The 138,520-nt window shown below is 55.8% G+C and overlaps 4 protein-coding genes across 10 annotated transcripts; 2 read left to right on the top strand and 2 right to left on the bottom strand.

Annotated features, from left to right (window-relative positions):
* Positions 1-36,811: 36,811 nt before the first annotated feature.
* On the top strand, positions 36,812-42,350 carry PIM1 (Pim-1 proto-oncogene, serine/threonine kinase). The gene is made up of 6 exons (XM_075910009.2): positions 36,812-37,036; positions 37,522-37,628; positions 37,756-37,806; positions 37,913-38,279; positions 40,175-40,351; positions 41,014-42,350. Exons 1-6 carry the CDS (start codon positions 36,955-36,957, stop codon positions 41,169-41,171), a joined length of 942 nt encoding a protein of 313 aa, XP_075766124.1. The 5' UTR covers positions 36,812-36,954; the 3' UTR covers positions 41,172-42,350.
* Positions 42,351-45,495: 3,145 nt separating this feature from the next.
* TMEM217 (transmembrane protein 217) lies at positions 45,496-46,246 on the bottom strand. The gene has a single exon (XM_075910010.2). It carries the CDS (start codon positions 46,075-46,077, stop codon positions 45,496-45,498), a length of 582 nt encoding a protein of 193 aa, XP_075766125.1. The 5' UTR covers positions 46,078-46,246.
* Positions 46,247-54,918: 8,672 nt separating this feature from the next.
* Positions 54,919-122,739, top strand: TBC1D22B (TBC1 domain family member 22B). Of its 6 annotated transcripts, XM_075910331.2 has the most exons (18): positions 54,929-55,200; positions 62,601-62,657; positions 63,593-63,894; positions 65,655-65,834; positions 66,127-66,197; positions 67,732-67,860; positions 68,288-68,353; positions 70,199-70,313; positions 82,540-82,646; positions 83,990-84,065; positions 86,190-86,317; positions 86,527-86,622; positions 87,445-89,479; positions 112,973-113,077; positions 115,612-115,784; positions 119,956-120,072; positions 121,421-121,539; positions 122,203-122,739. In XM_075910331.2, exons 1-13 carry the CDS (start codon positions 55,145-55,147, stop codon positions 87,571-87,573), a joined length of 1,512 nt encoding a protein of 503 aa, XP_075766446.1. In that variant the 5' UTR covers positions 54,929-55,144; the 3' UTR covers positions 87,574-89,479; positions 112,973-113,077; positions 115,612-115,784; positions 119,956-120,072; positions 121,421-121,539; positions 122,203-122,739. The 6 variants fall into 6 exon arrangements, with proteins under 6 accessions (XP_075766449.2, XP_075766448.1, XP_075766447.1 ...); XM_075910330.2 differs by lacking the exon at positions 115,612-115,784; XM_075910329.2 differs by lacking the exons at positions 115,612-115,784; positions 119,956-120,072.
* On the bottom strand, positions 93,409-130,007 carry LMOD1 (leiomodin 1). Of its 2 annotated transcripts, none has more exons than XM_006135734.5 (3): positions 129,571-130,007; positions 96,792-98,405; positions 93,409-95,784 (listed from the first exon to the last, which is right to left on the bottom strand). In XM_006135734.5, the coding sequence occupies exons 1-3, from the start codon at positions 129,829-129,831 to the stop codon at positions 95,758-95,760; spliced, it is 1,902 nt and encodes a 633-aa protein (XP_006135796.3). In that variant the 5' UTR covers positions 129,832-130,007; the 3' UTR covers positions 93,409-95,757. The 2 variants fall into 2 exon arrangements, with proteins under 2 accessions (XP_006135796.3, XP_075766443.2); XM_075910328.2 differs by lacking the exon at positions 129,571-130,007 and adding an exon at positions 120,386-121,425.
* Positions 130,008-138,520: the final 8,513 nt, after the last annotated feature.

Raw genomic sequence — 138,520 nt, 5'->3', positions numbered from 1 at the left:
GCCGTCGGTGCCGCCGCCACGCGCCACGGCCGCTCCCTTTCCCCCGGATCCCGCTGCGCGGGGCCCACATGCTCCCAAGAGCCAACGTGTCCAGTGGGTAAGGGGCTGGCCACTCTTGGCTCTGCCACCGGCCACCCACATGGCCTTGGGATCATCACTTTGCACCCCTGTTGTCCCCTTCCACCTCTTGACAAAGGCTTTTCTTTGGGGCAGGACTCTCTCTTGCCCAGTGTGTGGCCTGCAAGCCCCCCAGAGTCCAAGGGGGCTGGCAGGAGCTGCTGCATTTTCTGGGCACGCTCCGTGCTGGGACCCCTGCACAGGCTGGGCTCCATTGTGGGGGTTGAGTGCTTGAAAAATCAGGCCCTGGGCATGTCTGAAGATCCATGCCTCAGTTTCCCCACCTGCAAAACAAGGCCAGTGCTACTAATGGGTGCTGAGATCTGTGGATAGAGAGGCCTAGACAAGAGCTGGGGGTGTGTCACCATCAGAACCTGGGCCCTAGAAGCTTCTGTTGGGGCTCAGTTTCCCTTTCTCTGTGTAGTTCCCTGTTTACCGCACAGTTCCTCGTTTTCGTAAATGATCGACTCTCCTTTGTAACCCCTCCCCCGTCGGCCTTGCAGCCGCTTTGCAATGCTCCCTTTTGGGAACAAAGCCACGTCTCTGCAAGAGGCACCCGCAAGTGGGTAGAAAAAGCCCCAGGTGCCTGTGTCCCTACAGCACCTGAGATAATGGAGCTGGGGGACGTGTGTGAGCCCCACTCTGCCACTGAGCACCTGGATGGCCTTGAGCAAGTCACTCCTATGGTGGTGTTCCGTGCCTCAGTTTCCTCTCCCATCCTTTGTCTGGGGCCCTGACCTCACCTGGGGTCTCTCAGTCCGACCGTACCAGGCATCATCTCAGCATGGCGCCTGTTAACTCCTTCCAGGCCCCCGCCCCCTCGCCCAGCCCCGGCAGCTCTGGCACTGCCAAAGGGCTGTGCGGCTCTCCCGACTGGCTGGCACTGCCCCCGCTCTGCCCCTGCTGCAGCAGGGCCCTGCCTGCCATCTTGTTGTTGTGCTTGGTTTGCTTTTCAAGATTGTGCTGCTGCGCAAAGCAGAGACGCCCACCGCAGAGGAAGCTCCAGATCAAGATTACAGCGGGAGGAGCTCTGCGAGGGGCCGGTGCCAGGGCCTTAGCTGGGGGCGCCGGGCAGGGCGGGTTCTGCGGCGCTTTCTGCCTCGCCGTGGTCCGGCTGCTGCCCCGAGCGCCGCGACCGCTCCTGCTTTGCGCTGGTTTGTCTGCGCAGCCGCCGGCGTGCGCCATGCGCTTCCCACGGACGCCCCCTTAGTCCCCGTCAGAAACCCGCCTGGCCCCTCGCCACTGCGAGTGCGGGAGAGCCAGTGACCCTCCGTGGGCTCCTGCTCCGGTGGGCAGCCACGCCCCCGCCGTCCCGGAAAGCCACCGATTGCCCAGCGCAGTCCCTGCCGGGCCTGGCGTCTCCCGACGTCCTGCTCCCAGTCCCAGGCCAGGTTGTGGCTTCGTGCCGAGCCAAGTGGGGCCGGGACTGCGGCCTTTCTGGGCAGGGGAAATCTTCGATCGCACGCAACTTTTTAACACCGCGCCCCTCCGTGGCTGCCCCTCCCCCACGGCAGCGCGCAACCCTCCGACTGACCCACGGATCTAGCGCTTTCCAGAGGGCCCCTCTTGAGCCAAACCGAGTCTGAAGGGGGCTGCTGACGCAGAAGAGCTCCAGGGTCCCTGCAGGGCTGCGGGAGGGCACTGGTCATCCCAGAGCAGGGATCAGGGCCCTGCGCGGGAACACGCTCTGTGCCTTGTCCGGATGCACCGCGGAGCCTCGTCCCGGCTGCGGCCGTGCCTGCGGGCGGCTGTACGGTGGGGTCTGCACACGGGCAGGGCTGCAGGTACAAAACGGGCACCCGGCGCCGTGGATCCCCGCGGACAGGCCGGGCAGAGCCACCGATGCGCCCGCGCCACTTCCTCGTCTCATCCCCGTCCCGTGCGTCCCTCGGGGTCCCCCGCCTGGGCCTGCGCTGAGCAGTGAGGGGAGCGCCAGCAGCACGCCCGCGTCTTTCTCTGGCTGCCCAGCGGCACCGCGGGTCACACAAATCCCAGAGCATCAGCCCTGCCTGCTCTGGCTTGTGGGGCTGGTCGTGTTTCATGCTTGGGTCGAGCTCTCCCTCCTGCCCCGTGCTGCAGCATGTGCCAGGTCCAGCAGCCTCGTGCAGGGCGCTTGTGCAGGGCCCAGCCCGGAAGGGGCGGAGGGCGAGGTGGCCGTGGCCGTGGCCGGGGGAGGCCCCAGGCCCACTGTAGCTGCCCGTCAGCACCCAGCTGGCGCCGGCCCAGCGCCCGGGCTCAGCGCATTGGAATGCTGTGAGCTCGCAGAGCTGGGCTCCAGCCAGACGTTAGCTAATGGAGGGGGAGAGCGGCCCCGGCCAAACCCACAGCCCCGGCTTGCAGTGAAAGCAGGGGCTGGAGGCCTCTCCTGACGCAGCGACGAGCATCGAGGTCCTGCCTGGCCCTGGAGACGCTGCTCGAGGCCGGGAGGGGGCTGAGTCCCAGCGGAGACCAGGGCCCCTTGCGCTGGGGATGGCTCCGACGGGTTCACCGGCTGGGGCTGGTACCTTGGGCTGGCCCGAGCCAGTGACCCTCCGCAGGTCAGTCCAGAACCTGCTGCCCTGACCTGCCGGCTGGCGCTTTGGGCCCTGGGCGGGGTCGCAGGGCACTGAACACCTCGCCAGCCCTGGGAATTCCCAGGCCCCGAGAAACGTGAGCACGCCCGCGGGCGGAGGGCTGTCCCTCTGCCTTGGCAGCACACAACCCTTGCCCAGGGCGACGCCAGGGCCTCAATCCCTAGGAATCACCAGCCCCTGGCCAAGGAGCATTCTCTCCACTCCGCAGGTGTGGGAAACTGAGGCACGCACAGGGCGGCGACTTACTGAAGTGGCAGATCCAGGCTCAGAGCTCAGGTTTCGGGGCCATGTGGGGCTCCTGCAGTCAGGCCAGGGGCCAGGGTGGATTAAAAGCACAGGCTGGGGGTGGCACAAATGCTTTCAGGCCCGTAGAAAGCGCTGGAGCCATGTAGCTCAGCTGGGCAGAGGCCACGTGGTGGCCGGGGACAGTGATGTTTTGAGGGTTAACCAGCCAATCGCTCCCACCGCTCCCAGCAGCGAGGGCCCAGGCTGTGCCCACCCCAGGGTGCCCACGCCTGCTCCAGGTTCTGCAAGGCCCCTCTACCCCAGCTAGCTGGCTCTCACACGTGGACTGGTCCTGTTGGCTCCCTACTCAGAGACATCGCTTGGGGGTCTTCTGGCAAACCTCCGGCGAGGCCAGGCCGTGAACGCGGGGCTGGGCCGCTGGGGTACCTGTCCTCCCCAGAGGGGGCTGTGGGCCCTGACACATCTCTTTCCCCTCTCCCAAGTGACACCGCATCGCCCGTCAATCATTTCCTCCAGCAATAGCCAGTCGGCGAGTTCCCAGAGACTCCACGCAGCTCCCTCCAGTGAAATATTGAAGCAGTGGGTGAAGGCAGGGGTAACAACATCCCTGTCTTGGCAAGTCTCTGTCCCCGGGGTGCGGTCAGCAGAAGACGAGAGAGCTTGTAAGCTTGACATCTAATTACAAAGTTGAGTAAATCACTTTAAAAAAAATGAATAACCCATGGAACTGCCTGCCTCAGGAGGCAAATAGCTTGTGAGAGTCAAAAAAAGATGAGACATGAGAATAGCAGCTGCACGTGCACTAGCGCAGACGGCTTTACCGGGACACTCAATGCGCATGCTTCAGGGCAGATGGGGGTCAGGAAGCAATGCCCTCCCCTTGTGGGCTCTTATTGCAAAACTCAGTGCGTTATGGAGGTTTTACATCTTCCAGCCCCGTCCATTGCCAGAGACGATTTACAGAGCGAGCTGGATGACTGGCCTTTTCTGGCAGTGCCTGTGTTCCTAGGAGACTAATCAATACATCCCATTAGGCCCAGCGATGCGCAGTGCACACAGCCTGGGCACTGTTCTCATGCGCCTGGTTTTCCACCTGCCCCCCCTCCCGCGGGATGGTTTGTGCCAGCTCGCCAGGCGAATGGGAGAGTCCAGGCGCTGCTGCGGGGCGGGGGGGTGACTGGAGACGAGCCAGGTCCCTCCCCAGCCGTCCTGCTCTTTGCACTGGGCCCAGTGGCTGGCTAGGGCCCCGTTCCCCTTGCGCCTGGCCCTGCCGCGCTGCTGAGGGAGGGGCTGGGACCAGGGGCTGTCTCTGCACGTGGGGTCCCACGTGGGGGGCGTGAGGCGGGGCCCACAGCAATATCCCCATGCAGCGGGAGCCCCCCAGGGGCTGGGCCCTTAGCTCTGAGAGAACCCCAGGCGCTCGCGTGCTGGAGCCCTTCCCAGGCAGGCGGTGGGCGGCTGACGGCGAGGTCCCGGAGGAGAAGGCTGGGAAAGGCTGGAAGGCTGCAGCCAGCCCAGTGCTCTGACCCCGGGGCTGCTGGCCTGGTGGTGGCTGTAAGGGACAGCATGGGAGAGCCCCCCCCCCCCCCCCCGCAGGCATCCAGCCCCGGGGAGCCTGAAAAGCGCAGCGCTGCTCTAACAGCCCCTGCGCCCGGCCTGCTCGCTCCGCAGCCGCCGGCACGCGGCCCTTCGGGGGAGGGGAGGGGTCCGCTGGCCGCGGCGCTGGGTCGCCGACCGAGCCGGGCCTTGGCTCCGCTGGCCGTGGCGCGTGACTGCGTTGGCACAAAGGGGCAGGAGCCGGACGCCAGCGTGGCGCTTCCTCAGGGGCCGCCGGAGCCTGCCGGGGCGGCGAGGACGAGAGCCGGCTCCTGAGGGAAATCTCAGGCCCCCTGGCTGGCTGAGTGCCGGGCGAGGCGCATGGGGATGCAGCACCCTCAATGCTCCACAAAGGGGCTTAGCCTGCTGAACCGGAGCAGTGCTCACGGCAGCGCTGTGGCCAGGGCCGGACGCTCTGCCCGGGCCGCCGCTGACTCGGGGGCAGGCGGTCCCAGGCGGGCCCAGAGCGGGTTGTAAACGTCACGGCCAGTGGAAACCCCATCTCCTCAGTGCGGCGCAATCAGCCATCGCCGGTCGGACTGGCTGGGCTCCTACCCCTGGGCTGGCAGCAGACAGCCCCAGAGCCACGGCCTCCCCCGCCCGCCTCCCGCCCGCCAGGCAGTACGCTCTGCAGTCGGCAGAAGGCAGAAAACTTGCTGGCACAACTCTCCTCCCAGAGCCCCTCTCTCGAGCTGGCCCAGCGCCACCCGGCTCCCGGCCTTGCTGGCTAGGCCCAGAGGGCAGGGAGAGGATCCCGTGCTGGCGTGGGACAGTACTCGGGCTGGGAGGGGAGAGGGGCTCTGGGAGGAGTGGGAGGCTTTCGAGGCGTTCTTCTGCTCTACTCTGCGCTGTGGTTAGGCCTCAGCTGGAGGATTGTGTCCAGTTCTGGGCACCGCATTTCAAGAGAGATGTGGAGAAACTGGAGAGGGTCCAGAGAAGAGCGACAAGAATGATGAAAGGTCTAGAGAACATGGCCTGTGAGAAAAGACTGAAAGAACTGGGATTGTTTAGTTTGGAAAAGAGAAGACTGAGAGGGGACAGATAAAGGTTTTCAAGTATCTAAAGGGTGTCACAGGGAGGAGGGAGACGAATTGCTCTCCTTGGCCTCTGAGGACAGGACAAGAAGCAAGGGGCTTAACTGCAGCCAGGGAGGTTTAGGTTGCACATCAGGAAGTTTCCTACCTGGCAGGGGGGTCAAACACTGGAATAAATCGCCCAGGGGGTCGTGGAATCTCCATCCCTGGGGATATGTAGCAGCAGGTCGGACAGACGCCTGTCGGGGAGGGTCTGGATGGGGCTTGGTCCTGCAGTGGGGCCAGGGGGCTGGACTTGACCTCTCGAGGGCCCTTCCCATTCTAGGGTTCAATGGTTTCTATAAACAGGGCTTCAAGGGCAAAATCCCTGTTGCAGGGCATGTGGCTCATCCCTCCCCCAGGAGCGTTCCAGCTTCTGGGGGCTCTGGGACCACAGGATCGGGGTCAGCAGGTTCCCATCCGGGGCAGGGCTGTGCTCAGGGGCATGCAGACCCCCTGCATGGCCATTCCTCCTGCCACTCTGCGCAGCTCACCCAGGGCGCCCTCTGCTGCCTGGTGAATTTCACCAGAGTCAGTAGCCCACTGCACAAACATCCCCATTGCATGGTGGGAGCCCGGCTCCCAGCCTCAGTTTCCCCACTGTAGCCCAGGCTGGGGCAGACATACTGGGGCGCAGTGATGAGTTCAGTCTGTCAGGCGGGAGCTAGCGGTGCATCCAAGTGAGGCGTGGGGCCCAGGATGGGCCAAGGACCCTCACAGAGCAGTGGAGGGCGCAGGACCAGAACAGCAGGAGTGCTGCAGGATCACGGAGAAGTACCCCTTTCTGTTTATGCAGAGGGAGCCCTGGTGGTCCGGGGCACGGATGGGGATGTGCGTCCCGTTGGTGGCCCAAAGCTGATGGCGCCGAACCCCTGGATGACCGGGTCCGGGTTGGCGAGGCGGACCACCCTGCGGAGCAGCACCTGGTTGATGGCCTTGACCACCTGCAGAGAGACACAGCAAACCGTGAATCACTGGGGCGCCCCGGTGGCTGGGAGTGTTCATTCCCCAGCACTGTCCTGCGCCCCACTCCCAGAAGCAACCCCTGCTGCAATCCTAGCCACCGCGGGCGGCGCGTAGTACAGCCGGGACAGACCAAACCCACCTGTGCGGGGCGCTTTCGCCTCCTCCCCCCGTTTTCCCTGGGGCGGCCCATCCCCTCTTTGCAGCCCCCCTCCCCCCCAGCCCAGTGGCCGCTGAGTGCCGTGCCTGCATGAGCACCACTCCGACGGTGGATCTCCCCACGCCGAACTGGTTCCCGACGGATCGGTAGCTGTCCAGCGTGGAGAGCTTCCACAGGGCGATGGCCACCCGCTTCTGGAGGGGGATGGCGGGTCTCATGCCAGTGTCCCGTCACCGCAGAGCAGGGGCGAGCCACTCGCAGAGCTCCAGGAAGGTGTCCTTCCTCATCCTGAAGTTCTGGGTCCACTGTCGGTCTCCCCAGCGCTCCAGGACGATGCGGTCCCACCAGTCGCTGCTGGTGTCCAGACGCCAGATGCGGTGGGGCACGCTGGCGTCCAGGCGCTGCTGCGGCTCCTCCACGGCCCCCAGGGAGGCCAGGGGGAGGAGCAGGGGGCTGATGTGCACCAGACGGTGCCAGGCAGCCTCCAGCCATTGGTGCCAGGCGTGCAGCAAGAAATCCAAAAACTGGAGCAGCATGCCCAGGGGCAGCTCTGGCTCCACGGTGCCAACTGCTGTGGTGTCCCCAATGAGAACGACCAAACAGGCAGGCAGAGAGGAAGACGCTTTGCTGTCCCTCGGCGAGGTTGGCAAGCAAGCGAAAAACCTGAGAACCGGCTGTTCGAGGGGGGGGGGTCCCTTTCAGCATGAGCCTCAGATAGCCTCAGACAGCAGCCACACAAAGCAACTACTGACCTGATGCCCTGCCAGAACCGGTTTCAGCCGCCCTTAAATGCGACCCAGTGTCCAATCAGTGCAGATGCGCTAATTCGAATTAGTTTTTGGGTCTAGATGCGTTATTTCAAATTAGCTTATTTCAATTAATTCGAAATAATGCTGTAGTGTAGATATACCCATAGATATATAGAGGGTGTGTATGGGGATGGACTGATAGAGAGATAGAGAGATACAGGGTGTGAGTGGGGATAGATAGATAGATAGATAGAGGGGGTGGGGATGGATGGATAGAGAGATAGATATAGGGGATGTGTGGGGATAGATAGATAGATAGATAGATAGATAGATAGATAGATAGATAGATAGATAGATAGATAGATAGATGCAGGGTTGTGGGGATGGATAGATAGATAGACAGATACAGGGGTGGGGATGGATGGATACAGGGTGTGTGTGGGGGGGTGGCTGGCTGGCTGGATGGATGGATGGATGGATACAGGGTGTGTGTGTGGATGGATGGATGGATGATGGATGGATGGATGGATGGATGGATACAGGGTGTGTGTGGGGATGGCTGGCTGGATGGATGGATACGGGGGGATGGATGGCTGGATAGATGGATACAGGGGGGGTGGGGCTGGATGGATGGATGGATATGGGGGGGTGGGGATGGATGGATGGATACGGGGGTGGAGATAGATGGATGGATACAGGGGGTGGGGATGGATGGATGGATGGATACGGGGGGATGGATGGATGGATAGATGGATACGGGGGTGGGGATGGATGGATGGATGGATACGGGGGGGATGGATGGATGGATGGATGGATGGATACGGGGGGATGGGGATGGATGGATGGATATGGTGGGGATGGGGATGGGGATGGATGGATGAATGGATACGGGGGGTGGGGATGGATGGATGGATGGATGGATGATGGATGGATACGGGGGGATGGGGATGGATGGATGGATGGATACGGGGGGGATGGATGGATGGATACGGGGGGTGGGGATGGGGATGGATGGATGGATACGGGGGATGGGGATGGGGATGGATGGATGGATGGATACGGGGGATGGGGATGGATGGATGGATGGATACGGGGGGATGGATGGATGGATACGGGGGGTGGGGATGGATGGATGGATGGATACGGGGGGGGTGGATGGATGGATACGGGGGGATGGGGATGGATGGATGGATGGATAGGGGGGGATGGATGGATGGATACGGGGGGGATGGATGGATGGATACGGGGGGATGGGGATGGATGGATGGATGGATGGACAGACAGTGGAAGCGCCATCGCTGCGTTACCCGCTGCCCGTGCCGTTTGCGACGAGCACAGCGCCCCAGGAGTGCCAGGCAGGTGTCGCTGTCCTACACGTCGGGCTGACGTGCGTGGCAGTTGGTGTTTCATGCGTGTGCTCGCGACCCCGCCCCCGAGCCTTGGGAGCCCCTGAGGAGCTGCAAGCCCCCGTTTGAGAACCCCTGGCAAAGGCAGCCGGGTCCCCGGCACGGCTCACTGGGCATTCCCACGCCAGCTCAGGAAGCGTCTGCCTTCCCACCTGTTCTTAACGGAATCGCCCCTGCCCACTGCCACCCTGCCCAGCTCAGAGGAGGAGAAGTCACAAGGGTTCAGTTGTTCTTTGGGCGGCCGGGAGCCAGGGCCTGGGCCGAGGCAGTTGCCCCGGGCATTGTAAAGAGGGTCGCTCGGCCCATACACTTTGCCTTGCCACCCCTTTTGGGGAGGGCCAAAGTTAGGCATAAGAGAGCAAAGTGACTCGCCCAAGGTCATGCAGCATGTCGGTGGCAGAGTTGGGGCTAACCCCCCCCCCCCCACACACACACACACACACACTCTTCCTGACTCCCACGGCAAGGCTCTCCCCGCTACACCAGATTCCCTTCCCAGAACCCTTATCCCTCGTGTCCCTTTGGTGCAACTGGCCCAGGCGAGGCGCGGCCCCGGGGCTGCTGCATTCGCTGCTCTCGCCATCTGCCAGTGCGACACCTGCAGCAAGTCCTGGCCCGGCCGAGCCCCCAGCAGGGAACCCCCCGCTGCTCCCGTGGGCCCGCTCGCTGGGCAGGCCGGGCTGGAGCAAGCGCCCCGCGGGGGAGAGCGGCTGATCCGACCCCTCCCTGTGGCCCGCAGGCTGGGGTCGGGGCTGGCCAAGTGCCCGCGGGCGGTGGGTGCAGGGCGGGTACCGGCTGCCTGGGGGATCAGCCCCGCCCGCAGGATTCCCTCCCCCGGCGCAAGGGCAGCGAGACCCGGGCAGCTCGGACACAGCGCAGTGCAAAGATCCCCGCCCCGAGCCGCACGCGCGTGTCCCCCCCCCCCGCCCCGAGCAGCACGCGTGTCCCCCCCCGCCCCGAGCCGCACGCGCGTGTCCCCCCCCCCGCCCCGAGCCGCACGCGCGTGTCCCCCCCCACCCCGAGCAGCACGCGTGTCCCCCCCCCCCCCCCGAGCAGCACGCGCGTGTCCCCCCCCGCCCCGAGCAGCACGCGCGTGTCCCCCCCCGCCCCGAGCAGCACGCGTGTCCCCCCCCCCGCCCCGAGCAGCACGCGTGTCCCCCCCCGCCCCGAGCCGCACGCGCGTGTCCCCCCGCCCCGAGCCGCACGCGCGTGTCCCCCCCCGCCCCGAGCAGCACGCGTGTCCCCCCCCGCCCCGAGCAGCACGCGTGTCCCCCCCCGCCCCGAGCAGCACGCGCGTGTCCCCCCCCGCCCCGAGCAGCACGCGTGTCCCCCCCGCCCCGACCAGCACGCGCGTGTCCCCCCCCCGCCCCGACCAGCACGCGCGTGTCCCCCCCCGCCCCGAGCTGCACGCGCGTGTCCCCCCCCCCCGCCCCGACCAGCACGCGCGTCCCCCCCCCGCCCCGAGCCGCACGCGCGTCCCCCCCCCGCCCCGACCAGCACGCGTGTCCCCCCCCGCCCCGAGCCGCACGCGCGTCCCCTCCCCGCCCCGACCAGCACGCGTGTTCCCCCCCCCCCCGCCTGAGCCGCACGCGCGTGTCCCCCCCCCCCCGCCCCGAGAAGCACGCGCGTCCCCTCCCTCTTGGGCCCCGATCCCCAGAGGACTGTGGCCGGACTCCTGTTGCTGGACCCCTCGGCCTTGGGCACCTCCGCCCCCCACTGGCCAGAGGGCCGGCCGGCTCCCTCCGCCTGGCCAAGTGCAGAGCCGGCTGCCCAGGGCACCATAGCCACAGGGTGTGGGGCAAGTGGGCATGGGTCTCGCTGGGAGAGGGGGCGGAGGGGGCAGGTGGCAAAGGGGCATGGGACTGGGGGACAGCTGGGGGCGCAGGGCTGGTGGCAAAGGGGTGCGGGGCTGGGGGGCTGGTGGGGGCGTGGGGCTGGGGGACTGGGGGCACGAGGGTGGGGGGCAGGTGGGGGCGTGGGGCTGGTGGCAAAGGGGCGCGGGGCTGGGGGGCAGGTGGGGGCGCAGGGCTGGTGGCAAAGGGGCGCGGGGCTGGGGGGCAGGTGGGGGTGCCTGGGGCAATGGGGGGTGCCCACCGGGCCGGGGCGCCCAAACACCAGTTCCCGGAGGCCGGCCCTTGGGCTCCATCGCTGGCTCTCGCTGTGGGTTCCAGGGTCCCAGGCCGCGTGCGAGTCCTCTGGGTGCCGCGGGGCAGGAGGGCTAAGGGGCCACGCCAGAGAGCCTGCGAGGGGCAGCTGTGCCTGGGGCCAGCCACAAGAGGGTCTGGCTCACGGCCTCAGGCCTGCTTTTGTTTTCACTCAGGCTGATTTTAAGAGGAATAAGGGACCTTCCGGAAAAGGCTTTATTCCGAAAGATCCCGTCTAGACCGGCGCTTTTCTCTGGCAAAGCCCCGAGCCGGAAAAAAGCGGCAGCCATGTTCATACAAATGAAGCGGGGGGAGATTTAAATCCCTGCTGCATTTGCAATTCTAACTTGTCTCATCTGCATCCCTTTTCCGGAAAAGGGGTCCAGTGTAGACACAGCCTCAGGGTCCTCTCTTGGCCTCCAGCTGGCGGGAAAGTGTCAGGCCAGGCAGGAGAGCTGCGATCTCTTCTGCAGGACGCAGGCAGGAGACCTGCCCGGCTGTCTGTCCACACACCAGCGCCCACCCTGGCTCCTCTGTGCCTCGGTTTCCCCACATAGGGTATGTCCACACTACCCTGCTAGTTCGAACTAGGGGGGTAATGTATGCATACCGCACTTGCTAATGAAGCCCGGGATTTGAATTTCCCGGGCTTCATTAGCATAAAGTTCCACGAGGCGTACAGATAGTTCGGAATGGCTACCTAGTTCGAACTATCTAGCCCGTGCTGCGTGTAGCCGCGCTGCACGGGGTTCGCACTAGCCGGCTTTTAAAAATGGCGGCGCCAGCTTTATGCTAATGAAGCCCGGGAAATTCAAATCCCGGGCTTCATTAGCAAGTGCGGTATGCCTACATTACCCCGCTAGTTCGAACTAGGGGGGTAGTGTAGACAGACCCATAGTGGTCTCGGTCCGGCTTGGCCCTCTGCAGAAAGGCCGCTCTCCAGGGAACGTTTCCTCTTGCCGCATTCCCCAGCCTTGCTTGGGGGGCGGTCATGGAAACATCCCTCCCTGCGCCTGCCAGAGCTGCTGGAGCATCCTAATGAGATGCCCAGAGTCCCGGCCTCGGCCGGCGTGACGCAGCAGCGCCCCACAGGTCCCTCCAGCTGAAGGCCTGGCCCGGAGCCCCCCGCGATGCACTTGGCCCATTTCCAGCATAGAGCTGGGGGTCGCATTCAGGCCCCAGAGCCAAACCCCAGGCCCCCAGGAGCTGAGTGGCCACAGCCAGGATCTCCACACGGCCCCAGTCTCCCAGCCAGGCGCCCAAGGAGCCTCTGGGCGTGTGCGCCCTTTGGCCAGGGGGGAGCAGCGGGTGCGCCCTCGGAGCCGCCAGCCTGGCGTTGGGTCCAGCGCGGGAGGGGAGGGTCCCAAGCGGCCCAGTGGTGCCACCTGCCCCCCGCACGGCGGTGCCAGGGAACGGGCTCGCCCCCCGCCACCCCTCCCCAGCACCGGGCCCCGGGGCGAGGCCACTGGCAGGGCACGTGTGTGACTAGGGAAGTGAGCCGGCCGCTGCATTTATCCCCTGCCCCCGCGCAAGCGCGGCGGGGCCCTGGGCGCGAGCAGAGCAGCGTTATTCTGCACATGGCTGGAAAAAATCCAACCATGGATGGCCAAGGCTAGAGGGGACTGAGGCAAATGCTGGGCAGCTCCCGCTGCGCGGCCACAGCCCAGTCGAGCGCCAGCAGAGTGACGTCCCCTCGAGCAGGGAGCGGGCCCGGCCTGCAGCGTAGCCATGCCCTGAGCATCCAGCGTCCCCTAGGCCAGCGGCTTCGCAAGGGACCTGCTGGGGCCGAGTCCGGCATGGTCTCCGTGGGCCGCCAGTGCGGGTGTTGCGCCTATCAAGGATGTGGGCACTGCCCGTGAATGGGACCCAGCGCCGTGCTGCCTGCTGGAGCCCAGAGGAACGGCCCTGCTGGCGTTCGGCTCCCGGGCCCGGCTCCCATCGCCCCAGACACAGAGCCCCCTCGGCGTGGCCTGGGTAGGACCCCGGGGCTTGCCCACCACGGAGCAGCCTGCAGGGGCGTGGCTGGAGGTGGGCCTGAGTGGGCCACGGCTTCCCCCACTTCTCATCCAGGCCACCCCCCTAGGGGAGGGGGACTCCTGACCCCGGCTGGTGTCATCAGGCTGGCTGCAAGGTGCTTGGGGGCGGGGGTGCCCAAGGGGCGAGGGAGGCCCGACAGCTGGCAGGAGGGGGATGTGGCTGGGCTGGCAGACACTGAGCTGGGGTGGGCAGAGCCCCATGGATGTGTCCTGCAGCCAGTGCACCCCAGTTTCTGTGAGACCCCTTCCTCCTGCCAGGGCCCCGGGTCCGCCATCCCTCTCCTGTGCCTGCCGCAAGTCAGTGGTCACGACCCCTAGGCCCAGGGGCTCTGCCCATCAACCCCACACCGGGGGCCCTGCCCGTGCCCAGGGATCCGCGGGCTGCCGGGGTTGGGCCAGGTTCCCGTGGGACTGCTTTAGCGCAGGGCTGGCCGTTCTGTGAGCCGTGGGGCCTGGCCCCAGCCAGGCTTTCAGGGAAACCAAAGCAGCTCCCAGGGCGGCAGGTGGATGAGAAGCGGGAGCAGCTGGTGCTGGGAAGGGCTCCCCAGAGAAGCCCGGCCTGCAGGGAGCCCTCGCTGCAGGCGGCTGGTGCGTGCGCCTCTCGCTGCCCGGCCCCCAGCTAACGCAGCCGCCTGTGCTGGGGGGCGACACGCCGACCCTCGGGGCTCCACTGCCCGGGGCGGCCGCGCGCCCGGCTCATGGCTGCTTTGAGTCGCTGGCCTGGGCCCCGGCCAGGCGCTGCTGGAGGCAGCTCCCGGAGCACCCGCAGCCGTTCTCACAGCACCTGGTAGCTAGGAGACCGGGCGGGGGGAGCGCCAGGCGCAGCAAGGCCAGCTCCATAGCAGCTGGGTCCCTGGGCGCCAGCGCGGGAGCATCTGTGCAGCCGGCCTGGCCTGCTTCCCGGGCTCTGGGGCTCCTGCTTCCCGGGCTCTGGGGCACCTGCTTCCCGGGCGCTGGGGCTCCTGCTTCCCGGGCGCTGGGGCTCCTGCTTCCCGGGCTCTGGGGCTCCTGCTTCCCGGGCGCTGGGGCTCCTGCTTTCCGGGCTCTGGGGCTCCTGCTTCCCAGGCTCTGGGGCTCCTGCTTCCCGGGCGCTGGGGCTCCTGCTTCCCGGGCGCTGGGCGGTTGGGCCTGAGTCCTGCACCCCGGACGAGGTGCTTGGAATGTCACACATGGCCGGCCGGCATGTGAGCAGCACGGACCAGCTGGCGTCAGCGTGTGCAGGCGAGATGCGGGGGGCTGCTGCTTCGCGCCTGCACCCCACTCAGCGGGGGGCGGGGAGGCGGGGAGGCGGGGGCCAGGCAGGCGGGGGACAGGAAAGAGCAGCGCGGGTCTCGTCACCTCGCAAGGCACCTGACGTCAGAGCTGGCTGGGAACCTGACTGAGCATTTTTCCCCATCGGTCAATGCTGAGTCATCAAAACCATCGTGGGAAACGGTTTGTTTTGATCAATCACCTGACTCCAAACTGTTTCTGTGGGTTGGGGCTTTGCACTTGTTGAAATGACCCATCTGACTGGCTCTTAGCACAAAACGCTGCAGGTTTCCGTTAGAAACAAAACAACTGTCTGGCCTGAAAGCTCCCCGGCTTTCCACGGAAGTGACGCCTTGTCCAAGGCCGGCCACCAGCAAAACATTTTGAAAGGAGGAAAACACGAGGCTTTGACTGACGAATCCCATTTTCTGTCTTCAGGTTTTCGCTTTGTCCCGACTCCGCTTTGGAAACATTTTCAATCTCTCAAATTCTTGTGGGGTGGAAAAGCAGCTCCTGGCCGTGGCTACCTGACAAGCCTCGTCCGTCCTCTCGGAGGCAGGTAAACGTTAAAGTGGGCGGGCAGAAGAACAGAGCAGGTTACTGACTTGGTCACATAGCAGGGCTGTGGCAGAATTGCAGGAAACCTGGCTGCTTTAACCACTAGGTAACACTATCTTCAGAGTGACACAGAACAGGGAGTCCTGCTCGGAGCAGGGGATTGGCTACATGGTCCCTCGAGCTCCTTTCCAGCACTCTTCTCTGAATCACCATCCTCTGCACTAACCACTAGATGATACTCTCCTGCTGGAGCTGAGACTCAAGCCCTGGCGTCCTGAGTCCCAGCCTCCTGCGCTACCCCTCTCCCCTCGGGGCTGGGCTCTTCGCTGCGTGGAGACTCCGGCCCTCGACCCACCTGGGGAGGCAGCTTTCCCTTGGGTGAGCTCCAGGGCGCTCCCTGGCGCCTGGACCCACTGGCGCCCCGCAGCCTGCTCGCCCGCCGGCAGAGAGCAGAGAGCAGAGCACCCCTGGCTCCTTGGGCCCCGCCGGGGAGAACCCGCCCTGGGCTCACGCTCCGCCTCCCCAGACAGCGCCCCCCCCCCCCACGCTCCCAGGCACCTGGGTCCCGATCGCGGGAGTCGGGGCCCCACTTCCCTCCATTCCCTGCAAGAGCAGCAGCGGGCGGGGAACTGGCCAGCCGACTCCCTGTGGGGCAGAGCTTGGGGGGCCCCAGCCCCCCGGCCCACATGGCTCAGCGGGGAGGATTCCCCCTGTCTTGAGACCGCCCCTGGTACTGGCTCACTGCCTCCCCACGGCCCCGCTTCAAATCCCCCCCCCAGCCCTCTGACAGCCACTTCCGTTCCCAGCAGTGTGCACACAGCGCCTGCACCCCCCCCAGCCCCCCGCCTACCCCCCATCCCACTGCACACAGCGCCTGCACCCCCCCAGCCCCGCGCCTCCCCCCCGATCCCACTGCACATAGCGCCTGCACCCCCAGCCCCCTGCCTACCCCCCGATCCCACTGCACACAGCGCCTGCACCCCCAGCCCTGCGCCTCCCCCCCGATCCCACTGCACACAGCGCCTGCACCCCCAGCCCTGCGCCTCCCCCCCGATCCCACTGAACACAGCACCCAGCCCCCCAGCCCCGCGCCTACCCCCCAGATCCTCACTGCACCTGGCCCCACAGCCCTGTGCCTCCCCCCGATCCTCACTGCACCCAGCCCCACAGCCCCCAGCCCTGCGCCAACCCCCCCCAGCATGGCATGAAGAGGGACTCTTGGGCTTGTGTGACAGGGTGTTTGCCCTGCACTGGCCCTTTCAGGGCAAACCCCAGCCCTGAGCAGGGCCTGGGAGTCTAGCCCCAGCTGAGGCTGTATTAGGTGGTTAGGGCCCAGCTGGGCGCTATATAAAAGCATGGGCAGCTGCTCCCAGGGAGGGCAGTGAGAGCCTGGCTGCTGGGGAAGCAGGAGGCTCCCTGGAGCTAGGGCAGGGCTGGGGAGTCAAGGCCAGGCTAGTGAAGCTTGGGCCAAGCAACCCCCCAGACTGCAGGAGAAACAACAACCCCCGGAAGGGGGGCTCAGAGGCTGAGGTGGGCACTGCTGGAGGGCAGTGTGGTGAAGAGGATGACGTGGCCTGGAGGAGAGAGGGGAAGGCCCACCTGATGGAAGGTACCCTGCCAGCAGAAGGAGCTGATTCCAGAGACCGATAGCAGACCCCCGCTACGGTGGTGAGTGAACCCCTCACAGCTTGCCATGGGGAGCGGGGCAGACCACGAGGGAAATGCAGACCTGCATCCAGAGGAAGGAGGCTCACAGGGCTAAAACCCTTTGGTCTGGGGGGGAGCGGGGCTGGGGGGGGGGGAGATCTGGGGGGAACCAGCTGGCAGGGAGCAGGGCTGGTCGGGAGGGGTTAGCGGGGCTGGGGGGGGAGATCTGGGGGGAACCAGCTGGCAGGGAGCAGGGCTGGTTGGGAGAGGGGAGGGGTTAGCGGGGCTGGGGGGGGAGATCTGGGGGGAACCAGCTGGCAGGGAGCAGGGCTGGTTGGGAGAGGGGAGGGGTTAGCGGGGCTGGGGGGGGAGATCTGGGGGGAACCAGCTGGCAGGGAGCAGGGCTGGTCGGGAGAGGGGAGGGGTTAGCGGGGTTGGCCCCGGCGCCCGCAGATCCCGGGGCGCTGCCCGTCCCACGCACAGTCCCAGCAGGGCGCATGGGCGAGTCGGCCCCGGGCTGGCTGCCCGCTCTGTCCTGGCTGGCAGACGCCCACGCAGCGTGACTCCGGCAGGGTGAGGTGCCGACCGGCTCCGCACTGACACTCCCTGAGCGAATACCCGACATTTCGACGTCCCGAGTTTTCTCCATTTGTGTCCCGGACAGAAAGCTCCAAGAGCAGACTGGCCGGTTCCGAACCGGACACCTGGCAGCCTCCTTCCCACTGCCGGGCAGGCCTGCAGGCTTGTGGCCGGAGGAGTGGAGGGGCCCGTGGGTGGGCCCGTGCCTGCGTTGCTGGGGGCTGTCAGAAATAGAGGCAGGGAGCAACGAGAAGCCTGGGGCAAGTCGCCGCCGCTCGGCCCCCTGGGAGCAAGGCGCCTGCCTGGCCCGGGGGCGTCGGCTCCTGGCTCTGCCGGCCGAGTCTTCTGGCCGGCATGACAGTGCCTCCGGGCTCTCCTGACTCCCAGGCCGAGACGTGGGGGCTGCCGCCGGCCGGGGTTTGGCAGAGCTGCACCGGGACCTTGGCGTGGGGCCGTGGTACCGTGGCGGGGCCAAGGAGCCTTCTGGACTGGCTTCTGCTGCAGCCTCCCCCAGGCCCGTGCGGGGAGCTGCCAGGCCAGCCTGGATCCGGGGGCGGCTGCCACCCCCGCCCTGGGCTTCCCTGGCCGTGCTGGGACCCTGACTGGCATCGGGGCGAGCTCCGGCTGGCAGCACTGCCCCCCCCCCGCTAGCGCTGAGTGATGCCAGGGCTCCGCTTGCTGCCAGGGCTGCGCCCTGCGGTGCCCAGTGTCTGCTCCCTGGACAGGCGGGCACCGCTGGAGGGACCTGCCGCGGGCCAAGGCTGGAAGGGTGCCGTGGCTGGGCTTGGCGCTCCGCCTTTGTGCCACAGGCTGGTCGGGGCTCTGGCCTGGGGTGTCTCGGTTCAGCTTCTGGCTCCGTGTCCTCCTCTCTAGCATGGGAATGGCGGGCAGCTGGCAGGGCCCAGGGGTACTTGGACCCTGTGTGAATGGGGCTGGGAAGTGCCTGGGAGCAGGGAAGGGGAATTCGGGATTTTCCTGGGGTCCCCCTTGGAGCTGCTCCTGCAGCCAGGCCTCAGGCGCCCTGCGCTCGGCACCGGCAGAGAGGTGACAGCTGTAGGCAACGCCCTGGCACCCACCCACCTCCCAGATACAGGCGAGTGCAGCCACAGCCTAGGGAATGGCCTGGCTTGCTGGGAGAATGCACCTCAGGCCCGCTCTGCTCGCACTCAGCCAGGAGCACTTTGAAACCAGCCCAGATACGTGTGGCCCAGTGGCAGCTGACCCCGGACCCAGCGGGTGTCCTAGCGGGGGGAGCCGGGGCGCAGCAGGGGGGCACGTCTCTGCAGGGACTGGAGGGGGTCAGTGGCGTGGGGCCGCGGTTCCCCAGCTGGCGGGCCGCCTGGCGCTTTCTAGCTGGGATTTGGAGACGGGTTGTGAACTGAAAACCAAGACAGAGCGGCCGAAGTCCCGCTCCGCAGGGGGTCTGGGCCCTGTGCTGTGGGGTCCTGCGGGGCCGGCTCTGGCCGTGGGATGCGTTCTCGGCCCCCGGCAGCCCCAGGACACGCCAGTGTGGCAGGCAATGGCCGTGGCTCCGGCCCCACCCAGGCCACTCTGATGCGCAGGCTCCTTGGCGGGGGGCACTTGGAGTTGCCAACCTGCTCCTGAAGGCTGGGAGCCACTGACCCAGGCTGGAAACCCTGCGCACGGGGGGAGCCCACGGCAGCCTGGCCAGCCTCGCCCCGGCAGACACAGTGGCCACCCCGCCACGGCCAGAGCGCCTGGGGGCTTTCCCCAGCTCGAACTGGAAGGGAAGCACTATACCCCCCCCCCCATACCCTAACAGAGCAGGTGGGGGGGGGTGTATGTCTACACTACAGAGTTAATTCAAACTAATGGACGTTAGTTCGAATTAACTTTCATAGGCGCTACACTAGCGCTCCGCTAGTTCGAATTTAATTGGAACTAGCGGAGCGCTTAGTTCGAACTAGGTAAATCTCATTGCACGAGGACTAACCCTAGTTTGAACTTACTAGCTTGAATTAAGGGGTGTGTAGCCCCTTAATTCGAACTAGTGGGAGGCTAGCCCTCCCCAGCTTGCCCTGGTGGCCACTCTGGGCACCACCAGGGAAACTCGTATGCCCCCCCTCCCGGCCCCGGACCCCTTAAAGGGGCACGGGCTGGCTACGGTGCCCGTACCAGGTGCAAGCCTGCCAGCACCCAGCCAGCAGATCCTGCACCTGGCACGCCATGAGCCAGCCACCCGATGCTCCCCCTCTTCCCGGGAACAGGCTGGCGGCTCTCGGGAGCCTGGCCAGGACCGCAAGAGGTGGGCACCCGCCTGGTCTAGTGCAGACATTGTGGACCTAGTCCACGAACTCCGCACTAGGCACAGGAAAGTGGCCGTCTAGGGCAGGAGAGCTGCCAGCCTGGCCACCCAGGAGCAGGAGTGCATGAAAATCAAGGTGGTCCACTGAGACCCCCGACCCTGAGCTTAGAATGGCCGTAGTGGGTCAGACCAAAGGTCCATCTACCCCAGTAGCCTGTCTGCTGACAGCGGCCAACTCTAGGTACCCTGGAGGGGATGGACCGGAGACAGTGACCAAGCCATTTGTCTCGTGCCATCCATCTCGAGCCTTCCACAAACTTTGGGCAGGGACACCATTTCTACCCCCTGGCTAATACCACTCCATGGACCCAACCTCCATCACTTTATCTCACTTCTCTTTAAACTCTGTTCTAGTTCTAGCCTTCACAGCCTCCTGCAGCAAGGAGTTCCACAGGTTGACTCTTTGCTTTGTGAAGAACAACTTTCTGTTACTAGTTTGAAGCCTGCTACCCATTCCTTTCCTTTGGTGTCCTCTAGTCCTTCTTTATGGGAACTAATGGAGAACTTTTCTTTATGCACCCTCTCCACACCACTCTTGCTTTTATAGACCTCTATCATATCCCCCCTCAGTCTCCTCTTCTCTAAGCTGAAAAGTCCCATTCTCTTTAGCCTCTCTTCATATGGGACCTGTTCCAAACCCCTCATCATTGTAGTTGCCCTCCCCTCTCCCAGCCTCTCTTCCCCTCTCCCACCTACTTTTCCCAGTCTCCCCCAGTTTTGTTCAATAAAGAGAGATTCTATTTTTGACCACACGTTTTCTTTATTTTGTACATCAGGAAGGGGGGCTAGGGAAGGGTAAGTGGAAGGAGGTGAGGGAGGAATGGGGTATGCGCCCCCCGATGGGGAGGACTGGGCTGGCTCTGCGGGCTTCTGGGGGTGGAAGTTCTCCTGCAGCCCCCCAATTGCCTCCTCTCCCCCGATGGCAGCCTGTGGCAAGTGCAGCCGGGCTGATGGCCGAGTGCTGTGATGTGACGAGTGTGGGCACTCAGGGCACTCCAAGCCAGGACTGCTTTGCAAGTGGGGCACCCCTGAGGACTGTCTGTCTATGGTGGGGGTCGGGTCCCTTTAAGCACAGCCCTCGGCTCGCCTGAGACAGCAGCTCCGCGCTCTAAGTCCTCCTCTGACGCCCTGCCGGCACTGCTTCCGGCCAGCCTTAACCTCTGTTCAGGGTCCACTCAATGTGGACATGCTAGTTCGAATTAGCAAAACGCTAATTCGAACTAGTTTTTAAGTCGAGATGCGCTAATTCAAATTAGCTTAGTTCAAATTAACTAAGTTTAGTTCAAATTAGCGCTGTAGTGTAGACATACCCTTACACACACACACACACACACACACACACACACACACACACACATACCCTTACAAACACCCACCCACCCAGTGTCTGCTCTGTCCCTGAGTTACACATACACACCCAGTGCCTGCTGTTACTGGGATGCGCGCACACACACACACCCAGTGTCTGCTCTGTCCCTGGGTTACACACACACACACCCACCCCTCATCCCTGTTTTGTCACTGGGTGCCACATACACATCCAGTGTCTGCTCTGAATCCAGTGTCGTCCCCTCCCCCCACACACACACACACACACACACGCTCTGCGGGAGGGTTAACTTTGCAAACATCCCTCTCTTAGGAACATTCCCCATCAGTTGCCTCTGGGCTATTCATGCCAAGTGCCTTGAAGCCCTTAACCCCCCAGCCTGCCCCTTCCCAGCAGCACCCCCAGCCCAGAGGAAATTCCACAGCGCTGATGTGATGTGAAACATGATCCCCCCCCACTTCCCAAAGCAGGTCTCTCCACAGCGGCCCCCCCCCCCCCCCAGCCTTTTCTGGTTCAGAGGCTGTAACTCGAGAGGGTGGAAATGCAGCTTCTTTCATCTTCCATTTCCCACATCCTGCGTCTGGGAGAGGCCACCCAGAGCCAGGAATGTCAGGCATGCGGCTCCTGCCCCTGCCAGCCCCCCATGCCGCTCCATTCACAGAGCAGATTAGCAACGGCCCTTTGCCTCCCCACAGGCTGCATCTACGCCCGAGCCTGTGTTAAACTCAGCCCAAGGCTCCTGGTCCTGCTGGGGCCCGGAGCGCCCCAGCTCGGCGCCTTTCTCCCGCTGCTGAACCCCGGCTGCCCTGGAGTGAGGATGGAAGGGCTCCCGGTCAGAGGCCACTGGCCAGCACGGTCTCGTGCGGGGAGGCGATGTGAGGCCAGCATGTCCCCGAGCATCCACTGAATTTTGGCCAGGTCGCCCTGTGTGCTGGGGCAATGGGGAACCTCCTGGCCCAGTCGGGCGGCGCTGTGGGTGCCTGACCCCTCCGCTGACAAGGCCGTAGGGCTCTGAGCGGGGCACCAGGAATTGCAAGCGCCCCGGGGTCCCAGTCACGGGCCAGGCGCTGAACAAACCCAAAAGAGACAAGCCCTGTCCCCAGGAACGTGCCTTTGCAGTGACGAGATGGGCTGCAGAGGGCTTGCCGTTTGCCCTGGCACGGCCCCGGGAGCTGGGGCATGCTGCCAGCCCCGTCCCAGAGGGAGGCAGACGGAAGCCAAGGCCCCAGTGAGGCCGAGTGGGCGTCCATTGCAAAGTCTGAAGGGTATGTGGGGTTCAGTGATGAACTTGGGGCATCAGGCCCTTACCTCCCCTGGGGCCCATGGAGCAGGGCCACATGGCTCCTGCGTGCTGGGGAAGCAGGGGTCCAAGGAGTGGCTCTCGCGCCCTGTAGCGTGGGGGGTCCATGTCTGTATTTGCTGCTCCACTGAAAAGGTGTCACATGTTCCTGGGGGCCACTCGCCTGCAGGCGCGCGCACATCCGCTCCAGGTACTGAAAGGGTCCCTCGCCCCCCTAAGCAGTCAGCAAGAGCTACAGGCAGGACTCAACACGTGGTTTGCCCAGGGTGGTTCTTGGAGCAGGACGCAGGCCTCGTGGCTTCTTAGGCCACCGCTCAAGTCACTAGCCCATGCGTCCTCCCTTTCTGGTGACACTCGTGTGAGTGTTGTGACTCCTGCCCAGGGCACTGGGAAAGGGGACGCTTCGAAAAGCCTGCATCTGCCGGCAATCTTTGGTTTGGTTTGGTCTGGGACTTAGGGTAAGTCTACACTGCAAAATTCAGTTGACCCAAGTTATGTTGCTGAACCGCCACTGCTGTAATGAAATCACTTTCGCATGCCAGCCTGCGCTCCTTGTGTTGTGTGCACACCCTCACAGGCCACACTTGCATGGCTGTGGGTAGTTGTGTCAGTGCAGGTGCTACCAGCTAGCACAGGGTGGTTTGAGAAGGGCTTGCAATACCTCTTGGGGGGCAAACAAGTTGAGCAAGAGTGACTGGGAACGTGGTTTCAGCATCCCATGATGCAGTTTTCTCCATCCCATAATTTTATGTGCATCTCATATATTTCATCTTTTGTCAAAAGCTCCATAAACTTGTGCATCTGCCATCTCTGTGAGAGACATGGACCCTGCACCGCTCCACACCTGGGTGATGAGCATTGTGTAGCTGATCCTGCAGCAAAAAAGCAAACATGCCTCTGGACTGCATTAACAAGAGCGTTGTAAGCAAGCCACGAGAAGTCATTCTTCCCTTCTGCTCTGTGCTGGTCAGGCCTCAACTGGAGAATTGTGTCCAGTTCTGGGCTCCGCATTTCAGGAAAGATGTGGAGAAATTGGAGAAGGTCCAGAGAAGAGCAACAAGAATGACTGAAGTTCTAGAGAATATGAGCTATGAAGGAAGGCTGAAAGAATTCAGCTTGTTTAGTTTGGAAAGGAGAAGACTGAGAGGGGACATGAGAGCAGTTTTCAAGTATCTAAAGGGTGTCACAAGGAGGAGGGAGAAAAATTGTTCTCCTTGGCCTCTGAGGGTAGGACAAGGAGCAATGGGCTTAAACTGCAGCCAGGGAGACTTAGGTTGGACATTTGGAAAAACTTCCTGCCTGTCAGGGTGGTGAAACATTGGGATCAATTGCATGGGGGGATTGTGGAATCTCTGTCGAGGATGGTCTAGACCAGGGGTCTCCAAACTTTTCAGCCTGAGGGCCGCATTAACTATCAAACAGCAGTTCGGGGGCCGACTACACACTTGAGGTCCAAATAAAAAACAATCAAAACATGGATGTTGTTAATTATTTATTTAATATTATTTTATTCAGTTATTATTTAATAACACATTCATACACTACACATGAACACCTGTATTAGTGTGAATGGTGAAATTGTTTCCTGGATGCCAAAATAGCAGACATTTCTGGCTTTAGATTTGTTGTCCCTAACATCAACAGTGACCTGAGATTATCATCGGACAAGTTTGTTCTCAAATTGTTCTTCACGTATTTCATTCTTGAAAATGTTTGTTCACACAGGTATGTTGTTCCAAAGATTGAAAGGTACCTTGATGCAAAAGTTTTGACTTTAGGAAAGTCTTCCTTGGGCAAAAACTGGTAAAAACCCACCAGTCCTATTTTGAACTTGTCCCTAAGGAGGTCATTTGCTTGCAACTCAATGACTTCCAGCTGCAGTTCATCCGGGCAACTGGCCACATCTGCTTCAAATGGGTTTTGAAACAATCTCACTTCTTCTGCCTTTGAATCCAAAAAGGTCTCCACGGGCCGGATGAGAGGGCCTCGCGGGCCGCATCCGGCCCCCGGGCCGTAGTTTGGAGACCCCTGGTCTAGACGGTGCTGGGTCCTGCCGGGAGGGCAGGGGGCTGGACTCGATGCCTCCCGGTTCTAGTGTGCTATGATTCTGTGATTCTATTGGCAGAGCGGTCAGAGAAGCCATGGCAATCTGGTGATTCCCTGGAGGCTTTCTTGCTGTGGGACAAAGAAGGAAAGAATTCAGGGTTGGTGGCATTCAAAGAGCAGCTGCAGATGGTAGAGTCCCAACTCCAGGCTGAGAAACAAGCGCTGACGGGGGAATCACATCATCATGCAGGTTTGTGATGCTGCAGGACTCGGCGGCATGAGGCCGCTTCCCAGGAACTGTGCAGAGCTCGCCCCGGCAGTGCCGCGACCGGGGACGCGAGCGCTGATTGCTGTGTATTGCGGCCACTCCATGGGGAATCAGTTGGGCGTCGGGATCGCTGCGATGCAGGTGCGCAGGGCCGTTCATCACGCTGGGCTAGGAAGGACTGTGATGGGGGCAGTGTGCAAGACATGGTGGATGGTCCTGCAGCAACAGGGTTCCCAAGCTGCAGTGGGGTGACAGATGGCATGTGCACCCCTGCTTTGGCACCAGACTCTCTTGCCAAGGAGCACACACAGACAGAGCTACCTTTCGCTGGTTTCACAAGTGCTGGGAGATCCCTGCCGTGTTTTACTACTAGCAGGGAAGGTGCATCTTTAGGAACACAGGCCTGTACAGAAATCTGCAAGCAAGGACTCTGTCCAGGCCAGAAGATTACCACGGGGAATGTTGAAATGCCAATAGTGATCCAGGGAGACCCAGCCTATCCCTTACTTCCACGGCTCATGAAGCCATCAACCGGTCACCTGGACAACAAGGAGGAGCCCTTCAACTCCAGGCTCAGCAGGTGCCAAATGACGGTGGAATGTGCCTTAGGCCGTTTGAAAGGTGCTCTCCATTCATTCTATTAGACCTTAGCGGCAAAAATATTCCCCAGGTGATCGCTACCTACCGAGTGCTTCCAACATCTGTGACGCAAAGGAGGGGAAGTCTGCCGGGGTGGCCTGTGGAAGCGAAACTGATTTTGAGCAGCCAGCTATCGAAGTTTGAAGAAGAGCTCAGTGGGGAACTATACAGCTCTGAGAGACCATTTTGATGGTGAGCCACTGTCCTGTGCGTTGCTGTAGTATGCTGTGCCTGGCATGGTCTGGGGCACCATGGTATGACTCTTGGAATGCGTGTAGTGTGTGTGTGTGTGTGTGTGTGTGTGTTGTAACACAACACTGCAAATGCACCTAGTGCTCCTCTCTGTGAATGATGTCAGCCCCAGCCAGCATATGTTGTGAATTAACAAAGATGAATTACGTTTCCATAAATAGAGTTTTATTCCAAACCCACGTGAACAGACGTATTTGTAACTGAACGGGCCTTCGTAGATCCCTGGGAAGGGAAAAGAACAGGCTTTCTTGCTGCAGACGCACACCAAGCGCATGTCTCCAAGGGCAGTGTGACTGGACTCTCCTCCAGCGTGAGCTGGGGGGGTAATGCAGCAGCCCTGAGAGCCAGGTTGAACGTGGGTGTGGGGGGGCCCCTGACGAGGTCCCATAATGCAGTTCTTTCTCCATGGGCTACAGAGGCAGGCAGACATGTTGGAGACCCTTGTGGACCTGGGCTCGTTTGCTTCTTGAGAAGTGCCAGCATCTCCCGCTGCATGTGCCTCTCCTTTCCCTGTGCTCCTCTTCCCTCTGCTCCATCAGGCCTGTACGTGGGGGGCACAAAGGGTACCAACGAAGCATGCTCCGGCCGGCCGGGGCTCCCTTCCCCCGTGCGCCGGCCGGCCGGGGCTCCCTTCCCCCCGTGCGCCGGCCGGCCGGGGCTCCCTTCCCCCGTGCTCCGGCCGGCCGGGGCTCCCTTCCCCCGTGCTCCGGCCGGCCGGGGCTCCCTTCCCCCGTGCTCCGGCCGGCCGGGGCTCCCTTCCCCCGTGCTCCGGCCGGCCGGGGCTCCCTTCCCCCGTGCTCCGGCCGGCCGGGGCTCCCTTCCCCCGTGCTCCGGCCGGCCGGGGCTCCCTTCCCCCGTGCTCCGGCCGGCCGGGGCTCCCTTCCCCCGTGCTCCGGCCGGCCGGGGCTCCCTTCCCCCGTGCTCCGGCCGGCCGGGGCTCCCTTCCCCCGTGCTCCGGCCGGCCGGGGCTCCCTTCCCCCGTGCTCCGGCCGGCCGGGGCTCCCTTCCCCCCGTGCTCCGGCCGGCCGGGGCTCCCTTCCCCCGTGCTCTGGCTGGCCGGGGGAAGGCTGGGACTGATTTCCCTGCCCACTTGGGGGGCCATGGGGTGCATTCACATGTACACAAAAAGCTCCCCCCCCCCACCGCCACCACAGACATTTGTGTGCACAGGCCTGTCTATGCTTGTGCACAGGACAGACCCTCCCTCCAAACCTGGTCTTGGTGTCTGAATCAGCAGAGGCTTGCAGGGTCTTGGACCGCACCCTCTCACACCCTCCTCTTCCTCCTTATCTGCCAGGGGCTCTCCACTGAGAGCAGAGAGCTCCGCAGGCCACGTTTCCAGCCACGCTGCAGTGCCGGGGCTGGGTTCACAAGGTCAGTGGGAATTGGGCCCCTGGAGCCGCGCAGGTGGCAAGCGCTGCGCACACCCTGCCCTGGGGGTTCTCAGAGCACAGCGGCGGTCCCAGGACACGGGGCTCACAGGTACGAGGGTGTGTGGCTAGAGCAGCTGAACTGAACGCTGGCCCTGCGTGCCACAGGAAGCCGATGGCTCGCTCTCGCCGGAGGGGAAGAGCTCCGGCCCAGGCTGGCTGCAGACGTGGGCCACGTGCCGCTAGCCTGTGCGGGAGAGTGTCTGCTGCAGTAATGGCCGACTGGCATGGGCACGTGTCCTGCCGCAGTGGCAGGACGAAGGCCGCCCTCCCCAGAAACCTCTGGCAGAGGGTTGCGTGCACCTTCAGGAAAGTGCCCTCAGATCTCTGGAGAATTCCTGGGACGTCCCCGCGCCTCTCGGCCTAGCTGCTCAGGGGTGGGAAGCAGACAGTGCCGCTGCGCCAATTGGTGATTTTGCTACAAATGTGTCCCTGCAGTATCAAAGCCAACTGCCTATTTCCTGGCATCTGGCTCACCCCTGCTGGACTGTAGGGACGGGGGGTTGAGCTTGAGCCGGGAGTGGGAGCAGGGAGTTCAACCGCCGGATCCCCCAGTATCTGGCCTCCATGCTCAGCTCCCCAAAGGAGCCAAGGCAGCCGTGGGGTGGGTCTCACGGAGGAGGCCAGGCCTTTTTGCCCCCTCCCTGAGCAGTGGGGCCAGGGGTGCAGCATCAGCAGTGGAGGGCCTGCCTCCTGCACTCACTGGCAGCAGTGGGGGAAGTGGAGCAACACAGCCCAGCTTGGCTCTTCTTCCCGAGGCGGAGTGGGGCAGCCCTGCCCTTGCCCCCAGCAGAGCCAGCTGTTGTTCTGTTTGCCCTGCTGCTGCCCTGGGCACCAGCTGCCCTCCCCCTTCGCTGTCTCCCGGCTGCCCAGAGGCTGGGGTTGGGGGGCATGTGCTGCCCAGTTTCCCCCCTGCACCCCACCCCTTGTGGCAGTGGTGCTATTCTGGGGGCTATTTCCGCGGGCAGGAGCCGCGCTGTCGTGTAGGACTAACGCTGCCGCGTGGGCCAGGCCTGGGGAACAAATCCAGCAATAGGCCTTGTGCTGCGCCCCCAGGCCGACAGCCCGGGCAGAGACAGTCCAGCTATTTGTGTGCAGTGAATTGAAACTGCAAAGCCCAGCTCTGGACTAGCCGTTTCCACCCATGTGCTAATTCGAATGGAGACCGGAGGCTCTAAAGAGTGGGGGGTGGGGAAGAGCAGGAGGAGAAGGAAACAAAACTATAAATTGAGAAAGGGACACTGCAGCTCCAAAGGCCCAGCACAATGGAGGGATAAAGCCGCAATTAGGCCTGATTATCATGCAAGGCAGTCCTGGTTGGCCTGGAATGCAGCTGAAGAGACTGCAAGCTGAAGGGCTGGGGACAGATCCTTTGATGTCTGCATGGTGCTTGGCTCCGCCAGCCAGCAGAGCACAAAAAGAAAAGCGTTGCGAGTGCGCAGTGCGATCCAGTGGCGACGCAGCACGCTGCAGACAGCATGGGGCGTGAGCTGGCTGCGGGGTTCCGAGGGAGCCTGCCGACACGCCCAGCGCTCCCGCTCCCGGCTTTTTGCTCGCTTGCTTTTTTTTCCCCCCAGATTGGCTAAGATTTCCTCAGTCTGCTCCCTCTGTGAGACGTGTGTGTGCTGCTCAGACAGCAGGACCAAATTCAGCCCCGGTGTCACTGGTGCTGTCTCGCCTGGCACGCCAGCTGCTTTCCCCAGGCCTCAGCTTGGCCGGGAGAGGGAGAGCGCGAGCGAGGATGAGCCAGCCAGACACAAGCGGACCGCCCTTGATTTAGGGGATTCCGTTGGGAAGCGCAGAGGTTCGGAGCCAGGGAAGACCCCCTACCTGCTGCATAGCAGGGCCTGCTGGCCATGGGCTGAAGGCCTGGATGGCCAAAGAGGCACTAAAGTGCAGGGACAGATGCTGATGGTGCCCAAAGGCTCACAGCCCTCCACATTGAAGGCCGGGGGGGAGCCGTTTGGAATCTAGCAGAAAAGTTGCGTAGCCCATCAGCAGGCACACGCCTGGGCGTGAACTGGAGCTCTTGTTCCTTTGTTTATTGATTCATTCGTTTATTTCGCATCTGACACATCCTAATTGCCTGGAGGAGGGACTGGAAGCGGGGCCAGGTTAAATGCCGACGCGCCAGCCTTGCTTTCCACAGACACACAACGTGGCCCATTTTGGGAAACAGGCCTAGTCGCTCGTGAAACGCCCTGGAGCAGTGATGGGCAGCCACGAGCCGTGCATGGGCTGCATAAGTGGCCCCCCTTCATCTCATTGGGCCGCAGCAGCCCGTGGCCCACGGGGGTTCCACCTGTGGCCCCCAGTTCCCCTGTCTGCTCCAGCCTGGCCAGAGCAGCCCCTGTCCACAGTGGGGCTGTAGCTGCCCCCTGCCCGCAGCAGGTGAGGAGCTGCTCCAGCCCTAATTAGGGTCAGGGTAAAGCTTAGCGGTTAAACAGTCACATCCCTACCTTCCAGCACTTTCGGAGCACCTAGCCGGCACTCCGTCCCTGCTCCTCCCCACCCTCCCAGAGCGTGAACAGCTGATTCCTACTGTTCCAGCTCAGGGGGAGAGGGGGAGGTAGGAAGTTTGGGGCTCCAATGCCCAGTGCACAAGAGGCGGGGGGGGGGGCCAGAGAGGACGCCCATGGGCTGCAGGTTGCCCACCACTTCCCTGGAGAGAGAAGATGGGCCTGAGCCATCTCCACAACCCCCCAGCTACCTCTGTGCAGCATGGTGGCTGGAGGTGGAGTTTGGCCTCTCGACCGCCGGGTTAAATCCAGCGCAAGTCAGTATGGGTGGAAACAGGCCACCGCGCGACAGCCTGGGAAATAAGCCGGCGCGGGACTCAGTCCACTTCCCAGGTCTGGTCTGCGCTGGGGATATTCAACCGGATTGGCAGTGGGGGATCCTCAGGGTAGCTGATGGGACATTCCCTTCACATAGGCAGGCAAAGCTGGTGTGAGACATTCCCAGGCAGGCGTGGAGTCCTCCAATGCCAGGCACTGCATTCCTGTCCACATGGGTGCAGCTGACACCCTGGCTGGAATTGGGGAACCCCCCGAAGTAAACAAGCCTCTAGATCCTGTGTGCTGCAGATGGGCTCAGTTCCATGGCCCTCCGTGCAGCTAGGCTGATTCAGCCCAGCAGAGGAGGGTATGGCCTTGCTACATTTGGCCCTAATTAGCAGGTGCAGCAGAGGCTTGCACATCCTCCTCTGCCTTCCTTAGCGGAAGTCCCTGCAGGTTAGAACCACGGCCCTTGGCAGGAAAGCTCGCCGGCTTGCTCTGTCCACTCTGTTTATAAACAAAGAACTTCCATTTCTAGGACAGTCCATTTGGGACCTTTCATCATCACTGTAAGGGATTCAGTAATTGGTTAGGGCCAGGTTGTGAGCTACTTGTGGGCGGGAGTAACGAGATGCAGGGCTCTGGGAGTTTTCTTGCATCACTCAAGGAAAGTCTGTCCAGATTTTCCTCAAACTTCCCAGCAACAAATATTTCACCTTTGGCCAGCGACCCAGTCACGACAACGTCGGCTACACAAGAGGATGTTTCAGAAAGTTCTGAGTAAGCCGAAAACAGAACATGGAAACTCTTTTGCAGCCTCGAGTACAGTGCCCAGTGTGAACAGAAGAAGGTGGGAAGGCAAAGTGGTTTATGGATTCAGACTTAATGAACGAAACATGTATTTGTCCCGCTGCCCGCTGTCATGTCTTGTAGCTCAAACCCATCTGAGTATGAGCCACATTTTGTATTTGTATCTCCCAGAATAGGGGGTGTCTCCTTTGCCATGATGCCTAGAAAAAGACCCACAATGGTCAGCCCTCCGAGACCCCTGTCTATCACGCTGACCAGTCATATTTTATTGTTTCCTCAAGCTCCCCAACCTGTCTGCCTCCAACTTAGTTTGTAGGCTTTGGGAGAGGGATGGTCTTTTTGTTCTGTTTGTACAGCCCCAGCATAGTGAGGTTGTGGTTCCTGACTGGCAGGACAATGACACAAATGATTATAATAATCTGCACTGCAGCCACAGGTGTGGCCCTTTTGTTATGCCTCTAATTGCCACTTGCGGAAAGGATGTGCACATTTGTTTCTCTGTTGTGTATGGTAACATCCTTATCTTGAAAGCAGAGAGGCTAGGAAGATATTTCATCTCCGCTCGAAAATACTCTGCAAGTTGCCTCTCGGGACACCTTTAAGGTCTGAGACTGAAACTCTGTTTTCAGCTCTCGTGGCCTGTGTGCTTTTTGAAAATCGCTTGTGGTGTTTTGTTTTGACTCAGCAAGGAGCCTGAGCAGCTGTGTTGGGTTTTCTTTAATAATAAAAGAAAACAGGGCTCACCAGAATTTCCAGTAAAACCCATTAGATCATCTAAGCAACTCATTCCCCAAGTATGTGTGGGCGCTGGGAGCTCCCAGGTCTGCTCAGGAAAGAGCCCAGCTGGGCTTCGCCCGTAATAATTTAGTTCTCAGTGGCTGAAGCGCTCTGCTCTAGATGCTAATAGAGTGAGTAATCAGAACCCTGCTTCCAGTAAATTATTTATCTTATCTCTGGAACTCGGCAAAGCATCTCAGCCAGTGACTTCTGTGGAAAGAAGCTGCTGGTCAAGAACTCCCAGCTGGAATCTCCACGTTTACTAGAAAAGGGAAAAGCATAGACTCCGGGTTTGCCTGTGCGGATCAGGAAGCAATGACGTACTTACAATAAAACTCCAAGCCAATCAAAAGTGACTTCATCAAGGCGGCAAAAGGGGTCTGGCTTATGTTGAGGATGCCAGCTTTGACAGGCACCGTGGGTGGGATCCATCAGCATCATGGTGCCCTGAAAGTCCAGGAATGCTGCAATCCACAGAGCGGAGCTGGGGGCTCGATTCCCTTTGCAGTGGATGGGGAGAGAGGTGCCTTAGAATGTGACCCACAGAAGACGGCACGCTCTGCAGGGCGTTGCCCAGGTGCAGGTGCCCGTCTCGTTTGCAGAAGAGCCTGGGGCTGTTCTCCCCTCTCTGCCCCAGGCTTGGAGCAGGAGTCTCCCTCCCAGTCACTGAGCTACCGGGTATTCTGATGGGGGTTCCCTCGGTCTCTCCTCTGGAGGGGGATCCTCTGTGGCTAAATAACAACCAAGTAAGTGGAGCAGGGGGCCTGGACCCAGGGTCTCCTACGTCCCTGGGGCGCCCTGACCACTGGACTATAGGGTTTTTTCTCATGCTCTTTCCCTTCTCCACCAATGATTATTTAAGCATGTAACCGGAACAGGGCTGCCAACAGGGGCGAGCACAAGGAGGGCAGCTGCCCCAGCATCCGGCAATTTAAAAGGGCCCTTCTTATAGTCAGCTCGTCTCAGACTTCTCCTTTGCCCATGGCATCTCTGATCCGTCCCAGTCCTAATGCACCAAACTGAAAACTCCCCCATCTCTTCTTCATCAACGATTTAGATATTGGCATAGAGAGTACGCTTATGAAGTTTGCAGATGATACCAAGCTGGGAGGGGTTGCGACTGCTCTGGAGGATAGGGTCATAATTCAAAATGACCTGGACAAATTGGAGAAATGGTCTGAGGTAAACAGGATGAAGTTTAATAAGGACAAATGCAAAGTGCTCCACTTAGGAAGGAACAATCAGTTTCACACATACAGAATGGGAAGTGACTGTCTAGGAAGGAGTACGGCAGAAAGGGATGTAGGGGTTATAGTGGACCACAAGCTAAATATGAGTCAACAGTGTGATGCTGTTGCAAAACAAGCCAACATGATTCTGGGCTGCATTCACAGGTGTGTTGTGAGCAAGACACGAGGAGTCATTCTTCTGCTCTACTCTGCGCTGGTTGGGCCTCAGTTGGAGTATTGTGTCCAGTTCTGGGCACCACATTTCAAGAAAGATGTGGAGAAATTGGAGAAGGTCCAGAGAGGAGCAACAAGAATGATGAAAGGTCTAGAGAACATGACCTATGAAGGAAGGCTGAAAGAACTGGGTTTGTTTAGTTTAGAAAAGAGAAGACTGAGGGGGGACGTGAGAGCCGTTTTCAGGTATCTAAAAGGGTGTCACAAGGAGGAGGGAGAAAACTTGTTCATCTTGGCCTCTGAGGACAGAACAAGAAGCAATGGGCTTAAACTGCAGCCAGGGAGGTTTAGGTTGGACATTAGGAAAAAGTTCCTACCTGTCAGGGTGGTGAAACACTGGAATAAATTGCCCAGGGAGGTTGTGGAATCTCCATTTCTGGAGATATTTAAGAGTAGGTTAGATAAATGTTTATCAGGGATGGTCTAGTCAGTACTCGGTCCTGTCAGGAGGGCAGGGGACTGGACTCGCTGACCTCTTGAGGTCCCTTCCAGTCCTAGTAGTCTATGATTCTATGATACATTATTGACCCAGGCTGAAATCATTTTCTATATCCTCTCTGACCTCAGTGCACTGCTTGACACTCTCCTCTTGGAAAGCTTTGAAGAAAACACTCATGTCACTGGCTTCTTCCTCACCTGCATTCCTCCTACCTCTCTGTGTCCCTGGGGACTGCTTTGCTGACAGTAGATGATTCCTTTGTGGAGATGCTCAAAGCTCTGTTCTCATTTCTGTCTACCACCTGCCACTGTTTCAATCTATTGTTTTGATGGGGCGGGCTGTACCATCCCTGTCTCTAACATCTTTAAATGTTACAGACTCCTCTATCAACCTGATTTCCTCTCCATCCTGATTTCCTTCAGCTGGAAATGGGGGAATTCTAAACTATGGTTCACTGCAACAAATGTAATTTGAACTCCTTGTGCTTCTGTAGTATTTTCGAGCTTTCTCGAAATAATGTGTACAGTGGCCAAATTATTGCCAATAGGGCAGCTGCAGCATTTTGGAATGTCTTGGGTATTTTATGTAAAAACTTCAAGGCTGTGCCTACGAAAGCTCATGATCCCATCTACATGTTTTGTTAGTCTATAAAGTGCTACCAGACCATTTGTAGTGTCTTTTTTATTAGAGAGAGAGAGAGAGAGAGAGAGCAGTAAGATACTGAAGAATAAGATGATCTAAAATGAAATGCATTGTGTTCAATGGCTTTGGCTTCAAAACAACCAAGCAGTCTTCCCCAGGTGAAATTCACCATGGAACTGAAAAAAATGAGAAATTTCAACCAAACACAAATTCTGTTATGAAGTCATGTCTTTTGAGAGCTGCTCTAACTTACACCTGCTTGCTTCTCACCCTGCGGTCATTCTAGTGCAAAGAGGAGCTGGAAGAGAGGGTGCTTTCAGAGGGTCACAAATAATCTCAAAGCAGGAGGGTTGTATCATTATTGCTATTTGGCATCAGGGGAAACTGAGGCACCCAGTGAGAATATGATTTATCCAACAGGGAAGTGCAGAATCAATAATAGAATCCTCCACTCCCAAGACGAGACACTAAGCAACACTGACCCCTGGTTACACCACGTCTGTTTCAGTCATATATCCCCCCATCCACATCTCCAGTGCTGGAGTTCAAGGGGAAAGGGCAGACAGGCACAGAGTCACTAGGCTGGCCCATCCCACCCAGAGTCTCTCTGGGACAGAAAATTCCAGACAGCTAGTTAAGCTGACTTCTTAGCTGTTTCAGAGCAATACAGAGCAGCCAAAGTTGTGGGTCAAAATCTGGACCACAATGCCTTGGGGTCACTACAGGCAGTCCCCGACTTACGCGGATCCGACTTATGTCGGATCCGCAGTTACGAACGGGGCTGCCCCAGAGTACACGGACTGCGGGACCTCGCGGTCCCGACGCCCCTGTACTCCGGGCGAGAAAAGCTGCTCCGCGCCTCCCTGGTCTGCAGACCAGGAAGACGCGGAGCAAAGCCGCTGCCCTCCCCCCCTCCCCCCCCCACGAGGCTTTGCAAAGCCGCGGGGGGGCTCGGGCAGCGGGGCAACTCAGGCCGCCTGGGCTGCTCCGCTGCCGGCTTCCCCAGGCTTTGCAAAGCTGCGGGGGGGCTCGGGCAGCGGGGCAACCCAGGCGCGCCTGGGCTGCTCTGCTGCCGGCTTCCCCGAGGCTTTGCAAAGCCGCGGGGAAAGCCGGTAGCGGGACAGCCCAGACGCCCCACGGCTGTCCCACTGCCAGCGTCCTCAGAGGCTTCGCTCCCCGTCTCCCTAGTCTGCTGGTCTCCAGCAGACCAGGGAGACTGGGAGCAAAGCCGCGGAGGACCCAGGCGGCGGGACCGCGGTGCGTCTCGGTCCGCCGCCCGCGTCTTCCTGGTCTGCTGGGGTAGGGGGGGCACAGCTAGTACACCCCCCCTGCCCAGCAGACTAGGCTTTTCTCTGGACACCTGTGGCAGAGCAGCTGGGGCGCTGCCGGTTGGTCCCGCAGCGCCGCTCTGGGCGCTACTGGACCAACCCAGCAGCACCCCAGCTGCTCTGGTCCTGATTCAGCCGCTGCTGGTCAGTTTCAGCAGCGGCTGAATCAGGACTCCTGGGGCAGAGCAGATGGGGTGCTGCTGGGTTGGTCCAGTAGCGCCGAGGAGCAGCGCTACTGGAGCAACCCAGCAGCACCCCAGCTGCTCTGCCCCAGGCGTCCTGATTTAGGCGCTGCTGAAACTGACCAGGGCTGACTACAGGAAGCCCCAGGCACAGTTGCTCTGCCTCTGGCTTCCTGGAATCAGCTGCTGATCAATTTCAGCAGCAGCTGACTTGGGGACGCTTGGGGTTCTTAAGTTGATTCTGTATGTAAGTCAGAACTTGCGGTCAGTTTCAGCAGTGGCTGAATCTGGACGCCAGTTCCGACTTACATACAGATTCAACTTAGGGACTGTAGGTTTGTTCTTATCTTGTACGTAACCCAGGGACTGCCTGTACTCTGAAATAGTTTAGAGACTAGAAGGACTGAAAATGGAGACAAGAACTGAATGCAAAGAGCCTGCCTCTGTTCTGCCCCGTTTGGTCTTTCATGCGCACCCAGACACAATGAGCACGTAACAGAGGAATACAGAATTCTGGTTTAATAGTGTGTTACACTCACTTTGCACAGTTGTAACTACACAAAGCCTAAGGCAAGAAAATGTGTTGTGTCCTATTTATTTTCTGCCATCTGTGCTTTGTTCACCTTTTGCTCCTATCTCACATGATGGAATTTAGCCAGTTTCATTGTGTTTATAGCCGGTTTCACTTTCAGGTTGCTGCAACCTTTGGCTTGCAAGCATTGCTGGGAAATGTTTGTTTGTTTTAAATACAGCTACTCCTCCCAGAACTTGTTTAAAATACAAATATTGTGGAGAGATTTCTGTTGGCTTTAGCTTTTATCAAAGCTTGTTTATCCAATAAAAATGTTGGGGACAAATTTGAATTGACAGTATTTAAAGGTTGTATTTGTACTTGCAGGCTCAATATACAACTAACTACACACAACACAACTCTCCTTCAGTGCTGTCTGAGACTGACACAATTAAGAGTGCCATTTTTTAGAAGTACACGTACGGAAAATTCTGCAAAAGTCTTTACTTGCAACAGCATGAGCTCTTATACACCACCCTAAAGAAGTCAAATGGGCCAGTGCCATGTTCTTTTCACATGTGGGACCTATTTCTCCGCGCACACACAGGATGCAGAGTGTGAACAGTCTGAGCTCGTGTACAGCAGTGGAACTCAATGGAAAGCGACTTGGAACAGTCCCAGGGCCAAAGCGGCATGTGAGCAGAATGAGACCCCATGGCAGGGATCCACCCGGTGCTTTTCTGGCCAGGGCGGCCATGGCCCAGCTAACAGGACTGGGGCCTCTGCTGCCAGGGCTTTGGGGAAGTGCACGTGGGTCCCTGCCCCGAGGCGCTCACAGCCCCGAGCGAGGGGCGGGCGGGGGCCAGGCTGCAGGACCCTGGTGGGGCAGCCGGGGGGGCTATTTTGGTTTGCTGTTTCTGCTGGATTTGGGGGGTATTTACAGGCCTGCCCCTCCCCCTCTCACTGCCCCGCCCCGCCCCCTTCCACCTGCTCCTTCCCTCTGGCCTCCCCTCCCCCCTCTTGGCGCCTTTTCCTTCCCGCCACGTCTTGAGTCTCCCCGGCTATTCTGACGGGGAGGGGGAAAGGCCGCCCCCGCGGCTGATTGGCTGCGATCGCGTTTGTGGGCGTGGCGGGCCGCCCTAAGCCCCGCCCCCGGCTGCCCCGCCCCGCCCCCGTACTCCAGGCGGCGGGAGCCGGGGGAGCCGGCGCCACACGCAGCCCGGCCCCGAGCGCAGCAGCCTCGCCGCGCTGCCCCCCGCCGCCCCCCCGCGCTCCCGCCCCGCTGGCGCCCGGCTCGACCCCGGCCCCGCTCCCGCCGCAGGGGGACGGGGCGGGGATGCTGCTCTCCAAGATCAACTCGCTGGCCCAGCTGCGCTCCGGGCCCGGCGGGGAGCTGCACCCGGCCAAGCTGCAGCCAGGTGAGCCCGGCCGGCCCTCCCGGAGCGGGGTCTGGAGGGGGGGCCAGGCGGGGTCTGGGTCTGGCGGGGGGGCCGGGCTGGGTGTGTGTGGGGGGGCCGGGCTGGAGGGGGGGCCGGGCTGGGTGTGTGTGGGGGGGCCGGGCTGGAGGGGGGGCCGGGCGGGGGTGTGTGTGGGGGGGTCTGGAGGGGGGGCCGGGCGGGGGGGGGTGGGGGGGGTCTGGGGGGGGGGCCGGGCGGGGGTGTGTGGGGGGGGGTCTGGAGGGGGGGCCGGGCGGGGGTGTGTGGGGGGGGGTCTGGAGGGGGGGCCGGGCGGGGGTGTGTGGGGGGGGTCTGGAGGGGGGGCCGGGCGGGGGTGTGTGGGGGGGGGTCTGGAGGGGGGGCCGGGCGGGGGTGTGGGGGGGGGTCTGGCGGGCGGGGGGCGCGGTTTGGCACGTTGCCTTGTCTTTGGGGGTGCAGCTGGCCCTGACCCTGGTCTCTGCCCGCAGGGAAGGAGAAGGAGCCCCTGGAGAAGCTGTATCAGGTGGGCCCGCTCCTGGGCAGCGGGGGCTTTGGGTCCGTCTATTCGGGCACCCGCCTGTCGGACAGCGCCCCGGTGAGTCGAGCCTGCCCACTTCCATCTCCTCTCCCCGCTTTGCCCTGGCACAGCCACCATCTTGCCTCCCCTCTTGGGGTTGCCTTTCTCCAGGCTGATGGCCTGTCTGGTTCTGTTTGTCTCCCAGGTCGCTATCAAGCACGTGGCCCGGGACCGGATCTCTGACTGGGGGGAGCTGGTAAGTGTCAGGAGCTGGGGCTCTGCGCGCCCCGTGGGGCTCAGCTGGGGGGTGGCCTCTGTGGGCCAAGTCGCCTGCCTCTGACGGAGATCTCCCTTCTCTGCAGCCTGGCGGGAGCAGAGTACCCATGGAGATCCTGCTCCTCAAGAAGGTGGGCTCTGGCTTCCGGGGGGTCATTCGGCTCTTGGACTGGTTTGAGAGACCAGACAGCTTCATCCTGGTTTTGGAGCGGCCAGACCCAGTGCAGGACCTGTTTGATTTCATCACGGAGCGGGGGGCCCTCCCGGAGGAGCTGGCCCGCAGCTTTTTCCGCCAGGTTCTGGAGGCTGTTCGGCACTGTCAAAGCTGTGGGGTGTTGCACCGGGATATCAAGGACGAGAACATCCTGATTGATCTGAACAGCGGGGAACTGAAACTGATAGATTTTGGGTCTGGAGCATTGCTCAAGGACACAGTGTACACTGATTTTGATGGTGAGTAGCTATTTCCATCTGCCTCTTTTATCTGCGTAGGGAGGAAAGCCAGGGAAATTCCCCCTTGAAATGGGTTATTCTCTGCCTGTAAATGCTCCGTAACTTCCCAGCCAGGGATTGTCTTGTTCCTCCCTTCCCTGCCACTGCCTAAATATACTGTTGTTTGAGCTGCAGCTTTGATGCTATTGGGGTTTTCCTCCTTGCCTTGAATCCAAAAAGCTTTTCAGAAACGTGTGCCCTTCTCTTGGGGATAACCCCAGATGCTGGGGTTTTGGTGGTGGCGGCAGAAATTGGGTGTGAGCTCACAAGCTCTCTGGATTGAGTCTCTGAGCAATGTAGAGAAAGTTGGGCCCTGGTTCCAGTGGATTTGTTTTCTCTAGATCTGTCTCTCCTGTACATTTCAGCAGGGATCTGGCTGGGACTCGGCTGCCTCCCCTCCGAGATGGGGAAAGATTGAGTTAAACCTGTCTGCAGCCATGGCTGCTCAGATGCTGGCGCCTAGCCTCATCTGCCAGCTGGGTGCAGGGGAGGTGGCATGTCCCCCCTTAGGGTAAAGAGGGCTCTTGTGGGGATGGCTGGACTTAAGTGCAGGGAGGGGTCGAGAGAAGAAGCTGCTGCCACTGCCGCCATCTCGCTAAATTATTCATTTCATTGGAAAGTTGCATTTCGTCACGGGATGCATGTTGTGAAATCGGATCTGCGGGAGATCTGCTTACAGCTGGCGCCCTTTCCTCTGCTGCCGAAAGATCTTTGGGGAGGGGGCAGCTGCACGGGGGAGGAGGAGGGTTTGACCTTGGAGCAGGGGGCAGGAATCTGCTTGGGGGACAAATAAACAAAGCTGCCTGTGCACATCCTACCCCCTTGAGAGGCACATTCAGTGTCGGGCCGTTGACTTTCAAAAAACCCTCCCTGCTTGCTGTTCAGGGCTGGTTTTGCTTCTGCCTTGCCCAAAGGCGGAGGAGGGGGGAAGGGGACAAGCTGCATTTTTTGTTTTTAATGTAACGGTTAATGACAAGGGATGGGTGGCCCTCCTCTTGGGTGGCTGTTCCCGAGCTGGCAGTGCCCCCTGGTGGGCCATCAGCTCTCTTTTTACAACCCAAAGTTTGTAAACAAGAGTCACGTGGCCAGAAACCAGACTAGCAGCTCTGACCTCAGTCTCCTCTTCCTGCCAGAAGGGAAGAGATCAAATACAACAAAGGCCAAGGGCGTAAGCATCTGCAGAGGCCAAAAGCAGGGTGGAATCGGCATTCCAGAGACAATTATCCCATGCACAAGTGTACTAACCATGCTCATGCCCAGGCAAACCACTCCCTGGCTGTTGTACAACTAACCTTTAGCCACAGCTTTGGCATGGGCTTGCTTTATACCCGGCTGACTCCGCAGTAGTTAGTGCCAAAAAAGGGGTCAGCTCTTTGGCTTACTCAGGGAAACCTTTAGGTGGAGAAAGGACGATAAGGTTATCTGGGCTCCTCGTAGTACAGTAGACGAGGTCTCAGCCCCTCACCAAATGCTTCATGGACTGAAGCATTTGCAAGCTGCCCCTCTACCTCAGTGAGAAATGGTGAATTTGAAAGACGCAGTCAGGATAAGTGGCCTTAAGAAACCTGTTACTTATCGCCGCTTGTATTGCAGCTGGAAACCGGTTTACTTGCACTCCCTAGGTTCTGCTTCACTTACAGTTTGTACCCTAGCGCTACACTGCAACTGCTATACCTGCTGGGGGATTAAATCCTAATCAAACTGGGCTGAAAGTGAAACAATATTAAGATATCGCAACCTGCATTGGAGGCTGAAGTGCTTGGCTCGGTCTCTTAAAACCACCCTGATAACACCTGAAAGAAGTAATTAGCAGATTGCTCTTTTGGCTAACAGTGATCCTTGAATCTTCCCTGCAGGGACAAGAGTGTACAGCCCCCCAGAGTGGATCCGCTATCACAGATACCATGGCAGGTCGGCAGCTGTCTGGTCTCTGGGGGTCCTGCTCTATGACATGGTCTGTGGGGATATCCCTTTTGAACATGACGAGGAGATCATTAGGGGCCAGGTCTACTTCCGACAGAGGGTCTCTTCAGGTGAGCACGCTCTTCTTGCCTCACGGCTCCGAACCTGAATGCAGCGCTGGCAAAGGGAGAATGCCAGAGAGGTGCCTTCCCATCCTTTCATGCGACCAGTCAGACGTGCAAGTCTATGGTCTGCTGGTCCCTTTTTGCCTTAAGCTCCATGGCTCAATGAGCTGTTCGGAGTTATTGAATCCCAGCAAAGTGCTTGGGGTCCCGCTGTTTCTCTGCCTTAGATGGCTGCTTCAGAGCTCACTGCTGTAGTTCATTTCGACACTTGACTCTTGGTGGGGTCTTTAATGTGGCTGCTGCAGCTGGCAGCGGGAGCAGGCTTACAGAATCCTGAACTGAACAGCTCACTGCGGGGGAGGGAAAGGTGATTGGTTTTGCTGTTAGCCTGCCTGTGAATGACAGGAGGGTGGGTTGCTCACAGCTTTGCTTTGCAACTGTGCTCCCTTGTGTATCTTCAGTCTCCTTCCAAAGATGGGAGGCGGTTCACATACCAGGTAGGGGAGTCACACAAACCACACCTAGCCACAGCCATGGTAATCTGTCCTGTGAAGCAAGGTGGGCAGGTCCCAAAGCAGACTTGCAGTGGGTAAATAGGGAGGCTTGTCGACTTTAGACCCTGCTCAGCAACACTGACTGATTCACCAACTGCTCCTCTCTCTCCCCAGAGTGCCAGCATCTCGTTAAATGGTGCCTGGCCTTGAGGCCGTCTGACAGGCCGTCTTTTGAAGACATTCTAAATCATTCTTGGATGCAAGACGTCCTCTTGCCACAGAAAACAGCAGAGATCCACCTGCACAGTCTCATTCGGGAGTCTGGCAAATAGCAGCTCCTCTCATCCCTTGTGTAAGACAACTCTCACCAGTGACTGTCTGCCTGTTGCATGGGAACATTCATCTCTCACCCAGAGCTCAGCTACCTGGAGAATCTTCTGAGAGGCTGGAGGTTGTCATCCATCCCAGGCAGACTGGCCTTGGACGCATTTGGTCCTGCTTTACTTGATGTCTCACCAGTAGACTTCTTGGATGTCTTCTGGGCACATCCATTAGAGTCCTTGACCCGCTGAGTCCTGGAATATGAACTGAGCAAGGACCAGAGAATTAGCAAGAAGGTTTTGCTTGGGAAGACTGGCTGTGGAGGGGGAGGGGAGGTACTGATTGGAATGGCTGTCTTGTCACTGTGTCACCATGTCCGGAGTGCCTTCAGTTGCCATCAGGGCTGTGCTGGGGGAAATACTTGAATCTTCCTATGCCGCTGCTTCTCCAAGATTCACCTGGGTTTATTTTATCCCCCTTCTTAAGGAACAGGTCAGGCAGCCATGGGTGATGCTGACACACCCAGGCTAGTTGTTTCTGAGGTATGCTGTCTAGCTGGAACTTTCCTTCCTTGGCTCTCTGCTTTGAGCCTTGGAAGCTGAGGCGTCCTCACAGATGCACAAACAATGCAACCCCATAGAGCTGTAAATGTGTACAGAATTATACAGGAATGAAGCTCGGTGTACAGAGGATTGTAGTACAGTTTTTACTTTTTTGTTTGGTTTTTAACTTATTTTCAGGGGGTTTTTTTTTGTTTTGGTTTTTTTTAAGGAAAATCTGTAGCCTGTAGGATAACTTATTTATTTATTTATGAATCCTATGGGTTCCACGCCCATGCCTGGCTTCCACAGCTGCAGATCTGGTTTCCAGTTGGGGGTACCCCCAGACTGCACTGCCTGCTTAGAATGTTCTGTGTGGAGTGGCCGACTGCTCCCTGCTGTCTAGTTCCACACATGCCGGGTATTTGGCTGGGGTGGGGGCCGCCATGTGTGCATGTGTATATAGCATGGGTCTAGCCACGCTGTCAGGGAGGGGACCCTGCACTTCAGCACTGTCAAGCCTGTAGATGTAATCAGTGTGTAGTCTGCTGGTTTTGTTAATAGTTAATATTGTACAGGGGAGTTCAGAAATCCTATTTTTTTTATACCTGCAGTTTTAAATAAAAATGAATCACTTGCTTTACCCTGAAACCTCTTCTCTTTTGGGTGCAGTAAAGCTACCACTCTCCTAGTGTAGAGAAGTGGTGCTGTCAGACTCAGGACCCTTCCGAATGTGGCCAAAGCCAGCAGCTCGCGGAGCAGGAGAGGAGTAAGCTACCGCTAGAGCTAGCACCCCAAGCCACAAAGCTCACATCCATGTGTCTTCAAGGCTGAGTTACTCGGGCAGCATTTCGGTTCAACCCATTAAAGGGGCTGGCTGTTAGTGATGGATCTGAACTTCTGGGCTATCCATGTCGAGCGCCCTGGTTCTGGCCAGCTCTGGGAGCCCTCTTCACTGAACTGAGATCGGTGGCATACGACAGAGGCCTAGAGCATCTCGTCCCCTTGATATGATACAGTTTCCATTTGTGCCTCACGTGGGGTGTGGCTAAGCAGGCAAACACCAGAGCTGTGCTGATAATGGATGCTGATCATCTGCGTCAGGGCTCATTGTGTTTCAGTAGCAGACCATGTGTGGCGGGCTCTGGAGGCCCTACTACACATCTGGGAGGCTGATTAAAGAGAGAATGGAGGACTCAGCAGTCAGGGACGCTCATGGATATGGCCCTAAATTCAGTGGCTTTGAGCCAGGATGGGCAGGGCTGGTGTTTCTGGCTGCACTTTGCCTGAGGCTGGGAATGGGTGACAGGGAGGGATCACTTAGGGAGTGAACAGAACAGGGAATCCCCGTGGGGTACCTGGGATTGGTCACTGGAACAGGGCAGTTTGCTCACGGCGCTGGTGTGCAAGCGTGTGCGGGCTGAGCCAACCGGCCTGTAGCAGCGCTGTGATTGGCTGAAGGTCAGCGCCTGGCTCTCGCAGTCTGTGCTATGCAGTCAGCATCCATCTCCCTGCATGAGCCCTGGCTTTACGTGTCCCCCTTTAGTAACACCGGGAGGGAAACAACGACGTGGACAGAAAGGAGTCACCTGGCAACCCTGCGTGTGAGCAACGGTAAATGGGATGTCTCACGGGCCACGCGTAGAATCCCACACACCTCACCGTGCCACCACTGCTCTAGGCTTTCCATTCCTTCACTGCCCCATGCTCACTGCGCCTTCGGCCGGGTCACTTCCTGCTCTGGTTCCCCATCTGCAGAGCCCTCTTTGCACAGCCCTTTAGAAGAAAGGGTTAGCTTGTTTTTCAGACACCTCCCGTTGGTTGGTGGGTGGGCTGAACAAGAAAGCTCAGCTCCCTGTCTTCAAAGGCTGGGGGCTACTTAGCTGTGTGGTTGTCGTTTAACCTCAGGCTCTTGTGCTAACCCAAAACACTCTTTAGCACTCCCTGTTTTGAGGAAGTCCATCTCACACATTCAGAGCAGCAGCCACCTCTCTGGCGTGACACAGAGCTGTGTGCAGCTCCGGCCCTGCAGCCAACGGCTCTCTGCTGCAGGCAGGTGCTCTCTCCTTCCCGTAAGCACTGCTCAGCTGCTAACTTCACTTCTTAGAAACCTCGCCACAGCCAGGCCAAGTGAGGTCAGAGCGTAAAGCCCTGCAGGGACCAATGCCTCCTCGCTTTGCTCCTCACAGCTCAATGGGGGGCAGTGCAGCAGTACGGGCAAGCCAGCCGCAGGCGCGGAGTACCAAGGAGCGCCTGCAGGGTTCCCTGTAAGCTGTGTGCTGGTGCCGTCGGCAGCAGACAGTCGGATACTGCCCAGCAGAATGCCTGCAGCTAGGTTTGTATTTCTACTGGTGGGGCACATTCGCGCAGGCCTTCATGCATCCATGGATGGAAAAGACTGGAGGGAACATTGGAGCACCTGGTCTAATTCAGCCCTTTGTCAGGTCGGCATAATGCCCGTTGAGGTCGAAGATCCTAGGTCAGGAAAACATTTGAATGTGTGCTGAAGCCCCAGGAGTCAATGGCACCGGTGTGGGTGTGTTTACACGGCCGCTGGGAGTGCCCTGGAAAATAACAGGGTGGAGCTCTTGGTCCTGGGGGGAGGCTGCACGAGCCGTACGATCTCAGGCCCACCCAGCAGAATGGACTTGAGCTTAAGTGTTAGCCCCAGCCTCCGCCAGTGCCAGTCCTGCCCCCACGTGCACTGGGATGGATTTTCTGGAAGCTGGGCTCTTCTTTGCTGGATCTCAAATCTTGGTCAGGCAGCTAGGAGGAGGAATGTCAATAGCCCAGACTAGCAACAAAATGTACCGGTGCCATCTGTGCACTCCTGGGCTACGCAGGCCCAGAGCTTCCCAGGCGAGGCTACTCCACAAGGCCAGGGTGGCTGCAGTCCAGGCTCGCCCCAGGAGTGCAGCTGCCCTGCGGCGCCTGTGCTCTCCTGCAGGAGGTGCTGCTTCAAAGCCAGCGCTTGCTGGGCGTGAGGGAAGAGTTCTGGCCACCCACGTGAGGAGCTGGTGCAGTGCGTGGGTAGCGTTTGTTTGCTCTTTCGAGGCAACCATGTCAGGTGGATGCCAAGGTCTGTGCTGCTGAGCCTGCTGGAGACCTTGACTGGCAGAAAGTCCACGGGGGGCGGGGCCAAGCAGGCAAAAGCAGCCACTGCAGACAGGGAGTGAGCCCAGGAGTGCAGTGTCATCCACAGGGCTGGCTGAGGACAGGCTGCTTGAACCCATCCTCCCAGCAGCCTCTGCTACCAGGCTCTTCTGTTACCCTCATCACAGCCACCCGAGCCAGGCTCCTAAATCAGAGAGGCCTTGCAACACTGAGCATTGTAATGCCTACATACCTTTCAAAATCTGGGCTTTCGCACTTACCACCAGGCTTTTCAGCCATTGATCTTCAAAGGCCTTATGAATGTACTGTATGGCAATAGCTTTCTCTCCATTTTACAGATGGGAAAGTAGAGCTATGGGAGGGTGACATGACTTGCCCATGGTCATTTGGAGACGCAGTGGCAGAGCTGTGGCAAGGCGCAGTCCTGCTGAATCCCAGGTCCCATGCCCTGCGTGTGGCTCCTTGAGGCAAAAGAAGGCCCTGGGACCACCCTTTTTCAAACACACACACATGACAGGCTTTGCAGTTTATTCAGACTTGAGGTCACAAGTGGAACCTGCAGCAACAGAAATGGAAACACTGACTGACTCCAGGGAGGGAGACTCCACAGGTATGGCCTCTGAGCTCCATCCCTAGGCTACACAAGTTCAATAGGGGCCCAACAGGGCTCTGAGGCCTCCCCTCATAAGCCTTTCCTAACAGTGGAGCCCAGCCTAAACCTGGGCGGTTCTGACACGTTCCTGGAGACCCGCCTCGGCCGGAGGGACATCCGGCCTTGCCCTTTGCTTTCACTGAGCAGCAGGGCGTGCGTGACCACGAAGGAGAGCCAGAAGCAATCCGTGGGGATCCTGGTGCCCAGCCCAAACCACTCCAGTGGGCTGAGGGAAAACCAGGCTTCTTTGGAGATCTGGTACAACAGGGCCACGAGGAGGCAGTTAGTCAGGTCGTAGAAGGTGATCCAGGCGACATAGGCGAACATCCCCATGCAGTGCCGCTTGTGGACTGAGTAGAGGAGCAGGATGCATACTGGGTAGGTCATGACGGCCAGCATGAAGGCCGTATAGTAGCAATACGGCAGCATCTTCCCCATGCTGGTCATGTTGTTGAAGGGCTTGATTTTCTCCATCTCCAACATTGCTCGCTGGAAATGGCCAACCTCAAAGATAAGGTACATGTTAGTCACTAGGATCATGTAGACAGCAGCTACGGTGGCCCCAGCCTTGGGGCTCATGCCACAGAACCCCCCTGGGCACAGGATGATCATGTTTTCTCCACAGGCAACTTGGCTGGCCAAGGAAATGGCAGGATGTGGCAGAGCAGAGAGGCGAGGCAGGAAGGATGCCGGTGAGGCTGGCGTCAGGGATGAGTCCAGTGAGCTCGAGCCTAGATTGGGAAAGAACAGGGTCAGGCTCAGACATTGTGTGAGGAGCCGTCATTGGCACCTACAGAGGAGAGCTGACCAGGGAACTGCGCCACCATATTTACAGCGGGCCACCTGCAAGAGTCCTTCAGCCCTATACGGAGAGTGGGACGGTGTGTCTGGGGCACACACTCGCTCACTGCTACCCCATCTCAGCGAGACTGCCGCTAAACCCACACTTGGCTATGTCCCCTGTGGTCCTATGTGCTCTTCACACATGCAGTCCGGGTGGGGCTCTGAACCAAGGGCAGGCGGTGGGCCTGCCGGCTCTGCAAGGCACCACTGCCAAGGGTGCAGGCGGCTGGTGGCTCCAGTTCCTGGGAACGGATTGCAGTGCTGGGGAGATTCACCTGGATTGTATTTGCGGACTGACTAATGACGTTGGGCGCCTAAGCCCTAGGGTCGGCCTCTGGATTATTTTCATCTCAATAATGCCGAGTCTATCCATCCCACAGCTGGTGGCACCCACTAAGGGGATCTGGGCTCTAGACCCACCTCTACCACTGGCCTGCTGGGCAATCTTGGACAAGTCATGGCCTGCTCAGGGCCTCAGTCTCCTGGAGTGTAAAATGGGAATAAGGATTCTGGGCCCTCCCTTCTCAAGCACTTTGAGAACTGCAGAGGGAAGGTGCTAAATCCGAGTGAGGAGTTCTCCTATAATCGGTTGGTTGCTGCAACGTGTCCACTCAGCTCTCGATTCCAGGCCTCCTGAGCCAGCTCTGCTGCCTCAGGGCAGTTGGAGAAGAGCTTTGCAGAGCAAAGCAAATGAAGAAACAAGTGGGAAAGCCAAGCCTGCAAGCTCTCTCCTGGGAGGGGTGAGCTCCTGGCCCTCCTGGAAATCCTCAGACTGCAGTTTCCGAAGACCCAGGGCCAGAGAAACAAGAGCCCGAGGCTTGCCATCTGGGGCAGGCTGCTCAGCACGCAGCAGCTCCCCGTTTGCACTATGGCCAGCACCCAACCTCCAGCAGCCTGGGCCTTGGCCAAGCTAGCCCTGCTAGTAGGTGCCCTTCTGAGGCTTCTAGGCTGCAGCTGACAGCCATTCACACAGAACTCAGAGGGGGAAGCCTGGAGCTGTAATCAAGCAACCTCCCATTAGCAGCAATGGAAATTCGCTTGACATCCAAGTAGCCCTTGAGATTTCGTCTCCATCTTCCATGCCTGCCTGGCCGGCCAGGGCTAACTCGCTCCCTTCCAAGGGTCTGACCTCAAGCCTCTTTCAAAGGAGAGTGTCTAGACTGCAATCCCTTCTTTCGAAAAAGTGAGCCGCTTTTTCGAAAGAGGGCACCAGGCAGTCTGGATGCTCTCTTTCAAAAAAGCCCTGTTTGCATTCAGCACCTTTTTTTGAAAGAGCACTTTTGGAAGAAGGTGTTCTTCCTCGTGAAATGAGGCTTACCACGGTCGGAAAAACCGCTGCGCTCTTTTGATTTAATTTCGAAAGAACACAGCGGCAGTCTACACGCAGGGGAAGTTTTTTCAAAAAAACCCTGTAGTCTAGACACACCCCAAGAGAGCAAAGGGAGGAGACCTGGTGACTGGAGCCACTGCGCTATCTTGCACCAGCTGGAAGTGATGCCCAGTAACCAGGCCAGACCTTGGTGGCTAAGGGCTGAGACTGTGTGCTAAAGGAATACCGCCTCCAAAGACTCACCTAGAAAGCAAAGGGAGCCTAGGACTTGCCAGATGGGATGAGAACTGAGACCCATCTAGGCCAGGATATTTCTCCTGGGCTGTGTCTACATTGGGCCACTTATTCTGGAAAATCAGCCGCTTTTCCGGAATAAGCTGCGAGCTGTCTGCACTGGCCCTTGAATTTCCGGAAAAGCAACGACGCTCTACTGTACAAAATCAGCCACTATTCCGGAAAAACTATTCTGCTCCCGCTCGGGCATAAGTCCTTATTGCGGAACACTGTTCCGGAAAAGGGCCAGTGTAGACAGCCCAGTAGTCTTTTCCGGAAAAAAGCCCCGATCGCGGAAATGACGATCGGGGCTCTTTTCCGGAAAAGCGCGTCTACATTGGCCACGGACGCTTTTCCGGAAAAAGGGTTTTTCCGGAAAAGCAGCCTGCCAATGTAGACGCTCTTTTTCCGGAAATACTTATAACGAAAACTATTCTGTTTTAAGCATTTCCGGAAATTCATGCCAGTGCAGACACAGCCCAGCAGTGGTCAGGGCCAGATGCTTCAGAGAACGATACAAAGAGAAACCCCAGAAGGTAGAAGTGGGCTTAACCCAGGGACAAACAGAACACACTGGGCCACGTTATTCGATAGAAACCAAACTAACCACCTGTCTAGAGCTACCAAAAGGCGGCTGCTTCCCCCTGCTGGCGAGCAGCCCCTAGGACAAGAGCCCTGGAGAGGACCTGTCTGCATGGCCAAGAGGCCAGTAGTGTCTCCTCAGCCTGCTCTGGCCAGGAATATCCCTGTGAAGAGATTTCGGACCCCACATTACTGCCAGCCCTACAGTCTACACTTCGGGGGTGGTGACTGTATTTGGCTTCTTCCCTTAAAAGAGTCTAAAAAGAATTCAGGGGCCTGCATCATTCAAACTCTCAAACAGCTGCAAACTCATGCACCAGCTCAGGGCTCAGGGCTTTAGATTGTAGGTTCACTGGGGCCGGAATGGCAGTATTGTCATCTCCCCTCATGTAGCAGGAGACGTGCAATACTCGGGGTTTCTCTTCTAGCCCGTGATTTGGTCAGAACGCCAACTTCGGTTTGAAAAAACAATTGAGCCTCGTGGCTGTGGAGTAAAGCTGAGCACCCCTGAAAACCAAGGAGAAGAGCCGTCTTTCTGAATTAAAAACCTCACCATTCTTAAGTCAATGTCAGAATTGCTGAGGCCTGAACTCTTGATTTTGGAACGTGGGGGCTGGCCATTTTGGAACCGTATGTGTGCCGTGCCGCACCTCAGCGACATAAACAAACCAGATGTCAAATAACCCTGAGAGCATGAAAAAAATCAGGCAAAATCTCAATTGCTTTGTACCACTGGGTGTGATTCCAGCTCGCTCAGCTTGGAGAGTTTCACATTCTGCCTCTGGGCCTCAGCCCAAAGCTGCCAGGTTTGGGTGGCAAAGCCTGCCGAGGGATTGTTACAGCCACGTACAAACGGCTTTCCTTGCAACTTAGAAAAAACCTATCAAAATCAGACCTGATAAATTCCCATTCCCCTCCCCACACTCATTGGAGCAACACGTTTGTGGGCCACCTGAGGCTGGCGCAGGAGGGTTCCCCAAACACGTGGAGATCTATGAATGAATTTCTGCTCTGGCAGCCCGTCGGCCGGCGAGCGCTGCCCGCTGCGATCTCCCCGCAGCGCAGCGACAGGCCCCAGGGAGCCCGGTGCGAGGGGCTCGCTCTTACCCGTGCCAGGCGCCCTGTCGCGCAGAGGGGCGGGGAGCCGAGGCCCAGGGCACTGAGCGCCTTGCCCACGGCCGCCGTTTGACTCACCTCGGGGCGAGACGAGCACCCCGGCTGGGGTCGGCCGGCGGAGGGCCAGGCCCTGCGGGTGCCTGGACCCCACGCGCCCAGCCTTGCTCCGGACGGTCCCAGCAGGGGGCCAGAAGATGGCCGCCGGGGAGCGCTACTGGCAGGAAGTGCTTGCTGAGGGAGGCCAGTGCCTGCGGCGGAAATGAACACAGTCCCGCTGGGGCGCGTTTTATGCCGGAGCCCTGTTTGTACCGTGCCTCGCACGAGTCCCCGGGCACTTCCACAGCCCCACGAATCACGCACGGACGTGTGCTCTCTCGCACACGCCTTTCCTTAGCTCCTGCGCCGTCTTGGGCCCAGAATCCTTCTCAGTGCAAACCCCGGGCCAGCCTGGCGCCAGATCATGCGGGCAAGAGAGCGCCGCTTGGCCTGGAGGGTTACCCAGCACCCCGAAGGCAGCGTCTGCCCCAGCATACCCGTCCGGGCCACACACAGCAAGGGGTACCAGTTCCTCCCGCTCGCCCCTCGTCCCCACGGGGAGCCCCCTTGCCGTTCACACCCGTCGTACTCTGGCCCGTCACTCTCCGACCAGTGTTCCCGCCTGCTCTCGGCTGGCCAGCAATGGACCTGGGCCCAGACACATGCCCTCCTGGTGCTGAGGGGGGCAGAGGGCCAGAGGCATCTCTCACACCGGTTCTTTTAATGAGTAGGTTTCAGGGGGTCTGCCAAATAAATCTGGCTTCAGCCCTGGGTGGTGGGGCTCAGGGAGGGAGTGCCACCTCCACCCCCTTGCTCACCTTTGTGGGCCCCCCAGCTTGTAGGGCAGGCTCAGCAGTAAGTTTTGCACTGAGGAAGTAAAACAAAATCAGTATTGTGTTTTTCATGTTGTGCCGGTGTTCCCCTTTTCTTTTGAACATTCTAGGGGCGGGTGGAACTGTTCACAGAATCTGGCTTTTCCTCTATGGGCTGTGCAGAAAAGCCGTTTTTATAGCACAACAGCTGGGGTGGCATCAGACTGGGTGATCTACTGGTCCCCTCTGGCCTTAAACTCTATAGTAGCATGAAACTCGGATCCTTTCTGTTCTCCTAGGACCAAGGAGACAGCACGTGGGCCCCTCTTTGCCCTGCCTCGGAGGGGCTGTTCTTGCTGCAGCTGGGAGCCATTCGCTTGGTGTTAAGTTCCTTCCCCAGCTCGGCCTGGGCACAGGACGGGGAACCGATTCTTATCCCCTCTCTTTCATTCTTGTTCAGAATCGAAAGTTGGCCTTTGTCTTTGGCGCGCTTCCAGCCAGAGTCTCCTGCTAGCACCTGGGGAGAAGAAAAGAGACGCCCTGTAAGAAGCATAATATGCAGTAGTAAAAGTGGCCTGGCTTCTTATCAAGGGTAGACTTGTGCTGCCCTCTGGCGTTGGCATCTCCCATTTGGGCATTGAAACGCCACCAGGTTTTCATGGGCTCAGTGCTTGGCTCTTCTGAAAAATCTGACCCCAGTGAGGGCTCCTGACTGCTAGAAAATCCGGTCATAAGAATCCTGGTCTAACACCTCCTCCCCTCCCTTGAATGTCAAAGGGAAACTGGGCATAACCGAGTCACACTCAGGCAGAGCGGGTAAACGATGCAAGCAAATCAACCTGCTAGCTGTTCATCCTGACTTTATGCTCACTTAGTCCTGGGGTAATTGCCTGCACATGATGCAGGGCAATGGCAAATCAGACCCATTCCCTTCTCAAATTGCTGCACAACTAATAACATTTTGCCAATCTAGAGCACTTTCTGAGGTCCTCGGAGCACTTTGGAGAGTACTGAAGGAACCCTCTGCTCTTCTGAGGGCACAGGTCTGCGTCATGAGCCCCACTTTACACATGGGGAAACTGAGGCACGAAGCAGGGTGGTGATTTGTTGACAGTCAGAAGGGCAGGTTGACAGTTGAGTTGTTCACCTTGAATAAATGAATTGCTAATTAACTCAAGGCAGTTACTGTGTGTCTGCACAGACTTGCTGGGATGCTCCCCAAATGCCTGTTCCAGAATTGCTAACGTTTCTTTACCTCAGAGTTTGTCTGTAGCCCGTAACAATAGTTTAGGACAGTGCTACACAGACCTTGATGACCTAAGAGCCAAATTAGCAATCAACAGTACCCAAAAGAGCCACAGGAATATGAATGACAGGGAAATATTTAGCTTATAAAACTTTTTAATTAATTTGCTGTTAGACTATATAATTTATAATTATACTTAGTAATTTAGTGCAATCTGATAACAATTCATTAATAACACAGTAAAACACAGCACCGTGATTGGTTAATCATTAAATCACGTAGTCTTTTAACATCCTGTGCTGCACAGAGCCCCAGGAGATGCATTGAAGAGCCAGTCTCAGGCCTGGTCCACCCTGGGAGTGCTCAGACTGGCTCTCTGCAAAAGCCCTAGCTACCTCAACTGAGTCCAAAGAGCAAACTTGGGGGCAGGCCAGTGCACAGAGAAGCCAGGAGTCCCGGCATCCAGCTCTTTGTGTTAGTGGCCAAACCACCCCCTTTCATTTATTTACAAAACAAGGTAGGAGAAATAAACCTGGTCCAGATTTTCAAAAGTGGCCACCGTGGGAGACTTTCTGAGGATCTGAGCTCCCGTGAGGGGACTGAGTCATTAAACCTCGTTTGACAGGGTCTGTCTCCAAAGGAGCTCAGCTTCCATTTAGACGCCCAAAGGCAGTGGCCATGGTTCTGAAAGGGAGCAGTGAATTGCTGAGCACATCTGTAGCTTTGTCCATCTCCTTAGAATTTTGGCACCAGTTTGGGTGCTGAGATCTTGAAATGTTGATGAATAATGCAGCTAGGCCAGGGGCAGAGTTAAGGGTACCTGTGAAACATTCACTTTGGCATGCCCTGACATTGGGTGCCTTGCCTTGCAATGTTTATCTGACACAGAAATTGTCATGCAATATTTAAGGCGTGTGGAGGTGTGCGTGCGTGCATGTGTGTGTTCCAAAGGCCTTAGAAAAGAAAGATGGTCTGGTGGCCAGGGCACTAGTCTAGAAATTGGCCTCTTATGAGGTTCCAGTTAGCAGGCCTGGCTGGCAATTGCTGTATCCCTGCTGGAGGCAGCCAGAGCCATGTAAGAACTGCCAGGGTAAAGTCAGCAGCCCAGCAAGCTGGTTAGTATAAGCACCAGAGTTATTGACTTGAGTCCCACGACTTGAACTCGAGTCCGACTTAAGTCGCCGAGGTGACTCGACTTGAGACTTGACTCAGGTTCATTGTTTGTGACTTGAGACTTGCTAATTTTGTTAACTCGACTTGGTGAAAAAATTGTCCGAAAATGCCGACATCAACGGCTTGTACAAAAGTGACTTGACATTTTTTAAATTAAGACTTGAGACTCGACTTGGGACTTGACTCAAAAGTGACTTTAGGGACACGAGACTCGACTAGAGACTTGAACTGTAGTGACGTGAGACTCGACTTGGACTTGACAATGACACCTTGAAGACAACACTGATAAGCGCTGTATGTCTGTACCTACTGACAGGTTTTATGCTGCTGCCCTTTGCTGTGATGTCTGAGAACCTTCTAACTAAAAATGATAGGGTGACCCTATCATCCCTAGTAATCATCCCAGATAAACTATCTGGCACTTTGTCCTTTTCGGAGTTAAAATCTCTGCTTGGCAGAGCGGGCCAGGTTCGGGGGGCAGTGGTTAGATTGTGTTTGTTGATTTGGTTTGATAGTTACTGATCTGGGACATCTGCAATGGGAAGAAAGTCTGTATATTCTGGACCTTGTTGTTATAAACTTGAAAATTAGGTTTTATTTGGTACTGGGTCTGCATGCCACAATTGCAGCTTGCTTAGTTTCCTGTTTGTGCTGTCTTGGTCATTTGGTTGCCAAGACAAAATTGTTATTAAACATGAATTGTTTTTAAACATATAAGAAATAATTACAACAAATGCTCCTGAAATAGACTGATTTTTACATTAGTTGTTTTTTAATTTTTTTCAGTTACAGACTAACAAGGCAACCTCTCTGTGATTTTTATATTTTTATTCTTCAAATAATCCAAGAGCTTCTAGGGAGCTAAGCAACCCCCACTGAAAGTTGCCCCTTCACCACTGAAATCTGAAATGGCATTACTACTTTCTGTGAGTTCCTTGTTAATAAGGATTATAATTACTTATTGTTTGTATCCAGTAGCATGGTTCAATAAGACAATGGAAAAGTTACCAATTTCTCTAAGTTGTATAACATTTCAGTAAGGAGAGAGAAATATCTGTAGATCTAATTGTCATGCATACCCATCTCTCTCACCTATGTTTCAATTTGCCCATGGGTGGTATGTACTGTGTTCATCACCAGGCTAACTAAGTGCCTTATAAGTGTTATAATTTTCCTTGTGTGATTCCATCCCACTTGCGTGAGCAAAATAAGATTGTTTTAAAAGTGTGAGCAAATCAAGATGGATTTCCACCCTAATTCCAAGAGGCACAGGTTCAGACTGGGACTGGGAGCTCTGTTTTGATGCAGTCCAGGATTAGACCCTAAACTACTCAGGTAGAAGTCTTTGAAACATCTAAAATAGAATGAAGTTGCAGGACTTTGTGATGTGAATAGAAAAAGTGTTTTTTTCACTCTCAGCCTGAAGTACCAGAAATGTAACTTACAGCCAAACAAGCTGTCACTGGAGGGAGCAGGGAGGTTTGAGGACTCCCAATGGAAAGTTTGGGGAAATGACATTTAACTGAAAAGGGAGATGAGATGGAAGCTCCAACTCTAGGGGAGCCCAGCCACTGCACAACCCCTCTCCCTCTTTCAGTGCAAAGTGTTTAACCCCACACGACCCCTCCTCCCCAGTGCAGCTGGTTTAACCCTCTCCACCTGTCCTTCCACAGTGAAGTGGTTTAACCCATTCCCAAGCAATGCAGACCCCCTCCACCCCGCCTCCCTGGGGCACATGGTTTAACCCTCTCCTCCCCAATGCAGACGGTGTAACTCCCTCCAAGCGCAAATGGCTTAATCCCCTCTGTCCCTCCTCCCCAGGGCAGAGGAATTGTCCAATTCCCCCCTCCTCTCCCAAGGGGGGTGATTCGTCCCCTTCCAAGCACTGGAGATGGTTTAACCTAGCCACCTCTTCTCAGAGGAGATGGTTCGCTCCACTCCACCCCTGGACATGGTTTATTCCTTGAGTGCACAGATGGTCTCTCCCGCCTCTCGAGGCCCTGCCCCTCTGCCCGGTGCTGGCCTCCCTCGCTTCCCGACCCTGCAGGATCCCGGCTCTGGATTGGCTGAGCTGGAGGCCGCGGAGCAAGGCAGCCAATGGCCGGGCTTCGCCCTCCCGGATCCAAGATGGCGGCGCCGGAGCCTGGCAGCGGGGCCTCCGGAGGGAGGAGGTGAAGCGGCCTCGGCCCGCGGCTCCGGGACCTGTCGCCGCTCCCCCCTTCCGGAGCCGGCCGGGGCCCGGCCCCAGCCCCAGCCCCAGCCCCAGCCATGGCCGCCGAGAGCAGCAAGCAGTTCTGGAAGCGGAGCGCCAAGCTGCCGGGCAGGTGCGTGCGGCCCTCGCCCGCCAGATCTCCGCCCCCCCCGGCCCGGTCAGACTCCCCCGCCTGACACCCCCTCCCCCCCCGGCCCGGTCAGACTCCCCCGCCTGACACCCCCCCCCCCCGGCCCGGTCAGACTCCCCCGCCTGACACCCCCCCCCCCCGGCCCGGTCAGACTCCCCCGCCTGACACCCCCCCCCCCCGGCCCGGTCAGACTCCCCCGCCTGACACCCCCCCCCCCCGGCCCGGTCAGACTCCCCCGCCTGACCCCCCCCCCCCCCCCCCGGCCCGGTCAGACTCCCCCGCCTGACCCCCCCCCCCCCCCCCGGCCCGGTCAGACTCCCCCGCCTGACCCCCCCCCCCCCCCCGGCCCGGTCAGACTCCCCCGCCTGACCCCCCCCCCCCCCCCGGCCCGGTCAGACTCCCCCGCCTGACCCCCCCCCCCCCCCCGGCCCGGTCAGACTCCCCCGCCTGACCCCCCCCCCCCCCCCCGGCCCGGTCAGACTCCCCCGCCTGACCCCCCCCCCCCCCCCGCCCGGTCAGACCCCCCGCCTGACCCCCCCCCCCCCCCCGGCCCGGTCAGACTCCCCCGCCTGACCCCCCCCCCCCCCCCCGGCCCGGTCAGACTCCCCCGCCTGACCCCCCCCCCCCCCCCCCGGCCCGGTCAGACTCCCCCGCCTGACCCCCCCCCCCCGGCCCGGTCAGACTCCCCCGCCTGACCCCCCCCCCCCCCCCGCCCGGTCAGACTCCCCCGCCTGACCCCCCCCCCCCCCCGGCCCGGTCAGACTCCCCCGCCTGACCCCCCCCCCCCCCCCGGCCCGGTCAGACTCCCCCGCCTGACCCCCCCCCCCCCCCGGCCCGGTCAGACTCCCCCGCCTGACCCCCCCCCCCCCCCCGGCCCGGTCAGACTCCCCCGCCCCCCCCCCCCCCCCCCCCCCCCCCCCCCGGCCCGGTCAGACTCCCCCGCCTGACCCCCCCCCCCCCCGGCCCGGTCAGACTCCCCCGCCTGACCCCCCCCCCCCCCCCCCGGCCCGGTCAGACTCCCCCGCCTGACCCCCCCCCCCGGCCCGGTCAGACTCCCCCGCCTGACCCCCCCCCCCCCCCCCCGGCCCGGTCAGACTCCCCCGCCTGACCCCCCCCCCCCCCCGGCCCGGTCAGACTCCCCCGCCTGACCCCCCCCCCCCCCGGCCCGGTCAGACTCCCCCGCCTGACCCCCCCCCCCCCCCCCGCCCGGTCACCCCCCCCCCCCGGCCCGGTCACACCCCCCCCCCCCCGACTCACCCTCCCCGGCCTGGTCATCCCCCTCCCTCTGCGGCCCACTCCCCCTCCTCGCCTGCCTGACCCCCCGCTCCTCCCCCCGGCCTGCTCTGCTCATCTCCCCTCCCCCCACCTGACCCCCGGCCTCCCCTCTGGCCTGGTCACCCCCCCCCCCCCCCGATATCCCCCCCCGCCGGCCCAGTCACTCCCCTCCCCCACCTGACCCCCAGCCCGGTCACATGCCCCCCCGGCCTACCTGGTCACCCCCACCTGCCTCAGTCACAGTCCCTCCTGACCCCCCTCCCCCATCTCCCTTTTATATTCCTCCTGATTGATTCCGGACTAGTCCATTAACTGATCATTTCCAGCTGGGCCTGAGAGGAGCCGACCTGCCTGGGAATGGGATTCACTTCTCCTATCCATTTGTGGGTACTTGTAATATGTATCTCTGCATAGCTGCAACCTTCACCAGGGAGCCAGTGACAAAAGGGGGGCTGTGCTGGAGCCTGTTAACTAACCTTCTGTGCACCTGCATCCCCCAAGTCTCCATTCAGTGGGGGATGACAAGCTGGAGCGGGAACAGTTTGGTTTGGCTTTTTTTGGGGGGGGAGGGTGAGGAAGCAGTGAGTCCTTTCCCCTTCCCTCTGCATCCTGAAGTGGGGAGGGGGCAATGTAGAGAGGAGCTTGCTGGGTGTCTAAAGGCCTACTTCAGAGCTAAGAGCACAAGGTGCCCCCCTCGTCCTCAAGGCCAGGCACGGCCCTGGACAGCAGAGCCTCCCAACAGAACAGGTGTCCTTGTATCCCATGTGAGATTGTAATTCCCTGCATTCCTCTTAACCCTGCTTCCCAGGAAGTGTGGGAGTCTGGGGGGGCACCTTCCCCACCTCACTTCCTCTGGCCAGGGAGCAGCAAGGGAGGCTTACTGGATGGGAGGGACTGCACCAACCATTGCCTTGAAATAGATTAATGACAGCAGGGGGCAGGAAACTTGCTCTGGGGAGAGGCTCCCCACTTGTGGCTTTGAGAGGAAGGTTCCCAAAGAAAAACTCAAAGCAAATCCCCAGGAGAAAGCGAGGGAATAGGGAGGTTTTACCCACCTCCCTGTGAGGAGTATTACAAGGGTAGGTTAAAGTCTGAGCGCTTCATATGGGCATCACCGTTTCCACGCTGCCATTAATCTCATCTTGACCCTGCAGTCCCCTCCTGGTGTGCACGTGCAGAGCCTTTGAAATGCTTAACTGGCTTTAAATCCTGCTTGGCCAGTTAATCTTCTCTTTCTAATGCACTCTCACTTTCACTCTCCCCCTGCTCAAACTGAGGTTGCTGGGACAGTCCAGACCTGGGAGAGTGGTGTGATGCTGCAGACATCACCCGCAGCTCCACCTTTTTTTCTGACAAACGAATGCCACTCTGCATATGCACGTGTCTTGGAGTATAATCTTACTATCGGGTACATGTCTTATCTGTAGCCCACATCCTGCCCGTGCAGAGGGTGCTCTCTAAGATAGCAAGTTTTTTCCATCTCGAACAACTTTGAGCTCCGCTTTTGAGAGCTTAACCAGGCAAACCCGTTTGGGGAAATAAGTAGGAGCCAGCCAGCCCGGAACTCAAACTAGGGCACTGGATAAACTGTTCTCTCCCCCAAAAGGCCAGCATGCTAATAGTTTGTCAGATCTAGCTGTGTGTGGTGGTACTGGCTCTGTTCCTAAATCCCTGCTATAATCACCCACGCTTGGAAACTGTCAGCAGAGAGTGGAGGAGGGAAACAGGAGATGCTAGGTTTATGGCCTCGGAGGTTAAGATTACTTAAGAACTGCTTATCCAACCTTTCTGGGATCTTTTCCTGCATATTTGCTGGCTCTTTCCCAAGTCTGTGCTGATCACCCTGGAAGGAGCTGAAGATAATGTCAAAGTTTGGATAAGCACTTGGGCTTTCTCCATTCACCGCATCTCTTTGTGATCAGTTTCAGTTGTTCTCTAGCTTGGTGTTCAGCTTGGTGTGCCACCAAGAGGTTCTCTAGGGCTGTCACGGCTGTTCCCCACTCTGACAGGATAAATGCAGAAGTTGGGGGCCCACAAGAGTACTCCAAAACCTTGCCTCTACAAGCTCTGGTACAAAAACTTCCCTCCAAAATCCTAATACCCAGATTTTGGGGGACCCACTGCCACCATCAAGTGCTTTGAACCCCAAAATAAAAACGCAAATGGGTGGATACCTGGGGTACCCCAAGCTCTTTTTCCCCAAAAGAGCTTGACAAGGAAAAGAAAAACGAGCTTCAGTATCTGCTAGCTGTCACTCAGAGGCATGCAGATAAACACAGACAGGCTGCGTCTAGACTGGAATGATTTTGCGCAAATACTTTTAACGGAAAAGTTTTTCCGTTAAAAGTATTTGCTCAAGAGAGCGACTATACTGGCATGTGCCTTTGCGCAAAAGATTTGCTTTTGCGCAAAAGCATCCGTGCCAGTGTAGACGCTCTCTTGCGCAAGAAAGCTCTGATGGCCATTTTAGCCATTCAGCTTTCTTGAGCAAGAAATTAATGTTGCTGTCTACACTGGCCCTCTTGCACAAGAATACTTGCGCAAGAGGGTTTATCCCTGAGCGGGAGCATCAGAGTATTTGCGCAAGAACCACTGATTTTGTACATTACGAAGTCAGTGTTCTTGCGCAAATACTCGCAGCCAGTGTAGACAGGCGGCAAGATTATGCCAGTCTAGACGCAGCCACAGACCTTCCAGGACACCAGAATCAACCAATACTAGTTAATTTAAAAAAAAAATCTTTATAGTTTTGTTTCAATAATAAGTTGCAAGCATAGTAAATTGGCTAGATGGAAAGAGCCACCATTTGATATAGATACTCAGGGAAAGCCCCTGGGCTGTAATCATTACTTACAAAAGAGAAAACAATTAGCCAGCTAAGACAATTTCCAAACCCCCAAACAAGGAAAACCATAGACCCTGACGGACTAGCTAAACTTTTCTTTCCTTACACATAGTAAGAAGTCTGTTCTTGGAGAGAGAGAGAGAGAGAAGCATCTCCCATCTCCCTCAGTACCTGGGAGAAACTGCTCTGATTTCAAACAAAAACCTCTCTTTCCCGGTTTGACTGTCCTACCTGCATTGCAATTGGCTGAACGCCTGGCACCTGTGCTAGGTACAGAGTTAACCTCTTAGTCACCAAGTGCTGGTCAGCACTCCTGATTATGACAAGGGCACTGGGAAGTTTGGGCCCAGTGCTTAGGGTTGGAAGGACAAAGTGCATCGCAGAGCCTAGTGTTCTCTTTGGGGTGTCATTGACAGGCTTCTCGGTTTGTATTTTCTGGTGTGGCATTGGCAACCCAAGCAACCTTATTATCTATGTAAAGACCACAGAGGCCCCTTCTGAGGTCAGGTCCCCATTGTACATGAATGTGGCGAGAGAGGCCTTGTCCCAAGGAGCTTCCAGCTTCAATTGGACAAAGATGGGAGAAGGAAGAGAGGCACAGACGGTGAAGTGACCTGATCTGTTCATTGGCACAGAGCCTTTCATTAGTGGAGTGGAACAAGCAAGTGAAAGTGACTGGATACGAAAAGTGGAATTGATTTGATCACACTAGTTTCACAGGCTAAGCTGAGTTGCATTCAAAAACTAAATGGCATAGATGGGAAGGAAATAAAATCTGAATAATCCATACAAACATCAGGACTAACTGTCATCGTGCTGGTCTCTTTCCCCACAGTCGTCTTCAGTTTCTCTGGCTGTAAAAGTGGGGACAAAGTGTTGGAGCTCCTTGGATGAAGGGGGCTTTGTAGTGGCCTGATCCTCCACCCTTTGAAGCCATTGGGAACAGGATCAGGCACTAAGGACTCCGAATAAAGCTACTTGTAAATCGTGCCCTGTTGGTTGCTAGGCTGTTTCCAGACTCATTCTGGGTTTTTTATGGTCGGCTGGCTGAGGCCAGTCGCTGTTGTGAATGGTTCTTGAAGCTGATCTTTACGTAGATGTTTCTTACCCATCTCTACAAAAACTCCAACTCTTATAAAGTCAGAGCTAACCCTACTCCTCTCAGCAGTTCTATAAGTAGTCCGGTTACAGGAAAGCCTCTGTGCTAATCGCAGCTGGTCCTTACCAGTGTTATGGCCTGGTTTACTGCCTGGGGATGGTGGTCAAAGGAAGCCTGTCCCTGGGGCTTTTCTTTAACGTAGAAGCTCATGGAATTGTCAATGTACTTTAGAAGTCAACCCCATCGTAGCTTTCTCCTGGGAGTGTTTGTGTTTCTGCCTCACTCTGCTCTTCACCCAGTACAAGGACAAACGATTCGGCCAGTGAAATGAGCAGTCGAGCAAACGAAAGGAAATGCTGCTTTTGTGGTTGTTCCATGGAACTCACTGCTGCAAGCCAACATCAGATACTGCAACTGGCTTCCCAAAGGTGGCTGGGGAAGACCTGACCCGTGATGTTTGTAGCTGTTCATATGAAAATAACCTCAGCTCATGGGCTACATGTTCAGAAGTGACTGGGTTAGCTCTGGTGCTGGGGGTGACCCTGAGACAGCTGAAAGAGGCCTGTTTACAAAATCCTATCCTCCCCCCACCCTTATGCTGTTTCTCCTTGGATGCACAATCTCAAAAAAGTCGGCCTGTGCTGAGTATTAGCTACTTGCTCTAGGCCATACGGCGGCATTTCCTGCCTCCCCAGACAGGCACAGCCCTGCATGCTTCTCCAAATGCATTATGGGCAGGGGCTGCTTCTTTCACTGCAGCCTCGGGTATCAGCCACAGCCAGCCGGAGGAGGGACCCTCGTTCTGAGGGACCAATGTTGTGTTCCCAGAGGGGACTCCAGTATTCCTGTGTCAGCCTTTTCCCAGTGCCCTGGCTCTGTGTGAACAAGGGACGGGGGGAGCTTTGGAAAACTCAGGTCATGCTTTAAAAGGGCTTCTCTGGCTTCTCCTGGCACTGAAAGAAGCAGCCATGAGTCGTTTGTGAGCAGCACTGCGCTCCTTTGCCCTGGACAATAGCCCCTCAGCACGGCCACCTGTGTTCAATGGCCGTCCTGACACCGGGACTTAATTGACAAGAGACTCCTTCCCGGCCTGGCCACGCCTGGCAGAAGACAGCTTGTCTGTTTAGAGCTTGGTGTGAAAGGCGGCAGTTGCTAGGCTTCCTCACCCATTGCTTTGCCTGGGCTTTGGGGCCCGTTGTCGCCCTTTGCCTGTCCTGCAGCTCTCTCTGCTGCCGATCGCTCTTCTGTGTCTCCCTGGGCAGCTGCCTTCTCCCTTCTCTTAGCCAGGTAGTTCGTAGCGCTCAGCGCTTCTCTGGCTGCAGCCGGTCGGATTCCCCCTCCTGTGGTGCTGAGCCCAGCTCTGTGCCGCTGGCTCCAGAACTGGGGGAACGGATTACGGTCCCATTGACTCAGGTCTGCTGCCAACAGGCCTTGCTGTTAAGTGGGGGTTGATGTTGGAGAATTTCCCATCCTCCAGCAGTGCTTACCCTTCGCAGCGCAGTGCTGTGGAGGCAGATGCAGCAACAGGCCTGGCTGTTGGAAGGGGCGTGAGGCGGGGACATGTATAACGAGGCCAAACGTTGGCCTGAACCCCTGACTGCTCCGTCTCGGTTTCCCTGTAAATTGCCTGTGAAACGAGCAGCGTCCTCAGTGTAACATCTGTAAGGCTAGGCCTGGGTGGAGAGCAGCGTAGAGCTGCAAAGCATCCCTGCCCACTTTAAAGGGGAGTGTTAGCTTGTCACTGGGGCCCTGCACCCCCATCCTCAGCCAGCAGGTAGAACAGAAGGTTTCCAGTTGACAGGGGCGCAGCACAGGAACCAGGGGCTGCCAGTCCAGTCCATCTTGGGGGGAGGGGTCCAGAGCCCAGGGCCTCAACTCCCCTCCCTGCACCCCAAGCCAGCGAGTAGAAATCCCCTGCAACGCGTCCGATCCCCGCTTTGTCACACGGGCTCACTAGCTGTGTCAGCTCTAAGCCTGCCCAAGCCGGGGCACACCAGCAGCCCGCTCCGCCTCCGGCCTTTGTCCAGCTTTCGTTCCCCTTCCCCCATCCGGGCAGAAGGTGTCACCTGATTTCCCCCCCCCCCCCCCCCCAGCTGGGGAGTGTGGCCCTGTCCGAGGCTGTGGCAGTTATTCACAAATCTTCTGTGGCTTTTTCCTCTGCAGCATACAGCCTGTCTATGGAGCCCAGCACCCCCCCTTGGACCCCCGGCTCACCAAGAGGTAAGTGTCCAGTCTCCCCTCCCCCTTCCGGCTTTCCTTGTGCTGGGCGCCCAGCGCTCGCTTTGCTGGGATGCTCTGGCTCTTCCTGGCAGGGGCTCTCAGGGGCTCCCTTGTAGCCTGTGAATCTGGCCCTTGCTCCCGGCGTGACATGAGCCCCGGCCTCATGAGTGACAAGGAGCTGCCGTAGCCGCTGCCCTGGCTCTGTCAGCAGGAAGACCACGTGGCTGAGCTCCCCTTTGCTCGTGGGGGGTCCCTCAGGCCAGCAGGGGAACCCCGCAGCATGGGTGTGGGCACCACATCTCTGTGGCTCCCCGTGCTCTGTGAACACGCAGCACGTCAGCCCTGGGACTGCCAAGTCCGCACGCTCCCCCGGTGAAGGAAGCCTTGATTTCCTGGCTTTGGCTCCTTATCGCGCTCCCTCGTGTGGCGCAGGGGAGGTGGACTTTGACTCTTGATGCTTGACGGTGGTGGGAGCACTCTCCCTGCGTCGAGCGCTCAGCAGACTGTCACTGGCCAGCTGGAGGCTCATGGCTGCACAGGCGCACGGAGCTGGATCTGCACCTCTCTCTGGGCTGAGTGCAGCTGCTAGTTTTCCTGCTCGTAGGGTGTGGCGTCTGTAGGCCTGGGAGCAGAGTGGGTTTCTCTCCTCTGCCCCGCTGGGATGCTCTCCTCCCGGACAGTGGAGGATTGACCCCCCATGTCCAGCTCTGTTCCGCCTTCCAGGGTGGTTCTTGGCTTGGGGGGAGCGGGTGCCAAGGCTGTAGGGAGGAGGCTGTGCCATGGGCTGAAGAGGCCTGGGGGGCGTACTGGGGGTGAGGGGAAGGGAGTGTTTGGAAGGAGTTGTGCCCCAGGTGCGTGGGATGATATTGTGAAAGGAGGAAAGAGCAAGAGGGTGGCTCTTTCTGTGGCACTTACCCTATTTCCCTGGCTCCCAGCTTCATTAAGGAACGCTCCAAGGGCAACGTGCTGCTCATGAAGAATAAAAAGGCCTCTAGCTTTCACGAGTTTGCCCGTAACACCAGTGATGCCTGGGACATCGGCGATGACGAAGACGAGGAGTTTTCCTCTTTCCAGACCCTGAACTCAAAAGTGGCCAAGGCCACGGCCGCCCAGGTGCTGGAGAACCACAGCAAGCTGCGCGTGAAACCCGAGCGGGCCCAGCCTGCTCTCAGTGACATGCCAACCAACTGCAAAGTCATCAAGTCCAGCAGCGAGGCCCAGCTGGCCAGAGCGCCGGGTAAGGGCCCCCTTCCACGGTCACTCTGCTGTCTCCTGGCCGGCTGCCACACACCTAGCTAGTGCCCACGTGCTGTGTGGGTTGAGGTGGAATTCAGCTTCCAGCTGAATTTTGAAACTGTGCTTCCCCTCCTCTCTGTCCCAGGCACCTGGTGCCACATTGTCAGAGATACTCAGCCTCTGGCTCTGCAGAGCCCCAGCCAAATTCAGACCTGTCCTAAGCTCTGGTGGAGCTGTGCCCACTTGCTCCTGACCCGAGTGCTCTGCCTGGTGCACAGGGTAGCTCTCTGGCTTAGGTCATTGCTGCATCCCGCTCTGGGGCTCTTTCCGATCAGAGGTGGCAGGGTCATGGGGTGCTCCCCAGGGAGAGCTTGGAGTCGGCCACTCCAGAGAATTCTTGCCAGGGCGTCTGGCCCACATGCTCAGCGTGTAACTGACGGCCAGACGGGGTCAGGGAGGAATTGGCAGATATTGGCCCCTTTCTGCCTTGCTCCACCTCGCGAGGCACAGCTCAGTTTCAACCAGTGTCTGTTCTGTCCTGGGAGGGGAGGTCGCCAGGCACTCGGGGAGGGCTGGGGGAGGCTCTGTGCCTGGAGAGGCAGCAGGTCAGATGAGATGATCGTGATGGTTCCTTCTGGATGGTTAAATTCTGGAAGTCATGGACATGTGCCCTTCCATGCCTCAGTGCAGCGGGGCTACACGCTTGCCTTTGGGAAGGAGCTGCCAGGTGAGTCTGGCCACCAGATGGCATCAGAGGCCACGTCATGGCTCCCTGTCTGTCGAGCTCCTCTCCCTTGGTAGGCTAAAGGAGGCCAGGTGGGGGAGACATCCGCCTCGGTTTCCTGGATCTCCTGAGCCTCTGCACTGCTCTGAGGCATGCTGGAGAATTGAGGGAGCAGCCGGCGGGGTGCTGGGGGGGGAAAGGAAGGGACCCGGCCGGGGCAGCGGCTGGGGGGGGGAAGGGGAAAGGAAGGGACCCGGCCGGGGCAGCAGCCGGCGGGGTGCTGGGGGGGGAGGGGGAAGGAAGGGACCCGCCTGGAGTGAAAGGAAAAGACCAGGAGACCTGATGGAAGAGCAGGTGCCGGGAGCTGGCCTGGCTTCACCCCCTCGCTGCCCAGCCTGTGGTGGGGCCCGCTCCTGGTGCCTCGGCAGTTGCGCTATGAAATTCCCAGAGCTGCTCCTGCTCCCGAGCAGCGGCTGCTGCTGTCCCGTGTGGGGGCGGGGAGGGGGAAGGCAAGTGGGCAGTTAATTGAATGATGGGACGTAGCCCTTGGGCCGGGCATGAGGTAATTGGTTTGCTGGGGGAGCTGGCCAGGTGCGTACGGGGTTGGGTCGCTCGGCAGCCCGGAGGTCTCTTGTGGTTTGTCTCGTGTTCCCGAAGTCGCATGCTCAGGTGATCAGGGCCAGACAGGGATGTTTTCCCCCATGTATTGTGGGACCCTTTGTCTGAGTCCTGTGAAGTATCAGATTTGGCCAGAGTTGAAGATGGGACACCAGATAGGTGGCACCCCAGAGCTCTGACTCACGCTACGTTCCCTCTAAGCGCAGGGGGACACTTCTCTTCCCTCTGAGGAGGGCATAGCGCTTGTGTATACGGGAGGGAATGAATTCCAAGGGAGGGATTTATCCCTGTAACGCAGGAGGGGAAACTGAGGCACAGACCGGCAGGAGAATGCACGCCAGACCCTCCGTCTCCTGTGCTTTCGCTACTCCCCACCCCTCTGCTCGGCGCATCCGCGAACTCTCTAACCCTTCTTGCAGAGGATGCCTGCGTGCGGAGCGCCCTCCACAAGCAGCAGTCCCTCCCGCTCCGCCCCATCATTCCGCTTGTCGCCCGCATCTCCGACCAGAATGCCTCGGGGGCCCCCCCAATGACCGTGCGGGAGAAAACGCGCCTGGAGAAGTTCCGGCAGCTCCTCTCCAGCCACAACACGGATCTGGGTGAGTGCGGGGCAGGACGGGTGGGGAAGTACTTCGGTGTCCATCGGCCGTGGGACAGAGCCAGGGCTGCTGGCCTCGGCTCTGTGCCCTTATCCGCTGCTTCCCCGCTGCAGTCCCCTGCTGCCGTTCTCAGTGAGCACGGCTGACACGGAGCCTTCCTGAGGGCTGGGAGTCCAGAGCCTGCAGGAGCAGACTGGGGCTTCCTCTCCTTTTAGGTGTAGTTCTGCCTAGCCGGGGACCTCCTTCGGGACGCCCAGGGAGCTAATCCATTGCAACCACTGTCCGTTTGCAGATGAGCTGAGGAAGTGCAGCTGGCCTGGCGTGCCCAGAGAGGTCCGGCCCGTGACGTGGCGACTCCTGTCGGTGAGTGCCGAGTGCGTGGCCCTGGGGCAGAGCCACGTGTGACCATCTAGACACGGGACTGTCCGGTTCATTGTGGGACCTTGCACACGGAGCCCTTTCCTGGGCGTGCTCTCTACACACTAGCCGACAGAGAATCCTCACTCCCAAAGGTGTGGGGCAGATTCTGGGTGGGGTGAATGCCCCTGGGGTGGCTTACTGGCTGAAAAATGGGGAGCTCCCACTCTGCCTGCTGGGAGAAGCAAGCCAAGGGCGTGAGGAGGAGACAGCAGCACCTAGGGAGCGAGGACAAGTCTGAACGGCCAGTTGCTGAAGGACAGGGAGCGGCTCCAGCCAGTGAACCCAGCCATTGAGGCATACGCTGGTGCATGGGACTGCATGCAGAGCGGTGATCCCTCCGGTAAAGCCCCACGCCGAGGGGCCAGCTGGTGAGTGGGCTCCTCCATCTCAGAGCCACCACAAGCTGGTCGTAACAAGCCGCTCTCCCGGGACCGGGCAGCTGGCTTGTGGCACTGGCGCACCAAGCTGTGCCGACCGACCCGTAGCCGTGCTCCGATAGGCTGCAGAGGCAGCGCCTGGCTCCCTGCACGGGCCCTGGCTCCTCGTATGTCCCTTTGGTAACGCCGGGAGGGAGAAGGCCCCACCGATGAGAGCAGCCCTGCACGTGGGCAGCGGTAAACAAAATGTCCCATGGGCCACACGCAGAACCCTGGTGGGCCACGTGGGCCCTCCTGCCACAGGTTGCTCACAAAGCGTTATTTGTTTTGCATGTCCTGTTTGCTGCTCCTTCGTGCTATAAAATGGCTGCTTTTTGCAGCCGAGACAGCCTCTCTCCTCCGCTGCTTCCCTTGAGGAAGAGCAGGGCTCTCCAGCCTGGCTGGCTTGGGTTGCTGGAGGGAGCGCTGGCGTGCAGCTGCTCACAGCCTTGGGCTACAAGAGGGGATGCTCGAGATTTCCCTCCCTGGCATCTCTGACTTTGGACCAAGCGGGAGGGTTAGTGACAGACTTGTAGCATGTCAGGCTTCAGCCCTCCCTGCAAGCCATCCCAGGCTGCTGGTTCTCCAGTGGCCGTGGAGGCCTGCAGCAAAACTGGGGAGCAGAGACCTCGTCTTCCCAACCTTCAGGCTCCCCACTGTGTGATTCCTGAGGGGCACCAGGCGAGAGTGGGGGCAGGAAAAGCCCTGTTAAAATCCAGTTACGGCTCCCCACCCCCGCTACCCGGTCAGCCTGTGTTGAGTGCTGTGTGTTCACTTTCTGTCAGCCCCTTTCCTCTCGCTTCCATGCCATGCTGCTTGAGCTGAGCTCCCGTCTCCCTGCGGCTTCCCAGGGCATTGGGCAAACAGTCACACCCAGCCCTGTCTCTAGCTGCTGGAGGCTGGCAGATTGCTGGGGGCAGGAAGGCAAGTTACTGCGCAGTGTGTGCTGGGAGCAGTGAAGCTGGAGAGCTCCCCTCCCCCTCCTTGGCGCACACGCTGGGTGCTGCTGGCAGGGCGGGGCAGGAGGGGACAGGCTGGTGACCGGCTGCCTTCTGCTGCAGGGCTATCTCCCGGCGAACAAGGAGCGGAGGAAGCTGACTCTGCAGCGCAAGCGGGAGGAGTATTTTGGCTTCATTGAGCAGTATTACGATTCCAGGAATGAAGAGCATCATCAGGACACCTATCGGCAGGTACTGGTCTGGCTCTTCTCTTACGCCACCCAGCCTCCCCCCGGCCCCTGCCCTCCCTTTGGCCTGCTGCTGCTCTCTGGCCTGTGAAGGGTCCCAGCAGCTCACACAGGGAAAGCCCCCATGGGGCAGGGTGGAGCCCCCCTGTCAGTCACTGGATTAGCTGCGTCAGTCGGATTTGCCCCCGTGCCCCTGTCACTGGCTTTAAGGCCCCTGCCACGCCGGCTGCTCCCCCCCTTCCCCAGAATCGAGCCATGGCGGCTGGAGTTTGGGCCTCTCAGCAAGTGCCTCTGTCCCCAGGGCGGTAGAGGGAGTCAGACCTTTCTCTCCAGGGACTGGCTTTGCTGATTTATAGATGGGAATCCCAGCTCCCTCTTCCGGACAGCGGAGATCAGCGTGTCTAACCCGCTCTGCCTCTCTCCTCCTCCAGATCCACATCGACATTCCCAGGACAAACCCTCTCATCCCGCTCTTCCAGCAACCGCTAGTCCAGGAGGTGAGGCAGGACGAGTCTCTCTAGCTTCCCTGCATGGGGCGGGGCAGGCCAGGCCCTGCTGGCACCTCTCCCATTCTACCCGGCCATCGGGTTTTGCCGAGGGGCTGAGGGCCAGTCGAGCCCAGTGGATTTGATCTAGTCCTCTGGATTTGGGGACAGAGCAGGCTTCCCTCCTTTCAGCTACGTGGCTTCGGCTCAGCCTCCCCCAGATCGGTTTGGATGTAAAATGGAGCTGTTGCCACCCCAGCACCTCCTGGGAAGGGATCTCGCAGAAGCTGGGTGTTTCCCCCGGGTAGAACTTGTAGGTGGGTGGTGTAGGCATCCCAACCGAGAGCCCGGCTCAGTTGTGCTGGGTGCTGTACACGCACACTGCCTGTCCCAGGGAGCTGACAATCCAAATAGGCAAGACGTAGGATGGAAGGAGAAACTGAGGGGCAGTGACATGTCCAAGGTCACAGCAGAGCTGGGATTAGAACCTGGGTCTCTTGTGTGCCAGTTTAGTGCTTTAGCCATTTGACCACAACATCTTCCAGGCCTCTGAGTTAAGTGTTCGCAGCTACTGAATGGCACCTCCAGTCCCTTCCGCCTTGTGGCTAGAGCGTTGATGTGAGCTCCTCTTCTGACGGAACAAATCGCCATGCTCCGGGACATGCCCTGGGCCTCCAGAATACGTGCGCGAAGGCGGAGAGCTACAGTGGTGCAGCTCGCCAGGCGCTGCGCTGCGGGAAACGTGCCTGCACGGACAAGGCCTGGCTTGTCCTCTTACTGCAAAGCTTCTGGGGCCCTCTGGTAAAGGCTGATGATCTGAGCTAGGGGCTGGCCGGGATGCCATGTATGAAAGGCCCAGGTTTAGCTGATAAAGTAACTGAGCGTTGGTCCAAAAGCTGACGTTGTTGGAAACCCGCTAGCCGGAGTAAGCTGCCCTGCTGCCTTGCCACCCTTGTGGGAGCGAGGCCGAGAGTCCTGGCCTGTGTTGTCCGAGGGGCAGGTTTAGTGGTGCTGCTGGGAGGCACGTGCAGCTTGGTGGGATTGCCCAAAGTGCAGGCGAGGTCAGTCTGCCGGAGTCCCGAGGACTAGTTTATATAGCAGGAGAATCTGGAGTCTGCGATCACAAGGGCTAGGCACAGGGAGATGTGGGAAGCAGTCACAGTCCTCGCTAATCCCCAGGGGCTCAGGAAAGCCCTTGAGCATCCTGCTTGTCGAACCATTTCCAGGTCTGCGGCTGGGCCCCTGAGATGTTACTGCAGAAAACAGGCGCAGCAGCCTGGCTCCTGACTTGGGTGTTCCGTAGTTGGGAGCAGTGTTCCCGCTAGCCTCTTCCAGCTGCTGGGCTTTTCCCATCCGTGTGCAGAGTAAATGTTAAGTGCACCGAGGCCTGTGCGGATGTGCACCACCAGTAGATGCACAGTCCTAGCTGTGAGCGCTCTGCCAAACCGCCCAGTGCACAGGGACCGGCTGACAGTAGCGCAGCAGTGAAAGGGCTCTGGCTTGTGTGCAAGTGGATGTCTTGAGTGACCAGCTCTGTCAATTCTCAGCCCAGACAGCCCCTGAACTCTTCCTGGCCTTCGGAAGGGCCTGAAGCCACGGCTAGGGCAGCGTCTGGATCTTAGGCACCGCTGCTGATGTTTGGGGAGGTGTGGGCGGGCGGACAGAGGAGGAGCTGGGATTTTGGTGCCTGCTTCTTTAGCTTGCTTATTTTTGAGCCTGTGGGTGTGGCTGCTAGAGATGGCTCTGCCACCCCACCCCACCCCACCCTGCCTGCCTGTATGCCTCTCACGTGCTTCTTGGCCTTTCCACTGAGCCTGGCTAACACAGATGTCCGGCTTTCCTCCTTGCTTTCCATAGATCTTTGAGAGAATTCTGTTTATCTGGGCCATCCGACACCCAGCCAGTGGCTACGTCCAGGGAATTAATGACCTGGTCACGCCGTTCTTTGTCGTGTTCCTCTCCGAATATGTTGGTAAGTGACAGCTGAGGCCCAGAACATGCAGTTGCCTCCGGTGTTACAATGGGCCTCTACTGTTAGCGCAGAGAAGCTTACCCTGCGGGAGAGAGGGTCTCTTGGCTATTTTGCTGCTCCTTAGCCTGGCTGCCCCCTTCTCCTCCTGGACTGGCCTTTCCACGTAACCTCCAGGGCTCAGCAGAAGCGCAAGTGCCAAGGGTGCATTTCCATTTGAATGTGCTGACTCTGGCTGGCGTTTTCCGTGTAGAGGAGCCAAGGCTTTGCTTAAACCCATCCCTGAATTTCTCTTGCTCTTCTGGCTGGAGTTCCGATCTGGCACTCGCTCCGCTCCCGAACGCAGGCGCCATACAGGGGACCCTGTTCAAATTAACACACACAAATAAGATTTCTGCTACAGCTGATTCACCAGAGAGCTGGCCTGTTCCCTTGGCTGTCTTGCCAGGCCAAAGCAACTAGCCTGCTTGTGGACGGCAGATCAGTCACCGTGGGAGCGGAGGGGAGCTGCTGAAGCATGGCATGGTGCTGCCCTGTGCGGCTGCAGGTGTTCGTGCAGACAGACAGTCCCTCCAGTGGTGGGTTGAGAGGAGCAGGGTTGAGGATGGGCTCTGTTGTATTAATTGTAAAGCAGTAAATGAGCCTGGAGAGTCCTTGCAACAGGTCCCTAGAGCCCTACCCGGTGTGTCTTAGCAGTGAGGCAGCCTGGGTGTCAGCCCCCAGCCGGCGCCAGGCTGTATCGGTGGGAATGAGCTTGGCAGGGTTTGGGTTACGCACTTTGTCAATGGCTTGTGGATGTTAGGGATGGGGAGGGACAGCAATGGAGGGAGATTAGACAATAACTTCATGACAAGATGCTGAGATCCAAAGAGGTGTCGTTTTATGACCATTAAAACACAAATGTCAACGTCATCAGTCGGATATCTGTAAGGGAAGTGGCCTGAAATCAAACTCCACTAACGTCTCGGCAACAGTTGTCTGTCTGTGCCCACCTGTAGACATCCGGTCTGGAGAGGCAGGCTGTTCAGCGATGTGGGAAGAGTCTGACACTTACCGATTGTTTACTGATGAAAAGCGCGTCTTCCACACAGCTGGGGTTGCATTATGATGCTCCCATCACTTAGCCTGGATCCTGTATCTCTGCCTAACAGATCTTCTTTCACTGCATGCCATGTCCCTCATCCGCCCCTTCTCAGACTGACGCCTCTGCCCCAGCACGGTCCCTGTGTGGCTGGCCCTTGGCAGCCATTGCTGGCCTTGTTGTTACTCTTCTCTGCACTCGCTCCCATGGGTCTGTATCTTCGTGGCCCTGAGGCCCACAGGACGAAGTGCCATCTTCTCAGTCGGCAGGGTGCCAGCAGGGCAGTGCAGAGAGGCTCTGCGGTGACGCAGTGTGTGCAGCCTAAAGAACCTCTTTCTCCCCGCGCCACGTGGCCCGTCAGTCCCTCCGTTAGCATCCCCTCTCCTCATACATTAGCCCAGCATGGACTAGTTGCTTCCCCCCCTTGCTGCCTCTATCAGAGGCACCGTCTCTGCAGAGGCAGCAGGGAAACGGGGCGAGTGGGGATTGAAACAGTCTCGCTGCTCCTCTCCCTTGGGGATGTACCAGAGCGGGGCAGCACGCAGGCCTGCTCACCTGGCTGACGAATTGCAAGATAACACCCCTAAGCCGGGGGCAGGGATTGCCTTGCATGCCAGAGCAGCAGCAGCATCTTGCATAGAGGTCAGTTCCCCCATCCCTTAACTCAGTGGTCCCCAAACTTTTGAGGCTGCTGGGTGCCCGGGGGTGGGGCCTTTCACGCATCGGGCACCAAGGGGCGGGGCCGCACACGCCGTACGCCCGGGACCGGCGCCACTCCTGCCATACGCCTGGTGCCCGGGGCTGACACCGCTCCTGTGCTGCACGCCCAGGGGCAGGGCCACCCATACGCCGCGCACCCGGGGCCGGAACAGCCCATGCGCTACACGCCCCTCCCGCACGCTCTGGCCTGGCCTGCCGGCGGGGAGCTGCATTGCTGTTTCCCAGGGTGCTCTGCAGCAGTCTGCTGTGTACACAGCTGCCTTGTGGGTGGCCAGAGACACCTCCGCCAGCACCCGATCTCTCGCTGGAGAGGCGGGGCCGTGTGCCCGGAGCACTGAGGGGGAAGAGAGGCGGGGCCGTGTGCCCGGAGCACTGAGGGGGAAGAGAGGCGGGGCCGTGTGCCCGGAGCACTGAGGGGGAAGAGAGGCGGGGCCGCGTGCCCGGAGCACTGAGGGGGAAGAGAGGCGGGGCCGCGTGCCCGGAGCACTGAGGGGGAAGAGAGGCGGGGCCGCGTGCCCGGAGCACTGAGGGGGAAGAGAGGCGGGGCCGCGTGCCCGGAGCACTGAGGGGGAAGAGAGGCGGGGCCGCGTGCCCGGAGCACTGAGGGGGAAGAGAGGCGGGGCCGCGTGCCCGGAGCACTGAGGGGGAAGAGAGGCGGGGCCGCGTGCCCGGAGCACTGAGGGGGAAGAGAGGCGGGGCCGCGTGCCCGGTGCACTGAGGGGGGGGGGGAGGAGAGGTGCAGGGCCGCGTGCCCGGAGCACTGAGGGGGGGGGGAGGAGAGGTGCAGGGCCGCGTGCCCGGAGCACTGAGGGGGAAGAGAGGCGGGGCCGCGTGCCCGGAGCACTGAGGGGGGGGGGAGGAGAGGTGCAGGGCCGCGTGCCCGGAGCACTGGGGGGGGGGGGGGAGGGAGAGGTGCAGGGCCGTGTGCCCGGAGCACTGGGGGGGGGGGGGAGGAGAGGTGCAGGGCCGCGTGCCCGGAGCACTGAGGGGGGGGGGGGAGAGGTGCAGGGCCGCGTGCCCGGAGCACTGAGGGGGGGGGGGAGGAGAGGTGCAGGGCCGCGTGCCCGGAGCACTGAGGGGGAAGAGAGGCGGGGCCGCGTGCCCGGAGCACTGAGGGGGAAGAGAGGCGGGGCCGCGTGCCCGGAGCACTGAGGGGGAAGAGAGGCGGGGCCGCGTGCCCGGAGCACTGAGGGGGAAGAGAGGCGGGGCCGCGTGCCCGGAGCACTGAGGGGGAAGAGAGGCGGGTCCGCGTGCCTGGAGCACTGAGGGGGAAGAGAGGCGGGGCCGCGTGCCTGGAGCACTGAGGGGGAAGAGAGGCGGGGACGCGTGCCCGGAGCACTGAGGGGGAAGAGAGGCGGGGACGCGTGCCCAGAGCACCGTCCTGCCTCTCTTCCCCCTCAGTGCTCCAGGCACGTGGCCCTGCGCCTCTCCTCCCCCCCCCCTCGGTGCTTCAGTCACGCGGCCCCGCCTCTCTTCCCCTTCAGTGCTCCGGGCACACGGCCCCGCTTCTCTTCCCCCTCAGTGCTCCGGGCACACGGCCCTGCGCCTCTCCCTCCCCCCCCTCGGTGCTCCGGGCACACGGCCCTGCGCCTCTCCCTCCTCGGTGCTCCGGGCACACGGCCCTGCGCCTCTCCCTCCTCGGTGCTCCGGGCACACGGCCCTGCGCCTCTCCCTCCTCGGTGCTCCGGGCACACGGCCCTGCGCCTCTCCCTCCTCGGTGCTCCGGGCACACGGCCCTGCGCCTCTCCCTCCTCGGTGTTCCGGGCACACGGCCCTGCGCCTCTCCCTCCTCGGTGCTCCGGGCACACGGCCCTGCGCCTCTCCCTCCTCGGTGCTCCGGGCACACGGCCCTGCGCCTCTCCCTCCTCGGTGCTCCGGGCACACGGCCCTGCGCCTCTCCCTCCTCGGTGCTCCGGGCACACGGCCCTGCGCCTCTCCCTCCTCGGTGCTCCGGGCACACGGCCCTGCGCCTCTCCCTCCTCGGTGTTCCGGGCACACGGCCCTGTGCCTCTCCCTCCTCGGTGTTCCGGGCACACGGCCCTGCGCCTCCCCCCCCTCGGTGCTCCGGGCACACGGCCCTGCGCCTCTCTCTCCTCGGTGTTCCGGGCACACGGCCCTGCGCCTCTCCCTCCTCGGTGCTCCGGGCACACGGCCCTGCGCCTCTCCCTCCTCGGTGCTCCGGGCACACGGCCCTGCGCCTCTCTCTCCTCGGTGTTCCGGGCACGCAGCCTCGCCTCTCTTTCCCCCCCCTCAGTGCTTGGGGGTGTGGTGGGCCCTGAGCCCACATTTCTAGTCTCCTTTCCTTCCCGGTGGGGCGGGGCTGTAGGTGGGGTCGAGGGCCTGTCTGCTGCCCCAGCCATGCTTGGGCCCGGACGCAAAGGGCAGTGCATCCAGCTGGGACGAAGGGGGGACTGGAAAGTGGCACAAAGCACCTGCACCGTTGGGGCACTCCAGCTGTGAGCGGGGTCATGGGATCTTCAGTGCCCGGTGCTGGTCCAGCCGGAGTCGGCCATCGGGTGTTCCCTCCCTCCTTCCTGGGTGAGCCCGAACGGCCAGCACCCCTGCCACAGCACGGAGGTGGGGGAGGGAGGCCTCCCAGCCATGTCATCAACTGCAGGGAGTCGCGCCAAGTTTTCAAATGCTACCGCCACCCTCTGTGGGCCTGAGGTGCGGCAGGGAGAGGCAGAACCCAGCAGCGCTGCTCCCAGCCAGAGAGCCTGCCTGCTGCTCCGCCGGGCGCTAGATGAGCGGGAATGAACAAAGAGTTAAATACGAGGCTGCGGCTCTAAACCTCAGCTCTGGGCTTGGGGCCGGGTCCCACATGAGCCACGATGGAACCTGAAACAAACTCTTAGGTCAGGATCCCCGCTCGGGCCATTATTTAGCACAGGTGAAGTGCAGAGAAAAAACCCAACAACCACCCTCCCCGCAAGCAGGGCTGGCCTAGGCGCTGACTGGTCTTGCCTTGCAATTCGCATTTCTCCCCTTCCTCCATTCGTTCCTGTAGCAGCAGGAGTCTGGGGCATAAGCCATGAAGCTGCTCTGAATGGGAACTGGAGATTTGCATCCACTTCTGGGCGCCACGTTCCAGAAAAGCTGGGGCAGGTTGGACAGAGCCCAGGGAAGAGCAGCACGGCTGCCGACCGCTCTGGAAGACGTGGCCTGTGAGGGAAGACTGAACGCTGGGTTTGCTTAGTCTGGAAAGGAGGAGACTGAGAGGGGACGTGCTAGCGGCTTTCATGCACATTGCAGGGAGGAGAGACACACATTACTCCCCTTCGCCGCAGATGACAGCACAAGACGCCCACCTCTCGGGTGGTGAAACACTGGAGTAAGTTGCCTCGGGGAGTTGGGGACTCTCCAGCACTGGCGATGCTTAAGAGCAGATGTGACAAACATCTGCCAGGCATGGTCTAGATCAGAGAAGAGGCACCCACAGCCCAGGGGTGACCTGGCCCACTGCTTGATTTCATCTGGCTTGCAGCAAGGCTCCGTGCTGAGGGCTGGGAGCGCTGAGACTTGGTGCCCTGCCGCTCCTATCCCTGATCCCACAGGGCTGGATGGCAGTGCTGGCTTGCCCCACTGAAGGGCACAGCTGGGGGCGCCAGGCCATTCAAAGTCTGGTCAGCTTCATGCAGCTGCTGGCAGCGGCCAGCATACCCCTGTGGCCTGTAGGTGCTGGGGCAACCAGGGAAGCTCCATTTGCTGCCCCTGCACTGCCAGGACCCAGGGCAGTGCTCCCCCCCAGAGCTCCCTGCTCACACCTCTGCCTTGGGGCTGGGGGCAGCAGCTGCTTCCAGGAGATGGGGCAGGTAGAGAGCCTGCTGGCGCCCAGCTGAGAGCCACACCACCTGGCCGGCGCTTGCACCCCATGTCCCAGGTCAGAACCTCAGTTCCCTCCCATATGACGGACACCCACATTCCCCCCTGGAGGCCCCTCCCACACCGAGCCCTCATTTCTAGCCCCACCCCAGAGCCTAGAGGAAGCTCTGAGCCTCTGCTACTCCCTTTCTGCTGAGGGGCTGCCCACGGCCCATGAGTGATTTATTTTTAATCTGTGGGTCCACAGCCCCTGATAGAAACCCCAGGTCCCCCCTGCCCCCTCCCGGTCTAGCTACTACTCGAAGTGCAGGGTCCTGGACTAGACCAGTTCCCACACATCTGCGAGTTACGAATTTCAGGCCCAGGGTGGATTGGGATTGTCAAAGGAGCTGGCTGGCTGTGGCGTGTGTTAGTATTGCAACAGCGTCTGTCCTGGAGAGCCTCTGCCCTGACGAGCTTACAATCTGAGTAGCTACGGCAACCTGCCCAGAGCTGGCAAAGGGACCCAGGTCTCCTTACGCAGCCTGTGCCCTGCTGAGGAGGGAACTCTCCCTTTTGCCAGAGCCCTGACGCCAGGGCCAGCCCTAGAGGAATGCAGGGCCTGGAACAACCCCCCTCCCCCCGCAGGCCTCGGCACCTTCATCCTCTTCCCAACCCTGCTCCACTGCACCCTTCCCCGAAGCCCCTACCCCGTGAGCCATGCCCTGGGGATTACCAGGGGGCCTGGCGTGGGCTGGCAGCAGGGTACTCAGGGATATCCAGCCGCCTGCTCCGCTCTGCTGCCCTCTCCTAGCCGGGTTGCTCCTCTTCACCACACCCTGGCTCCAGCCTGGTCTGGGGAGGGGAGCAGAGCTGAGCAGGCGGGGAGCTGGGTCTCTCCACTTCCCACTGCTGCAGTAACTGGTGGGGGGGGCCCCAACCACTGCTGCCCCGTGCCAGGGCCCCCCCGGTAATCCCTGAGGCCGCCCTGGGCCCCGCCAGCTAATCTCAGTCTGGGGGCCTTCCTATCCCTTGGGACCCAGGGTGGCTGCCCCAACCCATCCTATGGCTGGGATGCACCGGGCTCTGGGGTCCCATTGTCCTCTTGCCTCGTGGCACAATCTCTGGGCAGGGCATCTCGCTGGGCTGAGTTGTGAGCTCTCCCAGCCCTTCCTAGTGGCGCACAGGCTGCTGCTGCCTTTCAGGGACGAGCCGGCAGCTGCGTTAGCCTCCTAGTCTGCAAAGCCTTGAGTCCGTCCTCCCACTCCCAGTGCCCAGAAGAGCCCCTGTCATGCCCAGGGCTGGCTGCAGTTACTGGCGCTCCTCGGCCCGGTGTGCCTGGGGAAGGCACCTGTCAGTTCAACATCGCTCGTTGCCGGCCCGAAGACGTTTGAGCCACCAGGCCTGTGCGCCTGGCCACCAGCCTCGCCCAGAATCTCCCAGCAGCAGTGCTCTGTGGGAGCCTTCCACAGCCGCCTCTTGGCTCGGCACCCTGCTGCTCCTGGTATCGCCTCGCAGCTGCCAGGCTGCTCAGGGGGAGCAAATCCGCTCCTCTGCCAGCTGGAAATGGGCATCGCTGGTGGAAGCGCCCAGTGGGCTGCATGTCTCCGGCGCCGTCCCCGTCAGGCGCTGCCGTTCATTATGCCTGTTGGGCACTGCGGAGCACCCTGGTGCTGGGCAGACAGCACACACAGCTGCTGGTTTCAGCTCGCGCATGCAGCACCAGTGGCAATTGATGGGAAACTGTGGAAACGGCCCAGAGTCTCCTGCTGGCCAGGGACGGGAGGGAGGAATGAGCCTATTGGGCAGACAAGGGCAGCCAGGCAGAGCAGGGTGTGATGTGTTCAGCTCCAGGCCTTGTCTGTGGCAGTCCCCAAAATGGAACCAGCTCTCGCTGGCAGGGGTGGATAAGAGTGCCGTGGGGCCCAGGGTAGCGCCGCGGGGCCCAGGGTAGCGCCGCGGGGCCCAGGGCAGCAAAATTTCACGGGGCCCCCCCTTTGACACAGCGCATGTGCCATGGTGCCAAGGCGCATGCGCGGGGCCCGGGGCAGCTGCCCTGCTCGCCCTGCCCTAAATCCACTGCTGCTCGCTGGCTTTAACCACTAGGCCATGCTTCCTACAGTGCCTTTTAGTCCAAACCCTGCAGACCCGCAGGGAGGGGAGAAATGGGGGCTGTCGCTGCCAGGATAAAACCTGGGTGGGAGATCCTGCACAAAAGGGGATGAGCCAGCTTATCAGCCGGGTGTTTAATGGCCTGCCCAGGGCTCTGCCTGACACCTGCTGCAGACATGTTCAAGACACCTCACCTGGGGCAGCGGTGGGAGAAGTTTCCTCCTTGCAACTAGCTCAGGGGTGGGCGATAATTGTTGATGGGGGAGGGGAGGGGGTCACTCCAAGATTTTGGAATGTGGTCAAGGGCCTCACTCTTCCATGATATTAATGGAGATGCGGGGCCTGGGATGGAGGTTGGGTGCAGAAGGGGGCTTGGGGTAAGGGACTGGGGTACAGGGGAGACTGGAGTCTGGGAGGGAGTTGGGATGAAGCAGGCGGTTGTGACCTAGGGCAGGGGATTGGAGTGCAGGGGTTCGAGATGTGTCCTAAGGTAGGAAGGAGATTGTGATCTGGGGCAGGAGATTGGGGCCGGATCTGGGAGGGGGTATGGGTGTAAGAGGGGGACAGAGGGTTTGGGTATGTTGGGGGGCAGGGGGAGAGTTGGGGCAGGAAAGGGCTGGGGTGCCAGAAGCAGGCTGTGGCAAGAGACTTACTTGCCAGCTGCCAAACTAGTTTGCCTGCCTGCAGAGCTTAAAATGTTTCCCAGCCAGCCTGTTTGCCTGGCCATGTGCTTCATGAATAACTGAGCCCAGGAGAGGGGGCGTGATTCTTCTTAGCTGCCTCTTATTCTAACAAGCAGCTCCCGTTGGCTGGTTTCCCCCAGAAAATTGCCGTCATCTATGTGTCTGACAATTTTATTCTTTACTGTAGTTTCAACTAATTTACCCGGTACTGACAGTAGACGTACCAGTCTGTAATTGCCCGGGTCACCTCGAGAGCCCCTTTTAAATATTGGCTTCATGTTCGCTATCTTTCCAGTCATTAGGTATGGAAACCAATTTAAAGGATGGGTTACAAACCACAGTTAATAGTTCCGCAGTTTCACATGTGAGTTCTTTCAGAACTCCTGGGTGAATGCCATCTGGTCCCAGTGACTTGTTGCTGTTTACTTTTTCAATTTGTTCCAAAACCTCCTCTAATGACACCTCAATCTGGGACGATTCCTCAGATTTGTCATCTAAAAAGAATGGCTCGGGTTTAGGAATCTCCCCAATATCCTCAGCTGTGAAGACTGAAGCAAAGAATTAATTTAGCTTCTCCGCAATGACTTTATTGTCTTTAACTGCTCCTTTTGTATGTCGATCGTCCAGGGGCCCCACTGGTTGTTTAGCAGGGTTCCCGCTTCTGATGTACTTAAAAAACATTTTCCTATTACATTTTGAGTTTTGGCTAGCTGCTCTTCAAACTCCTTTTGGGCTTTTCTTGTTATATTTTTACACTTAAATTGACTAAAGTTTATGCTCCTTTCTATTTTCCTCACTAGGATTTGACTTCTACTTTTTAAAAGATACCTTTTTATCTGCCACTGCTTCTTTTACTTGGTTGTTAAGCCACAGTGGCACTTTTTTGGTTCTCTTACTGTGTTTTTTAATTTGGGGTATACCTTTCAGTTGGGCCTGAATTATGGTGTCTTTGAAAAGTTGCCATGCAGCTTGCAGAGATTTTACTTTAGTCACTGTGCCTTTTAATTTCTGTTTAACTAACCTCCTCGGTTTTGTGTAGTTCCCCTTTCTGAAATTAAATGCCACAGTGCTGGGCTGCTGAGTTGTTTTTCCCACCATAGGGATGTTATATTTAATTATATTATGGTCACTAGTTCCTGTGCTCCACTCAGGACTAAATCAAAAATTGCCTCTCCTCTTGTGGGTTCAGAACCAGCTGCTCCAAGAAGCAGTCATTTAAGGTATCAAGAAATGTTATCTCTGCATCCTGTCCCGAGGTGACACGTACCCAGTCGATAGGGGATGGTTGAAATCCCCCACCCTATTTTTTATTTTGATAGCATCACAAATCTCCCTTAGTCCGCCAGATGTGCTGCTCCCCTCCCAGCCTGGGTTTATTCTGCAGGGTTCTCCTCCCAGCAGAGCAGCTCGTTTCTGGAGCCATCACTGGATGTGCTCGTGGTAGTTCCCAGGCCAATATTGGGCTTTTCCTGTAGCCTGCTGTCAGGGCCGGCCCACAACATTTTGGCACCTGAGGCGGGGAGCTCAAATGACGCCCCCATGCCCCTCGCTTGGGCCAGAACTTTGAAAGGGCTCAGTTCTGCCTCTTCCTGTCCACTCCTCTCATGGGACTGCTCTGCTGCCTACCCCAGTAAAGGAGAACTAACAACTTAAAATGCCTCGTTCAAAAGTCCATCTGCGCCAGCACAGACAGTGTTCTACACTCTGGGCCCTTGGGGCGCCCCTCAGTGAGGCGGCCGCCTCAGTTCACCTCCTGGTAAGGGCAGCCCTGCCTGTGGCTTGGGCAAACCCTGGGCTGCCCTGTAGAGTGGGTCTCTGCTGCCAGCAAGGGAGAGGGGGCTGGGGCTGAGTCCCAGTCAGGGTTCTAATGCTGTTTGCGACCCGCGGCGTGACTGCAGGCGAGTCGCTGCGTTTCTCCCTGCCTGTTTGCCCAGCAGCAGCCAGGGGGTAAAGATGCTTCCTTCTTGCCTCCAGGCGCAGGGGGGCTTGTGTGACTGGCACCTGGGGCAAGAGTGCTAATGGGACATAGCACGCCAGAGTCCCCCGGGGGCCTTTCTCCACTCGCCATCAGCCCAGCAGCAGGGCAGGCGCCACTGGCAGCAGAGAGCTGGGAATGGCTCAGGGCTTGCCGGCTTGGAGCCAGGGCAGGAGGACGGAGCCTGAACAGAAACTGCTGCAAGCACTCAACCGCAGACCAAGGATGTCATCAAGGGCACCCCTGCCCTGTGGGTCCAAAGGGCTGCCTGCTAGATCTGGTGGCATTGCTCTGTCTGAAGCCTGGCCTCCAGATCTACTCTATGTGCTTTGCTGGGCATCTCTCAGCGCAGGTTAGTGCACGAGAGGGTTGCTGTGGGGCCAGTCTGCCATTCCCATGGCCTGGCGGGATGGGTTAGGGTTACAAATGGGGTCAACTCTCCTGCCCCCCCAAGCACTTTGACCAGGCTTTCCTTCCCAGCCGGGACTCCTGGGTCTTCCCCACCCACCTTCCAGAGACACTGTGCTGCTGATCCAAGGAGCTGGTTCGTCCCCTTCCGGCACTTGGCGTTCATAGACCCCAGCATTCGCAAAGGCAGGCTAGCAGCAGGCTTAGGGGGAGCGGGGTTATTGGTAGGTGTTGATAAATGCCGATTTCACTGCACACAGACAAACCCCCGAAGTCCAACAATAACAAGCAAAGTTACAGATGGGCAAAGTGCTTGAAAACGTCGGGTCAGAGTCCAAGGAGTTAAACGTTGAATCAGCTTGTCCCAAGTGGCTTGCAGGTGGGGGGGTTGTCTGAAGGACGTTTATTTTGTATATTCTGGCACATGGTGATGACAGTTTGTGTTTCAGTGATTAGAAGTTTTCACTGTTTCAATCTCAGCATCTACTGTCGTTAAGTCGCTTTGTCTGAGCCCCGTCCCGTCCCACAACCCGGAGAGTGTCAACCAATGAAAATAAAACGCTGAGAAAGAAACATCAAATTCGCCATCACAATGGCCGGAAACGAACTTGGAAACCTGCCCAGGCTAGCTGTAAGCAAGGTGGCCGTTGGCCGCGGCGCCCTTGCTGCGGTACCTGGAGATGGGTGGTATGGGCGTTGGATAGAGCCCTGCAGGGCCGCGGCTCGTGTTGGCAGATACAGATTTCGTATCTACGCAGGGTTCTGCATTGGAGGCTTCCTGGCAGCCTGCTTAGATTCTGGCCAGTAGGGCCAGGGCTGGTAAGGAACTGCACACAGCACAGCCATGGTGGGCTCAGCTCCCCAGCCCAGGCAAGGGGTGCGATTAGATTGTAAGCGCTATGTATTCTCGGCTTGTGCAGCGCTTGGGGCCTTGGTCTGCTTGGCACTTACAGGCCCTCCAGCCCGCCGGATGGTGACCGTGTACAGGTGGCCCAGGCCAGGGGCGTGTTCCAGTGAGGGCTCGCCAGGCTTCACTGGGCTGCATGGCGTTTGGTACAGATCTTGCTCTAGAAGACACAGTGGCCATGAACGGTTCTACCCCACGCCCTGGCTGCAGAATAGAGATGTGAGGGTTTTGCCGGTGGGGGTGGTGCAGTCTCTGGCTGCTGTGGGGGATGGGGGACCGTTCCCCACTCGGCCTCCTTTAATCGTCTAACCGGTTATACAATATGTTTAGCTGATTAGCCAATGAAACAGGATTTTGCATCCCTGCTGCAGAAGAGCAACTCAGAACCAAGGGGTTGCACCAGGGACACCCAAGTGTGTTTGCTGCAAGGAGGGTGGCATGGTAGCATCCTGATCCCCATCCAGCTACCGGGCGCTCTCATGCCCCCTCCCCGCATCCTGGGAGGCATGTCCTTGGGAGTCTCTCCACCTTCTGTTTTGCAGAAGAGGACGTGGAGAACTTCGACGTGACAAACCTGTCTCAGGATGTGCTGCGGAGCATCGAAGCAGACAGCTTCTGGTGCATGAGCAAACTCCTGGATGGCATCCAGGTAAGTGCCCGGGGGATGGGCCTGCTCAGATTTCTCTCGGCTCCCTCGCTCCCTTGGGTGGCAGAGGTCCCCCTCTGGCTACACTCTAGGGGCCTCCCTCCACCTACTGCTCGGATGCCAGGCTGAGTCCTGTCTGCTCTTGCAGCCTGGGGTCCCGACTCCAGGAACGGATGAGTTCCAGTCCCGGCCCACCCACTGACAGTCCACGGACCTGTGTCCAGCCCCTCGGCTAAAAGGGGGTAGTGGCTCCAGGGTTTCTGTGCTCTTCAGCCCTGTCTAGCCTGGCTCCTAAAACCACCTGCCCAACGGTTGCCTGCCCTCTTGCTTTCCCACCTCCGTAACTCCCCCCCTGCGTTTGCGCTCTCGGGCCTCTTGCCCCCAGGAAACATGCTGCATCTTCTTCCCCCGACATGTGCAGCCCCTCATGTGTCTGCCTTTCAGGGCCTCCTATGGCTGCAGGCTTCTGCCCCTCCCTCTGTGGCTGGTGGTCCCACAGAGGCCTCCTTGCTCAGGGTCCCACAAAGACATGTAGACTTCCCAGTGGCTGTAACAGTTGTCCTTTGCCTCCTTTGGTAGAAACTCTCCTCTCTTTTACCAGGATCAACCTTTGAAAGGGAGAATTAAGGGCCTATTTATGGCCCCAGTCAAATGGAATTTTGCTCTGTGAGCTCCAGATGGCTTTCCTTGCACACTGACTCATGTAGACATTTCTCAGTGTGTTCTCTTGTGAGCTGAGCATCCCATACGTAGCACAAAACAAAGCACAAAACAAGACACACAAAGCCAAACTCCTGCTTAAAACAGAGGGATTGCTGCTTAGCATCAAAGGGGGATCTCAAAGCACTGCACAAAATTGCCTCTGCTTTACAGATGGGGAAACTGAGGTGCAGAGAGTTGAGAGACTCCCCCAAAGTCACCATAGGAGCTGGGAGTGAAGCCAGGAGTGAAAGCCTGGTTCCATGGAAGTTGACAGCAAAAGGTCCAGCAGGGTGAGATTTCACCCCAGGCTCCTGAGTCTCAGTCTGCAGATCTAACTACTAGGCCACCTTGCCTCACTGAGCATTACCCTCATGCTCATGTTTTCCAGGGACTCTGGCTTGCACTGGGCTTGGAAGGGCAGCGAGCTTTCCCAACAGGGGAGTGCATTCCAGAGCGGAGGATTGCCCCTACACTCCCTGTCTCCTGGACAAGTCACATCCAGGGACTCTTAGCCAAAGCATGACGCTGTTCTCCCCAATCCCAAGAGTAGGCAGAAGGCAAGCAGTTCTCTTAGCGGGGTTCCCAGCCCTGGGATGCTGTCACTGCAGCAGCTGCTGCCTTTGACTCTCCCTATCTCCCTGCAGGACAACTACACCTTTGCACAGCCAGGGATCCAGAAGAAGGTCAAAGCCCTGGAGGAGCTAGTCAGCCGGATCGATGGTAGGTGGTGAGGAGAGGAAACCCGGGGGGAGGTCATGCTGTGCATATCTCTTGTTCCTCAATCTCCAAAGGTTGATCATAAGAACAACCAGGCTAGGTCAGACCCATGTGTGCTCAGGATCCTGCCTTCTGACAATGGCCAATGCCAGGTGCCCCAGAGGGAGTGAATAGAACAGGGAATCATCAAGTGAGCCATCCTTTGTCACCCATTTCCAGCTTCTGACAAAGAGAGGCTAGAGACTGATGGACCTGTCCTCCATGAACTTATCTAGCTCTTTTTTGAACTCTGTGATAGTCTTGGCCTTCACAACATCCTCTGGCAGGGTGTTCCACGGGCTGACTGTGCCCTGCGTGAAGAGACACTTCCTTTTGTTTGTTTAAACCCACTGCCTGTTAATTTCATTTGGTGGCCTCCTAGTTCTTGTGTTCCGAGAAGAAATAAATTACACTTCTTACTCACTTTCTTCACACCAGTCATGATTTTCTTGACCGCGATCATATTCCCCCTTAGTTATCTCTTTTTGAAGCTGAAAAGTCCAGTCTTACTAACCTCTCCACATATAGAAGCTGGTCCAACCCCTAATCAGTTTTGTTGCCATTTTCTGAAACTTTTCCAATTCCCAGATAGCTGTTCTTAGATGGGGCAAGCACATTTGCACACGCAGTATATTTGAGATGTAATTGTTCCATAGATTTATGGAAAGGCAAGACGATATTTTCTGTCTTATTACTGATCCCTTTCCTAATGATTCCCAACATTAGGTTTGCTGTTTTAACTGCTGCTGCACATTAAGTGGATGTTTTCTAGGAACTATCCACAATGACTCCAAGATCTCTCTCTTGAGTGGTTGTAGCTAAATTCGTTCCCATTGTATTGTATGTATAGTTGGGATTGTGTTTTCCAATGTTACTTTGCATTTATCAACATTAAATTTCATCTGCCATTTTGTTGCCCAATCACCTAGTTTGGTGAGATCTTTTTGAAGCTCTTCACAGTCTGCTTTGATCGGAACTATCTCGAGCAGTTTTGTATAATCCGCAAACGTTGCCACTTCACTGTTTAACCCATTCTCAATCATTCCTGAATATGTTGAACAGGATTGGTCCCTATACCACTTGTTATCTCTCTCCATTCTGAAAACTGACCATTTATTATCTCCTGGCTTTTAACCAGTTGATCAGTCCACGAGAGGACTTTCCCTCTTATCCCATGACCACTTACTTGGCTTCAGAGCCAGGCTTTCTGGAGATCTAAGTACACTGTGTCCACTAAACCCCCTTGTCCACATGCTTGTTGCCCCCTCAAAGAGCTCTAATAGGCAAGGCAAGATTTCCCTTTACGGAACCTATATTGACTCATCCCCAGCAAATCGTGTTCATCTCTGTCTCTGATACTTCTCTTCTTCAACCAGTTTGCCTGGTGCTGAAGTTAGATGTACCAGCCTGAAATTGCTGGAATCACTTCTGGAGCTTTTCAGAAAACCTGCCTCCCATTCGGTGGAAAGGTTGATGTAAATGGTCCATTATAAGCCACAGTTAGCAGCTTGGCAATTTCACATTTGTGTTCCTTCTGAACACTTGGGGGAAGCCCGTCTGGTCCTGGGGACGTGTTACTGTTTAGTACTCGCTGGTCATAGTGCGGCGACGGGTCTTTTGTGGGAGAAGTGGAATATTGCACCGGGTGGAAGCAGTTGCTGGACGTGATTTCCCTTTGGATTCCTGGCGCAGGCAGAGAGCGGGCTCATACTGTTCCGCATCCTCCTCCATTCCCCAAGAGGTTCCCATTGCCCAGGGCTGTGTCCTGATCAGGACAGAGGCTACAAACCATGGGAAGGGGTGGAAGTGGGTACAGTAAGTTGGGACGGGTGTAGCTGCATGCAGACGGCTGCTGGCTTGGCTGGAAGGCGTGTGGGAGAAGACATGCATGGGGCGTTCACAGCTGGGGTCATGGCTCGGCAGGTGGGTGAGGACATGGTAGGAGGGTCGTTAGCAAGGGAGGGGACTTGGCACATGGGAGGGGCATCGTTTGAGAGAGCGGGGGGCTTCAGTGCACATTGTAGGAGGGGCTTGGTGCAATGCAGGGGGGCGGGGCCCTGCCCCCTGTAACGGAGCGTGCTGTTTCAGAGCAGGTACACAATCACTTCAGGAAGTACGAGGTCGAATACCTGCAGTTTGCCTTTCGCTGGATGAACAATCTGCTCATGAGGGAGCTTCCGCTGCGCTGCACCATCCGCCTATGGGACACCTACCAGGTACCTAGGGCCTCCCTGGGGCCGGCCCCCCACACAGCCTCACCAGTGGTGGGTGTGGGGCAGTGGCAGGGCTCACTCACCTCTTGGCTGCCTTCTTGTGGAGCCCAGCCCTAGGCCTTGGAGCAAAGGCAGGCTAAGCTGGCCTTGCTGGGGCTCCCCTCAGGCTGACTCTGTGGCAGGGACTGACCCGAGTTTTGTGTCCTTCCCAGTCGGAGCCAGAAGGATTCTCCCATTTCCACCTGTACGTCTGTGCCGCCTTCCTGATCAAGTGGCGGAAAGAGATCCTGGATGAGGAGGATTTCCAGGTGACTTCCTGGGGAGCAGCCCCAGTGTGGGGAGGAGGGCGGGCAGTAGAGTTGTGGGTGGGTGGTTAAACACCAAGAAGGGAGAGGCACCACCTGTGGCTGTGGCAAGTATTGATTGCACCCCAGTGATACAGCAGATCATAAAATCTACACCCAGATGCAACCCTCCGAACGGGTGGACCTACCCACAACCGCCCCACCATTAGCTCAGATCAGAGGACAGGTGCTTGGTTACATGGAGAACCTGAGGCTCTGGGATCCTCTGCCAGAGACTCAATCTGCCCTCTGTGCTATGGTCCGGTCTGTTAACGCTGTCCCTTTGTGCACCTCTGTCCGTGCTCTGATCCCCAGAGGCAGGGTCCTGCTGCGGCTGGAGTAGGCCAGGAAAGGGGAGACCCATTTGGATGAGGAGGGAGCAGTCTGTGTGTGCTGATCTCCGACTTGTTCATTGTGTGCTGCAGACTGAGGTCTGAAGGCCTGAGGAAAAGGGCTGGGGGACGTGACCCCATTTTCCAGGGATAAGTGAGGATGGTTAATGAGGAGTTCACTCCACATTTGGGTGCCGCCAACTTGCAGGAGTGCTGGGTGTGTCTGTGCTGCTGGGAGGTGCTGAGGAAGCTGGGTGTGGTGTTGCCATCTTGTGTACATGGCGGGCTGGAGTGGGACTCAGGAGACCTGTTCCCTGCTCTGCTACGGGTGTCACTGTGTCAGTCCTGGCTAGAAAGTGCTACTGTGCCTGTCAGACCACGTCTGCATTTGCCCTACAGCGGAATCCTCGCCCCACTCGATCCAAAGTAAGAACTCCCTTTTCCCTTGTTCCAGGGTCTTCTCATGTTGTTACAAAACCTACCCACAATACACTGGGGCAACGAAGAGATTGGACTGCTCCTGGCTGAAGCCTACAGACTCAAGTACATGTTTGCAGATGCCCCCAATCACTACCGCCGGTAGGGGCCAGGACTCGGCCTCCCCGCCCCGGCCTGATCTAATCACTGTGGCATTTCATCCTCGAAGTCCTTGGACACGCCGGCCAGGAGCCACTCCTAGCTGGGCAAAGCTCACATCGACTTTTGTCGTAGACTTGTACATGTGCCTGCCTGCCACTCCACGCGTGGATGTGCCACTCAAACAACCATCAGTATTCCATGCCGCTTATGGCCCAAGGCGGGGGAAGGAGGCAGACAGTGGCAGCTTCTGAGCCAACGATGGAGCCTCTGGATGCCCCTGCAGGCCTGGCTTGGCTCTCATCAGCCATCTTAGCCTTGCTGCCTTGCGTTAACCCACCCAGGCACACATGCTCCCAGCTGGGTTCGTTTTCCCTTCAGACACAGACGAAAATGCCTTACAGAGACCAGCCCGGTGGAACCCTTTCTGAGGGCGGCAGTGCAGTAGGATGCAAAAAGCTCTCAGGGCCTTGCTTCACTCTAAGTGTCTGAGGAAGGGCAGCATTTCACGGGCTAACCGGAGACAAACTCACACTCTTTCTCTCATGCAGCACATGGGTGCACATGGGTGAGGGAGGCTGGCTCATCCATGCACTGCCTGTGTGACATGTCCCCTGGACAAGACTTCTCCTGGGGCTGATCTGACTGCACAGCCCCCGCCCCCGCCCCCAGGAGGGCTGGCAGGGGGGGAACTGTGCCTCTTGAAACCCTCTTTCCATGACGACACTCCTCCTCCAAGGCATATGTGTATATTGTGGTCTTGTGTATATGGGTAAGAGATGTACAATATACGTCTTGTTTGTAGCAGATAGGATTTTATATTTATAACGTGCGTCTCGTGTGCAGAGGCTGCCTAGGCTCACGCACCATAGAGCTCTGGGCTCTTGTGGTGCTGGAGGTGCCAGGCTGTAGGCATTTCTGCACTAGCACATTAAGAGACGAGTGTTGAATTCCTATTAGGAAAACTTGACTAGAAACTTACATATTGGTTTCAAGTCGCCTGCAGTGCAGGTGGGGCTGAGCCTGCCAAGGACATGGGAGTGAAGCCGCCCCTGGAAGAGCTGGGACGTGAACTGCAGGGTGTCTGCCAACCATCTCCACGCTTGGTGGGGCCTTGCAAAGGGCGCTCCGGCGACCTCCCCCCGAGCACTGTAACGTGGCTGTTGTCTGCAGTGGCACCTTGGGCTGTGGCTGTACAACCCTCCAGGATCCTTGTTAAAGGGGAATGCTTTTCTCCTGCCTCCCTGTCAGATTGGCCCATTGGCCCTTCAGGGCCAAGAAGGGAACCCCAGGCTTGCTTGTGCATCTGTCACACTCCTGGGGAGCAGAGAGGACTGAGGAGATGACTTATGCCCACATGATGCCTCCCTCTCTGCTCTTCCCCTCCCCTAGACCTTGCCTCAATGTGCTTTTAAAAACCAACCTTGAATGTTTTAATGTCACATTTTATTCTGGCCAAAAGTCTCCATCTCCTTAGTGCCAAGTGTTGATCTCTCTGGGCCACAGGGGGAGTTCTTCCTCTCGCACCAAGGGGTGATCGCGCAAGGCTCCCAGGGACCAGAGCTCACTGGTTATTATTTGAATTGTCCTTTTCAGAAAGAGTCCCGGGGCAACAGTCAAATAATTGCTGGTCAGGCCAGAGGATGCGAGAACGTGAAAGTGAGAGCTGTGTTGCAATACAACTCCAAGCAGTGTCTCAAGAGTTGCTTTCCTAATCTGGAGTTGTTTCCTCAGGCATTCTGACTTTTCTTTTTGTGTGTGCCTTTCGTTGTTTTCTTGAGCACACCACCTGGTGCTCATTAGTTTAACATGACTAATTAAACCCAAACCCCAGTAAACCTTGTGCCAGAAGCTGTTTCATTTGTTCAGGAGAAGAGAAAGGGTTCTGCCCCTGGACTGCTGGACGGCCATAGGTAAGTCACTTCACCTTCCCGTGCCTCATCTGTTCCATGGAGATAAGGACACCGAGGCTATGTCTAGACTGCAGGCTTCTTTTGGAAGAAGCTTTTCTGGAAGAGATCTTCTGAAAAAACTTCCGAAAGAGAGCAGCCACACTGCCAAAGTGCATTGAAAAAGTGATCTGCTTTTTCGAAAGATAGTGTCTACACTGAATGGACACTATCTCGTATGTAAGCTGTGATTACCAGGGCTCGACAAATAATGCAGTCTGCTCGCCCGTGGCGAGTAGATTGCAACCCGGAAGAGCAGGGATCGGGCAATCTGCGTATGCGCAGATCGCCGGACAGTGCGACTGGCGAATGGGGCTGGCCGCGGTTCGGCGAGCCCTGGTGATTACTATGAGCGTAATGGCCACCCGGGCACCTGTGCTTTTTCCGTTTTCCTCCTCTTGCGAAAGAACTCCCTCTTCCCCGTCCCCACATGCCTTTTTCTGAAAGAGGTCTTTCGGAAAAAGGCTTCTTCCTCGTAGAAAGAGTTTTACCAATGTCGGAAAACCCCCTCTATTCTTTTGATTTTCTTTCTAAAGAACGCGATTACAGTAAGGACATAGTTGACGTTTTTTCAAAAATACTCTGTAGATATATCCTGTGTTACCAGTACAGCAGGGGTCACCAACCAGTAGACTTAGAGCCTCTGACAGGGGATCCTGATTGGTTTGGCTGGGAGGCTCTCAAGTGCCTGCACTTCAGCTGTCCCTCCCCACACTGTCTTGCTGTTCCTGCCCAGAGTTGCCCTGTGGGAGTCTCCTGCTTGTTGTGCAGAGTGGGAGACACAGAAGCAGGATGCTTTGATGTCACACTGTCCCCCTCCCCGTACCTCGTCTTCACAGAGTGAGGAGGGTGGGGCCTCAGTGAAGGAGTAGAGCAAGGGTATGTCGGTTTGAGGTAGATCCTGGACTGACAAATTAAAAAAGTGATCTTGTGCTTAAAACGGTTAGAGACCACTGCAGTACAGCATGCGAAACAGTGTGGGGGGACACACCAACCAGCCTGTGGACCTATTCATTAGGCTACCAAGTGGCTATTACTGTGGCCCCTAGAGGCTGCACTGTGCTAGGCACTGTACCTGTGTATAGTAAGAAGAGAGCTCACCATCTAAATCAGTGGTCCCCAACCTTTTCAGGTTGGCGGGCGCCAGGGGGCGTGGCCGTTCGCCTGCCGGGCGCCAGGGGGCGGGGACACTTGCCCGCCCGGGGGCGGCCCCCCCCAGCCGCATGCCCGGGGGCGGGGCCCCCTCCATAGCCGCGCGCCCGGGGAAGGCGCCCCCTGGCAAGCGCCGCGCGCCCGGCGCCCCCCCCCCCCCCGTAAGCGCCGCGGGGCCGGGGCATGCGCGGCACCAGAGCCGGCAAGGGCACGCGCGGTGCTCCCGGGGGCGGGGGCGGGGCCAAGGCCAGGGCCGGAGCCGGCAAGGGCACGCGCGGTGCTCCCGGGGGCGGGGCCAAGGCCGGCGCCGGAGCTGGCAAGGGTACACGCGGCGCCCCCGGGGCCGGGACTGGCCATGCGCCCGGGGCTGGCACCTGCCAGCCCAGATTGCTCCGCGGGCGCATGTAAAGAGCCCGGCGGGCGCCATGGCGCCCGCGGGCACCGGGTTGGGGACCACGGATCTAAATAGACAAGACAGGCAGAGTGGGAAGTGACTGCCCCAGGTGTCAACTCCCAGCCCTGTGCCCTGTCTGCTCAATCATGCTGCCTTCTCACAGGTGACGACAGGTTTTGGCTAATACTGACCTGAATTGGGTTCAAACCTTTAGGACCCTAAGGAGGAAAATTTCCCTTTTCTCATCCTTTTCCTGAGCCATCGTGCCAGTTGCTATCTGTGATTTTTTGAGGAACATGCAATCCTCTGGCTATGGCTGCTGGAAAAAATTACATTATAAAAAATGACCATAACTCATAGAAACATCAAATGATGGCCAAAACTGGCAGAAAGCTCCTACCTAGAAGGGATAAAGCAACTGTGTTCTCAAAATCGTGCTGTGCAGTGTTGTAGTGCGCAATGTTGTGCAGTGCTTTGCTGTGCAGTGTTGTGGTGCGCAGCGCAGTGCTTTGCTGTGCAGTGTTGTGGTGCGCAATGCTGCACAGTTCTGCGCTGCACTGTGCTTTGCTGTGCAGTGTTGTGGTGCGCAATGCTGCACAGTGTTGTGGTGCGCAATGCTGTGCAGTGTTGTGGTGCGCAATGCTGCACAGTGCTGTGCTTTGCTGCACAGTGTTGTGGTGTGCAATGCTGTGCAGAGTTGTGGTGCGCAGCGCAGTGTTTTGCTGCGCAGTGTTGTGGTGCGCAGTGCTTTACTGTGCAGTGTTGTGGTGCGCAGTGCTGTGCTGTGCAGCGCTTGGAACTGGGGTGACACCACCCCTCCTTTTAGCCTGTGGACAAGCTGAAGTGGGCAGGACATTGACGTCACAGTCTGCTTTCAGCACATGCCCGACCGCGGCGCTATCTCTATGACGTCATGCCGGTAAGGCCCCGCCCCTTATCTCTGACGGAACACTGGCGATGCCACACACGCCTGCGAGCGCGAGGCGGAGCCCACGGGCGCCAAATCGGCCTCAGCGCCACCCCCCACGAGAATCTGGCTCTGACGTATGCGGGGGGTGGGGCGCGCGCCTAGTCTCCCCTCAGGGAGCTGTAAGCCCCGCCGCCATCTTGGGCTTGCCGCTTACGAGTCACGTGACGCGGGGATGCCCAATGAGATCGCTCATTATTCGGATCCGTCCCGTTAGCGCGAGCCCCGCTGAGGTAACAGCGCCTGCGCGCCTGGCCCCGCGGCCCCCGGATTGCACGGTTGCCTAGCGACGGGGCGTTAGTCCGGCCTTGGCCGCGCTCCCAGGCCAGCGCGCGTGTTTGGCCGGGCCCCGCCTCCCCCGCCGGCCCTGTGGGATGGCCCCCCCCCCCCGGGCCAGCAATGCGGTAGTTCCCCCCCCCCCCCGGAGATGTACGCGGACTGTGGCCCCTTCCCCTAGGGTCCTGACAGCCAGGCTCCCCCCCCCCCCAGTGCCATGGAGCAGGAGGGAGCTGGGCGGATCCCAGGCCCTTGCTGGCTGGAGCTGGCCGCCCGCCCACGCGCCCTCAGGCAGAGCAGAGGAACGAGACGCCTGGGCGATGCCCTAATATAGTCATTGTGCTGGCTCCCCAGAAGCCGGCCTTAGAGCCCGACTCGCAGCCAGCAGCATCGGCAGTGCAGGGCTGTGAGCCCGAGCCAGCCACCTGCAGCACGGCCTGGCTGGTGCCAGTGGGGCTGTGCATGGTACACCCAGGCGCATGCTTGTGAACATTGGGCTGGCCAGCCTGCGGCGGTGCTCCTGCCACCTGGCTAGTGCCTAAAGAACTATGGGTCCCATGGGCACCTTGTAAAATGGTGCGTTTTCTATGGTCCCCTCAGAGTGTACGCTGGGTGTGGCATACGGGGATCAGGTATGGGTGCACACTGAGTGGCTGGGGGTGTGCGGGGAGGGGGCGTGCGGGGAGCAAGTTTGTCTGGTAGTTTTGGAGTTTCCAAGATCTGGACTTTCCACCGTTATTTAATATGTGACTGGAGCCTTCAGCATCCCCCCTCAGGAGAAGGTGTTTCCTGCCGACACCCAGCAGAATTCCTCTGGGGAGGGTAAGCACCCATTTAAACACCTGTTTATGCAAGGAACAATGGTTCCCAAATCAGCCCTGGGCAGAGATGCAACAGTTCTCCCTTGCAAATTCTCTGTCATGGTTCATTTCCAACTCAGGCCAGTCACATTACCATTAGTGCCTCTGATACACTCAGAGCGTGAGCCCATCTTCACCTGCAGCCGGGGCAGGTGTCTTGTTGCTGCACCGGTTCCTTTCTCTGAAAGTCTGCAGAAAACCGCACAAGGGCTCTTTTCCCCCAAGCACAGAGGTAGGTCACAGGCAGCGTTTGGTGAGTTTTATTATTATTAGTGACACGGTGGATGATGTTGTACATGGTGCAAACAAGTTTGACAGTCAGAGGACAGAGCTGAGAATGGCCGTGGTGTTTGCTTGTAGCTTCATGCCTTTTAGTGTCTTTCCCTTCATGTGTGGCGGGATTCAGGATGGAGCCCTGCTTGGTGGTTCGAGGGGAATGTGACGCAGCTTGTTTATAGATCAGCACCCGCTGCACTTACAAAGCCCATTGCCAGCACTAAGGAAATGCACCTTCCTCGCCCCCTCCCCCCAGGGGATGGCCACTAGCCTCATTACACTGAGGGGCACTGAAGAAGCAAGGCTATGTGATTCTCCTAGGGAGTCGGCCTCAGTGTGGCTTAGAACTGGGCACACGCTGCCTGCTCCCTGGGACACCTCAGGTAACTTGGACTGTCCCCCATGTCTTTGAGGTGCTGCTGAGTTACTCCTGGGCATTGGGCCAGCTCAGTGACTGTGTCTTGCTCTGTGAAGCCAAAGGGAGACTAGGGGATGGTGCCTGGGGAGGTTCCCCAGGTCTGACATGGGCTCTCGGCTGGGATGTGGAGTGAGGCTCAGGCATGCTCAGGAGAGGGAAAAGAGGGGGTGGGAGTTTGGGGAAAGGAGTGCGGCAAGGCCTGGGGCAGAGCAGGAGTAAACCACCCCTCAGGGCAAGGAGGAAGGTGCTACCTTGTGGCACTGAGCAGGGAGAAGCTCCCCTCATGCGGATACACTGAGCGGCCATAATGCATCTCACCCAGGGTCAGACAGGCCAGTGCATGTCAACAGCCCACTGCTTTCTTATCACTGGCATCTGATGGGCTCTAGGAAAAGCCTGGGTGGGGACAGGGCTCTGCCAAGAGCTGCCTAGAGCACTTGCCCCCTCCCCAGAGAGGCCTGGAGCATGAGAGCAGTTCTTCAGGGGTGGCGCTGCTCTGAACATGACCCTGCCCATGGTCCAAGGGGGTGTAAAGGCAGGCAAAACGCTGAGCCAGAGAGCGGTCTCTGACAAGCCGTCGGGAAGCAAAGAGCTTCCAGCTAAACACTTGCCACAACAGCAGCCCCATGGAGCGATTCCCTACAGCCCCTCGCTCCTGTGGCGAGGGCCCCTCCCTGCTATTCTGACATGGGCCCCCCACCCCAAGGCACTGACGCAGACTCCCTTGCTTCTGCTGCACCAGCGCAGGAGCCCTGCACCCACGTCCCTGCCCACACAGACACCCCTCCTCTGGCACACATGCCCCACACCCTTCTTGGTGCTGCTCAGCGAGCAGCAGCTGCAGTGTCTTAAGGCTGTGCAAATCCTGCGCGTTCTGCGCCTCCGGGGACCCAATAGCCAGACCAAGCCAGTTCCCCACCGTGCCCCCAAGGATAGCAGAGCATGCTCCAGCACCTCCACCAGTGTGCTTGGCTGAGAGGGGGGGGTGTGGGGAGCGCTCCCAGCCCATGGCGATGTTTGAAGTGGAGCGAAGGCACATGCATGTTGCATGCAAAGTGAGGGTTCAGGGCAATGTTTTCTCCGCTCAGCCCTCTATCCTGCTCCTCAGTCTCATGCGTGTCCTTCACTAAGGGAAGCTGCACAATGAGCGCCGGATCAGTCTTGGATACCTGGCATGGGGCAGAGGCTACACGGATCCCTGAGGCGACTGGGGAGGTTACATCTCTGGGCCAGATTGCCACACACTTTAGTTATTTCTTTACCCAAAATATCAGCATCAGGTGCATTTCCCTCCCCCCCCCCTTCAGCCAACTCTGCATGTGGTAGTCGGCAGCTCTCCCTCCCCTGCAGTGTTGACTCTGAACCCGAGAGGTGGCAATTCATTTCTGCCCTGCGTTCTGCTCGGCGGCACGCCACAGTGTCCTGCTGCCACCTGTCCCCTAGCCAGGGCAAAGCAAGGCTGGTTGGGTGCGGACTGCTGGTTGGGTGCGGTTCTGTATTGGCAGAGCCATGCAGTTCCAGGGTCGTCCATCCTGCAGCTGCTGCCCTTGGGAACTTACACTCCAAACTGTCAGCAGAGAGGCCCAAACAGCTTCCCTCCCATTCCTGGGGCTGTCCCTCACCTGGCAATGGCATGCCGCTTGCTGGTGCTGGCTGCAAAAAAGCTTTAAAAGTTAAAAAATGTAAAAATGAAGAGCAGGTCTGCTGCACACACTGCTTCCACTGGCCCCCGGATGACCCCTCCGTTGGACCCACAGAGAACACTGCTCCTCAGGCTCTGGGCAGGCAGGTGGCCATGGCAGAGTCTCGAAGGACTTGTCATGTAAACAGTCACGAGAAAGGCAAACGTCCTATTTTCTGCCACAGGTCTCATCCCTGCAGAGATCCAGCTTCCGCGTCCTATTGCAACAATTTTGGCACCTCCACCTGCCAAGAGAAGAGGCTCAGTTACCCTTCAGCACAGGCCTGGACCCAAGGGGTTATTGGAAGGGCTGGGCTGCTTTATTTTGAAATGGATGATGTGTGAGCGGGGGAGTGAGTCTCCAGTGAGCAGGCAGCAGGGGCAGCCCAGCTCGAGGTGGAAGGAAGCTCAGGCTGTATGTGCTGTTCAGTCTGGGCCTCTTGAGGTCAGAAAGCCAGTTGCAATATGGGCAACTCAGATGGGGACAGCAGTTCTGTTTACACAGCTCCGCAAGCCCTACTGAGAGTCAGGGTGCCAGGTACCCTCCCCTGAGCCACTGCGGGAGCCTTGTCCTCACACTGAGCCAGCCAGAGTCTATGGGATATCAGCTGAGCTCAGATGCCAGCCTGGGGCTGAAATGGCTAAAAAGATGAATGTTCTCCCTACGAACACCCAGCAGGCTTAGCTGGGTACCCTGGCACATGCTTCTGTACAGCACATCCCAGTTATCTGAGGGAGAAGCTGCAGAAAATCCTCAGCCTCTGAGCAGAAACACCGCAGAGTGTGCCCATGGGCCTGGGCACTCTGGGCTCATCCACTGTCTGCTGGTGACGCACAGGGTGTTTCCGGCTATTGAACTCCTCCGAAGCCAAATCTTGCTCCCATAGCAACTGGCCACTGACCTATGGGGTGGGACTACAATTTGGCTGCTCAGGAACTTTCAGCTAGTTGCTTTGGGGTTACTGGGTTTAGCCAATGCAAATAGCAAGAGGATCTAGGAACCGCCATGCCAGAATGCGGTTCCTAGTATTGGCTCTGATTGGCTAGCACACAGAGGCTCTCCAATGCAGGTTTGGCCTCCCTTACTCAGTATGCAGGTGAAATGATCTTGGTGCCTAATTATGTTTGGACCCAAACATGGGGGGAGGGGATGGGGCAGGGAAGGCATCTAAAGCTAGACCTGAAATCTTGGGTCACCCAATGAAGCTGTCAGTGTTCTGTGGAGAGCCCAACTCCTTGGCCCCTCACTTGCCTTCTTGAGCTGTTTGACGTTGCTGGATCGAATGGCAGCCAACAGCTGGTCCCTCGAGTTCTTCTCCTGAGGAGGAAGTGCTTTCTCCACCATCTTCCTCTGTGTGGCTGGAGAGAGAGAGTTCCTTATATTTTCATTGATCAGGGGTGGTGCTAGTGGAGGTGGAGGTGGGGGAGGTGCAGCTGGCAGCCCACCCTTCTTAGGAGAACTTTTAGGGGAAGACCATGGGGAAGATTTGGGGGATGGCTGTGGGGAAGATTTGGGGGACCCCTTTAGCAAACCGCCTGCCTTTGGCACCTCTAGCAGGTCTTTCTTCTCTCCACATTCCTGAGCCTGCTTCTGCTCCTGCAGGCGTTTCTGCCTCTGCTTGTCCATGTTCCTACTCAGCAGGTTTGTGACTGTCATGCGGGGCCCGGCCAACTCAAAATGGTAGCCCAGCTTCAGGAGGGTAGTGTTCTCCTTCAGCAGCTTGGCTATCTCCATCTCCGTCTTCCCTCCACAGATGTGCCGCTGGTTATGGAAACGCAGCTCTGTCAGGGTGTTGTTCTGCAGCAGGGCACGGAAGATGGCCAGGATGCCTTTACCGGTGATGTGGTTAGAGTCCAGATTGATGCTGCTTAGTGCCTTGTTTGATTTCAACATAATGGCAATGGCAAATGCAACGTGGTCATCGGCATGGGTATTGGCCAGGGAAAACACTTTGACCACAGTGTTAAATTCCAAGGCCTCCGTGAAGCGCACGAGGATTTCACTGGTGATGCAGTCGGAGTTATTGACATTGACTTCAGTCATCTCTGGATCATTATTCTTCACTCTTTCCAAGGGCTCATCAAAAATACTGGAAGCTGCTTCCTCCTCTTCCTTGGTCTGGCTTGGGAGACTGTCCACAGGTTTTGAGGGGTAATTTTCTGGCATCTGTTTAGGCTCTGTCTCTGGTGTTTGAGGAGCCTTTTCCTCAGTGACTCCTTTGGAGTCTATAAGTGATTTCTCCTTACCATCAACCTTTGAGTATTTCTTTAAAGCTGAATGCTTTTCTTCTTCTTTACCATCCTTTTCTCTCCTTTCTTCTCCTTTTCGGTCTTTTCCTAGCTCTTTCTTTGCTGGTGCTCTCTTCTCTTCTTGCTTTTGGCCTGTTCCTAGCTCTTTCTTTGCTGGCGCTCTCTTCTCTTCTTGCTTTTGGCCTGTTCCTAGCTCTTTCTTTGCTGGCGCTCTCTTCTCTTCTTCCTTTTGGCCTGTTCCTAGCTCTTTCTTTGCTGACGCTCTCTTCTCTTCTTCCTTTTGGCCTGTTCCTAGCTCTTTCTTTGCTGGCGCTCTCTTCTCTTCTTCCTTTTGGCCTGTTCCTAGCTCTTTCTTTGCTGGCGCTCTCTTCTCTTCTTCCTTTTGGCCCTTTCCTATGAGTTTTTTGTCGATGACTTTGTCTTTGGGGGCCTTTGCTCCTTTGGGTTTGTCATTGCATTTACTCTCTAGTTCTTCTTTCTCTTTGTAACTTGTTTTCTGAGCACATTCTCTTCCCAGATCAAAGTCTCGTTTCCTGCCCAGGTCTTGTGAACGAGCTTCCTTACCCCTTCCTTCCAGGTTCCTGGGGTCTTTTTTCCTCTCTGCTGGCTTCCCTTCCTAATGAGCAAGAAAATTAGAAAAAGATGCAACAAGCTATTAGGTACAAGTCCTATAAGTGTCTAGCATATAAAACAGAGTAACTGGGTAACATTCTGTTTTTGGTATTTACCTTAATATCAGTGCTGCTTAACATAAAACAGTTTCAAATTCTGTTGCTATTTCAGTTTTTCAAAGATAGATTCATAACCCTTAGTAGTAATCTGTTTCCCCACAGTACACAATACACATGTAAGCACACTAATCAGGCACTGTCTGACACATGCAGCATGCTGGTAGCTCATGAAAAGAACAAAAGATTGCCCAGACTAAATCTGACCCAGGATCCTTCTAGCACAGGCCTCTGTCTTTGGCAATGGTCAGCCCCAGGTCTGCAGAGAAAGGAGCAGGAAACCCTCAGGAACAGATGTGGGGTAAGCCATTCCCCAGGAAAGTCTCACCCTGACCCCTAGTTTTTAGAAATTTAAATTTAAAGGAGTAGCTGATGTGGGACTCTATTAATGAAGCTTTAAAGGGTGGGGGTATAATTAATTAATTAATGAAAGCCACTGACACAAAGACAAATGCTCAACACCATGACAAAAAGCAAATTTGGTTTTGGGGAGGTACAAATTCTGATATAGGGAAACTAGGCCAGGTCATAGAAGAGATGCTACTGCTGACACAGCCGGGGTGTCAGAGACAGCAGATGGACAGGATCAGGAAGACTGACAACAGCCTCAGGAGAAAATGTTGCTGTGTTCTGGACGAGATGATGGACAACACCATGAGGGTGTTGCCATCTGTTTGAAGAAGGGAGCGGAGCATTCCCTGCTTGAGTGGAAATCCACCACCGGCAGAGTTATGAGAACCAGACAGAAAGGAAAACAGAATAATATTGCCCTGATTCAGTGCTGTGCTCCAACAAATGACGGTGACGAAGAAGCAAAGGACAAATTGTACCTTGCATTACAGGCAGAGATAGTGTGTCCTGCTGGGATCTAACAATCCAAACAATGACCGAGCCATGGAAAGACATAGGTGTGGCACTGTGAATGAAAACGGAGAGGGACTTGTTTTCTGAAATATGAACAACCTGCTCATTGGCAGAGCCCTGTTTCAACAGTGTGACATTGACAAGCTCACATGAGAGTCTCCAGTGACAGGCGTAAGACTTGGATTGACCCTGGGAAAAGAGTGACGGTCACTGACAGATGGAAAAGTGAGAAGAGAAGCAGATGAAGGCGGTGAGCACCAGTTTGGGGCAGCCTCCATCAAGCTAAAACTGAGAAAGCTGGGTCAGCCAAGCAAGGGGAGAGATTATCATGCTGACAAGGTAAAGTTCTCTTAAATACAGGAAACCTTCACCCTACAGTTACAGAACAGGTTCCAGGCACTTGCAGACTGAGGCGAAGGGTAGGGGAACACAGATGAGGCGATCAGCAAGAAGTGGGTGAAAGGTGGTAATGTTCTGAAACGGAGCAGTGCAGCCTGGTGAGGCTGCAGGCAGGAGAACAGGAAGGAGTGGGTTACATTTAGCATACTGCAAGTCCGAAAAACCAGAGGAGCCCTGAAGAAAAATGTTTAAGACACAAACTCCCAGAAGCAAAGGGCAAATACCTTGTGCAATATAGCAGGGCATTCCAGGAGGTCAAAGGCCTTGTGAGTGTGGACAAACAATATTATATTGGTAACCTGACACACAAGCAGAGCATGCAGCTGCCTGTGGTGAACAAGGAGCCATCTAAACATGATGCAGCTTATCAATGCACCTGGCAAAAACCAACCAACACACTTGTAAGGGACGAACTACAGGAAAAGAAGACATGCACTGCAAGAGCTGCTGGACAGGGTGTCCTCCAAAGAGGAAGCAGACATCCAGGAGGCAGAAGAAGATCTTGATAAAAACAGACACCCCAAGTAAGGAATAGATCTGTGGCTTCCAACCTTTGAGGATGCAGACCCCGTTTCAGTCTATTAACATTTTACGCCCCCCCTTCCTCTCCCCCCCAAAAAAACTCCAACAATATAGCGGTGCCTGCAGCCTGCACATCCCTCAGCCTGCTGGGGAAGCAGTGCAGTATGAAGGATATGCTGGCTGTGAGAGGCTTTGCGCAGACCCCCAGGGGTCTGCCAACCACAGGTTGGGAACCACTGGAAAAGATCATTCAAGCCATCAAATCCTTAAAAATGGGAATGCTCCTGGCAAGGACAACTTGAAAACAGAAGTGTTCAAGGTAAATCCTGAGTTAGTGAAAATACTGAAGAAAGGGGCCCGCAGTGATTGTAATAAATTGTGTGGTATCACACTTTTATCAGTGCCAAGCAAAGTATTGTGTAAGATCATGGTCCAGTGTGGATCTGAGGCAGTTGATAGTGCTCTCAGAAAAGAGCACACCCTCCAATCCAATGCCTCCTGACAATGATGGTGTTCAAATCCTTTTGGCTGCGCTGTGTCAGTAGATCTTGGTTTGAGGTTGTTCTGGGCCAAAAGAGAGGATTTTTCTGCAGGTTGCATGGAATGAGGACAGTTTGGACACATCATAGTTCCTCATTGCCCAGCATTCTGCACTGGGGAAGGCAGTGTTGAAAGTGCACAGTTCTGACAAATGTTGAGTTTAGTTTTAGCGGTTTCCAGGCTGTGTTTAAGCTCCTGAAGGTGTTCCTGGCTCTATGGACTGTTCCGAATGTTCTGTTGTGGTTTTTTTCTACCATCCTGACTGATGGTACCACCCAAGCATGTGAATGTTTCTACATTGGTGGGAACACAGATCTCTCTCTGTACTGGTGATGGTGAGGCAATATTAAGACTCATTATAGCGGTTGTCTTATGGTTGCTTTTCAGTTCCATTTTCTGGCTGAATGCATTGAGCTGAGTTGTTTCTTCTTGTATATGATGTTGGATACCTGATGGGAGAATGAAATCATCTGTAAAGTCCAGGTCTTCAAGGGATGCAAATTTCTCACCTTCCAGTTTAATTATGTCCCCTTCTTCAGTTATGAGAAGGGATCAAAGAACCTCCCAATCTAGCTTCACTAGGCTAATCTCTTTTTCATACTCTGTTGCCTTTCTTATGTAACACTCACAAACTTTTCAGTGTCTCTTCAAAGGATAATTTTTCCAGGCCCTTGATCATTCTTGTTGGAGATGAGGTGATCAGTGAGGCAACACCTTTGATTTCTATAATGACATTACGAAATTTTATTTATTATTTTCTATCCAATTCCTTGTGGCTCCTAACATTGTGTCTGTTTCTTGATGCCAGATGGACTCAATAGCCAAAGTCTCATGTAGCTTCTGCAATGATGCCCAGGTCCAATTCCTGATATAATGCAGTAATAGAAATGTAGCCGTGTTAGTCTGGTGTAGCTGAAGCAAAATACAGGACTATGTAGCACTTTAAAGACTAACAAGATGGTTTATTAGATGATGAGCTTTCGTGGGCCAGACCCACTTCCTCAGATCAAATAGTGGAAGAAAATAGTTACAACCATATATACCAAAGGATACAATAAAAAAAATGAACTATGAACACATATGAAAAGGACAAATCAAATTTCAGAACAGAAGGGGGATGCGGGGGGGGGGGGGGGAATGTCTGTGGGCTAATGATATTAGAGGTGATAATTGGGGAAGCTGTCTTTGTAATGGGTAAGATAACTAGAGTGTTTGTTGAGACCCACTTGTAAAGTGTTGAATTTTAGCATGAATGACAGTTCAGAGGATTCCCTTTCAAGTGCAGATGTAAAAGGTCTTTGTAGTAGAATGCAGGTAGTTAAGTCGTTGAGACAGTGTCCTTTCTGGTTGAAATGGCAAGAAACTGTTTTTTCTTTGTGATCCTGTCTGATATCTGTTTTGTGGGCATTGATCCTTTGGCGAAGTGTCTGAGATGTTTGTCCAATGTACATAGCAGACGGACACTTTCGGCACATGATTGCATAAATTATATTTCTGGATGCGCAGGAATATGTGTTCTTGATCTTATAACTCACTTGGTTAGGTCCAATAATGGTATCAGCAGAATGAATATGTGGACAAAGCTGGCAATGGGGTTTGTTGCAAGGGAAGGTACCAGGGTTGGTATTAGTGTGGTATGTCCTGTGGTTGTTGGTGAGAATCATCTTGAGGTTAGGTGGTTGTCTGTAGGAGACAGTGACATAATGCAGTTAGGATAACACCATGTTAGGTGCATGAGTACTTCATATTGTTCCCTCCAGGGGGCATTACTTTGCCTTTATCGACACTGAGCTTCATTTGCCATCGTGCTGCCCATCCCCCTAGATCATTAATTCTCTTGGAAGTTGCTCACTGTTCTCTGTGATCTTGTGTCACCTAAAGAATTCTGGATCATCTTCAGAGTCCAGCTCGTTAATAAATATATCAAACGGCACAGGGCCTAGTGCGGAACCGCAGGGCCTTAACTGTTCACTCTTTGTCAGAATGAAAATTGGTCGGTTCTAGTCTTTGTTTTGATTCATGACAATACTTTGCCTTTCACTGCAGGATGACTTAGCTTCTTTAGCTGTCTTGAGTGTAGGACCTTGTCAAAGGCCTTTGAAAGTTTAAATTGTCAACCAGTTCTCCTTTATCCACTACTTTATTGACAATTTCACATTTTCTAATAGATTAGTGAGACATTAATTTCCTTAGAAGGAAGGATGAAGTGCTCTTAGATCTTATGTATAGAGTGATTATACAGGAGTTTTATCTTTCTATTTTTTGCTCATAATAGCAATCCATTTACCAGATAGAGATGTAAGGCTTATTGGTTTGTAATTCCCCAGATTGCCCTTAGAATCTTTTCTAAATGTTTCTAAATCTAGGCACAACTAGTTACCCTCAAGCTTCCAGTGAAGTAGCTGTTTATAACGAGAGGGTACATATTTTAGCTAGCAGCTCAGCAACTTCATTTCTTGAGAGCTCTTGGATGTAGGCCTCTACCAGTTTGGGGAATCTGTCTGTACAGCTTATGAATTCTGGCTATGAAGCTGTTATGAAATTTGTATCATGTAACTCCTCTCTGTGGACGTGGAATCCAGTGGTTGCTGACAAGGCTGTAAGCACATCTCTCCCATACAGCTACAGTGGCGAGTCCTTAACCTTGGTGACTATGCTTTGGATTGAACAATTAGTATGCCAAAGGAAAACTACTTCCTCCAGCTTGTTAACAAGGGGCTGGTGAAGTGCAAACTGGAAAAAACACCAGCATCAGAACAGGGATCCAGGTGTTGGTGGGGAACGTACAAACTTGAGAGACTCGTTGAGACAGCAGGAAGTGCTGTGTAGGTATCCTGTTTAACTGTGGCCCAGCCACGGGCAGGGGAAGGCAGTGGAGCTAGAAGAACTCCATGACTGAGGAGAGAAATCATGAGCTGCAGAGGGAAGTATCAGGGACACAACAGAGGGGGGCTCGCCCAAAGCCAATGCACCCTTCCCTTGGGGAGGAACCTGAGGCAGGCTAGCACATACAGATGTGTTTATTGTTTTGTCGTACCTGCAGCTCTCTCGTGCTGTGGACGGAAAAGCAGCGGTGTTCTCTCTCCTGGGCAAAGTCTGGGTATCTGTGGGCTTTTGCTGTCCCAGGCCCCGAAGAGGCATGCTGACAGCCAGGAGGGAAACAGGAAGCCTTTGATTGGCTCCTGGGGAATTAGCAAGAGTTGTGGGAGGTCAGGGAAGACAAAACTAGTGTTAGTCAATTGGATCCTGGGATTCCTGGCCAGAGGGGTATCAGGCATGAGGTCGGCATGTGGAGCATGTGCCTAGAGCGGGGCCTAACAGTGGCCAGGTCCAGCAAGCTAGAGGCACATTAGGCCAAGGAGGGGAGGCCCTCCCCCCACCACCGCAGTCTGGGACATGGTCAGCTGATTAGCGCAAGCAGAGCTGTGAGGATGAGGATTCCAAACCGGTTTTAAATGCATCCATTTCTTTTCCCAGCATGTCCTCTTCTGACACCTCATTGTCTACTAGTGCCTTGTCTTTCTTACCAGGAAAGACTGTGTTTGTAGTAGGAGTCTCCCCAGCTGCTTCCGCGGGGAAGACTGGTGCAAAGATACCGAGCCACTTCTCACCAATGTGCTTCTCTTCCTTTAATTGCACCCAGTCCTCACCCCTGGACATCCAGCAGGCCCACTGGTTCTTCACAGGCTTCCTGCTTCTAACAGGCTTAAACCACAAGAAATTCTTGACTCCTCAGCCCTTCTGATCTCCGTGTACACAAACCCTGCAGTCCTTGAGGCTGCTTTTTGTTGACTTAGTGAGGGTGAGATTTCCACATCTTGGGGCTCCCTTGCGGCTTTGGTCAGCAGAGCTCAGTGCTGCAGGGGGAGGGAAGCACACTCCAGAACAGACTTGTTTCTCAGCAGAGTTGCGTGGGGGTGTTGGCAGAGGCAGCACCACAGGGGAAAGGAGAAGAAACTGGGCTCGCCTGCCCTGCCGAGAGTGGTCGCAGCTGGCACTGAACTGCACCAAAACCCCGAACCTGGAGATCAGCCAGCCCGACGGCCGGGGAGGGGGGGGCTATCGGGCCTCTGTGGCAGGCTGCAGTCAATGGCCAGGCCTAGCTCACTGGCAGCTCTGACGCTCCTGCCGGCAGAGCTCTGGCGCAGGCCCCTCTCTGCCCCGCAGTGTGATGGCGCGTTGGGGGTTCCCCGTCTCCTGCACCCCGAAATGGCACAAACAGACTCCACCAGCCAGTGGAATTGAGGGTGGTTTATTGCTCCTCCAGCACAGCGCAGCACAGATGTAATCTGGTTACAGGAACTGGGGCTAAGAGGCCTCAGTGCCCCCCCTTGAGATAGGGGAGTCCCAGCCCCCTCCCCAGCTCCTTATTCCCTGCCTTCCAGCCAGGAACTAACTAACCCTCTTCCAGCCCTGCCCCCCCCAGCCAGGGCAGCATCCACCTCCCTTTGTTCCTCTCCATGGGGGGTGTCTGGCCACTGGTTCAACAAGTTTGGCATTACCTCTGCCTAGTGAGGCTTTCCCTGCTGGGTCTTGCTCCAGACAGCAGGGGTCATCACAGCCCAGCAAGTACCCCCACTACGTCACAGTGGCAGGCTGCAGTCAATGGCCAGGCCTAGCTCACTGGCAGCTCTGACGCTCCTGCCGGCAGAGCTCTGGCGCAGGCCCCTCTCTGCCCCGCCTGGTTCCCTGATGCGCCACGAGCTGTTCAGGGCTCAGTGAGTTTCACAAGTCACTTTTCTGCGGACCAGGCTGGCCTGGTTCTCAGTGCATGTGGAGCTGCCCTGGGAGACCGTTTGTCGGGAGCATAAACAGATGCCATCTGGGCCTGGGCTCTGTTTATTTCATGTAGAAACTCTTGGCTGCTCGTCCTGGATCCGCACAAGCAGCTGCAGGGTGGATGCTAGACTGTGCTCTAGCCCTGCAGCAACTCTCCGGGCTTTGCTGTCCCCCCAGCCCAGCTCCTCCTCCTCCTCCTGGCTGCAGCTGCTGGGAGCAGGCGGCTTGAACTCCCCCGGGGGGGTGGTATTTCTCATCTTGCCAAGGCCAGAGTCTGTTTGCAAGAGCCAGGTGGCGGGTCTCCAGCTCTGGGCGTTGCCGGACACTTGTGATACTTCAACCTGAAGCAAGTGAGGCTCATTCTTCTCCCCAAATCAGGACTGCCCCATAGCAGCAGGTCCAGGAGTTCTCCCACCAGGCCTGTGCCCGCTCCCCAGCCACAGGCATTTGCATGGAAATCGGATCCATTGGTTCCTGTGTGACAAGCCCCATGCCTCCCTCTCGCCTCAGGAGCCCTCTCTGCTCTAGCAAGAGGGCCCATCTCCAGCACCAGCCTTCCCCACAAACGCCCCCCTGGCTTCCCCACAGAATGAGCGACCCCTCCCCAAACCCCTGCCTCCTGGGCTGTCGCTACCACCCCATGTCCCCGTTCCTGCAAGGAGCCCCCAGCCCTGGCCCAGATGCCCAGCTCAGGCAGTGTTTGTACAAGGTGGTTAGACATGACCATGGCCCCACCTCCACTGAGCCCCACTCCATTCCAGGCAGAGTGATGATAGCAAGGTTCGCCCTGCACAGCTGCGCTGGAGAGCAGCTCCCATCAGCACGGCCACCACCACTTGGGGAAATGGACGCGCTGCGCCGCTGGGGGAAGCTGTCAGCACGCAAGTGTCTTCACTTACGCACTACACGGGTGGTCTGAGGCGGGCTGCGGCAGCTGGCATCCCTGCCTGCATGGCCCTCAATGGCGCGACGTCGGCATGACATAATCAGTGGGCGCCCCGGGCGCCCCGTTGAAGGTGGCACCCTAGGTGACAGTCGAGTCGGCCTATACTCACGGGCCACCCCTGGCACTCCAGCAGTGCAGAGTTGTGAGCGTGGGCCTGCCCTCGCTCTAAGCAGGATTTCTAACCTTCTAATGGCCCCTCTCCAATTTATCAGCGGCCTCCTGGTCCTGTGCATTCCTGCAGTGACACCAGTGCAGTGAGGTGGCGGAGGAGGAAAGTACAGTCCAAGCAGAACTAGGTGGCACCAACACTGTTTGATATTGCGCTAGCAAGACCCCAGCTAGAGGCTGTGTCTAGGTCTTGTGCCCACCCTTTTAAAAAGGCAGATTGCACGCAACAAACAGGGCCGAGAAGAGCGAAACGTGATTCCAGGAGCAGATTGCAGACAGATCTGACACGGAGAGACTCAACAAGCGTAATTGCTTTAGGTTAACACGGCCAAGGGGTAATTAATGCCCAGGCAATCTGGGCCAGGGCAGGGGTTCAAAGAGTGGGAGGAGGCTGTTAGCTGAGGGAGGGGATGGCAGGCTCTGGGGTGGGACTGGAGATCAGGTGTTTGGAGTCTAGAATGGAGCTCCAGGTGAGGACTAAGGTGTTCGGAGTGCAAGAGGGGGCTCAGGGCAGGAGTTGGGGTGTAGGTGGGGGCAGGGGTTGGGGCACAAGGTTGGGGGACAGGGCACTTACCTAGGGGAGTGCCCCACTGGTGTCTCTGCCTGCTGCCATGAGCTCACCTGAAAGACCACCCACTGCAGCTCCCAATGGCCACCCCTCCCAGCCAATGGGCGCTCCAGGGGTGGAGCCTACAGGCAAGGGAAGTGTGTGGACAGAGCTCCCAGTGCTTGCAGCTCCAGCTCAGCAGTGTGCAGAGCCATGTCTCCCGTCCGTCCGTCCCCCAGCATACCAGGCCGGTGTGGACAACGTACAGAGGCTTTACTGGCTGTAGCTGGGGTCTTGCTAGCGCAATATCAAACAATCCAGAGGAGGACTAAGGTGCAAGGTTAACAACTCACAGTTGGAACAATTTCCAAGGGTTGTGCTGGAATCTGACACTTGCCGTTTTATAGGAGGCCTGGTTGTCTTTCTGACACCTTGCCTCTAGCTCCAGGACTTTCCACCGCAGACCTACAGGGGCCCACAAGCCAGAGCTGAGATTTCCACGGGGGCTGCGCCTCCATTCCCAATGGGTAAGAGGCTGTAAATGAAGAAAAGTTGGAAACCAGAGGATGAGCAAGTGTAGATGTGAAGGACTTGCCATAGAGATCAGTGGGGGGATTCTCAGGCCATCGGGCTGGTGTCTCCTCCTGGCTCTAAACTCCAGCAACTGAACCACCATGTGCTGCGAGCTAGGCCACTGCCTTGGCCACAAGGCCATTCCTCCCTTGCCTGGCACCTCCTTCAGCGGCACATGCCAAGCCAAGGCACTTGACACTGTCTGCTTCACCCAGTCAGCCAGCCTCGCAGAGTGTATGGAGTCAGCTTTCTGCCAGTCTGCTGCCTCTCCGGACCACCTCTGTTTCAGCTTTTCCATAGCGCTGGGATACAGTCACCTCCTATGTGTCTACAAATGAGCCAGGAGAAAGCGTTTCCTTAGTTGCTCAGGAGTACAGTTATTAGGGGAGCGTTTTCATAGCCAGTGTCGGGCCTTTACAAAACCAGCCGGGTTCTCGGCTGATGAATCACTGGTGTTTGGATGAACTGAAGTGACTGCTAGTTTCCTCTAAATAGACTAAAACTATTGCGTGCTGGCAATCGCGCTCCCAAGCCCACTCAGATGTTTCCTTAAAAGGAAAAGGAGACAGAACTTCTCTGGAATCTGAGCAGTGGTAGCTAGTGGTCCTCCCCAGTCCGGTCTGCCAGGCTTCTGCTGTGCAGCGTGTCCGAGCCAGACGTTGTTCCCCAGGCATCGCTTGTGTCAGGAGAGCCGCCTGTCAGCCTGGGGCAGTTCGTGAGCACGTTGGGTCAGTGATTTCAAGAAAAGAACTATTCCCTCCCCCCCCACATCGCTCCTTCCTGAGGCCTGGGTGGATCAGCTAGTAGAGCACTGTGCTGTGCTACTGCTCTGCGTGCAGGCCCCCTACCCCACAGCTGTCGTGGTGCCCAGCGCTCAATGGCAGTGTGTCTCTGAGGAGCAGAGTCATAGGCCTGCTCTGCCCTACACGGTGATCTCGCTACATTGGCCTCCCAGGGGCTCAGGTATAATAGGCCCAGGAGACACTGCCACTGCACATGTGCTTGTGGGTGCGGCCGGAGGAATGTTGCTTTAGCCCCATGCAGGTTTCGAGGTGTCCAAGGGGTGATGTGTGTTGTTCAGCATCCTGATGAATCGAGGAACCTCCCTGGACTCCAGAGAGATTACTGATGAGCCCAGGATGCTAAGTGGCAGCTACCACCTGCCCTGCAACCTGCATGGAGCCCTTCAAAAGCTCAGGTTCTTCTTGGGAGCAGAGATCCTTTCACTGCATTGAGGCTTAGGGCCTGGGGAGGGGAGGCACAGCAGGCCAGAGGGGCTCTGGACTCTGGCCAGTCCAGAGCTCCTCCAGGCAAGGTGCGGGGAGGGCGCTCGAGGCTTCTGTGAGTTGGGGGGAGGCTCAGGGCCTGGTCTGGGAGAGGTGCAGGCAGAAAGATCAGAACAGGGAGCTAGCTTCCCTCTCCTGACACTTCGTTGTGCCCCAGAAGTGGCTGGCAGAAGGTCCAGCTGTATGCAGGGGGACCACAGGCTCCATGTGCTGCCCCAGCTGTGAGTCCCCCAAACCCACAGCATACTCCTGCACCCCAAGCCCGTCACCCAGCCCCACCCAGAGCCTGTACCCCCTGGCTAGAACCCTGACCGTCTGCTGCACCCCAGCCCGGAGCCTCCTCCTACGCTCCAAACCCATCTTCCCCAGCTCCATTGGGTCACAGGTAGCAACCGTTTTCTACAACTGCGTTGTCAGAAAAATAGCACGAGCACCAATGTACTGTAGCCTTGTCCCACCTCTGTAAATGCCCTTCCCGCGGCACCGCCTCCCTGCCCACAGCTCCACCACCGCCTATCCTCCCACGGCACAATCACCGCCTGACCCCCACGGCACCGTCACTGCTTCCTTTCCCGCAGCACAATCACCGCCTGCCCCCCCATGGCACAATCACCGCCTGCCCCCCCACAGCACCATCACTGCTTCCTTTCCCGCAGCACAATCACTGCCTGTCCTCCCACGGCACCGGCACAGCCTCCCTTCCTGCGGCACCATCACCACCTCCCTTCCCGCGGCATAATCACTGCCTGTCTTCCCATGGCACTGACACCGCCTCCCCTCCTGCGGCACCATCACCGCCACCCCTCCCACAGCCCCCATCCTCAAACAGATTTTGGTGCGTGTCTCACTAATTTCATAGCTTTAGTGGGGTAGCCGAGTTAGTCTGTAACAGGAAAAACTTAAAAAACAACAAATAATCTAGTAGCACCTTAAAGACTAAATAGTTACAAGAAGCTGATAAGAATCATAAGCACCTTCATGGTGTGGTTGGTTGGTTCAGTCATTAAGATGTGGAAGATAATGTGCGAGCCAGCTGATATCCCGGTTCATACCATTTGCATAAGATTTAAACTTGTAAATGAAGTTAAGTTCCAATCTTTCTCTGTGTATTTGGCTTGTGGAATTGGTCTGAAACAAAATTAATCATAGAATCATAGAGCTGGAAGAGACCTCAGAAGGTCATCAAATCCAGCCCCCTGCTCTAGGCAAGACCAATTCCAATTAAATCAACCCGGCCAGGGGTTTGTCAAGCCGAGACTTCATTGAATGTCTTCTCCAACAGGTGTTTGTGTGTTGCCTTTTTGGATATCTGATTTGTGGCAGTTGATTCCATAGACCCGTGGTCCCCAACACGGTGCCCGCGGGGGCATTTGCATGCGCCTGCCAGGTGCTCGGGGCTGGCCTGGCCCCGGGCACATGGCGCGGCGCTTGCAGGGAGTGTCGGCCCAGGGCGCGTGGCGCTTGCGGGGGGGGGGAGCGTCGGCCCCGGGCGCGCGGCGCTTGCGGGGGGGGGGGAGCATCGGCCCCGGGCGCGTGGCGCTTGCGGAGGGGGAGAGCGCCGGCCCCGGGCGCGCGGCGCTTGCAGGGAGGGGAGCGCCGGCCCCGGGCGCGCGGCGCTTGCGGGGGGGGGGGAGCGTCGGCCCCGGGCGCGCGGCGCTTGCGGGGGGGGGGAGCGCCGGCCCCGGGCGCGCGGCGCTTGCGGGGGGGGGAGCGTCGGCCCCGGGCGCACGGCGCTTGTGGAGTGGGGGGGAGGAGCGCCGGCCCCAGGTGCGCGGCAATGGGGGGACCCCAGCCCCAGGCATGCGGCTATGGGGGGGCCACCCCCGGGCATGTGGCTATGGGAGGGCCGCCCCCGGGCATGCGGCTATGGGGGGGGCACCCCCGGGAGCGCAAGTGTCCCCGCCCCCTGGCGCCTGGCGGGTGAACGGCCACGCCCCCTGGCGCCCGGCGGGTGAACGGCCATGCCCCCTGGCGCCCGACAACTTCAAAAGGTTGGGGACCACTGCCATAGACCATCTCAGAGCAGTGTGGCTACCAGCAGACTCAGTGCGAGCCAAAGGACCCCAGTCTGCTCCTAAGGTAGCCTCCAGCACAGCTCTTCTCCAGAGGGCATCTGCCCATCCTCCACTTGCACTGCCTCGCCAACCAGCGAGCCTGTCTCTAGGGGTTCCCACGCTGCTCCTGACTGACACAGGGCGACTCCGGCACTGGCAAATTGACACTGGCTTCCCAGCACAAGCAGAGATGTCTCTCCTGTCCATATCCTGCCTGGCCCTCCGCCTGCCCTGCCATTTCTTTTCTGCTCCCCGAGCCATGCCTTTTGGTTCTGTTAGCAAGGGGCCTACACGTATCCCACTTCCCCTCTGGTCAGGCCTTTCTAAGTGGGACAGAGTCCACCCCCTTTGTTGCTCCTTGGGCCAAAGGTCCTGAAACATGCTCCTCTGGAAGTGGAATGCCGTTCTCCAGAGATTTGGGCCTTTTACTGACCCTACATCTAGGCCTAGATTGCTAGATTGGCCTTGCTTGCTGAACTGAATGCAGCGAACAGACCTTTACACTCAATGTTCTTGACAAAAATACCATGTTACGAAAATAGCTCCATCTCCTCATGGTCCTTGTGAAGACAGTACAGAGATATGAATCAGCTGCTGGAGCAGTGCACGTGGGCAGTTTTGTTTCTCTAATAAACCCCAGGTTTAGAAGTCTGCAGTCCCTCTTCTTCCTCTTTCCTTGAGCCCTTTCTCCCAGCACTGCGGAAATGGACATTCCCAGGCTATAGACCAGGGCTACTCAGCGTGCGGCCCACGGGCTGTTTGTTTGTGGCCAGCGATGCAGTTTGGGTTTACGCAGGCACAGCGATCCATGCGTTTGTTACATCCCGACTGGATTACTGTCATGCACTTTATGTGGGGCTGCCTTTAGAGAGCCTTCGGAAACTGCAACTGGTCCAGAATGCGGCTGCTCGAGTTTTAACAAACACTAGTTATACGGAGCACATTATGCCAGGGCTTCGGCAGCTGCACTGGCTTCCGGTATGTTTCTGGGCTCCTTGCAGTTCAGTACCCTGTCACCAATACTGTCTGGAGCCGTGTGCTTTAGAAGGCGCAGCAATCGGAAACCCCATAATCATGATTTAACTTCCTTTAGGGGAAATGTTTCCTATGTAAGAGTGGCCAGACTGGGTCAGACCAAAGATCCTTCTAGCCCGGTGTCCTGTCTGCTGACAGCGGCCAGTGCCAGGCGCCCCAGAGGGAGTGAACAGAAACAGGGAATCATCAAGTGATCTCTCTCCTATCACCCATTCCCAGCCTCTGACAAGCAGAGGTATGGATGCCCTCCCTGCCTGTCCTGGCTAATAGCCATTGATGGACCTGTCCTCCATGAATTTATCTTGCTCTTTTTGAACTCTGTGATAGTCTTGGCCTTCACAACATCCTCTAGCAAGGAGTTCCACAGGTTGACTGTACATTTGTGTAATAAAATATTTCCCTTTGTTTTAAATCTGCTGCCTATTAATTTCATTTGGTGTCTCCTAGTTCTTGTGTTATCAGAAGCAGTAAATAACACGTTCCTATTTATCTTCTCCACATCTGGCATGATTGTATAGACCTCTGTCATATCCCCTATAGTCAGCTCTTTGACAACTGAAAACTCCAAGTTATTAATCTCTCACATGGCAGCCATTCCATACTCTTAATTTTTGTTGCCATTTTCCGAACCTTTTCCAATTCCTTAGTTGTCTTGGAGTTTACTCACCTAATGATTCTGCTTGTTATGTTTCTAAACACAAAGTACAAACCTTTACCTTTTCTACAATGCTTTTCATTTCAGACTAAAAAAAAATGAGGGAAAGGAAGGAAAAAGGAAAAACCACAAGTAAAGCATCCTTGAAAGAGAGTATGGGGTGTGCACCTGTTGGCCGGCCAGCTATAAAAGGTATGCCCTTCTCTGTAATTGCAGGGTGAGTGCGAAACGGATTGTCTGCATATTTATACTGCTGGTGAACTCCCATTTATGAGCAATTTCATAGACTAAAGCTCTCTTTTCTGTTTGATCATCAAGAAGTTAGGGGAACAAAGATGAAATGAGCGCCTCAAAAATCTTTTCTACTAATCTACTATAGGTGTGAGAGTTGTTTGTCTGTGCGTCTGTTTGCTCAAGAACTCCTTCTAAACGGTAAGAGTTAGGGCCACCGAATTTGGTAAACAGTTTCCTTTTATCCTAACGTAGAGCAAGGGCAGGGTTTGGTTGTGCCAGGACAATGGGAGGTGCCTGGAATGGGTCAGTTTTTTATAAAACCATACAGAAAAGAGACAATCACCAGACAGGTGAAAGGGGCTTAGTGGGGGTGCACCCTCCTCCTCCATGCAGGACTGTGTCCCAGGCCTCAGCCTCCCATTGCCCAGACACCCTTTAGGGAGGGCAGGGCAGGGCAGGCTAAAGTTTCCCCTGCCCCACCTGATTCATACAGGAACATTGCTGACTGTTCCGCACTGCCAGGGAGTAAAAGGAAAGTGCCCAGTTTGCTGCATTCCTCAGCTGGCTGGGGAGCGCAGGGGGCAGTTGAACCTGCACCTGCCCTGGCTGGGGGTCATGCACCCCTCCCCTGGCTGTGCCTACTGGAGCTGCAGCAGCCATGGGGAGGTGCTTCTCACCTGGCTTATGCTGCTGCAGTGAGAGAGGCTGGGGTCAGGCCTGGCCTTAGGCCGATTCAGCCGATTCCCCAGTGTGGGGCCCCATGCCTGAGGGGGCCCGGCGCCCAGGGAAGCGGCACATGCACCGTGCCATCCAGGGCCCTGCACATGTGTGGCCCCGTCCCCGGAATCAGGCCCTGCGCTCTGTAGAGCCGGTCCTGCCTGGGGTAGTAACCTGAACCTGCCCAGCCTGCAGACTGAACCCTTCATCCCCAGCTCCACCCCAGAGCAATGATTTCAGTGAGGGAAAAAAATATCTAATTGAGTTCAGGACCTGAGCAACGCTGGGTAAATCTTCTAGTGCAGCCGCACAGTGCAAAGCAGCTGCTTTTTCTGAGGCAGGGGTGAGGAATCTTTTCTGGTTCAGGGCCCGCACACAAGTGAGAGAAGCAACAAAACCAAACCAAACAAATGGTCATCGAGATGGCCCCTGACTGAGAAGCAGAGAGACCCTCCCCACATCAGAGCTAGGGGGGCCCAGGCTAGTCGATTGTGTGTGCTCCAGTCCCATGGAAGGCAGCGGGGGAGCTGGAGCGCCAGCACAGGAGCCCTGAGCCTTGGGTCCACATCTGGCGCCCGGTTCCTAGGTTCTCCACCTCTGTTCTAAAAGATCTGGACACAAACAGGCACTGCAGGCAGCTAAGTTTGCTTCATGCCTGCAAAGTTCAGGGCTCTCTCGCCTCTTTTTAAAGAGCTGAGTGTAAGTTCAGATACCCTGCCTATTACATATTTCAGAAGCTTGCGTGGGTTTGATTCCTTACAGCTGAAGTTAATAGAGAAAGAAAGGGGATTAGTTGTTCTATTCCAGATGGCTGGAGATTGTGTCTCCAAAGGCTTTGTTTTGGTATTTTGCAAAAATTGTCACGAGAGAGAGAGAGAGAGAGAGAGAGAGAGAGAGACAACTAGCTCCCCCGGGGATTGGGAGTGGTCACTGCCTGTTCTGACTCCAGCCCGTCTGCTGGAATGGCCCCAGAGCAGACACACATTAGTATCCTGTCAGTCTGCAGTCCCTTTTCAGTGCATTCTCTGGTAGGATGTGTGTCCCACTGCCTCTCCCCATCCCTGGATTCAAAGCAGCATCTCTTCTCCTTCTCCAAGGGGCGATCCATGTGTAGCTGTGGAGAGTAACTTCACATATTCCCAAAGTCATTGCTGCATCCTCTTTGTTGCTTTGCAGATCAGGCTGAATGAACACCACATGTAAACAGAAAGACATGCCCCACTTGACACTTGAGCTTACATGACACCATGACAATGTGGCACTGGGGAGGCCACATCTGGTGTATTGCGTCCAGTTCTGGGCCCCCCACTACAGAAAGGATGTGGACGTATTGGAGAGGGTCCAGCGGAGGGCAACCAAAATGATTGGGGGGCTGGAGCATGTGACTTATGAGGAGAGGCTGAGGGATTGGGGCTTGTTTAATCTGCAGAAGAGAAGAGCGAGGGGGGATTCAGTAGCAGCCTTCAACTTCCTGAAGGGAGATTCCAAAGAGGATGGAGAGAGGCTGTTCTCAGTGGGGGTGGATGGCAGAACAAGGAGCAATGGGCTCAAGTTGCAGTGGGGGAAGTGTAGGTTGGATATTAGGAAAAACTATTTCCCGAGGCGGGTGGTGAAGCACTGGGATGGGTTCCCTAGGGAGATCTCCATCCCTAGAGGTTTTTAGGTCCTGACTTGACAAAGTCGTGGCTGGGATGATTTAGTTGGGGTTAGGCCTGATTTGAGCAGGGGAGTTGGACTAGATGACCAACCCCAATCTTCTATGGTTCTATGTTCAGAGGAAGATCTAGGGGAGAAGTGTGTTGAGGGAGATGGTTCCCAGAGTCAAGGAAGGAATATGTCTGGCAAGTCTACAGAAATGGCTGGTAAACAAAGGAGCAGAGTGAACAATAGGAGGCTCTTGAAGGTTTAATTGCTCCGAAAGAGAAGTCTTCTCTGCACATCTGGGCAGGTACGGATCTCTCTCGGAGACTGGGAGGAAGAGAGGTATTGGTGAACTCAATGGAGGTAGCTCATAGACTCATAGACTCATAGACTTTAAGGTCAGAAGGGACCATTATGATCATCTAGTCTGACCCCCTGCACCGTGCAGGCCACAGAATCTCGCCCACCCCTCTTAGAATAATCCTCTCACCTATGTCTCAGATATTGAAGCCTTCCAATACTTTGAAGGCCCCAACATGCAGAGAGTCCTTCAGCTGTGATCTGTGCCCAATGCTACAGAGGAAGGCGAAAAACCTCCAGGGCCTCTGCCAATCTACCCTGGAGGAAAATTCCTTCCTGACCCCAAATATGGCGATCAGCTAAACCCTGAGCATGTGGGCAAGACTCACCAGCCAGACACCCAGAAAGTTCCCTATAGCAACTCCTATCATCCCTCCATTGACCTATTTCCAACTGGAAATGAATGGTCAATTAGTTACCAAGATCATGTTATTTCATCCAACCATCCCCTTATCATAGAATCAGAACTGGAAGAGACCTCAGAAGGTCGTCAAGTCCAGCCCTCCGCTCTAGGCAGGACCAATCCCATCTAAATCAACCCGGCCAGGGCTTTGTCAAGCCGAGACTTAAACACCTCTAGGGTCTCAGATCTCTTTTGGAGAGAGTTCATGCTTTTAATCTTTGTGAGGGTCTCTAGTGCTCAGAAATGGAGACCTGTTGCCTTAGGGACAGTCAGCACCTGCTCTGCACATTTGCCAGCTTACCAGTACCCTGCCCTGAGCTTCATTCCTGGCTTTCCAAAGCCCCTTCTTTTCCAGTTCCCAAAGTGCTTACTCAAGGAAGATTTCACTCCTTCTGGCTTGTGCGTGGGGCAGCTTTTGCAGGCGCCACGACTAGAAAGCAGGTTGCTGATCATGAGTCTCTAAGGGTATGTCTACACTACCACCCTAGTTCAAACTAGGGTGGTTAATGTAGGCATTCGAAGTTGCAAATGAAGCCCGGGATTTAAATATCCTGGGCTTCATTTGCATCTTGCCGGGCGCCACCATTTTTAAATACCCGTTAATGCGGACTCCATGCCCGCGGTTACACGCGGCACGGAGTAGGTAGTTCAAATTATGCTTTCTAATTCGAACTACCGTTACTCCTCGTGGAACGAGGTGTAACAGTAGTTCGAATTAGAAATCCTGATTCGAACTACCTACTCCTTGCCGTGTGCAGCCGCGGGCACGGAGTCCGCATTAACGAGGATTTTAAAATGGTGGCGCACAGCAAGATGCAAATGAAGCCCAGGATATTTAAATCCCGGGCTTCATTTGCAACTCCGGTTGCCTACATTAACCACCCTAGTTCGAACTAGGGTGGTAGTGTAGACATACCCTAAGAGTGTTGTCTGGGAGGCGCTAGAGGAGAACTCCCATACAACCGTATTTATTGTTCTCTGTGCACTTTTCACACACAGAGAAAGATGCAGTCTCTGGCCAGATGAAAGCGTGGACTTGTGAGTGAGGCTGCGGATTTACAGGCCCTCTACATCTACAGTGCACTGTAGTTCGAAATAAAATATGTAATTTGAGCTATGCAAATGGGCTGCGTCTAGACTGGCATGATTTTGCGCGCATACTTTTAACAGAAAAGTTTTTCCGTTAAAAGTATTTGTGCAAGAGAGCGTCTATCCGTGCCAGTGTAGACGCTCTCTTGCGCAAGAAAGCTCTGATGGCCATTTTAACCATCGGACTTTCTTGCGCAAGAAATTAACGTTGCTGTCTACACTGGCCCTCTTGCGCAAGAATACTTGCACAAGAGGGCTTATCCCTGAGCGGGAGCGTCAGAGTATTTGCGCAAGAACCACTGATTTTGTACATTACACAGTCAGTGTTCTTGCGCAAATACTCGCGGCCAGTGTAGACAGGCGGCAAGATTTTGTGCAAAAGCAAGTGCTTTTGTGCAAAATCATGCCAGTCTAGACACAGCCATGGAGTATTTGATTTCAATCTGATTTTGAAATAGCTTATCTCATAATTTTGAAATAACCCTCTATTCCGAAATGTCCCATACTCCTTGTGGAATGAGTTTTACAGGGACATTGGAATAGTCAGCCCGAAATAATGGGCTTGCTGCTATTTTGGGATATTCCGGTATCTCGAAGTAGTGCCACAGTGTAGACATAGCCTAAAAGAGAAACTAAAATTCCTCTCAAGTGTAAAAGAGAGGCAAAGCAGAGTCCTAGTCAGTCCATTGGCATGGAGGGTGGAGGAAGCACCAAGGGCTGTGCGGTTTCTGCTCTAACAGCAAATAGCCACAGAGGAGGCAGATATACCCCTCGGCTATGTCTACACTGGCATGATTTTCCAGAAATGCTTTTAACGGAAAACTTTTCCGTTAAAAGCATTTTCGGAAAAGAGCGTCTAGATTGGCAGGATGCTTTTCCACAAAAGCACTTTTTGCGGAAAAGCGTCTGTGGCCAATCTAGACGCGCTTTTCCGCAAAAAAGCCCCGATCGCCATTTTCACTGCTGTCTACACTGGCCCTTTTGCGCAAAAGTCTTTAGGAAAAAGACTTTTGCCCGAACGGGAGCAGCATAGTATTTCTGCAAAAGCACTGACAATCTTACATGAGATCGTCAGTGCTTTTGCGGAAATTCAAGCGGCCAGTGTAGACAGCTGGCGAGTTTTTCCAGAAAAGCAGATAATTTTGCGGAAAAACTGGCCAGTCTAGACACAGCCCTAGGGAAAGATCCACAATGAGGCTCCTGGGCCTACCTGACATTTTAGGCCCTAAGTCCAACATTTAGACACTAAGCCTCAGCTGTCACCAAGCCTTGAAGGTGCCTAGTAGGGCTGCCAACTTTCTGATTGGAGAAAACGGATTGCCTTTCCCCGAGCTCTCCCCTTTGTTATTTGCTCTCCCCAATCTTGCTCACTCATTTTCACCAGGCTGGGCAGGGGCTGGGGTACTGGAGGGGGCAAGGGTGTAGGCTGTGGGATGGGGCTAAGAGGCTTGCGGTGTGGGAGGGGGATCAGGGCTGGGGGTGAGGCTGCGGGTGTTGGAGTGTGCGAGGGGGCATCAGGCTGAGGGAAGGGGTTGGGGTGTGGAACAGGCACGGGCTCTGGGATGGGTGTTCAAGTCCCATGGTGAGATCAGAATTGAGGGGTTCAGGCTGCTGGAGGAGGCTCTGGGTTGGGGAAGGAGGTTGGGGTGCAGGTTCCAAGTAGTACTTATCCAGGCAGCACTCAGGAAGCAGCTGGCATGTCCCCCTGGCTTCTGAGCCAATGGGCGGCCAGGGGGCTCTGTGTGCTGCCCTTGCCTACAGGCACCGTCCCCGCAGCTCCCATTGGTCACGGCTCCTGACCAGTGGGAACTGTGGGTGCTGGCTGCTTCTGGTTGCTGCCTGGAGCTGGCCACTGCAGCCAACCAGACTTCTAGCGGCCCAGTCAAAAGCTGACCAGAGACCAGGCAGTCCAGTCAAAAGCTGGACACTTGGGAACCCTCAATCATGCCGATGTTTCTGCCAGTGAGGTTGTGCGTAGCTGCCCCAGTCTGGGGGTCTGAGTACCTGCCTCCTGCCCTCACCCCAACACTTGATCCAGTTCCTCAAGCCCCAAAACTAGAGAGACAGCACCCAGGAAACCAAAGCACAATTCCTGGCACTCCGCACCACTCTTCCCCCAGAGCTAAGCTCCCGGGTGTGCCATTGAATTCACCCGGTGGTTCCTGCACCAAGCCGATAGCTTGTGATTAAACGGGACCTTATTGTTTAGAAAGAGATCTCCAGCAGTGGAGAACCCATCCTGTTTCCCGAGGGATACTGTTCCCTCCCCAGCAAACATGTACACCACAGCTCCAGCCTGCTTCAGCTTCTAGCCATTGGATCTCGGACTGCCTTTATCGGTCTTGTTAAAAAGTTTTCTGCTATTAGAAAATTGCTGGGAGATCGCTGACCTAAATTTCACCTCAATGCCTCGTTTCCCCCCTCCCAAACATGGATCTCTGTGCATATCTGAGGTCCTGCTCAATGTTTCTAAAGAGAGGCATGTTTCTAAGGCTAAGGACTGAACAGGGAGATATTTTCACTCACTAGCAACAGGAAACAAAGGTTAATTAATGCATAACCAAGATGTGCACTTGGCTCCCCAGTGCACAGACACTCACTTCTATTTTGGGTTGTTTATAAACAGCTTCATGGTTACTCAAGTTTGCCCTTTTCACCTCGCTCCTCCAAGATTCAGCAGGCTTTTGGGGTGTCTGGAGCTAGTCCTCAGAAAAGAGAAATTATTTCAAGGGTTCCTTCCAGGGTAAGGCTGAAACTCTTTCTTTACAATACTACCCACTTCTGTGTATTTCGCCAGATCCAGGAAAACTGATCAGTTCTTCCCAGACAAGGGGTATGGCAAAGCTAGAATGGTCCACAGGTGCTTCAAAGAGTTCTCATGGTAAATATTAGTACTCTGCTGCGAAGAACCAAGAGGTGTGGGGGAGGAGGAGCAGGGGCAGCAGGAAGATTGCAATGTCTAGAATCCAAACCTCAGCTGGTAACTATCATTTTAGCCTAGCAGTCTGGTCAGTATCTCTTTAAAAGATGCATATTTGCAATAGCATAATTCTCACCACCGCTTGGGTTAGCGTGGCCAGCCTTCCTCTGATAATCCTCCTTAAAGGCACTGGAATGTTAAACAAAAGCAGGCAAGCGCTGGGAGGTGGAGTGCTGTGAACTCCCATGCTGCCTTGCAAAATTAGCTGCGTAGCAATAACGTCATGCAGCTCAAGGTTCTAACATGGAGCTAGAAAGAAAATTGCCTTGATATTTATTAGCCACGTCCCTTTTGCACAATGTTTTGGATCCAGGCATTTTCTATAGTTTAAGGAAGTAAAAAAAACCTGGTCTTATTTCCAGTGAGTTGGAATCTCAGACTCTATAAACAGTCAAATCTTTAAGATGCTTTTACAGTCATTACCAGGAAAAGAAACTATATGCCCTTCTCTTGTTGGTCAGATTCTTCCTCACCCATGCTTTCAATTCTGTTTTCTGCCTGTACCATGTTTGCTTGATTTATTTCATCAAGAGCATGGGCTAGGGTGTTCAGAGAGTACAGGCAGGCTTGCAAACTACTAAGCAGAAAGCTAAGTGACCTCACCATTCCACAAAATGCAAGTGTAGCCTCAAATGTACAGCCAAAGATGATCATTATATAAAATCTATATATAAGGAAAGAGATTTGTGTAGTCACTTATTATTGCCATGGTATTAACTGATGACACAGAGAGCAAATCAGAAAGCTCCAAATATGTCTGTTATGCATAAGCGATAGAACAAAATTAAATAATCATTGTAATTTTGCACGTGCTTCCTACCGTCTAGAGAATAAGAAAAGCGGCCTGCTTTTGATAGCTGCTAGGGCCACATGACTTATGTGGCCCAAACAAAGCAGAAGGCACGGAACTGCTAGTGCTGGCACTTGGCATTTTACAGATGCCGATCTCTAGTTCCTAACAATGCCAAGGTGGAGGAAGGGGAAGGATATTTGTTCTTTCCCACCAGGGATGGAAATAGAGGAAGTAAGCTAGCTCCACAATATTCAGTTACTGCAGCACCAGATTTGCCAAAGAGTGTGGCCAACAGCCAATATGCTTTGTCTTCCACAGCCTAAAGTTACTGAGGGCCAACGAAGAAAGACCCTGGCTCCATCATTCCTTCAAGCCACAGAGCAACTGACCTTGCAGTTCTTCACATCGCTTCTTACTGTGCTCGTCTTGTCTGAAAAGTGAGTCATTCCCACAGTCTTTTCCTCCCCCCATTCCAACACAAAGTCCTTCCCGCACCATACACACCAGGGATGTAAAGGACTGGTTAGTCGACTAACCGATAAGCAAATACTTATTGGATAGTCGACAGGATAGTTGACGAGTCACCCCCCCCTTTACTGCCTTTATCAGATCGAGGCAGGAAGGGGCAGGGAGACTAGGGGGTACTTAAAAGCAGCAGCGCCACGTGGAGCCTGGGATCAGCTGGGGACTCAGCTGACCTTGGGCTCCACCCGGCGTTCCGCCTTTGCAATGTACAAGAGTCCCCAGCGGAGGCTTTCGTGCATTTCAAAGTGAAAGCACAGCATGGAGCCCGGGATCAGCAGGGCTTCCCACTGTCCCTGGGCTCCATGTGGCATTCCACTTTGAAATGCACAAGAGCCCCTAATGGGGCTCTTGTACATTGCAAAGGCGGAACGCGGAAGTGCCTATCGACTAGTCGAGTAGTCAATGGAAATTCCATCAACTACTTGACTAGCAAATTAATCGTTACTTAACGTCCCTAAGTACACTCCTGGTGTGAATTACTTTTCAAAGTTTCTAAAGTTTAACTTTAATGACAACATTCCTTGCTTTCTACTTTTCAAAAATTACCCTTTCTTTCCTCTTCCTTTATATTACAGATACTGTCTCATCCTAACTCCAGTTCAGTAGAGCCCTGTGCAGATACAAAATTTGTATCTGCATCTACAAAAAAGATCTGCAGATATCCACATCCACTCCTGTGTGGATACCCACGAATATAAAGCTGATATTTAGGGTTGGTGTTATCTGTGAACAAAAACTATGTGCCATCACCAAAGATGTCAAATGCAAGAAGAAGCAGAAGGCTTTTTACAATCCATTAAGAACCAGAGCATCTCCTGCAATCTGATGATTTAGGTTTCCAAAGGACAGCCCCTTAAATGCTGACTATCAACTTGGACTATCTGCATGACACTGTGGAATGCTGACTGTCATAGACCCTTGATTCAGATATTATTCAACTAGAAAGCACCTCTGCGATCATCTAGTCTGACCTTCTGCATATACAGGCCAATGGGCTGAATTAATTCCTAACAGATCTTCTAGAAAAACATCCAGTTTTGATTTTTAAATTGAGAGTGATGGGAAACCCACCACAGCCCTAGGTAAATAAATTGTCACAATGGTTAATTACTCTCACTGAAAAATTTCTACCTTATTTCTGGTTTGAATGTCTAGCTTCACCTTCCAGTCACTGGATCTTGTTAGATCTGTGTCTACGAGACTGAAGAGCCCACTATCAAGAAATCGCTGTTCCCTGGTAGGTACCTAGGGCAGGATCCTCAAAGGAACTTAGGCACTGGAATGTGTAACTCCGAGGTGCCCAGCATAGAATCTTCAGCCCTGAGTTAGATGTCCAGGCTCCCAATATCAGTGAGGAGAGAAGCCAACAAACTGCCTAAGCTGGCCAGAAGTGAAGTGCATGCAAAAAGCCATCCTGTTATAGACCTGGGTTCAAGTCCCTTCTCCAAGGCTGTGTCTAGACTACATCCCTCTTTCGAAAGAGGGATGTAAATTAGACACTTTGAAATTGCAAATGAAGCAGGGATTTAAATATTCATTTGCATAATCGCGTCATGGCGCCCCATTTTGAAAGTAAAACCGCAGTCTAGACCAAGGTGTACAGGATCTTTCAAAAAAGCCTGCCGTTTTCAAAAGAACTGCATCTAGACGGCGGTTTTACTTTCGAAATGGCGCTTTTTCGAAAGAGCGCCATGATGCAATTTTGCAAATGAAGCGCAGGATATTTAAATCCCTGTTTCATTTGCACTTTCAAGGTGCCTCATTTACATCCCTCCGCTGACAGCGGGTTGTAGTCTAGACACAATGCAAGTGAGGTAGAACAGTCTCCCCCAGCCCCGCTGAGTGCCCTGACCACTAGCCTGAGATGCACACACAGGGGCAGCAGTGCTTAAGGTGGATGTAGGCACCTGAGGACCTTTGTCACTGTAGACCTTGGAGTCTGATCAAGTTACCCTTTTGTTAAGACAAACAGAGCAAGGCAGGATTCTAACCCTTCTCACTCAGAGCAAGGCAGGACTCTAACCCTTTCATCACTGTCATAACTCTTCTTGGAGCCCTCTCCAATGTATCAACATCCTGCTTGAACTGTGGGCTCCTGATCTGGACACAGGATTCCAGGAGCAGTTGCTCCAGCCTCAAACACAGAGGCAACATAACCTCCTGTGACGTAGTGTTGGTACCTTGCTGATTGCTATGCTGGGGCTGTGGGTGACCCCCACTGGTGGCTGTCTGTAGCACGGCCCAGCAGGACAGAGGAGGAGTCACTAGGCAAGGGGCTCCCAACCTGTTCGACCAGTTGCCTCCCAGGGAGAGAAACAAAGGAAGGAGGGGAGGGGAGGCCAGCCCATGGCTGGGGGGCAGGGCTGGAGGGGACTTTTTAGTTGCTGTCTGGGATGATGGAGGAAGCAGCCTAAGCAAGGGGCTGGGATTTAGGGGCCCAGTCTCCCCCATCTCAAGGGGGGCTGAGGCATCCTAGGCCTGCCCTGGAACCAGATTCCATCTGTGCTGGGCTGTGTCCTGGAGATGCAATAAACTCCCTTTATTCTACTGGCTGGCGGAGCCTGTTCGTGCCACTACGGGGGTTCAGGAGGTGGGGGAACCCCGACAACCCTCCCTACCAGGATTCTGTTCCTTACCAACCTTTTGTTTTATGGTAGCAGGAATTCTTCATTCAGCCTGGTTTACATTACAAAGAACACATCTCCCATTGGAAGCCAGCCAGCCAGCGAGAGAATAAATTTGTACCTGTGGTACTAAAGTGAACTCTATTTTGCAGCCTTAGAATCTAGATGGGGAGTTGTAAAGTCCCGGCTCTGAGAGTGGGCAGAAGTCCTTTGGCCCACACAGAATATCCTATATAGACACTGTGGAAGTCAGTGAGGGCATGTCTACACAGCAGTGCTAATGCCAAAATAAGCGACGCAACTTGAGCTAAGTCAGTTGCGGAGCATAAGTCGTAATAGCTTATTTCAGCTTTTGGCGCTGTCTGCACAGCAGGGAGTCCAAAGTAGAGCACTCTTCCTTTGACTTTCCTTACAGGGTTACGGGAGTTGGAGGAAGAAATCCTCCAGCTTGACACTGTCGAAATAACTTCCTGTTGTGTAGACGCAGACTGTTACTTCAGAATAACGTCAGTTATTCCAAAACAATGCTGCTGCGTAGACGTAGCCAGAGTACCCTGCTCTCACAGCCAGAGAAATCCTGCCACAGGATGTAACCCACGTCGGGCAGAAATATTTCATTTTTTGTTTAGGTATCAGATATCTCATTTGTTCATTCTAAATCTGCAGTTTTCTTCCCCTTAATATTCTGGCAGCATCCAGAGGCCACAACCAGCATGGAAGCTTTATGAAAACAAATGCTATACAAGTACGTAAGAAGACAGTTCCTGGCTCAATGACTTTACAGTCTAATTTAGGGCTACATTACTCTGCTGTGAGCTCGCAGATTCAAGGTGTTCCTAGGTAAACTGGAGTAGATAAGAAATTAGGGTTAATACGGACTGTTAAAATGAGTGTGTCACATAACCCTTTACTATTCTTACATGGTTTATATTCTGCAGTCCTGTTGTTTAACACCTAATACAGGTGGGCTGGGACATGGAAGCTTGCAGACACATCGGGGGGTCTAAATTTCACACTTTTGGGTGCTGATCCAGTTTGCCATAGCAAAAAATAAACACAAAAATGTGCAGAGAATGGCAAATATGAGCCAACCTTTCCCCACCCACCCAACACTAAAGCCAGTTCTCGGCATCTCTTTTCCAGAGGCTTACAAAGGTTGCAGAGAAATGGAACTGGCTTCCATCAAAGCTGCATACTTGTATGGGAGGCACATGACACGAGCAAGCCATTGAAAGAGAGAAATTCAGAGTCCCTGAGAAACTGATGAGATTCTCCAGGTAGAGAGGAAAAGAAAAGTGAATAGAAAGGAAGTTATAATGAATCCAACCCCACCGAAGAGTGAATGCCAGCTGAGCTATAGTCACAGTAAAAAATCACAAGTCAGCTGGCTAAGTGCATTGCAGCCCGTATTCCCTGGAAGTTGGCATTTGTGCGGCCACTCAGGAGATTCAAATGCTGCCCGGTTGAATTAGTGGAACACCCACACATAGATTTTTTGTTTCTACTATTGGTGCACATACAAATGTGTTCTGCACATAGATGGAAGACTGGAAAAGATTAGCGGGAACCTTGGCTTCAGCACCTGCTTCTGACACCTCCCATCTTTTCTGCTAGTCCAAGAAATCTTGCAAATATTTAGAGTCATAGAGTCAAAGACTCCTAGGACTGGAAGGGACCTCGAGGAGTCATCAAGTCCAGTCCGCTCCCTCACAGCAAGATCAGGCGGTCAGCAGTGTACAGCATGCATGTCATAAGTGGCACGTGAGCTGATTTTCAGTGGCACACTGGGCGGGAGCTCAGTCCCACCCTTCCCCTGTGCAGCCGCTGGAGAGCTCTCTCTTCCCCGCAGAAGGTTAGGCTGCAGTGGAAGGAGGCAACACTGGGGCTGAGGCTCCTGAGAGGCACCTCTGGGTCCGGCCTGAGACACGTTGCCACAGCAGCATCACCTCTAGCTTCTGACTGCCCCAGAGGTGCCACAGGTCCATGACTGGCCCAGGATTGTGTGGTTGCAGCAGCAGCGCCTCCCTTGTGGCCATGGCAGCCAGGCCTCCAGCCTCAGGGGCCAGCCCCAGACTGCGTGGCCGTGGCAGTGGGGCCTCCAGCCTCATGCCCAGACCTACACACCCCAATCTCCCTCCCTTACTCCTCTCCACCCTGCCACGACCCTACACCCCAGCTTGCTCTGACACCCTCCTTTGTTCCTGCACCCTCCCTCCCAGCCAAACATCCTACCACCATCCTGCTCCTGCTCCTGCTCCCTCCACCTGGCCACACACCCTACTCCCAACCTGCTTCTGTGCCCCACTTCCCTCCCAGATCCTGCACCTCATCCCTATCCTACTTGCTGGCAGCCCTATCTTGCACACTGGACCCTGCATTTTTGTCCCTACCCCAGAGCCTAAGGGGGTCCATAAAAATCCATTTGGCCTATGGGAAACCCTGAACCTCAGGCCTCCCTGTCCCTTCCCCTCATCCTGTGAGGCTGGAGCACCGGAGGAGTGAGGTGTCTCACTTGGGGGCCACGTTAGTGGGGATTGGGTTTTTTTGGAGGCGTTTTTTTGCTTCTCACTTGTGTGGTCCCCAACTGATTTTTTTGTGGGTCAGTGACCTTTGACCCATGCCATCAATAAAACATTGAAACCTTTTATGTTGGACAGAATATTTTACTTTATTTAAAATGAAGTTTGATAAACTAATATGAGAAAGTTAAAACACTTAATCTGTTTAAATTAAACCGTTCTCCCTAGCTGCAGCTGGTTCAGAAAATATGGTCACTGTACGCAGCCTGCCCCTGCTCTGCACCACCTTCCCGAGCACACAGACCTGTGAATAAGTTAAATCTTGGCACGCCACTTCAGAAAGGTTACTGACCCCTGAACTAAACGATCATCCCTAACAGATGTTTGTCTAACCTGCTCTTAAATATCTCTAATGCTGGAGATTCCACAACCCCCCCTAGGCAATTTATTCCAGTGTTTACCCACCCTGACAGGTAAGAAGTTTTTCCTAATGTCCAACTTACACTTCCCTTGCTGCAATTTAAGCCCAATATTTCTTATCCTATCCTCAGAGGCCAAGGAGAACAGTTTTTCTCCCTCTTCCTTGTAACACCTCTTTAGATACTTGAAATCTGCTGTTATGTCCCCTCTCAGACTTTCTTTTCCAAACTAAACAAACCCAGTTCTTTCAGTCTTCCCTCATAGGTTATGTTTTCTAGGCCTTTAACCAGTTTTGTTGCTCTTCTCTTGAACCCTTTCCAATTTCTCCACATCTTTCTTGAAATGTGGTCCCCAGAATGAATATGGCAAACTGGAATAGCAAGACACATAAACCTGTAGGGGAAAATTTTCTTCCTGGACATTAAAGTATCCATTCTTTTATCACCCTATTACAGAGGGAAGCAGCCAGATTGGAGTTCATTTACAAGTTCAAAACTATCAAATTAGGCTTGAATAAAAATCTTAACCGATTAAGGCACTACAAAGGTATTTGCCCATCTTTAATACTCGCATTTCCACATTAAATGCTATGAATGAGACACATCTAGCCTGACTTAATAAGCTTCATTAACACTGGCCCTACAATTGCCAGGTAACTGCTTTTGCTGTTATATAGACCCCAGATTCTGAACTTACCATTCCAACTATCTGATGGCTATCAACTATCTCCAGCTATCAAGAACGATGGTTTTGCCCACAAAACCTCATGACTTAATAAATGTGTTAGTCTCCAAGGTGCCACAGAGCAGTGTGTTGTTTTGAAAAGACCGGGGTAATTAAACTCTCCAAAACCAGAGTGCGCACATGTGGAGAAACACACAACTGAGCATTGCTTTACGATACTAAAGCAGGGAGGGGTAACCTACTGTCTGGCCAGCACCTTGCCTTGTCTGGCCCCCAAGGCTCAGAGCTCCCTGCCAAGGGGTGAGCCGCGCTAGGGCTCCAACCACACAGGGGCACCAAAGCTGGCACCAGGTCTCTAGCCGTGTGGCGGGCTGAGCGTGAGGGATAGGCACTCCCCTGCGTGGCTGGGGTGCCAGCACTGATTTGCCCATTGTGAGAGGGAGCCCCAAGCCTCACAGGCCAGATCAAGGCAAGCCTCATGCTGCATCCAGCGCACAGGCCTTGTCTGGCGGGGGAGGAAGAGGCTCTGGGAACAGCAGCACAGGGAAGCTCTGTCTCTGTGCTTACTTGTAGGCTCCCATTGGCTGGTAATGGCGGCCCATAGGAGTAGCTGGGGTGGTGCCTGTAAGCATAGGGTGGTGTGTAACCACCTGTGGCCACTGGGAGCTGTGCTAGATAGGCCCCCAATCCTCTGCCTCCTCCCATCCAGACCCTGCACCCCAATTCCCAGCCCACTGCTGCACCCTACTTCCTGCCCAGCCCACTCCTGCACCTTATCTTTGATCTAGACCCTGCACCCCCACCCTGCTCCTCAATAGGGCTGCCAGATGGTTTCAACAAAACAACCGGACACACTTGACATGACATCACAATCTACATTGCATCTGAGTTAGAAAATACCGGGCGTTTCTATTTCCTCAGTTTGTTTCCTGAACAGAAAGCTCAAATACTGGACTGTTCAGTTCAAAACCGGACACCTGGAACCCTACTCCTCAACAGCCCCCCCCCCCACACACTGAATCCCTCGTTTTGGCCCCGCCCCAGAGCCTAGAGGGGACCTCACAAAAACTACTAAACCCATGGCCCCCAGAAAATGTAATCTGGACCTGGGCATAAGCCCTGAGCCTCGGTGCCTCCTCCCAGTGCTAAAGCGCAAGAGGAGTGAGGTGTCTTTTTTTCTGCTTCTCAGTTGGGAGCCACATCTATGGGAGTGTTTTTTCCCTTCTGCTTCTCACTTTAGAGTGAGGTTTTGTTTTTGTTTCTCACTGATCTTTTGTGGGTCACTCGCCCGTGACCCAAAAAAGGTTCCCCAGCCTGCACCAAAATCTTGAGGTGTGTTCTGTTGAGAAAAGCTGCCTCCCACAGAAGCCTTGCCAAGCAATGTTAGCCTTGCATTCACTATCAGCGTCAAACAGAATACAAGTCCAGGTGGTAGCAATGGCGTCTAACTTCTGAATAAAGTTGGGATTTCAAGAATTTCCCTGACCCTGTTCCTAAAGCATCTGATCTGAATACCCTGCATAGGAAAGAGTGCTGTTTAGATTTCTCAGCAGCCAGCCATGAAGCATGTCTGCTCACTTTCCCACACACCAGTTGCTCCTAAATATTAGTTTCCCTTCTGTATCCTAAGCTAGCCTGATGGCGTTCTCTCCAAGTGTCCCTATGTGCAGCACCAATACTGGCAAATAAGACTTACGTCCACTGACAGTTCCCTCTGAATAAGTTTCTTGGACTCCTTTTCACAATAGTTGAGCATTGCTTCTCGGTTGAACAAGCCAGTCGACTGCTTGTCAGTTTGGTTTCTTTGCCTGAGTCCCACAGGGATATTCCCATCTGGATCAGCCACATCCAACTCCTTTTCCAGCTCTTCCATCTCCTCTGGAGATAAAGTAGCTAATAAGCTATCAATATCTGGATCTTCACTGACTTGCCTTCGGTATTTTGCTACCCTGGACATCTTGGCAGTGGAGAAGAAGCACAGCTGTGACGCTACGCAAAGTCAAAGAGTGGAGGAAAATCACTGAAATAATAGATCAGAAGCTACTGCTTCCTCCTGCCTTTCAGGTGCTGAAGTGTTAAACCTAAGCAGCTCTAACTTACTACAGCTCAGGATAAATTGGTTATCAAGGGAGGACCTGAGCTGGTACAGCAGCTGGCCAATTACAGTTAGCAGCAGCGCAGCGTGGATCAGGAAAACCAACCACGAAAGGCAGGAGGTGGGGCTTCTCTGTATCAGAAGAGTTTGAAACCTGAGGACATTCCAGGGAATCTGGAAGAGCTTCATGACCAAATTTAGTACTCAACATTTAGCCTTTTAAAGGCAATGGGACAACACAGTGAGAAAACATACAAAAATGCTGCTAGGCTGGGGCTTTGAAACCAGGGAGGAAAGAAGAATCCAGAGCTGTGGATTTCTAGGATGTGTCCATATGGAAAGACATTAAAGCTAACTGTAACACTTCTTTTGCTTTCCCATCACAGGGTTGAAAGGTGTAGCTGGAGCTCACATTCGGTTAATTCCTAGCTTTCTGCTGAATTTGATATCAGTATGCAAGAGACCATCCTATACCTGCACAGCATTTAGGAAAACGTTCATTTTCAGAAAATATTCCCTATATATATTTACAGTTCCCTGAAATCTCGTTGGCTATGTCTACACTCGTGCAATCTCGCGCCAGAGCTATGCAAATGAGGCTAAGTGTGGAATATTGCCGAGCCTCATTTGCATATCTAATGAGCTGCCATTTTTGCGGACGAGGCTCTTGCGCAAGAAGGAGCTGTCTACACTGCCCCTTCGTGCGCAAGAAAAACCCTCTTGTGCAATGCTGTTACGCTGATTATTTTCAGGAATAACGGCATTGCGCAAGAGGGGTTTTCTTGCGCACGAAGGGGCCGTGCAGACAGCTCCTTCTGGTGCAAGAGCCTCTTCTGCAAAAATGACAGCTCATTAGATAGCAAATGAGGCTCGGTGATATTCCACGCTTAGCCTCATATGCATAGCTCTGGCGCAAGATCGCGCCAGTGTAGACATAGCCTCACAGTCTCTCTTCCGTTAAAAAAAAACCTACATAGTTTTATTTGGAGGCCTCTATCAGGGGCGGATATAGAGCAGGGCGAGCAGGGCGGCCGCCCCGGGTCCTGCACTTCAAGAAGCCCCGCGCATGCACCATGGTGCCACCGCGCATGCATGTGGCAAAAGGGGGCCCCGCGAAAATGTGCTGCCCTGGGCCCCGTGAAATGGTCACCCGCCCCTGGCCTCTCTAATTCTCTTCTCCCAAAAAAACCCCATGAGTACATTGGATATTTTAAGCTACTTTAAAAAAACAACTACAGATGAATTTTGCCTGTTTGGTACGTGTGTAGGGTGGGTGAACAACAGCAGATGTCAGAGAGTCCGAGAAACCCACCTTGTTTTGAAATCTCTTTCTGAATGTGGTACATGGCCAGATCTGCATCATTTAGATGACTGGAAGTTCACAGAGCTATCAAAAGTCAACAGTTTTATATTCAATCATCTTGGCTCTTAATCCTATTTTTATTTTATGGAAGTAATAGCATAGCTCTAAGTGACCTATCGCCTATATAATATGTCACAGTGAATACTTGGTGTATTAAAATATCTGTTCTCAAGATAATCTGCATTTCTGACCCCTTTGTGACTCCCTTGATGACACTCAGATCTCTATCTGTCCCTTTTTTCAGCACAGAGACCCACAACTCTCTCACTTTAGACCTGCAATATTCCTCAGTTCTTTCAATATAAGTTGAACCTCTCTAGTTCAGCACTCTTTGGTCAGGCAACATCTGTGGTCCGGCATGATTTTAGTTAGCCGGATGTCTACTTACTATGGGTGTGGCCAAATCTCCTGTAGTCCCATAAAGTTTGTTTACAGCCTCTAGGCCTAGCTCTCAGTGTTCTGTGCTGTTATTTAGCTCTAACTTACCCCTAAATGTCTTCTAAGAGCCCAGTATGTAGTGAATGTGTCGGTAATGCTACTAGACAACACTGACCTCCCATGGTCTGGCAAATTCTCTGGTTTGGGCAACTGGCAGGTGCTGAGATTGTTGGAGTAATGAGGTTCAAGCTGTAGTACATTTCTCTCCAGGGTAGTGACAGGGTTAATTAGTGACCAGAAAGCAAAGTACTACTTACTCATAACAAAACCGTTACAGAGAAAAAATAAGCAGCTTCTACATAAACTAGTTTACCTAGTGTCACCAAAGTATTTCATGCCTCTCTGACAGTCTCTTGTTCAATTTTGGATCCAGGAGGCCTAGTGATCTTTCTTCCAGATCGAGGCTGTCTCTTGGGACAGTTTGTTGTTTTTTGTTTGCCAGGCCTCTTTCACCAGTTCAAACCAGTCTACACAATTTCCTCTGGGGTGACAATTCCAGACTTGTTACTATTTGAGGAGGTATTGAAGTGTGTTGAGCACTTCAGATATATGGGTAGGATAACTAGAAGGGTTAATAAACATAACACAGGGTGCGTCTACACTGAACCGTTATTTCAAGATAACTAGTGTTATTTTGAAATAACAATGTGAGTGTCTACACAGTCATTCAGTTATTTCGAAATAACGGGCAGCTTATTCCGAAATCTGTAACCCTCACTCTATGAGGAATAACGCCTCTTTCAAAAAAAGGCCTGTGTAGACGCTCCACTGCTGCTATTTTGAAATAGCCCTTCACCTGGGCCATTCTGAGTTTTTTCTCCCCAGCGCCTCCTGCGGCTCTAAATCAAGATAGCACATCTGCATTAGGGAAGCCGGCCTGGGACTCATTTAGAGTCCCCACCAACCACTGAAGGTGCTAACAGCTCTCTGAGCGGTATCTTTCCTGTCTCAGCAATCTAGCTATTGACTTTGATCAGGATGGCGGTTGGTTTCTAGCGGAGTGCCCAAGGTTTGGTTCTAGGACCGGTTTTGTTCAATATCTTTATGAATGACCTGGATGAGGGGATGGATTGCACCCTCAGCAAGTTTGTGGATGACACTAAGCTAGGGGGAGAGGTAGATACACTTGAGGGCAGAGATAGGGTCCAGAGTGACTTAGACATATTGGAGGATTGGGCCACAAGAAATCTGATGAGGTTCAACAAGGACAAGTGTAGAGTCCTGCACTTGGGACGGAAGAATCCCAAGCATAGTTACAAGCTGGGGACCAACCAGCTAAGTAGCAGTTCTGCAGAAAAGGACCTGAGGGTTACAGTGGATGAGAAGCTGGATATGAGTCAACAGTGTGCCCTTGTAGCCAAGAAGGCTGATGGCATATTAGGGTGCATTAGGAGGAGCATTGCCAGCAGATCCAGAGATGTGATTATTCCCCTTTATTCGGCTCTGGTGAGGCCACAGCTGGAGTATTGTGTCCAGTTCTGGGCCCCCCACTTCAAAAAGGATGTGGACACATTAGAGAGGGTCCAGCAGAGGGCAAACAAAATGATTAGGGGGCTGGAGCATATGATCTATAAGGAGAGGCGGAGGGACTTGGGTCTTTTTAGTCTGCAGAAGCGAAGAGTGAGGGGGGATTTGATAGCAGCCTTCAACTTCCTGAAGGGAGGTTCCAAAGAGGATGGATAGAGGCTGGTCTCAGTAGTGACAGATGGCAGAACAAGGAGCAATGGTCTCAAGTTACAGTGGAGGAGGTCTAGATTGGATATTAGGAAAAACTATTTCACTAGGGCTGTGTCTAGACTACATGGCTCCATTGATGGAGCCATGTAGATGAGGGTTGTAGGCAAAGGGAAATGAAGCCGCGATTTAAATAATTGCGGCTTCATTTAAATTTACATGGCTACCGTGCTGAGCCGACAAACAGCTGACCAGCTGTTTGTCGGCTCCGCACACTAGTCTGGACGCTCCGTGCTGACCTGAAAGCCTTTTATCAACCTCCCCGTTATGCCTCGTAGGATGAGGTTTACCGGGGATGTCAATAAAAGGCTTTCATGTCGGCAGGGGAGCATCCAGACTAGCGTGTTGAGCCGACAAACCACTGATCAGATGTTTGTCAGCTCAGCGCGGCAGCCATGTAAATTTAAATGAAGCCGCGATTATTTAAATCGCGGCTTCATTTCCCTTTGCCAAACAAACAAATCTACATGGCTCCGTCGACGGAGCCATGTAGTTTAGACGTACCCTAGGAGGGTAGTGAAGCACTGGAATGGGTTACCTAGGGAAGTAGTGGAGTCTCCATCCCTAGAGGTGTTTAAGTCTCGGCTTGACAAAGCCCTGGCCGGGTTGATTTAGTTTGGATTGGTCCTGCCTAGAGCAGGGGGCTGGACTTGATGGCCTTCTGAGGTCTCTTCCAGCTCTATGGTTCTATGATTCTATGATCTACTTAGGTTTAAGTACCCATTCTCCAGATACTTAATGATGCTTTGTTCCCCCCCCCCACATACCCTCCTTCCTCTTTCCTTTCTCTTCCCCTTTCCTGTTTTTTATTTCCAGTTTTCATATCCCCTACTCATAACTCCGTTCATCTGAAGAAGTGACTTGTGCCCATGAAAGCTTATGATACCATCTACATGTTTTGTTAGTGTATAAAGTGCTACCAGACCATTTGTTGTTTTTTTCTGTAAGGGTACGTCTAGACTACATGGCTCCGTCAACGGAGCCATGTAGATTTGTTTGTTCGGCAAAGAGAAATGAAGCCGCGATTTAAATAATCGCAGCTTCATTTAAATTTAAATGGCTGCCCCGCTCTGCCGATCAGCTGTTTGTCGGCAGATCGGGGCAGTCTGGACGCTCCCCTGTCGATGTGAAAGCCCTTTATCAACCTCCCCGGTAAACCTCATCCTACGAGGCATAACGGGGAGGTCAATAAAGGGCTTTCAGGTCGGCGCGGGAGCGTCCAGACTAGCGCGCTGAGCCGACAAACAGCTGATCAACTGTTTGTCGACTCAGCACGGCAGCCATTTAAATGTAAATGAAGCCGCGATTATTTAAATTGCGGTTTCATTTCCCTTTGTCGATCAGCCTAATCTACATGGCTCCATCGATGGAGCCATGTAGTTTAGACACACCCTAACAGATTAACTCAGCTACCCCCTGAAGCTATTTGGGAATAGCTTATTTCGAAATAGCCATGCAGTGTAGACATACCCTTTGTGATCTTACATAGAATGAGACTTGTGACTGATGTCCTAGATAGTACTAGGAAGTGGAAAATGAAATTGATGCTGTCTCTTATCTTCAGCATTTTGCTATATGCATGTGAGACATTATAGAAACAGGACATCAAATGAACATGCCACAAGTGATTGCTGCGTGCTAACAGTTAGCGCACGACTAACAAGGAGGTAATTGCCGAGATTTGCAGCATAACAGGAGTGATACCAGATCTCATCAAGATGATCTTAGAGTGATACATAGAACCAGGGGACTAGAAAGGCCAGCAAAGGCCAGCTGGTCTCAGCCCCTGCCAAGATGCAGGACTTGTTGGGTCTGATCAATAAAACTTGCATTTGTGTGGAATGTGGGTTGGATGAGCAGAAGTAGATTGCTTAAGCCAATGTTGCAGGGACAGATGCCAGTTTTCGGCAGTGTGGCTGATGGCCAGGGTGTGATACAGCATGCTTCTCAAGGCTGTGTGCAAAGTATGGAGGAAGGTTGCTGCCTCTGGTTCTGGTGTATTTTGTTTACTGTAGATCGGGATGTGGTGCTTGGCACTAGGAGTATGTAGCATGTATTTAATAGCCCCCCACCCCCGTCATTTTATCTGCTCCAGGAAATCATTTAGCTCCCTGATTATATTCTTGGCTGAAACTCAATCACTAGCCAGCCCGCAAAGATCCATATAACATTTATACATTTAATGAATTAGCCTGTGAATATTCTGTGCTTCATATAAAGCATTGCATCTGCCACATAAAGGACTTTGTAAACTACATAACCCTAAATATCAAACTAATCAGTGTATGTTCATGTAAACATAGACACATGATTAGGAGACACTCTGAATGCACGTGGGCTATGTCTACACTGGCACCCTTTTCCGGAATGCTTAAAACGGAACAGTTTTCCGTTATACGTATTTCTGGAAAAAGCGCGTCTACATTGGTGGGATGCTTTTCTGGAAAAGCACTTTTTCCGGAAAAGCGTCCATGGCCAATGTAGACGCGCTTTTCTGGAAAAAAGCCCCGATCGTCATTTTCGCGATCGGGGCTTTTTTGCGGAAAAGACTACTGTGCTGTCTACACTGGCCCTTTTCCGGAACAGTTCTTCCGGAAAAGGACTTTTGCCCGAACGGGAGCAGCGTCGTTTTTCTGGAAAAACACTGACAATTTTACAGTAGATCGTCATTGCTTTTCCGGAAAAGCAAGCGGCCAGTGTAGACAGCTGGCAAGTTATTCCGGAAAAGCGGCTGCTTTTCCGGAATAAGTGGCCCAGTGTAGACACAGCCTTGGTGTGTTTTACACACAGATCTTTGTTCTGGCCGCCCTTTCTTAGGACAGTATGAGGTAGGATTTGGGAAAGTATGACATTCTACAGGATGCAATTTGAGCTGCTGGGCCCTCTTAACTTGACAGCCCAGGGTGCTTTTTGTACATTTTTGTTAGTGAACAGCAAACCTCTCTAGGCTTTGATCATTCAGAGCCACCAGCAAAGTCACTCCCAGCTGAGTACATGAATGCTCAGCCCAGTCATCCATGAATTGATACAGGGGATACTCATGTTCCCCTCAGTATGAGCTATGCCCCCCAGAAATGTGCATTTTGTGCCATTCAGTAGCCCACTGAACCATACAAAATCATAAATCAGTTCATCATTCCAAGAAAGGCTAATGAACGTGCACCGATCTTGTTGTCTCAAGGGAAGGCCCCGCCATACCTTTCAATTAAACACACTGGTTTAGATGAAACAGCAAAACAAAGCCATTAACCCGAGAGAGACAGCTTTTCAGAGCTTTACGGGTGATAATGTGTACTAGTCAGAACTGGTTACAAAAGAGCTAAAAAGATAAAACCGTAATGGCTAAACTTTACCAAGGCAAAGAGTTCTAAATTTGCTACAGTGTATTTCACCGAGTACTTCTTTTCCCAGCCTAGGACCATTCCCTGAGAATTCTTCAGGTATTTCTTGATGTCTTGGGAGGTAAAGGGGAGAGGCAACCAGAGAGCTTTCTACCCCTTTTTATATTCTCACCTGTATTCTTATATTCTGGCTGGAAAAATCTTTGCTGGGCCATGGGGTCTGTAGGTCACGGTGTAGATGCGCTGTCAGATGTCCTTCAGGTGAACTGTGAATACTTTATTTATACCTTCCTCCCCTGCTGGTGGGTGTCCAATCAAGCAGGCAACAGCTCTGGTTTGCAAGTCTGTCCTTGAGAAAATGGTTTGATGGCGTTACGCAGAACGACAGCATAGTTCAGTAACTACCATACTGCCAAGGCTCATAGCTTCATAGACAATGTTGATGCATTTTAAAAGGATAATGATTTCAGTGGATTATGAATTTTCAGATGACGTCTCACAGGACATACTTTGTACCAAACATGTCACGACCAAATAAAAGGCTAGAAAATCTTTCAGCGGTTTCCTAGCTGTGTCCCAGGACCTTCAACTTGGCTTCCACTAGGGATGTAAATAACCATTAAATTAGTTAACCAATTAAACGGATAAAGTTATGCCATTTAACCAGTTACCTGTTGGTGGGCTGGCAGCCAACAGCTGGGGCCCAGTTCCCACCTAACTTCACAGGCTGAGATGGAGTGGCTGCATCCTGCCTGATGGTCCAGCATGGCCAAAGCTGGGGACCCACTGGCCCCCCCGTGCAGGCCCCACCTGCCCTGTCCTAGCACGGCTGGGGTCCCAAGAGGGAAATTGACTCCAGTGAAGAGTCTGCTCCAGTCCCAGGAAAAAGACCCACCAGGGGATCCTCCCCCTGCTCCGCCCAGGGCCTGCACATGGCCAGCACCAAGTTCTCCCTGTCCCAGTACGGCTTCATCATGTTAACATGATACACCCGCTGGCCGCGCGTCCGGCCCGTCAGCTCCACCACGTAGTTCACCTCGTTCAGCTGCTTAACCACCTTGAAGGGGCCGTCGCAGGCAGCTTGCTCTTCCGCACGGGGATTAGGACCATCACTTGGTCCCCGGTAGCCCGTGCGTTGCGGTCGTACCAGATCTTCTGCTTCCGTTGGGCCCTGCTCAGGTTCTCTCTGGCCAGGCCCGTGAGCTCAGTGAGTCTTTCCTGGAAAGCCAGGACGTATTCCACCACCGACTCACCCTTCGGGGAGGCCTCCCCCTCCCACTCATTTCTCAGCAGGTCCAGGGGTCCCCTCACCCACCTCCCGTACATCAGCTCCAACGGGGAGAACCCCGTGAACCCCTGGGGCACCTCCCTATATGCAAATAGCAAGTGGGGTAGGTACTTGTCCCAGTCTCGCGGGTGCTGATGCATAAAGATTCTTAGCATCTGCTTCAGCATCCCATTGAACCTCTCCAGCAGCCCATTGGTCTGGGGGTGATACCCTGCACTTCTCCCACAAGCACCAAAGCAGGGCCAACATGAAGTTGGATCCCTGGTCTGTGAGGACCTCCTTGGGGAACCCCACCCTGCTGAAAATGGTCAGCAGCTCGTCTGCCACCGTGTCTGCCTCCAGCCAGTAAAATAGAGAGGGTGTATTGCTTCTCCAGGACACAGCCCA

This window comes from Pelodiscus sinensis, chromosome 27, assembly GCF_052426305.1.
Source record: "Pelodiscus sinensis isolate ZL-2025 chromosome 27, ASM5242630v1, whole genome shotgun sequence".
NCBI lineage: Eukaryota > Metazoa > Chordata > Testudines > Trionychidae > Pelodiscus > Pelodiscus sinensis.
This window is presented reverse-complemented; position numbering and strand designations above follow the sequence as displayed.

Excerpts from the sequence above, each read along its gene's own strand:
- PIM1 (XM_075910009.2), top strand. The coding sequence starts at position 36,955 with ATGCTGCTCTCCAAGATCAACTCGCTGGCCCAGCTGCGCTCCGGGCCC. Across the intron at positions 37,629-37,755 it reads GCCTGTCGGACAGCGCCCCG|GTCGCTATCAAGCACGTGGC; the intron begins GTGAGTCGAGCC and ends TTTGTCTCCCAG. Across the intron at positions 37,807-37,912 it reads TCTCTGACTGGGGGGAGCTG|CCTGGCGGGAGCAGAGTACC; the intron begins GTAAGTGTCAGG and ends CCTTCTCTGCAG.
- TMEM217 (XM_075910010.2), bottom strand. The coding sequence starts at position 46,077 with ATGATCATCCTGTGCCCAGGGGGGTTCTGTGGCATGAGCCCCAAGGCT.
- TBC1D22B (XM_075910329.2), top strand. The coding sequence starts at position 55,145 with ATGGCCGCCGAGAGCAGCAAGCAGTTCTGGAAGCGGAGCGCCAAGCTG. Across the intron at positions 62,658-63,592 it reads GACCCCCGGCTCACCAAGAG|CTTCATTAAGGAACGCTCCA; the intron begins GTAAGTGTCCAG and ends CCTGGCTCCCAG. Across the intron at positions 66,198-67,731 it reads TGACGTGGCGACTCCTGTCG|GGCTATCTCCCGGCGAACAA; the intron begins GTGAGTGCCGAG and ends CTTCTGCTGCAG.
- LMOD1 (XM_006135734.5), bottom strand. The coding sequence starts at position 129,831 with ATGTCCAGGGTAGCAAAATACCGAAGGCAAGTCAGTGAAGATCCAGAT. Across the intron at positions 98,406-129,570 it reads AGAGGGAACTGTCAGTGGAC|GAAGGGAAGCCAGCAGAGAG; the intron begins GTAAGTCTTATT and ends CTTGCTCATTAG. Across the intron at positions 95,785-96,791 it reads ACGTCAAACAGCTCAAGAAG|GTGGAGGTGCCAAAATTGTT; the intron begins GCAAGTGAGGGG and ends TTCTCTTGGCAG.